General features: G+C 60.2%; 14 protein-coding genes and 1 non-coding gene across 15 annotated transcripts; 7 read left to right on the top strand and 8 right to left on the bottom strand.

Moving 5' to 3' along the window:
• Positions 1 to 857: 857 nt before the first annotated feature.
• Positions 858 to 6,336, top strand: BESB_028480 (uncharacterized protein; the record flags this gene model as incomplete). Its single annotated transcript, XM_029361522.1, has 8 exons — positions 858 to 905; positions 1,316 to 1,414; positions 1,623 to 1,734; positions 2,100 to 2,168; positions 2,775 to 2,805; positions 3,309 to 3,437; positions 4,875 to 4,938; positions 6,076 to 6,336. 8 exons carry the CDS (start codon positions 858 to 860, stop codon positions 6,334 to 6,336), a joined length of 813 nt encoding a protein of 270 aa, XP_029215422.1.
• Positions 6,337 to 6,475: 139 nt separating this feature from the next.
• Positions 6,476 to 12,052, top strand: BESB_028470 (carrier superfamily protein; the record flags this gene model as incomplete). Its single annotated transcript, XM_029361521.1, has 7 exons — positions 6,476 to 8,568; positions 9,124 to 9,329; positions 9,734 to 9,822; positions 10,155 to 10,289; positions 10,940 to 10,999; positions 11,459 to 11,510; positions 11,991 to 12,052. 7 exons carry the CDS (start codon positions 6,476 to 6,478, stop codon positions 12,050 to 12,052), a joined length of 2,697 nt encoding a protein of 898 aa, XP_029215421.1.
• A 1,703-nt stretch (positions 12,053 to 13,755) lies between these two features.
• Positions 13,756 to 19,136, bottom strand: BESB_028460 (uncharacterized protein; the record flags this gene model as incomplete). The annotated part of the gene is made up of 9 exons (XM_029361520.1): positions 13,756 to 14,714; positions 15,230 to 15,302; positions 15,618 to 15,731; positions 16,125 to 16,556; positions 16,964 to 17,231; positions 17,831 to 17,892; positions 18,220 to 18,432; positions 18,550 to 18,570; positions 19,044 to 19,136. 9 exons carry the CDS (start codon positions 19,134 to 19,136, stop codon positions 13,756 to 13,758), a joined length of 2,235 nt encoding a protein of 744 aa, XP_029215420.1.
• Positions 19,137 to 20,860: 1,724 nt separating this feature from the next.
• Positions 20,861 to 23,390, top strand: BESB_028450 (uncharacterized protein; the record flags this gene model as incomplete). Its single annotated transcript, XM_029361519.1, has 2 exons — positions 20,861 to 22,409; positions 22,933 to 23,390. 2 exons carry the CDS (start codon positions 20,861 to 20,863, stop codon positions 23,388 to 23,390), a joined length of 2,007 nt encoding a protein of 668 aa, XP_029215419.1.
• A 1,565-nt stretch (positions 23,391 to 24,955) lies between these two features.
• Positions 24,956 to 25,933, bottom strand: BESB_028440 (protein phosphatase 2C domain-containing protein; the record flags this gene model as incomplete). The annotated part of the gene is made up of 1 exon (XM_029361518.1): positions 24,956 to 25,933. The coding sequence occupies one exon, from the start codon at positions 25,931 to 25,933 to the stop codon at positions 24,956 to 24,958; it is 978 nt and encodes a 325-aa protein (XP_029215418.1).
• Positions 25,934 to 30,013: 4,080 nt separating this feature from the next.
• Positions 30,014 to 37,794, top strand: BESB_028430 (uncharacterized protein; the record flags this gene model as incomplete). The annotated part of the gene is made up of 7 exons (XM_029361517.1): positions 30,014 to 30,714; positions 31,114 to 31,303; positions 31,833 to 33,720; positions 34,138 to 34,856; positions 35,370 to 35,759; positions 36,050 to 37,155; positions 37,527 to 37,794. The coding sequence occupies 7 exons, from the start codon at positions 30,014 to 30,016 to the stop codon at positions 37,792 to 37,794; spliced, it is 5,262 nt and encodes a 1,753-aa protein (XP_029215417.1).
• Positions 37,795 to 38,941: 1,147 nt separating this feature from the next.
• Positions 38,942 to 39,463, bottom strand: BESB_028420 (GDA1/CD39 (nucleoside phosphatase) family protein; the record flags this gene model as incomplete). Its single annotated transcript, XM_029361516.1, has 1 exon — positions 38,942 to 39,463. One exon carries the CDS (start codon positions 39,461 to 39,463, stop codon positions 38,942 to 38,944), a length of 522 nt encoding a protein of 173 aa, XP_029215416.1.
• Positions 39,464 to 40,006: 543 nt separating this feature from the next.
• BESB_028410 (NTPase II) lies at positions 40,007 to 40,360 on the bottom strand (the record flags this gene model as incomplete). The annotated part of the gene is made up of 1 exon (XM_029361515.1): positions 40,007 to 40,360. The coding sequence occupies one exon, from the start codon at positions 40,358 to 40,360 to the stop codon at positions 40,007 to 40,009; it is 354 nt and encodes a 117-aa protein (XP_029215415.1).
• A 1,551-nt stretch (positions 40,361 to 41,911) lies between these two features.
• On the bottom strand, positions 41,912 to 41,984 carry BESB_029480. The gene has a single exon. It is a non-coding gene; the product is annotated as a tRNA-Ala (tRNA).
• Positions 41,985 to 42,547: 563 nt separating this feature from the next.
• On the top strand, positions 42,548 to 49,678 carry BESB_028400 (uncharacterized protein; the record flags this gene model as incomplete). Its single annotated transcript, XM_029361514.1, has 2 exons — positions 42,548 to 45,082; positions 45,719 to 49,678. The coding sequence occupies 2 exons, from the start codon at positions 42,548 to 42,550 to the stop codon at positions 49,676 to 49,678; spliced, it is 6,495 nt and encodes a 2,164-aa protein (XP_029215414.1).
• Positions 49,679 to 50,999: 1,321 nt separating this feature from the next.
• BESB_028390 (putative 26S proteasome regulatory subunit 7) lies at positions 51,000 to 55,576 on the bottom strand (the record flags this gene model as incomplete). Its single annotated transcript, XM_029361513.1, has 9 exons — positions 51,000 to 51,095; positions 51,469 to 51,627; positions 51,857 to 52,002; positions 52,284 to 52,450; positions 52,893 to 53,131; positions 53,514 to 53,595; positions 54,199 to 54,304; positions 54,416 to 54,620; positions 55,400 to 55,576. 9 exons carry the CDS (start codon positions 55,574 to 55,576, stop codon positions 51,000 to 51,002), a joined length of 1,377 nt encoding a protein of 458 aa, XP_029215413.1.
• A 3,500-nt stretch (positions 55,577 to 59,076) lies between these two features.
• Positions 59,077 to 69,149, top strand: BESB_028380 (cytoplasmic dynein intermediate chain; the record flags this gene model as incomplete). Its single annotated transcript, XM_029361512.1, has 19 exons — positions 59,077 to 59,295; positions 60,156 to 60,355; positions 60,765 to 60,825; positions 61,154 to 61,241; positions 61,837 to 61,941; positions 62,567 to 62,646; positions 63,045 to 63,124; positions 63,597 to 63,810; positions 64,391 to 64,489; positions 65,109 to 65,159; positions 65,423 to 65,530; positions 65,836 to 65,966; positions 66,257 to 66,357; positions 66,823 to 66,875; positions 67,291 to 67,355; positions 67,686 to 67,767; positions 68,143 to 68,280; positions 68,754 to 68,815; positions 69,089 to 69,149. The coding sequence occupies 19 exons, from the start codon at positions 59,077 to 59,079 to the stop codon at positions 69,147 to 69,149; spliced, it is 1,998 nt and encodes a 665-aa protein (XP_029215412.1).
• Positions 69,150 to 70,957: 1,808 nt separating this feature from the next.
• BESB_028370 (uncharacterized protein) lies at positions 70,958 to 77,460 on the bottom strand (the record flags this gene model as incomplete). Its single annotated transcript, XM_029361511.1, has 6 exons — positions 70,958 to 72,977; positions 73,539 to 73,828; positions 74,203 to 74,766; positions 74,936 to 75,277; positions 75,605 to 76,455; positions 76,713 to 77,460. 6 exons carry the CDS (start codon positions 77,458 to 77,460, stop codon positions 70,958 to 70,960), a joined length of 4,815 nt encoding a protein of 1,604 aa, XP_029215411.1.
• A 1,871-nt stretch (positions 77,461 to 79,331) lies between these two features.
• Positions 79,332 to 87,962, top strand: BESB_028360 (uncharacterized protein; the record flags this gene model as incomplete). The annotated part of the gene is made up of 3 exons (XM_029361510.1): positions 79,332 to 81,464; positions 81,750 to 87,453; positions 87,865 to 87,962. 3 exons carry the CDS (start codon positions 79,332 to 79,334, stop codon positions 87,960 to 87,962), a joined length of 7,935 nt encoding a protein of 2,644 aa, XP_029215410.1.
• A 1,236-nt stretch (positions 87,963 to 89,198) lies between these two features.
• On the bottom strand, positions 89,199 to 99,969 carry BESB_028350 (uncharacterized protein; the record flags this gene model as incomplete). Its single annotated transcript, XM_029361509.1, has 5 exons — positions 89,199 to 92,241; positions 92,782 to 94,949; positions 95,501 to 97,278; positions 97,930 to 98,817; positions 99,156 to 99,969. 5 exons carry the CDS (start codon positions 99,967 to 99,969, stop codon positions 89,199 to 89,201), a joined length of 8,691 nt encoding a protein of 2,896 aa, XP_029215409.1.
• Between the last annotated feature and the right edge of the window lie 1,180 nt (positions 99,970 to 101,149).

Below are 101,149 nucleotides of genomic sequence, written 5' to 3'. Positions count from 1 at the left end.
TCGACAAGTCTTTTTCTTTTCTCTGTCGTGGCTACCGCCATCCGCTTCTCTTTTCTGTGAAGAGTTTGCCGCTTCTACGACGGTCTAATCGGACCAGGCGTGTGTCGCACTTACCGCTCCTTGCTCTCCTCTCCCTGTTCTTCGTTTTCATTCTTCTTCACCCCTCTGCCCCTCACCAGCTTCCTCTCAGCCACTGTGGCTGCTATTGGTATACTCTTTTTCTCCCTTTTCGATTCGTTCCCTTCTTTGCCTCACTTGCAGAAACAAGCGCGTTTCCACCGCCGGATCGCCTACGCGATATCCTCAAACTTGCACGCTCCCCGCCATCTCGGCAGAAGAAAGCGGCCTCTCGCTGCGTCAAGGCGCATCCGGCGTCTCCCTCTCTCTTTCTTTTCCCAGTCTTTCCTCCGCCGGCTCGCTTCTCACCTAAGCCTTCATACAAGATGGTTGTGAGCGTCTTTCCCGACACCGGCGCGAGCTCGCCTCTGCTTGCTTAGAGCTTTCGTCTGTGCAGACAGGAGCTTATTTGTTTGTTGCGTGCGCAGGGCAGGGGTGGCGCTGCGTCACAGAGACCGGGAGGGGTCTTTTTTTGCCTGGCGTGCGCGCTTGCGGATCGTGCCTTGCGTCTTTTCTGCGGGCCTGGGTCTTCAGGTTTTCTTGCCCTGTCGACCTCTCGTACGGTCTGGGTGGGTGCGGTTCTTCCTGGTTTGCGTGTCTGAGTCCATTCTCTCTGAGTGCGCGTCACGGAGCTCTGTCGCTCGGCGGCACTGTGCGCTGTATCGCGCCCTATGTGTTTTTGTCCTTCCCTCTTCGTCTCTCTTTCATTCTGCTCTCCTTTCTTCTTCCTCTCTGTGCGCATGCAGCTCCCTCTCACTCTTCTTCGCGCGGCGCAGAATCGGCCGATGGTGAGTGTCTTCATCTCAGACGCGTCTCTCGATGACGCATCTAGGCGCTCGCCTCGAGTTCGACACCCTTCTCTCTAAGAACTCTCCACCAAGCCGCGGCTTGCTGGCAGTCGGTTCAGATGCAGCTGGTGGGATAGGTGGAAGGCATGCAGCACATGAATTCGTTGAACTTAGGTGCTCATCTGCCTCTACAGACTTCTCTCGAGCGGTGGCGCCAGCGCGGATGGTCAAGCAAGACATCGTACTTGCTCCAACTGGAGAGCGCAGCGCGATGTTGCGTGGGCTTTGCCGGCCTATTCCTTTCTTAGGACTACATCCTCAGATTCATGGTTATTTGAAGCTACATAGCGAGGCGGAGGGCACACGTGTATTCACGGGGCTGCGAGCTTTCCGGTTTGTTGTTTGTGCAGATGGTAGAGCTGAAGAGCGGCGAGACCTACAGTGGCCTCCTTGCGAACTGTGACGGCTTCATGAATCTCCATCTCAAGGACTCTGTATGCACGTCGAAGGTACGCTGTTTTCTCTTTTCGTGTCTCTGTCGAGCGGAGCGCGCCCTCTCGCACCCACGGAGATCGGCTCAGATGCCTCTCTCCACGCGTCAGGCGAGGCCCGCGCACTCGTGAGCGACCTCTTTTTCTTAAAAGCGAAAACAGACCTTCGCCGGCATCGCGATCGTGAGTGGTGCAGGGATGGAGCGGAGTTTTTTTTGCGTCGCAGGACGGCGAGCGTTTTTGGAAGCTCAGCGAGTGCTACATCCGCGGCAACATGATCAAATACATCCGCCTGCAGGAAGAGGTACTCGAGACTGCGAAAGACGACAAGAAGGAAGGTAAGCTGTCGGAGGGAGTTTTTGAATGCCGGGGCAAGATAAGGAGCACCGTAAAGGAGACGTGCCAGCGTGCATGCAGCCGACGGCGATGTTCGTGACGCGCCTCCGCAACTCAGCCGCGACGACGCATTCGCGAGGCTTTTTCAAAGAACGGATAACACTGAAGAATCTCAGCGCACCAGCTGCAGCCGGGAAGGGAGTGTCTTGCGGACGCTTTATCGTGACTCTTCAATCTTATTCGGGGGACGGATAGACGGGGGAGGAGAGGACGGGGAGGCGCGTGACTCCGAAAGACAGAGGGCCTGAGAGTGTCGCAGATCGTGTGAGAGTGAGATTCCGCGGGCTTGCATTGTTTGTGTCTTCAGCTCGCGATAAACCGAGAGTGAGAGGCCGCGGCGGGCGCGGGGGTGGCGTTCGCGGCTTTGGAGGCAGAGGTGAGTTTTCGTTCGCGTCGGGAGATTTCATCTGGGGTAGTTCTGTCGTTCTCTCAAAGCGCCTCGTAAGAACGCTCTTTTGGTGCAGGTTACTTCCACGAATTGGCCTCAAGCCTCTCTCGAGCGTCAGAACAGCGGTTTATTCCGATAAAGTGTGCTCTGTCAAATCTAAGATTGACATGCGCGAGACGTGCCTCATGCGTTTTCCTTTTGCATCCGTGTTTGTTGAGAGCCGCTGACGCTGTCTAGATTTTTTTTCCAAAGACATTTCTCACTTCTCTATTCATTCTGAACTTGATGTTTGTCTCCGCAACGCAAACTATTCTTCAAAATAGTGATTATTGTAGCCTGAAAGTAGTAGACCGCGAATCTTTTGATGCGCCTCTAAAAAGAACATCTAAAACTATCATTGATCACAAAACATTGCTCCCTAGCTCAACGCTACGACGCAGGCGACGCGAGAGGCCAGGCGCGAACCCTGTGCGGCTCAGATACATTGAATTTCGCCTCGATTGCTTTCTGGCTTTCTAGCGCCTGCAGTCTGTTTTTTTCCCGGCGTACCGGCATTCGGGTGTCGCGGTGTCTCTCTGAGTCTTCTTCGTTCAGGGCGCGGCGATCGCGGCGGCCGCGGAGGCAGGTAAATTCCAGAGTTTTTACGTCTTCTAAACATGAACGATCAGCCTGGAGCTCACTGCGCGTCACCGCTTCGCCGTATAGACGGGCAAGAAGCCCTGCAGCAGGACGGGTACGAGGCCAGCGCCCCCGATTTGCTCGTTGCCGTTGCGACCCATCACGGAGACTCTTGTATTAGCGTGTGTGTATAGATGCGCGTGTGCATGCGGGTGCGTGTATGGATTGGGCCATTCATATCTACAGATGATTACCCCTGTAGGCGCAGTTTCCGCGCGAAGTGCCTGCGGCTTGGTGTGTCACGAGGACGGGGACTAGCACGCGGCTCCGCGTGCTAGTCCCCATGACCTGTTGCCCATCAAGGCACCGCGAGCTTTTTTTCCCTGTCTTTTACGTCTTTTCTGCGTTTGTTCCCTTCTTGGCTGTTGAGGGAGACGCGAGTCGCGCTCCTTTCACCTCTCAACTGGAAACTCTGAGACTGAACCTCTCTGAAAACACGTTCGCTTTCAGCTGCGCCGCCGGCGGGGACCTCTTGACTCAGGCCGCACACATATTTGCTCAAACGCCCTCGCTTCCGCGCGAAACTGAGTACGCGAGTGCTGGGATGATCACCCGAACACCGTTGGCGAGCCATATAGAGTGAGCTTCACGTTTCTAGAGAAAGTCGACGCCAGCGCCTTGGGGTTGCTCTGGGCGATGCAGAGACGCATCAGTGAAGCTTTAGCGAGGCAGTTTGCTGGAAGTTTAACTCATTTGAGGCGGACGCACCACGCGGTCTCGCTCCAGCCATTCGGATTCTGAACGCGCATTTGTCCTGCGTCTGACACGAGTGTGAAGCCTGTCGGGGGGTCAGCGGGCGGAGCTGCGAAGCACGCCGCGGGAAACACCAAGCTAGAATTTCAGGCCCCAAGAGGGCGTGGAACGACGCATTTCTCATGTCTGATGCGTAAACAACGAGAAGCACGAGGAGGCGAGGGTCTTTACCGACCCAGTACGCCCTCGGATTACGGCAGATCCTTATCTATGAAGACCTGCTAGCTCATATCCAGTGAACACATCGTGGCATCGCTGGAAAAGCGAAGAACGATTATTATAAGCATGCGTGTGGAGGTGCCCTACAGAAGATGAGAAAGGCAGAACCCTAAGCGACTGCCGACAGGTCCGCTGGCGCCCTGATTTGGCTCCTAAAACGCCTGGTTTGCGGCCATCCTTCTTCCCGTGGGCGTCTTTGCCGTATCGCGGGACTCAAGCACGATCCCAGTTCATCGCGCACCTCTTGAGTTCGCCCTCGCCGCGGTTGAAAATCCGAGACCCCGAGAACTTCTCGAAGCTCGAGTCAAAGAGATTGAGGCCGTGCGAGGCCCCCGTGCAACACCAAGGCCGCAGCCTCCGACGCGGAGAGCCGCTACACGTGTAGACCGTTTTTTGTGCATCTTTATGACGCAGGGTCCTCCTCTCTACGATGGCAGCCTTCCCCTGCCACCAGCCACTAGCGATCGTTCACGAGTGAACAGGATGCGGATGTACGGGTCGGTTGCCTACTGAGGGATCGCCACAACTCTCAAAACAACACGAATTTCTGGCTTCGAGTCACAATACACGTGTGTGCGTTGCAAGCTTTGGCGGAGGCACTCTGAGAGGCGCCACGTCTACACAGGGACTTGCGTATGCATTCTTTCGCCAGGGCTCGCCATCCTGGCGTCGTCGAAGTGGCAGAAACCCCCCAAGCCAAGAAAGGTTTTTCAAGCAGAGCGGGCGTCGCCCTGCTACCGCCCCAGAGGGGAGGCGGGCAGGTGGAGGCTGCGGTGTTTCAAATCTAGCCAGGTCACCTGTCAGTTCTGCGGCTTCCATTCGGAAGGCTCCAACTCCGACGCGGGGAACAGCCATCAACCGTCCTTCTTATCCCAGTCAGGGCAAAGAAATGAAGAAAAAGTATCTGGCGTGGCCAGAGTCGGAGTGTCAAACCGGCAGGGGCCTGATGTTTTTTTGACAACTTGCATCCGTGGACGCTTTGCGTTCAGATTTCGCGACGCTGAGAGGGAAAATTGGCGTTTTGGCCTTGTCAGCCGTTTGCAGGGTTCAGGAGATTTTGAGTGGGCGGCAACCGCAAAACTTCCAGGGTCACTATGCAGATGAGCCGGTATGTGAGGCGTTACATGCTGTTTGCGGGGTTTCCCGTTGAGCACACACCCCCCTGTGATCAGGTGTGTCGCGGAGTCGCGATTTTTTTACATGCAGCAGCCTGTTGTGAGCGAGCCTTTTTCTGAGCTCTCGTAGCGATCTTATCTCCTTCACGCCGCGTTTTCGTTTTTCTCCCATTTCCTTTCTCCACGCGTCTTCCTCGGGTGTCAGGTGTCTCGGGAAGTCTGCGGCCATCGCCTTTCGTCTTTTTTTCCGCTCCTCTCTGGCCTCATGCGCCCCTTCAAAAATACAATCGCCGAGGTGTGAGCCCCGCAACTGCGCGTGGACTACGGTTTCTTTGTTGGGTGGCACACACGGTCTTTGCATCGAGGAGAACGCAGTCCGTAAGTATCTTTCTCATTTTTCCCTCTCCGCTCTCCACCCGGTCTATCCTTTGGCACTTGGCGCAGATCTGCAAATCTACGGGCTGCCACATGCTGTCGGCTGTCTGGCGGCTGAAAAACGCTTGGTTTGGCGCTTTTTTTCGTTTCGTTGATTTCGTCTTTGCTTTTGCCACAGCCTTTATTGTTGGTCACGTCTTTGGCGCAGAGTCCATCTACTCGTCCGCGGCCTCTTGACAAGAATCGACGCCTCTTTTTCGCCTCTCACCCCTGCGTCCGGGTTCGTCCCTTCCGTTGTGGACGTCCTCCTCGGGTGCCCTCCTCTCCGCTTGAGTTTGGCGCAAACCGCTTCCGCGCAGGTGGATCTGCAACTCTCCCGCGTGGCTGTGCCGACGGAGCGGGGCGGGGGGGGAGGCCGTTCTCAGGTTCGAGTCCCTTTTGAGCACACGCAGGCCTTTCGCGTCCTAACTGCGCCAGGAGCCAGCAGAGGCTCGTGGGCCCATGGGATGGGCGGCGTGAATCAGTGTGCGGTCCCGCGCCGACTAATCGGTGACTTTCGTATCCCTGTCACCGGTTGTACTCTTCCCCCCTCCCCCCCCTCCGGAGATCGCAGACAGAACATGTGTCTGGCGCGTGAGTCTCGGCTCTGCGGACAGTTCTGTGCTGAAAAAGAGCGCATCCAAAGACTCGTCTTCGAGGGCACCTCCAATCTGACGTCAGGGATAAAGGTCCTGCGTGTGCATGCGCATTTTTAGGTAAAAGTTTTCCGCAGCGGCTTTCGCTGGTTTCCTGAGACAGTCAGGGCAGGGGGGACTCCTGTCGAGCTTGAGCAGCACGACGACGCACCCCTGGCGTCCTGCGTGGCTTCATCTCCAGCAGAAGCGTCGGAGTCTCTCACCGCCCTGCCTCTGCAGGCGCTGCCGCGAGCGTGCGTCTCTCAGCAGGGCCCGGAGCCGCGCCCGCACCGGGTGTCCCCTCGCCCCTGGCCGCAGGCCCGTTCGGGGCAGTGGGTCTGACGGCCCCGCGAAGCCCGACGACGGCGGGGCGCGCCTTCGATCAGCGGCGGAGCGCCGACGGGAGTAGAGCTCCGCAGGCTGCTGGAGCGGCAGACGGAGAGGGGGAGGCCGTTTCGAGGCATTCCACGTGCTAGCGAGAATGGCTGCACCGACGCCAGCAGCCGAGGAGGGCCCTGTGCGCGCGGGCGGGTTCCTGGAGGCGAACCTGGAGTGGGAAGAGTGGCGGGGCGACTGGCCGTTGGCGCTGCATGCGGCGGCGGGCAGCGTCGCGGGCCTGATGGAGCACTTGACAATGTACCCGATCGACACCATCAAAACTCGGGTGCAGGCTCTGTGCATCGCGTCAACGCCTTCCGCCGCGCCCGCAAACGGCGCCGAGACAGGAGACGTGGTCAGGGCGAGGGAGGCCTGCCGCGGGGGTACGGGTGCACAGGCGCCTTTTTCGCCGCACGCAGAGACGGCGGGCGGCGGGCCGGCCGTTCGGACGGGGCGGGGCGGCGGCGCGCCCCCACAGGGACACGGCCTCGAGGCGGTCCGGGTCTCGGCGGCGCGAGGGCTGGACGCTGCAGGGAGCCTTAGGGCGGCCGCCGCGCCGGAGGGGCAGCTGCCCCAGCCGCGCGCCCGAAAAAGCCCCTTTTGCGCCACGTGTCCCCTCCACGAGCGCCCTCTGCCGCCCTGCCCGGTCGCGCCGGCGACCTACACGCGCCAGTCGCCCTTCTCCTCGCTCGTCGTCTCTCCTCGTGACAAGCCTTTCTCCTCCGTGCGCCACCGGGACGTGGCTGTTTGCCGCATGCGGCAGACTCGGGCAGCTGACGTGACCAGCCAGACACTTACCAGGGCGCCTCTGGACTGTGGGAACCTCGCCTTGAGCTCCAGGCATGTCGCGTGCCAGCTGCCCCTGCGCGCGCCCGCCACGGGCGGGGGCCAGAGCTCCACGTACTCTTCTCTCGCTTCCCCATCAGGTTCGCCCCTCGCGCATTCGTCCGCCTCATCGTCCTCGGCGCCACGACGCGCGCAGGGCGGAGGGGGGAGAGCCCGCGGCGGCAGAAGTCTCCGCGGCCTGGAGGGCGTGTCTCAACAAGCCGGAGGGCGCGCGGCTGCAGGCAGGCCGGCGGGGACATCAGCTCTCGCTCTTGTCTCACGCCCAGCTGCACATCGGCCTCTGACTCCCTTCTGTTCATCTCTAGGGCGTCTGGGGCCATCTCCAGTGTCGATCCACGCCTCCAGAAGGCCTTTTGCTCAGGTATGCAGCCCTGGCCGTTCTCTCGGTTCCAGCAGCGGCCTTCCGTCTGTGTGTCGTCTCGTAGGCTGCGCAGGGCAACCAGGTCAAAGACACCCTGTGCCCCTCTCGTCTGCTTCTCCATTCGCATCTGCCTCGTCTGTCGCTCTCTCCGCGCGAGGGCGCCTGGCCCCGTCCCTGTATGCGGCTGCCACGTGTGCAGAGTGTCAGCTGCGACTCGCAGGCGAGCCTTGGCTGCTGCCCCAAGGCCCGCGCAGCACTGAGGTGGGGACGCGTTACGTCACGACGCTCGCGGGCTCGGGCGAGTTGGGCGCGAGCTGTGGCGAGCCGGCGGGTAGCCAGAAAGCTGCTGGAGGGCGCGTATCGGCGACCTTTTTCGTGCGTGGCGAGGAAGGTGTGAAAGCCGAGAGAGGCCGGAGCTCAGTTTTTTCCGCCGCGAGGTCGCTGTACCGTGAGGGCGGCATCCCGCGATTCTACCGCGGCGCCACGGCGGTTGCCTCGGGGTGCGTGCCTGCGCATGCGCTCTACTTCCTCTGCTACGAGGGAACGAAGGAGTTTTTTCTCGACAGGAAAGAACGCAGCCTCTCGCCCTCAGCTTCCGCGTCGCAGTCGCCGTCACCTGCATCTGGGGACAGGCGAACGGAGGGCACGGAAGCAGGCGACGGAGACGCGGCTTCGCTAGGCAACGCTGCGGAGGCGCCAGGGTGCCCGCGCCGGGCCAAGGGGCAGCGATCCAACAGGTGGGGCCCTGTGCCCGTGGAGCCCCCCGGGGCCGGCTGGTCTGACGGCTGGGTCGCCGTGGGGGAGGCCCAGGTGCCAGGCCGCTCGCGCCCCGGTGGCGACGCTGCGGAGGGGGCGGTGGCGGGCGAGGAAAGGCTGCAGCTGTCTCCAGTCGAGTCGCTGATCTGCGGAGGGCTCGCCACAGTCACGCACGACATCGTGCTGACGCCCATGGACGTCATCAAGCAGAGACTGCAACTTGGCTGCTACAGGTGCGTCTAGAAAAGAGATGGGGGGGGGATGGAATGGCGCGCCGCAAGGCAGAGGCCGAGAGATCGGACAGCGAATGGAACTACGCTAAAACGAGCAGCTGAACTAAACGAGAAGATCCCGCGAAACTGTGGAGCGAACACAGGCGTTTGAAAGGGAAAGGGCGCGGAGGCTGAGAAAGGGACGTCAGGGCTGCGTACCCCTGACAGCTGGGAGCGCGTCGCCTGACAGAGCGCTTCAGCAGACCCAGCGAATGACACTCCGTGAGGTCACACGAAAGCAGGGCTAGGATTGACTCCGCGTCCACGCGGCCAGACAGAGAGGCGTCCTTTGTTCCGCTCGGTTGTGGGGACTCCAAAGCCCCACGGGCGAGGCGGCTTGAATGGGCGCGGGAACCTGTGCATGTACAAATTCACGCATGCATACAGGTATGTATCTACGCATATGTGCATTCATGCATGTGCGTGCGTGTGCGTATTGCTTGTATCGCTCTTGCGGCCTCTCTGGCCTGGAGCCTTTGGTCGCCGCTTGTTTCCTTCGTTTGCGCGTGCGTTCAGGAGTCCGCTGGATTGCCTGCGGACCGTTCTTCAGCAGGAGGGCGTGGCGGCGCTGTGCAGAAGCCTGCCGGCGACTGTGCTCTTAAACTTGCCTTATGGGGCGACGCTCGTCTGCGTCAACGAGTGGATGAAGCAGACGGTCTTTCGCCGCTTCGAGGGATACGCAAGCGGCAGCACTAACCTCTACTTGTACTTCTTATGCGCAGGTGAGAGCTGCGGAGGGGCTAGCAAACAGCGGGCCGCCGCGTCGCAGATGCAGGTAGCCACGAGGATATACACGTTTACATGCATTTTGACATTTGCTTGAATTTGTAATAAACATTGAATGTATTCGAGAACCTAGAAAAAATTCTTCTTCAAAATTAAATCTCTTCATTCAAATATTAATGCAAAAGTTAAAGATGCTGAACAGCACATTCCAGTTTGTGCCTCCACATCTAGATCGACATCTGTCAGCCACTACCTATCTGCGTATCTTTATATCTATCTCTTCCCCTCTACCCCGCTATCTCTATCCCTCTCTTCGCCTGACTCTTTCTTCCGCTTTCTCCCCACCTCTTGTCTGCGAGAGGAGAACGCATCAGCCACTGTTCTTGTCTTTTTTTTGCAGCGGTCAGCGGTGGAGTTGCAGGTTTGATTTCAAATCCACTGGACGTCATCAAGACGCGGCTGCAGACACAGGATTGCTACCTGCAAAGAGTAAGTCCGGCGCTCTCCATTTCCACGTTCACTCGGGTCGTTCGCGTTTTTTTTGGGCACTCTCCTCAACCCGAGTCGCGGGGCTTCGCGAGCTGCTTCAGCGGCACGCGCGACGGGGTTCACACCTCGCGCTTCTTGTCAGTCAGAGAAGAGGCGTTCGATGTTTCCGGGGCTGACCCGCCGCCGCGACAGCGAACCGCGGAAACCGAACAAAAGCCTCGACGTGGTGCAGAAGCGTTCGCCTCGACATGCCCGAGAGCTACCTCCTTGAGCAACTACCCCCTCATTCATTGGGCGCGACACTTTCGTGTGTATATGTTTTGTTTTTGCAGCAAGAAGCGCTGGCGCGCCAGGCGACCGCGCGGGCGGCGGGTCTCGGGAAAGGACCTGGGGGCCTCGGCCCGGGGGCCACGAACCTGGGCTCGCCCCCAGGGGCTTTCCTCCCTCGAGTCAGCCAGAAATACACGGTAAGCGCCGACAGCGCAGCACATGCACAGCGCTCCACCTACGTGTATAAGCATCACTTCACGCATGCCCTCTTGTCGTGGGGAATTCAGCGATTTGTGTTTGCCTGTGCGTGCGTTGACTCTCTGTATCTGCCTAGTCACGCAGGCGCTCTCTCCATAGTGTGCGTAGCCGCGTGTGCATTCATCCAAACGCCGTCCTTGGTACTAGGCCTCCTCGTCTATCTGTCTATCTACATGCATCTATCGATCTATATATCCATCTATATCTATCTACCCCATCTATGTATCTAATTATCTGTATCTATATTTATATCTAGCTATATCTATCTATATTCGTCTATGCCTCTCAGTATCTATCTATTTCTCTATCTACATTTACACCCCTCCCTGTATCTGTATCCATCTATGTGGAAAGTAATGGGGCACGTGTATGTAGCGGATGGCTCCCACACGCATTCTTGCTTATGGACGCCAGCGCGCGCAACGTCTCTTCAAGCGGCTGCGAAAGCGTCAACTCACGTCTGGCGACCTGCAACGTAGCTGGAATGTGCTTCTTCGCACTTTGCACTCGTCTCGGCTTCTTTCTGTTTTCCGCTTGCGAAGAATGCGGTTTTCCGGTGGGGGTGGGGCTTGCGTGTCTCTTTCGACAGTCGCTGCATAACGCGGTTCGCACGATTTTTAGGGAGGAAGGCGTTCGCGGCTTTTGGAAGGTAGGCAGACACCAAACTCTGGCGCCCGCGGCGGGACGTGAGCGAAAACTTGACATGATTGCGCTTCTGGCTCCCGCTTGCGAAGCCTCAGGGACGCCTTGCGCGGGCCGTGGGCAGCTAAGGAGACTTTTCCTCCTCCTTGCCCACTCGATTCTATGCAAGGACGCGATGCGCCGATAGCTTGACGCGCAACACTCGCCAAATTACTCTTCTGTGTTTCTTGCCCTCGGCCTCTGGCTCAGGCGGATGAATGTCTTTCAGCAGCCTATCTTCAACTGAGCACGCCAGTCTTTAGTGTTTGCGATGCTTGGCCGCGCGTACGGAGAGATATGCGCTTCCGCGGATGCGTGGCTGTGTCTGCACCTGCGCTCGCATGCAAGAATCTCACTTTTCTTGGAGAACATGTGAAGCCTCGGGAAGCGGGAAGCGTGACCTGGCGGGCCCTGTTTGCGTTTTCAGGGCACGTCGACGCGGATTGCTTTGAGCGCTCCCGCCACTGGAATCTGCTGGGGTCAGTCGCTCCTGCCTTGCCCAGGGTTTAGAGTTTAATCGCAGACGGCCACCGCCTTCGTTTGAGAGTCCGACAGCGGGTGTGCCTGCGCGGGTAGAAGCCTCACGCGCACCCCTAGCTGGCATATACATGCAACATGTAATGACCTCAGGCCTCTCTCTCTCTCTCTGCATATATATAAAAATATATATATATATGTAGTTCAATGCTGATGCGCAAACTCTGTAGCAGATGACTCTCGCGGCGGGCACGTGGGAGGCCTTTGGACGGTCAGCATCTGATTTGTATATTTCCGTATATATATTTATCATTCCCGTAAATGTACGTGAAATGGTTCAGGAGTTCAAACGAGGTTGATCCTCTTTAGTCCTGCGAGGCCTTCTGCGTGTGACTGACGATTCACTGAGGCCTCTTTTTCACGTTCTGATTCTTTACGCCACGATTCAAGGGTGTGGCCTGCGTGCATGCGTGGTGCTTCAGGTTCCTACGAGACGGTGAAGTACCTCTGGAGACGGCTGTACGTGAAGGAGACCGGGGCTTGAGCGGAGTGGAGGCCGAGGAAGCGGGGGCCTTTCTGCGGCCCGCTGTGTGAAGGGCGGACTCAGCTTCGGCGCGAGCTGCTCCCAACTCCGTTAGAATATATGTATATATATGCCTGTATTTGTGTATACATCTATTTATATCTGTTTGTATGTGGAGGCTTAGGGTGGGGTCGTCACCACATGCTCGCATGCGCACGTGGGCGTTCTGTTCAATGCGTGGCCTCTGGCGCAGCGGCGGTGGCTAGCCTTCTTGACTTTGGCGAGAAACCGCCGAGAGTGAGGTGCGCACGCTCGGGCGTTGCCCCCCGAGGGGCTGCTTTCACGTGCTTCGTGGTGTGAGGAGCGTCCGCGTCAGCGAGCTGGCAACCCCAGGCGCATTTGTTGGTGGGAGGGGGGGGGAGGTGGCCTTTTTTTTGTCTGCTCCGTTGTCGAAGAACGTGGCGGGGAGTTGCCGCAGCTTCGCACCTTCCGTGCCTGACCTCGTTTATCTCCATTTTTCGACTTTTCGCGTTCCTCGTGTGGCTGGGAGCGAAGCGCAGGGCTCGGTCCAGCTTTGTAAATTTCGCGTGCGCAGATTTGTTCAGCTCAGAGTGGGAAGCGAAGCCATTCGCGCAGTACAGCCATAGTCGGGAAGGCGTAGCCTAAACAGTCATGAGACCGTGTAAATTCACGTCTGCTCTGATACTGGAACGCGAACGCTGTCGTTTAGACTCTACCCATATATATATATATATATATAACATCACGTCCGTAGCGCGGCGTGTGAATATCTAGGTCCATGCAAGCCTATGCCCTCCAGCACGGGCACTATAAAGAGGATATTCCGCACTTAAAGTAGCCTTCTGTCCTCATATGTTAGTGACAGATGGTAAATGTCAATCTTCATTAACTGTCTCTAACATACTTTTTACCTACAGCTGTACGGAACGTAACAAGCCTAGCTACCAATGCATTTCTGCATTGGTAGCTGAGCCTGCACGTTTAGACGGATGAATATACCGACGCCGCGAGGGAAGGCGAGCGAGACGCACACTGCCCCCGCCTGCGGAACTAGAAAGGCCCGCGCAGGTTCTGGTGGAGCTAGGCAAAAGATACATAATCTAACGATGTATTTCTAAAGGAAGCGTGAAGCTGTGCAGCAGAAATCTCTGTCCACGGTGTCCCCGCCTCCATAGCCCCGCACTGAATTGTGGGTCATGGAAGCCCGGCATTGGACTGGCGTGATTTGACTCACAACGAAGTTGAACAATCCGAGCGTCAGAGATGCAAGAATCTGCGTCTTGGGGCACAAAAAGAGCTTAGAGCGCCACTCTGGAGCGGCACTCACTCACACTAGATCAGCTCGTAAAATCGGTCTTCAACACAGAGAACGATTGCATTCATCGGCGACACAGTGCGCTGTCGAGTTGACACGAGCCCGGCCCGGCGTCCCTGCACAGAGAGCGCCGCATAGGCTCCCTCTTTGGTCATTTTTTCCCTCAACGGACTCTGCGCATGCGCGCGACCCTCCGCATCGAGGAGGCACGCGACGCTTTCGCGCTGATGCCCACAACTCCGTTTTCCTGTCCCCTTCTGCGCGCAGTGATGCGGATGTCCCATGCCCGCCTCCTGGGGCGACCTGGAAGCAGCGCCCTTTCTTTCACGAAGAGCTCCGGCGGGGGCACGGAGGGGCTGAACGCGGCTCTGAGCCAACCTCTTCTCGCCTAGGGCGCCCGCGCGTCCGCGGCGTCCTGCTTGCGCTTCTTGGAGCAGTCGACCAGCGGCAGGCCTCGACGGAGACCCACGAGACCGAAAAACGCGCGCTTGCTGCGAAGCGATAGGCTCGCGGTTTCTCTGCTGGGCTTGTCAAAGGGCGAGGGAAGCGGCGTCTTGCGCGGCGTCCCGTCCTCCGCTGTCCCCACCGAACCCCCCCTGGAGCCCGGGGCCTCTGCCCTCAGCGATCGCGCAGGAGGCGTGCATGGCGCTTTTTCACGGGAACTCGCGGCCTCCCTTTTCCCTGCTGCGTCCACAGACGTCTGCCACACGCCTGTATCGCTGTCGGGCTGAGAAGGCTCGAAAACAAATGCCGAATTCGCGTCTGCACACGTCGACTGCGTGGTCGAGACGACGCACGCATCCGCCTCAAGCGCCAGCGGCGGCGCAGGCTCGCCGCCGTTGGGGCGCGCGAGCCCATCCGCATCGCGGGCGCGGGGGCAAGAGGAGACCTCCGACTCGCCGCCCGTTGAGCCTGAGCTGCCGCCGCCGAGGGGCTGACTCCCCTGCAGATTTTCCTTCTCTCGCGTGTCGGTGTTTTTGGTCCGAGTCGCATGCGGCTCACTACCGGCGTCCGCCAGCGCCGCGACTTCCGAGACCCTCGCCCCGCCCCACAGACCACTCGCGTCCTCTGTGGGATCCGAGCCATTTCCTGCGCCGCTGCGCGAAAGGTCGACAAAACCCGTGCACGGCGGCGTTCGCGCCCCAAGGAACGGCTGTGCGGGTCTCTCGGCGCCCGCGGAGAGTGGCGAAGAAGAGACGAGCCGCGTGGTCGTCTCCGCTTCGCCCGTGAGCCAAAACAGCGGGCGCGGAGGCCCTGGCTGCAGCGCCCGCGGCAGCGGCTTGAGCGTCGCTGGGTGAAGCCTGCCGAGGCACAAGCTGCAGGCGACCTCGTCGTCGTAGATTTCGCCTGAAAAACCAACAGAGCGCACAGTGGGCGCTCTCGCCTCCGCCATGGACACCCAGGACCACTGCCGCATATATACGTATAAATATATCTAATTATTCATCTATCTATTTGGAGATCTATCTATGTATCTGTATCAATCAATCATTCTATTTAATCATCTATCTATTGATCAATTTGAAGATCTATCTGTCTCTCTCTCTATATGTATATATATGTGTCTATGCGAGCCGCAGAGGTGTGCGCGTCCGCGTCACCGTGGCTGCCCTTTGCCTGCGCGACAGGAGGGGCTGGGATGCGTCTTCTGAGAAAACTCCGCACACCTTACCCAGACAGCGCAGAATATCCGGCGAGAGAGATCTGGAGGGGAGCTCTGTGAGCGGCGCCATGCGAATCTCCCACTGCGACACAGCAGCAGAGCATAGACAAACGCACAACCGGGACGAATCGACGACTCAGAGAGCTCTGCAACGCGAGCCCTAGCAGCGCGCCCCAGTCATCTATCGGCTGAATGACACCCAGACAGCGCAGAATATCCGGCGAGAGAGATCTGGAGGGAAGCTCTGTGAGCGGCGCCATGCGAATCTCCCACTGCGACACAGCAGCAGAGCATAGACAAACGCACAACCGGGACGAATCGACGACTCAGAGAGCTCTGCAACGCGAGCCCTAGCAGCGCGCCCCAGTCATCTATCGGCTGAATGACACGCAAGAACCACGCCTGGAAATGCCGACGGACGAGGTCACGTTGTAGTAGACGCTGTGCGACTCCGAAGCGAGGAGGCGCCTATTTCCAAGCGCCACACACCCACAACTTACAAGTATACGGATACACCCCTCGATGTATGGAGAGCGACATTTGGACATTGAATTTACCTTAAAAACGGAAAAGGCGCTGATTCTTACCGTGGGAGAGATGACAAAGACCGTTTGGTGCCGATACGTCAGCAGTGCGAGGCGCACCTGATGCGCGTAGTCGGCTGGGATGGACTTCCCCGAGGCACGAAGCGCCTCGAGAATCTGAGAAAACATCGGGGATCCGAGCCGAGACAACGATAAACATGCAACGGCGAACGTCTCATGCTCTCTGCCTTCTGCGACAGGCAAACCCCACGGAGACAGACGCGCAGCAGAAACCCCCATCTCCGGGCGCGTCCCCCTCCACGATCCGCTCCGCATATATGGCGAGAGGCGATCACAGCCCGAGATGTCAGCCCTCGCCGGGTCGCTATTGTTGACAGATCTGTAGCATGCAAGAACGGCTTCTGCTCACTCGTCTCCGCACGCGTGAAGCGCCGGCAGCCCGTTCGTCCTGTCCTCTCGCACCCGCGTACGCAGTGGCCTTTATGCTTTTTCACGCGCAGGACTTCTGACACAAGTGCGGAGCCTCAGCGCGCAGAGATGCGCACCTACCGCGCGAACGTCTGCGCCGTACTTCAGCACGAGGCGTGCGGCAGTCCGCACGCCGACGCCAGGCACGTTGGGTGCGTAGTCGCAGCCGGCGAGGACGCAGATCAGCTGAAAACGCGCGAGCGAGAGCGACGCCGGCGGCGCGCGCGCAGGGGCGAAGGACGCGGAGGCGGGCGACGGCGGAGACAGGCTCGAGGCCGGCTGAGGCGTCTGCGACCCTGAGGCAAGCGTCGAGCCGGCAGGCGAGAGCGCAGTCTGACAAGGCGAGCGCGGCGGAGCGGACTCTGCTTGAGGAGCGGACTCCGCTTGAGGAGAGGAGAGCGAGGAGAGAGAAGGCGCTCGCGAGGGCGACGCGCGCGGGTCCTCAAGCACGCGGAAGCACCGCGCGCAGTCCACACACTGAACGCTGCCGTCGTCAGCCAGACGGGACAGAACCTGAAGGCAGAGAGCCCGGAAGCACACACCAGCGGGGGGTGTTGAAGGGGAAAACCTGGAAAATGGAGTTGCACGCGCCAGCGCAGAGCAGGGGGCAGCGCCTCGGACACGCCGAGCCACACTGGGAATCGCCGCCAGCGGAGACACAAGGCCGGCAGGACGCGCGTCTTCTCGTGCCGCGGCTGGCAAAGCGAAGCGACCGGGTTGCCGCGCGAAGCAGAGTACATCCGCGACAGTCAAACCCCCCTCCCCGCCCGTGCGGGTCGGCTGGTGTTCCCGTGTTTCCAGCGTCCCTCGTCGGCGCCTCCCCTGCTGCGCTCTCCTCGCTTCGCTCTGGTTCCGCTGCGTGCCCGCGACCCCCCTCTTTTTCTATTTTATGGCCGCGCCCCGTCTCCCGGTCTCCGCACCTGTCTTGCCTGGTAGGCGAGGAGGTCGCCGTCTTCCGTGAGAACTGCGTCTGCCAGCCCGTCGGCGACTAGGCGCGCCATCTGCGCGTCTGCCTCGTAAGCCGCAGCCAGACAGAAGATCTCGTGAGGTGGAGCGCGCAGCTTGCGAAAAATGAAATTCCGCAACGACACTGAGACGGAGATCGCCCCAACGGCGTGCCTCCACGCGTCCCGCGCGTCGCCCGCCCTGTGTGCGGCGAGTGCCTGAACCGCGTGCTCACGGCGACTTCTGACGGCAACGCCAAAACGACATAGGCCCGCACATATATATATATACATATATAATACGCGGATACATGCGTGTAGACGCACATACAGCCACAAGCAGACATATATACATAGAGGTACAGGTATATATACATAAACATAGAAAATACGTACATGAATGGATTGCGACTTGTGCCGGGTTACTTGAGCAACGCTGTTGTCTCATATTCATATATATATATATATATATATACGTTATAAAACTCCGACCAGGCATGCGTATCTGGTCACAAATTCAAGTGAATAATGCGATTTCAGGCTGCCATTTCTCCGCTGACTTGTCAGCTGCGGATTGACTCAGGGACCGGAAAGGACCTAGCACGAACCGCATCTCGAAGGACGCCCCCGATGCAAATCCTATCGTAAATTGTAAGTGACGGTGCCTCTAAATAAGTGCTCCCACCAATACATATATGTATATATATACATAGAGCGAGGACTATAGTAGCGAGGACTAGTAGGCCCCCAGGTGCATCTCTGGGAGAGAGTCTCCGCTCCTGAAGCGCACGTGTCTCTCTTCCATTTCACACACATGGCAGGGTCCGATTTCGCTTTGCTTACGAACTGCGGCGTTCGTTGACCAGCGCCTTCGCGCCCAGCTGGCCTCCATCGAAGACGAGGAACTGCGACAGAAACCAGGAAGCAGGAAGCACGAATTTCCTATCCCCGCGTATCTGGTGGCGAATATCGCTGCGCTACAAAGGCAAGCAATCTCTTTGCAGCTCGTCTACGTCGCCTCCTACGCACGCGCGACCCTACAGAAGGAAGCCGCAGCCCTGCGCCTGGGACTGCCTGCATACGCACATAAATATATATATATATATATATATGCATCCAGATCCATATGCTTATATATATGTATATATATAATTGTGTAGATGGAAAGACTCCTCGTGAAGGGATACAAGCGGATATACTGGGGGACGATGCAGGCTCGCGCGGGCGCGTACCGGTCGGATGCCGAAGGAGGTTAACAGGCGGATTTTCCCGAGGCAGAATCGCAGGATTTGCTGGTAGGCTTCACACGCTTCTTCTTCCTCGTTTCGCTTTTTGGCCCAAGCCGGCTCCTGCAAACTGAGCTCCTCTTCGGCGGCCTCCTCGCCGACTCGCACGCCGCGTCCCTCTTCAAAGAGAAGAAGAGGCAACGCACACCCGTACGCAGCCTGCAAAGCCGCCCACACACGCACAGAGCAGAGAAAACAGAAAAGAAACTGAGGATGAGACATCGAAAATATCCCGCCCCCCCTCCCCCGAGCGCGGCGATGAGACTACGCACGTACCCTGTGCAGCCACGACGACGCCTGCAGAGGAGAGAAACGCACACGCAACAGACACAAGAAAAGCTCCACGATGGAGTCTCAAAATGCGTTTCTATGTTGCACGCATATGTGTGTGGATGTGCTTATTTCGTTTGTCTTATGCGTACTAGAGGGCTTGCCTGGCGTGAGACCTCCGCAGAAAGCGACCCTTCCTACATACGCATGCGCCTCTGCAGCGTGCAGCTCTAGACCCTAAACCCTAAAACGCCGACCTGCGGAGTCCCAAGCCTCTCGAAGTGGAGGTCTCGAATTGTTCACCTCAGGGCGCGCACGCGAGGAACCGCGTCGCATGCAAGCAGCGGGCCCCACTTAAACTAAACCGTGCACTTTGGTTTGTCCAGGAGATCTATTTGAAGAGGAAGCTTGATAGTCTTACCGTAAATGCGTAAGAGACAGTTGCAAGAGTAGTAGTCAGTAGCCGTTCGACTATAGAAGAGTAGAGTAGAGAGACTTACGTCGACGGCGAAGGTCTTTCCAGCGAATACGCGCAGGTGCGTCCGCTTCTTCACGCCCTCGCCCAGCCAGTCCCACAGGCCTTTCACCCCCATCCTTCCGTTCGCCGCCTTGCCTCGAGGGAGACGTCCTAGCAAAAGAGCAGAGACACAACGCCTCCCGCATAAGGAGAGACGAACTCTGCACAAGCAGGGGCGGTAGGGGGGGGATGAGGTACGGCTTGGCAGGCCTCGCCTTTCTGCAGAGAAAACGTCTCAGGTGCTTTCTCTCTCTTCTCTGCCTCCTCGCCTCATGATGGCGCTGTGCCGCTGGCGTTCGCTCTCTGGAGGGGCCGTTCTGCACCCGCGAGCCTGAACACCTGCCTCAGTTATGCGCCGCACAGCACGGCGATGAAGCACTGAACGCAGATGTTGAAAGAGTGGACGCAGCCCAATCGTCGTCTGAGTCGCAAAGCCTCTCCCGCTAGACCTCGAAGCTGCAGGCCTCCAGGCTCCTCTCTCGAACGCCTCCCTGCCACAGCCGCCGCCCTCCAACCCGACCCGCCTTCTCTCCGCTTCCAACGCCCCTCGACGCTCTGCTTGCCGCCGAGCTCGTGAGGCGACAGGCGTCGGCTCCGCGGCGGCCCTCGAGTCAGCGCCAAGAGAGTCCACGGCGGAGAAAAAAATCGGAATGGCTGGGGCGAGAAAACTGAACACGGGTGAACACCCGAAGTCCGATGAACCGAGAAACAACAAGAATGGCGGAAAACTCTGTGTAAAACGGGAGACGACAGCGCGCCACGGCCCTGGAGTGATAGCGAGCGCAGCAAAAGAGGGAAAACAGACGAGCACACGGAATTGACGTGCAGGTGAGGGAAAAATCGAAGGAAAAAAACAGAAAAAACTCACATAAAAAAAGCATGAGGTCTTCAAACAAAGCGCCAATCTCCACAAGACATGGTGAGTGCCACGTGCAAGTAGCGCGGGGGAGAGCGGACAGAGAAAAGATGGCACATGCACAGCTTTGCGCAGAGAGCCGAGACACTGAAACGAGCAGGCGTGAGGACTGACGCATCATCGAGTCAATGACTGGGGAAAAAGGCGAAGTGAAGACAGAGACAAATGTGTGTAATTCCATTTTTAACCGTCATTCGAGCCCGACGCACAGAGATGTCGCCGCGAAGACTGTTGCAGCGTCTGCATGCGACGGCACACGGACGACGAAACGCGCGACCCATTGCGGTTGAACTCGTTATTCTTGCATAGTCCCCTCTACCTTCTCTTCTCCGGAGTTTCTGCGTTGTCGATGTCGCTGGACTGACGTCTTGAAGCTCCTTAGTCTTCTCTTCTGCCGCAGTTTGATCTGCCGCGACAGCGGACAGAGACAGCACATCGATGCATCTACATACGGGGATGCGCACCCCTGTTCGCGGCCATTGCTCCGTTTCGCATTCGCATTCCGCGGCATGCTCAAGAATTCCCACTGGATGCAGCCCACGCTTTCGCGGTAGAGGGATCAGGAGGGGTCTTCGCTGAATTGGCGCTTCTCGCCTCAGTAGGTCGGCGTAGCTACCTCTTTGGAAATAACTTTCTTGGCAGGCGGCATCTTCGCCGAATGGCGCCTCCTCGGGCGTAGCGACCCTGTCTACCACATACGTCATTTTATGTATGTATTTTTCTGCTCTGCCCGGGATATCTGTCGGATAGTGTGTCGGAGCGCGGGTACTTACGTGCCTTGCGGACTTCGTCTCTGCTCACGCCGCAGCTCTTGAGACGAGCCGAGAGCGCGGTAACTTTTCTTTTGTTTTTTTTTTTTTGGCTCTCTCTTTTCTTGCTCCGTCATGAAGAGCGAAGCCTCGCGCCCTTGCTGCGCGTCCTACCTTCCCTCCTCTTCTCCTCCGCCGACCGCGCCCGCGCGCGGGGCGGGGCTTGGGCCTTCAGAGTTGCGTCGCCGAGACGCGCCGCGTGCGGCTCGGAAGATCCCGTTTCGGCTGCCTTCCCTGGATCGTCTCCTCTGCGGAGGATGCCCCGCCGGCGAGGGCATTCTGCAGGTGTGCGGCCCTGCCGGAGTCGGGAAGACGTCGCTGTGCCTGCAGCTCGCGGTCAGCCTCGCCGCCGGCTGCTCCCCGGCACTCCAGCGGCCGCAGCGAAGCCCCGCGAGCTGCGGCGAGGGGCCTTCAGACGCTTGCGACGGCAGCCCTGGCGACGCCGCGGAGGGCTGTCGAGGGAGGAAGCGAGGTCGAAGCGCTGAGCGAAACCCCGCGTCGTGCGCCGACGAAGCGGTTTCCAACGGGGCGCGAAGCGAGAAGCTGACGCGCATACCCAGAGGCAGGAGCAGCATCTCTTTTTCGCTGTCCTTGTCGGAGTGTTGCACTCTATCCCGATCTTCTTCGTCCGCCCTTGCTCCCTCTTCTTGCCTCTTACGGGCGCTTCCACGCGGCGGGGGAGCGCCTCCACGAGCGCAGAGCCGAGAGATTCCCCAAGCGTGCAGAAGGAACGCGAAGAGCGCCGGCGCGACGCACGGGTTGCAGGAATTGCCGCGCGAGACGAGTGTGGCGGACGGCTGCGCGAGCCCGCCTGGCGCCGCGCCGCGTCGTTGCGCAGACGGCTGCGAGAAGGAGGAGTGTGGCGGAGGACAGCAGGTCGCCCGAAGAACTCTCAGGCGCACGCGGACGCTTTTCATCGACTCGGAAGGCGGCGCGCGACTGGAGCGCCTGCGGCAAATTGCGGCTTCCTTCGCTGGTCTGCGTCTCGAGGGGGAGCCTTCGCCCTCAGCCAGGGTGTCGGGAGGCGCAGCCCGTCGCGAAGCGGAGGGCGAGGCGCGACGAGAGAGGCATGCGGAGGGCATGGTGATGAGTGCGGAGGTGGAGGCGAAACTGGAGCGACTTGAGCGCGAGGAACTCGCGCTTCAGCAGCTCGTAGGCCGCATCGACATCGCGCGCATCTTTGATCACAAAGAACTTCTGGCTGTGCTTCAACACGTGTACCTGCTTCTCACTCGCGAAGCGAGCCTCGAGGGGGGTGCCGACTTGGGAAAGGAGGCAGAGGCATTCGATGGCCCTGAAAAAGCAGAGAAGGAAGCAGAGACGCCAGGCGGGGAGACGCCTGCGCGCCTCCCCGCGGAGGCGACCACGGTCGCGCCCGCTTCAAGGGCCGTTCACCGCGGGCGCGCGTCACAAGGCCGGAGACCGAGGGAGACATACGGACTGATTGTCGTGGACTCGCTGAGTTGGATTTTCCATCCTGCGTTTTTTCATTCCGCAGCCGAGTGCGCTGCCCTCCTTCTGCAATGCGCGAACGTCATCTCGCTGCTCTCGACGCGCTTCCAGGTCGCGGCCGTCGTCACCAGCCAGCTCACGACCGCGAAGGCCTCTTTCGCACCGCTAGAAGGTGACAGAAAGAGCCCGGCGCATGCGCGAGGCACGAAACTCGCTTAGAAGCGTAGACACAGCGAAAGGGGAGCTCACGCCTGGGCGCCTGGCGGGGCGAAGAGCCAACCCTTCCAGTCTGGGTGCCTGGGAAAGACTGCACACGAGCGCACACGAGGTTTGAGAGGAAAGGAGAATCGAGAGAGGCCGCAACGGATGTGGCGGCACCGGGGATATCGATACAGCGGCGGCCGCTCGCGAAAACTCTGCGGCTGGATCGCGAGATCTGGGCTTGCGCGCATGCTGAGCTGCCTTGGAGTGAAAAGCAGCTTTTTCGCTCGCCGCGAGGAGCCGCCAGGGCGGAGATTCTGGCGGCGTCCGAGGAGGAGTTAGGAGTGAGCAAGCAAGCGATCACACTGAGACCTCCGCGAGGCCTGCGTATTGCCTCTGTTGATCTCGCGTTTTTGCGTTTTGGGAAGCCGAGACACCTCGTGAGACCAGCGTTTTAGCTGCGATATGCGCTGCCTTTTGCTGTGCTTCCTCAGAGACGAGAAGTGCCTCGCGGGCGTTCGCGGCGGCGTTTCCTCAGGCGTTCGCCCCGTCGCTCGGTCGCGCGTGGCGGCAGGTGCCCGTGTACAGTCTGGGGCTTCGCTGGCCGGAAGGCGCTTCGCTTTCATCGAGAGGCGGGCGGCGAGCACTCTATTCGGGTGCGTTTCGCGCCGAGGCCGAGGCGGGGTTTCCTGCGCGAGAGATCGTCGTCTTCAAGACTCCTACGCTGTTCAACGCCCTGGGCGAAGCGGCTGCGGGGGACGTAGGGACCGGCGGCGAAGACGACCGCAGCCGCGCTCGAGGCCCCGAGGACTCGCTGGCGAGTGACGACGCGGAACCGAGGACTGGAGCTCTGCCTGTGGCGGCTGTCAAAGTCGTCGTGGCTGGCGGGGGCGTGCGGGAATACGAAACCACTGCCAAAGGCGACGGCAAGCTGCGATTTCGGTGGCACTAAGTCCTAACTATAGATACGTTTGGATATATGTATGCAGATGTGTCTCTGTATATGCGTGTGTATATGTATACATGTGTCTATGTAGGTATGTATATACTTATATATATGCATGATAGGGACGCAAGGGATGGCTCTTGGTCTCTTGACACAGAGACGGCAAGCCGGCCATGCAGATTCAAACTTGTGAATGGGAAGCAGATTTTGCTCTAGAGAAGAGACAGGCTGTTTCGAGGGGAAGCGCGGAGCGCGGTATCCGCGCAGATGGCGACGCTGGGCTTGCTTTAGCAGCCGCGCGAACAGAGACGCGCAACCTGAGCCTGAAGTTACACTCTGACTCAATGTGGATGACGACTGAGGATGATGCTCTCTTGTGGCACGGTCTCGACTGCAGACGCGAGGCTTCAGGAACGGCTAGTAGTGGGTAGACTCGACCCGGCCTTCAAGTTCGAGGCAACTCGAAAAACTGCTACATACACAGACACCTGACGTCGGTGTCGTCATGCCTTCTGCACCACTTACTCTCCACGAGGGAGGGAGGATCCATGCTTTCCGGTTGTTCGTATTTGACTCAGCAATCGCTGCTCAAAAACATGACACCGCGAGGCCTGGAAGCGGGGGGGGGGGGTGGGGGGGAAGGGGAGTCTGGCGCGTGGGAACTGCCTCTGTTACGCGAGCGAAAGCAAAGCATCCGGACCCGAAGTCGATAGGAAACGCAGAGTTCTGGTCTCCGCCGTGCGGAAGGCCTGTCGCTCAGCAGGTTCATTACCTGGAAAGTGCGCTGCTGTCTCGGAGTGGCTGCCCTAGTTGCTGGCAAGCAACATATCTACGGCTGAGGCTCGCACATCTACTTTTACGCGTTTGTTCGACGCGCTTGCTGAGTGGCGAACTGGAGGAGTTCAGAACGTTTCGGAGTCTAGAAGTCGCGGCTTCTTCTGAAGACGGAGACGCTCACAGGGAGTCGCCCCTGCCTTTTTTGTCAGCGCTGTAGTTTGTGTCTGGCCGCCTCTACTGACTGCGGCGACTCATGGCTCTCCTGTGTTGGGGAGCAGCTAACGTCCCTCCTGTAGCACCGCCAAGTTTTATCCTCGTTACGGATTGGATTACATAATCAGGGTTTCAGGACATAAACGATTGAACACCGATACACCGAGGGGAGGGGGATCGTTGATTCAGATTTCTTCACTGATACTGTAAAACATCTTGCGAGTGCAAGGAAGTGCAAACAGGCGTTTTCGACAGCCAGACACGGAGGACACTTCGTTAATCTACAAGCTTCCGCGTCCTCCTCGAGTCTGAATCATATTCGTCGCCGTGCGACAAAACACTGCGACGGCCGGCACTTGGCATCGCCGCCTCCAAGGGAGACGAGAGCTCTCCCTCGCAGCGGGAGTGTCTGCGCGACTGCGTGACTTCTTGCTTGCGCTCCTACGACCCCATAAAATAGGCGGTACAGCACGGGAGGTTCTGAGATCTGCTCTCTGAACGTCTTGTGGCAAGCGGAGGAGGGTGAGGCGTCGACGCATCCCGTGGGATCAGGGCCTCTCCTCCTGGCAACTTCTGTGCACCTAGGAGGAGTGCTTGTTTTTCGACCTGCCATTTTTAGTGAGCGAACGAAACAGAGCGGAAAGGCGATTCCACAGAGACTTCTTTGCAGCTGGCTGCGCGACCTCCGGGGCCTTCCCAGGCTTCTCGACCGGGGCTTCTGGCATGTTGGATTCAAGAGCCGGCACCTCGGGTTGGTTGCTGGTCTCGTTTCCGGGGGCCTGGAAGGCAGCGGGTAGGTGGAGATGCTCCTCGGTATCCACGCCGTCCACGGCACCCGCCTCGTCGTTGGCATTTTCACCGGATTTGACGCTATCCCCTTCTTCCTCCGCCTTGGTGCCAGTCTTGGTAGCCAAGAATCCGCCCTCGTTGGAGCCGTTCACGGCTTCCTCATCCTCGGCGTCAGAGCCGTCCACAACTTCCCCCTCCTCGGCATCAGAGCCGCTCACGGCTTCCCCATCCTCGGCGTCAGAGCCGTTCGCAACTTCCTCATCCTCGGCGTCGGAGCCTTTCACGGCTTCCTCATCCTCGGAGTCAGAGCCGTTCACAACTTCCCCCTCCTCGCCGTCGGAGCCTTTCACGGCTTCCTCATCTTCGGAGTCAGAGCCGTTCACAACTTCCCCCTCCTCGGCGTCGGAGCCGTTCACGGCATCCGCCACGGCTGCCAACGTCTGCAACAGCTCTGGAGCTTCGGCGAGCGCGGTCTGGACTTCTTCGAGGGGGGCCATGAGCCCGTCGGACTCGAGCTTTTCCAGCTTGGCCAGGAGGGCCTCAGCGTCGAGGGCCTGCGCCAGGTCGTCGCCAAGCTCCGCGGCGAGTTGGCGGCGCTCCTGTCCGCCAGTCTGCAAGGCGTCGACGGGGGCAGCCGAGACGACCTGGACGGCTCCGCTGAGACCGTCTTGGCCGTAGAGCAGAGAGCCGACGTCGGAGAGGGAGGCCGCGAAAAGTCCGAGGACGGCGGCGCCCAGCAAACCCGCAGACGCACCTGTCAGCTTTGCCATTTTTCCAGGGGCGGTGGGGAAGCAGTCACGCAGGCGAGATCGAAAAAACGCGGCGGCGCAGCGTGCTGTAGCGTTGGCAACGCAGAACCACGTGTACGAAAAAAAGATCCGGAGCGTGTCTTGCACGAAGCGAAACGAACCAAAAGTTTCTGAATGCCCGCGCGGATGTCCAACGGCGGCGGAATCGATCTGAAGCAGTCTACGCGCACCAGGGACCGAAAGACGCCACCGCGACTCCCAATGCGGGCGCGCGCACATGCACCGCGCAGCAGCGGGTTCAAGTCCGCGGCGACCGAGGGTCGTCCCGCCGTCGCGCCGGAGGAGGCCGTTGAGGCGAACTTCGTCACGCCCAACGCGCCGGCGCGCCGCCGCGCATGTGCGGGGCGAGGCTTGGTCGGCGGCGGCGCCCGCGCGCTTCTCCCGCTGCGGGTGCGGACCTTTGCGCAGACAGCATAGCTCTGAAAAAGCTCCACTCTGAAATGCGCCTTACAGGCCCTGGGGTCGCGAGACCCGCGAAGAATCTGTGCCTGTCTGCCTGTGTCCTGCGCGCGCGGCGGGTCTCCGGCGACGGGAAAGACCCGCGAGGGAGCACGAGACAGACAGCTCCTGCGGACGTGCGCCTCGCAACCGCCGCGCCCGCAGCGAATGCCCCCTTTCCTTCTCGTGGAAGAGGAGAAACCCGTCCTGCCGTTGCTCCCAGCCATGCGCTTTTTGATTCGCGCAAGCGCCCTGCTCCGCCGCGTGAGCAGCGCAACACATCTCAGACGACCTCCCTCGCACAGACTTTCGAGGGTTCGCGACGACGCGTTACGGCGTTTTCTGTTACGTGAGAGGGTTGGAAATGTGTCCCTGTGCCGGCTGCACTAAACGAAACCCTTGAAGGCCCCTGGAATTGCGGCGCGTGGCTGGTCCGGCGAGCGCGGAGAATGCAGACGCGTTGTGTAGAGGGCGGGGGGTTGGTGAAAGCAGCAGGCCGTAGCTCGGGGAGACCGCGGCCTCCAATTGCTTTCGCGACGAGCCGAGACTCCAGCCTCTGGCTCTCTCCGGTCCCGCGCTGCCGAAAAGACGGCGCAGACGCCGAAAAGGGGCTCAGCTTCTGCGTGTGGACGCATACCGGCGTGATTCATCGGGCGTCCACGCAGATGGGGAACGGCGCGTGCCTGTCAGGCCCCCCCTTAGCCTCAAGTGTCCTCTAATACAGATACCCGACACTGGAAATATCTATAACCGACGCGAAAGCAGCTCACCAGCTAACGCGCCGAGTGTCCCGCCTGGGTAGGTTGCCAGCCAGGGAAAGCCTGTCGACTCCCTGTCAGTTCCACGCGGTCGCCCGCGCCAACGAATGATTTCTGAGTCGCAAGAAAAATCCGTTTTCATGCTGTCCTGAGACTCATAATGACCTTCAGTGAAGCATGCCCACCGGTTCTTGCTGTTTGCTGGCATCACAGACGGCCGCCTCCGTCGCTTGCGTTTCGCGAAAGCGTGGAGCGAGGAGCCAGAGTGGAGGACAGCTCACAGATAGAAGCCTCATGAGGAAGCGCTCCGGGGGCGTTTCTCTCCGAAATCGGTTCTTCTGTGCGGTTTCCCCCAGCCCAGTCACACCTCTGCCGAAGGCCGCGTCGGGGCCTGCGCCTGCGTCGCTGTGATAGTCAGCCTCTTCCCGGGGCGGCTGCCGCATCGGACAAAAACAGCTCCTGCAAACTCGTTGGGAACGCCTGACGGAGTCTGCCCACGTCTTCCAACAGAAGGTGTGCATACTCGTGTGCGTGTGTCAATCGACTGCAGGCGGGATCCGGCGAGGTGGAGCGTGCCTGTTAGAGCGTCAGCCGGTGTGGCTGTAGCCCAACCCTAGAGAGGGACCTGCAAGGTGGTTCGCAGACTTCTCGTTCCAGCGTTTCCCCCAACCACCGGGGGTCCTTCTCCCACAGTTTGCGTGTTTCAGTCGTCAACTGGTGTTTGGCGCACCAGAACGAATACGGGCACACATCGACAGCTGCGCCGCCTGCCTGAGTGTTTTTTGAGCCACGCGGTCGCCGAAGGGGGTTCTCCGATCCTGTCCACCGTCGGCGTTGCCTTCTGGCAAGAATCTGGTCAAGCTCTGCAGTGGCGGTTTCAGTCACTCTGCGCCAGCATCATGAGGCCGCAGCCGTCTGTTGCGTCCCCATTCCTGGTTCGCGGCGGCGTGTGTTGACGGGACAGCTGTTGAGTGGATCTCGCAAAAGGTGGCAGGCAGAACGTGGCTGAGCGAGCAGTTACTTTGCTGATGCGAAATGCACTGTAACGCAAATCGACACCGATTTGCCTCCGGGTTGCCGCAACGTGATTCCGAGAGACTGCGGTATAAAGCGACAGCCATGGACGGCACGTACAGACGACAGCAATGTTGCTCTCTAGCGATGCACTGAAAAGAGTGAAAAAACTACGTGTATACGACTCGGGAACGCGTAGCAACGTGGAGAGAAAAAACGTGTTCCAACAGAGGGTCGTGCTGTTCAGACTTGAGCTTCGTGGCTAACGCCTCGACTTGCTGCTTCCCCGCCTTGACGCGAGGAAAGGCGAACGAGAACTGTCTTCTTCGGAGTGGACGATCGCGGCGAGCGAATATATGCACTAGACGCTAGTCAAAGGACGGCAGGTTTCGCATTCATAACAGCAATAGGTACCACCAATAGATCTTTCGTCGAGAAGCTTGCCTCCATCACATATGGGACAACTTTACGGAGTCTCAGTTTCACGGGTGAGTGTTTGCGACAGAGTAAGTCTTCAGCTTTACTGTTTTGGCATCCTGCAGGACTTTGCTCGCGCACGGCTCGCCGCCCGGTAGAAAACCTGCAGAGGAGCGCCTGAACTTGATTCGGTGAATAGCGGAGGAGCTAAGCGGGTGCATCAGTAACATTTCTTCCCGTTAGCCACAATCAGTTGCAGTTTTTTCTTCAGAGAACGAACATCGTATCAGAGCACCCCCAGCCTCCGCCGGTTCCTTTCGATGCAGTGTATGAACGATCTCACCCTTACTGCTTCTAGTGAATTCCGCACACGATACGGAGAAAAGCACTGAGCTGCTTGACTGTCGGGTTTTCACCCTTTCTACATTTTCTTCGCTTCTCGCATACATTTTCCTCCAAGGTAGAGCCCGTAAACCAGGCGGTCCTTGCGTCGGTCGTAGCCTTGTCTCTTTTTCGGAGCCTCGGGTGGCATGCGCGCGTCTCCAGGGAAAACGCATGTGTCTTCTCTCCCTCCAGAAAGAGGAGAGAGCCAGGCGGCCTTGTCCCAGTTTCCTTGTCACGCAGGAGGCGACTCTCTTTCTTCACCCGCCAAAATGAAGCCGTCGAAACTCTTTTTCAGCTTGCCTCTTGCAAACCTGTCTTGGCGGGCCTTTCGGTCAGTGTTGCTGCGCTGCATCTACTTGTCCCGTTCTTTCCGAGGCCTTCGAGTCACGAATGCAAAGTAGACTCGTGCGAACAGTAATGTACGTTCAGTCGTGCTGCGTTGACTTCTCGTGTAAGGCTTGGAACTACTTGCCTACTTCCTTTGCAGCTAGCCTATGAAAGTGTGGATAGTGGCGGCACACGTATTCGTAGCTGCTCCTGTCGAGACGGAGAAGTCTTCAAGTAGAAAATACTTTGCAACTCGGCGAATTGGTTTGCTTTGGCCTCACGGCGAGGACCAGCCAGCCGTGACTTTTTTCAGTTTTCTTTGTCAACCTTTCTTTCTAAATGTTTTGCGCCGCCCCTCTGCCTTCGCCAGCGTTCCTCTTCGTGGCGGCTGAGCTGGGGAGTCCACCTTTCGTTTTTCTCGCGCACACTTCGCGTTTGTTTACGCTCCTCGCTCGCGATATCCCGTGTCTACGCAAGATAGTGCTTCTGGTGTAGCTTCGTTTGCTGCCTTCGTTTTTCACGTTCTTGGCTTGGACTTGTCTGAAGGGTCCTTTTGCGGCTCTTTTCTGACTCTCGCACGCATGTCTGCTCGCCGTCTTCCTCAGCGTTAGAGACCGCTCTTTGTCTGCCTCTTTTGCGGGCGTGTCTCGATCTTTCGGGCACACCTCGCGCCGTGTCCCTCCGGCGCCAGACGGGGCTGACCATGCCGGTTGCCACGCTGTCTCCCTTTTCGGCCCGCGGGCGGGCGCCCGTGGGGCGTTCGACCGCGGCGGGCTCCAGGAGGCGCCCGAGCAGCTCCGTGGAGACACCTGTCTCTGAAGGCTCCGAGCGGGGCGGGTTCGCCTCTCTGCTTTCATCGCCCGCCTGCTCGCCGGCGGAGGGGAAGGGCGAGCGCGCGGCCCCCTCCTCGGCATATCCCTCCCGGCTGCGAAAGGACATCAACGCGAGGCTGGTCTCGCCGTCCGCTTTGTCTTCCGCCCCGTTTTGCGCCGCCGTCTCTTTCCCCGCAGCCTCTCACGCGTCCAGCAGAGCGTCGGCGAGGCCTGAATGGGGGGAGAGAGCGTCGTCGCCAGAGTCGTGCCGGTCGTCGGGCTCCCTGAGGCAGGCGAACGCATCAGAGGGAGAGCGGGGAGCCTGGGGCGGGGTCTCTGCCTCTCGCGCGTTGACGGGGTCGGGAAAGGAAGATCCGCACGAAGGAAGAAGAGGCGCGTCGCAGGAAACGAGAAGGCGCCGGGCCTCCGAGGCGGCCTCGCCGTCGTCCTCTGCCATCGTGCCTCTCGGAGCGCGCAGCGAGCGCGGCAGAGGAAGAGAAGGGGTTGGCGGAAAGATACTTGTCGCTCTGCGTGGCACGGCGATACACCCCATCTGGCTTCTCGCTTTCCATGGTGTTCGCCTCAAACGCAGGTGAGTTGTCGCCCTCGGGGGGCGTGTCTCTGAGATCTCGCGGGCTGCACTCTTACCTCGTTCTCCGCAGCTGGCGCTCGCTCCTCGGCGTGTGGCGTGCGCGTCATCCGGTGCCTCGTTCTGTCTGCATGTGTCGCGATCTACTCGTGGGTGCTGCTTGTCTGCGTCTCTTTTTGCTTCAAGGTCTCTGTCGTTCTTCCTCGCTTGCGTGACGACGGGGTCGCCCGTTTCGGTTCACGTTCGTTATGCGGCGAGATGGATCCCCGCCCCCTCTCTCTCCCCACTGTTCGCCTTGTGCGCGTTCCGGCCCCACCGCCAGTTCTCTTGCACAGGCCCTCCACTTTTACTAGTGTTCGATTATAGCTGCCGTGGAAGTTCCTGTGTGTTTTCTCTCCGCAGCGCCCTCATCTCACTGAACCTCGTCGAGGCCTGCGAGGTCCTCCAGAGGCTCCACGCGCCTGACCGGGACTCGCAGCGACCGGAGCTCGGCGGAGAGGTGGAGAAGCCGTCGCCTTCTCTCCTTCTTCTCTTCTGCCTGCTCGGGGCCATCGCGGAAGTCCACCTCCGCCAGCAGCACCTCCTTGCCCGAGTGAGCCCAACGGAGGAGGGTTCACATCAAGGCTGAATGTGCAGAAAGTTATTCATCTCGAAAAGTCATTCGTGACACATGTCGAGGTGGAGGGGGAGGGGAGGGTACCGCCGGGGCTCAGCGAGAGAGCGACAGTGAAAGCAGTCTGCGTTCGTCCTCGCCGAGTGCGTTTTGATTTGCCTCTCAACTCTTTTTCCTTCGTGTTTCCGCCTTGAAGGTGTTTGCTAGGTGCGCCTTGTCTGTCTTCGCCGTGTTCCCTTTCTCGGCGTCGTTTTCCTTCTCTCGCACTGTCCCCTGCACGGCTCAGCGCGCGCCGCATCCCGTCGGCCTCGTCTCCGTCAGTGCGCGGATCTAATCCGCTTTGTTGCTTCCATTCTGCACTCCGCGATTCTGTGTAGGTGCGCCACTCTCATGCGATCTGTGTCACCCTCCTCCTCTCCTTCGCAACACACGTCTCTCTGCGCCCGCCTTCCCCGGTCGCGGGTCAACCCTCACTCCGCCGTGCCTCTTCGTTTCTGTCTCCTCGCAGGACTTGAAGGTTTTACGGCTGAAGTTGCAGAGCGCAGAGTCGGGGGAACCGACTGAGCGACGAGCGCCGCCTGCGAGCGGCTCGCCGCCCCGCTCGCCCTCGCCGCGCCCGTCGCGGGCGCCTGCCGCGGCCGCGCCGTGGACGCTGCGCCCGCGGCTGCCGGTGGGCGAGGGCCTGCTGTCTGCGGAGCTCTACTTCGAGGCGTTGGCAGGCCCGGGTGGGCGGAAGAAGGCGTCGGCGTTTCGCAAGCGGAAGCGCAGGAAGCAGGAGATAGAGGCGTTCCTGGAAGACGTGCGCCGCAAGGAGGGCGCGGCGCTCGCGCTGCTCCCCAGTGGCGCAGAGTTCGCGCCGTTTGCGTTCTTCGACTCGGCGAAGGACGCGTCACCTTCGCACGCCTTTGGCGACACGGGGCAGGCGAGCAGGAGGCGCGCCGGTGCGTTCACACAGCCGCCTGGCGAGGGGCCTCTTTCCTCGTCCTCCGCCTTCGCCCTGCCTGCCCACGGTGGCCTGAACGCCTTCGCGGCCTCCTTTGACCACAGCGGAGACCTTCTGGCGCTCTCGCGCGATAGTGCGACTTTCGGCGCCCTCGGGCGGCGGAGCTCGATATCTTCTTTCTCGTCGAGTGTGTCTGACCAGGGCAGAAACTGGCCTGACGGGAGGGAGGCCGGCGGCGGGCCTCGCGGCTCCCCCTCGCCCTTCGCGTCCCGCTCGCCGTCGAGCCTCGACGCGCTCTCGCCGCTGTTTCCGCGCTCGCCGGGGCTCGAACGCGACGCCGCCGACCCTGCAGACGCCCGCGAGGCGACGACGAGTTCGTCCTTCGCGTTCGGGTCCTCCGCACTCGATCGCCGCGACGAGGGCCTCACGGCGCTGGTCACGCCTCCCCACAGGCGGAGTGGCGCTTCGTGGGCGACGGAGGCGGGGTTCGCCGGGCTCGGCGTCGAGTTCCCCGCCGAGGAGTACCCAGTGGGCGTCGCCATCGACCCGCGGGTCGCGTCGCCGATTCGCGTTGGCGGCGAGCCCTATGCCCCCGGTCGCGACAGCGAAGGCGCGAGCAGCGAGAGTGGGCGACTCTCGTCGCGGATTTCGTCGTCGCTGTCGGGCGCGAGCTCGCTGGGGCGAGGCACGCCGGATCGCCCCAACAGCAGCCAAGACTGGCGCCGCATCTCGGCGTGGGCAGAGGCGCACGCCCTGCCCGAGGAGGGTGGCGACGGCGCGAGGGGCGACTTCCGCCTAAGCGCCGTCGGCCGCTTCCCCAGGGACGAGGGCGAACTGGGCATCTGGAGGGAAGCGGGCGAAGACGACGCACTCGGGAGGGACGTCTCTGCTTTCTTTGACGGTGGCCTCGATGCCGACCTCTTCTTCGCCCCTGGCGACGGCGAAGTGGGGACAGGCGGAATCCCCGAGAGCCAGACGGAGACGCCGACTCTGCTCGCGCTGCCGTGGGAGGACGGCGCGGGGGAGGGGGAGGACGGCAAAGCCGCGCCGCGGAAGCGCCAGAGGCAGGAGAAGCAGAGCTCGCGGCTCACGTGGGATGCACAGGAGCAGCGGCTCGCGTTCCACGCCTGGAGCGCGCGCAGTCTGACGCCCTACGACCCCAGAAACGCTCTCAGCGGGGGCACGCTGCTGCAAGCGGCTGTCGCAGAGGTCTACCGAAAGCTCGAGCTGGAGGCGGAGCGCGAGAGACGGTTGGCGTTCGCCTCGTGGTGCCCAGCGCTTCTCAGAAGACCGCCCAGCGAGGTGCGCGCCGCCTTCGTCGCGCTCGCGTTCCAAGACGCGCTGCAGAGGAGACGCGAGGAAACCGTTCAGGCGGAAAGAATCCTCCGGGTCACCGCCTCGGGCGAGACGAGCAAGAGCAAGAAGGACAGCGGAGCGCGCAAAGCCGACGCAGGTGAGCGGCCCGAAGATCAAACGAAAAATGGCCTTCGGGCGCCGCGAGGCCTGAGCGGGCATGTGCCTCTCTGCGGATACACGCGTTAAGAGGCCGCGGGGTCGAGGCCCGCGCAAATGCCTTCATACGCGTTGTTGCGCGCTGAGTAGGCCAATAGGATGGCTGTTGATTTTCTAGCTTTTATCGAGGCTCGATGCATATGCACGCGCCAGCGTTCGCACAGCTGAGGAGCGAAGCGACGCTTCGGCGAGGCTATAACGCCACGTGGACTCCGCCAGCGGCTGTGTGCGGCCGGGAGGGGGGGGACACTTGTGCGTAGAACACCAGGAGATGACGAAGGTTTCTGCAAGTCCAGCGTTCGTTGCGTCCTTCCCACGACTTCTCTGCATGCGCTGCGTCTTGTCTGTCGCCTCGCAGGCTACCTGCTCGACCCGCGCGACGGCGGCCTGCCGTCGGGAGATCTGCTGCTGCAGCGCCAACTCTGGAACGCACTTTTGGACGCCGAAGCCGCGAAGCCGCGCTTGCCGGCGTCGCTCTCCTGGGACGCGGTTCAGTGGCGAAGCCCCGCGGAGCGCGCGGCCCTCGCGGCTGCAGGCGCGTGGTCGGCGGGCGAGCGCGGGCCTGAGGGCGGCGTGCGGCGCGCCGGCGGAGACGCGGCGGCTCCGACTGGCGCGGGAGGCCAAGGGCGTGCAGGCAGCCCCGCGTTCGAGCCTCGCTGGAGCGCGCGCCTCCAGCCGCGAGGGCCGCGCGGCGCGTCTCGCGCCTCGGAAGGAGACCGAGGCTTCGGGCCCGTCCCAGGCGAAGAGGACCCGGCGCACATAACGCAGAGGGCGCGGGACGCGGCCGACCGGCGCGAGCTGGCGCTGCAGAGGAGGAGGTGGGGCGATGGCTCGGGTGGACTGACAGCCGACGGAGATCCGTATTTTGGCGACGAAGCCGCCTTCTTGGGAGACGATTTCTGTTCAAACGACCCGTTTCCTGTTGGTCAAGACACGCTCGACCGACCCACCCATGCGTGGCGCGACGGACCGGCGCCTGACGGCGACGCGGGCGCGCCTCTGGAGTTGGAGGAGGACGAGGAGACTGCGGAACAACGAAGCGAAAAGCAGAACCAACTGGGTCCTTCAGCCTGGAATGTATGTCTGTCCTCAGCGGCGACGAAAGCGCTTTTGCCACGTGCCTTGGAGAAGCACAAACGAGCGAGAGGGCAGACTTTGCGAACGGGGCTCTAAGCATCAAACATCTGCGGGATAATATCTACACTCCTCATATATATATATATATATATATATATATATATATATATATATATATATATATATATATATATATTGGCATTCACATGTGCACCACCCAAGGAAAAGACGATTGCTCCCATCTTCGGTCGCGTCTCTTCTTTGTGACTTCTCTGTGACCTTGTCGTCGTTCACCGCATAAAATACGCATTTACTTCTCTCTCTATATATTTATATATCAGAATATATATGAGTATATCAGAGAACAGGAATACCTAGAAGCCTTACGAAACTGTGGACTTGTAGTAGTCGCAGACAAGCGTCTCCTGCACGCTAGACGTCGCGACTCGCAAGGTTTCTTCGTCTGTCCCCTTCGCCTGAGTTGCACCCGAATCTGTTCATGCTTTTTTCCAGCTGCTGGCGGCCGTGAAGCACCGCGTTTCAGCTGCCTTCTCGTCTGCGGCGATCCACTCTGGCCGAGGAGAGCGAATGGACGAAGCGTTCTTTTCGCCAAAAAAGGAAAGCTATGCAGCCCCCGCGGTGTCGCTCCACAGTCTCATCTGCGGGCACAGCCGTGCGACCGCCGCGTGCGCCTTCCGCGACGCCTTGCTGCTCCACGCCAAAGGATTCTTCGATTTAGAGCAAGAAGCTCCGCGTTTCGAGGCAACGCGCGCGCGCGATGACAGAGATAACAGCTGGATCGACGCAAAGGAAAGGCGAGACGAAGGGAGACGAATCAAGCGCGAGGATGCGGCGCGGGAAGAAGGGCAGCCGGCGTTTCCCCCAGTGTACATACACCTCACGGTAAGGAACGACAGCCCAAACGGACGTAGCCGGTTGAACGAGCTACACCAAAAGCTGCAAAACACGCGAGAAAGGTTTCGATGGCGACGAATTCCGTGCTGACGATAAGCGTGGCATGTCTCTCCCAAGCCCTCTCTGGGAACGGAAAAAAAGACGGAAGCAGCTGCTAGGCGAGGCCTGCTGACGCCGCGTCAGTGTCTTGTGCGTCGGTTCTGCATTTCCTTCACGGGTTGGTCCGCTTGTGCTTTTCACGTCACGCGTTTTTTTTCGCTTCTGCGGTGTCCGGGCAGCCTCAGAAGCCCTCCAAGCCGTCGCGTAGCCGCACGCCGCCTTCCCCCGACTTGAGCGCGAGCGCGCCTCTACGGGCGACCCCAGCGAAGAAATGCGCAACCGGGATCGGCGCGAGCGACTTGGAGGAGGAGCTGCGGGGGCGCCGACTGCTTCTGAAAAAGGAGCGAGCCACAGGTTTGGAGCGGGGGGGGAGGCCGATGCCGAGTCGGCCGCACGAGGAGTTCGCGTACAGCGCGAGCGCTCCGCATGGGGACGGCAAGTTCCGGGGCGATGCTGAGGGGCTAGACTCCGCAGGCGCGCATGTGTCACGTGTCGTGAAGCCGCAGCTTCAGCCCTGGAGCCTTGAGGCGGGCGTGGGTGAAAAGGCTGGGAAGGAGGGCGCGGCAGGTCACGCCTCGGCATCTGTCTCGCGCAGGACTAGCATGGCGTCTAGCGGCTCCGCGGACACGGCTCGCTACGGCCGCGAGGCTGCGGCAAGTAGACCGGGGCCCGCAGGGAAGCTCGCGAAGTGCGAGAAGGACGAGAAGATGCTGAAGAAGCAGGAAAGCGCGAGGCGGGCCCTTTTGTCCCAGATGGGCGTGGACGGCGCCGACGTGGTCGTGGAGATTGAGGCGGAGGCCGACCTCGAGTCCTGCGTCTCTGCGAGTCTGAAGCGACGAAGCAGACCCGAGACGCCCGCAGCCTCCCGGTTGTCCTCCTCCGTCTGCTCCTTCACACCCCGAAGCCAGAGTGGCGGCGGGCGCCGTCCGCTGCCACCTCTCTCCCCCTCGTCTGTCGCGTCTTTCGCGTCTGCGCGCTCGGCGAACCTCTCTCTCGCAGCTGCGTCGGAGTCTCGCAAGAGAGACGAAGCAAGCGGCGCGGACGCGTCTCTCGAGGTGGAGGCGCGAGCAGGCGCCACGCCATCTGGCGAGGCGGCGGCAGGGCAGGCCGCGGCTCCTTCGCAGCCGACGGAAGAAGGCGAGACGCGAAGCGAAGGAGAGGAAGGCGACGAGGACTTCCTCGTCACAGATGAAGATGTAGAGGCTGCAGTCGAAACGATGGTTGCTCAGCTGCTCCATGTGCTCAATGAACAAGACAGAGTTCACTCGGGCCACCTCATCGACTGGTGAGTCGGCCTACGCAGCCTGAGTCCGCCCTTCTCCGCAGGAGTCCGCAGCCTGCGCTCAGCGGGGCGCCGGTGCCCGGCTTTCTGTGATGCGCAGCGGCCGCAAGCATGTGCCATACAGTCTCTGCAGCGGGGCGTCTTCTCATGTGCGTCCCTTTTCCCCTCGCCGCTAGGGCCCTCCCCCCCGATGCGTGCCGGAGGATGCTGGGTCGCCCCAGCGTCAGAGCTCTGATGCGATCTGCAGCGAGCGTGAAATGTGACCTGTGGTTGACTCCCGCGGCTACTCATCGCGCGTCTGCTGTCCCGGTATCCTTGCTTTTTTTTTTAATTTCGCTTCTCGGCTGCTGTCTCTGTGCCCCACTGGCCTGCAGGTACATCGCGGAGTACGTGGCAGAACGAGGCTACGGCGAAGCAGAAACAGAGCGCGGCTCTTCCTCGAGAGCTTCGGGCGGGGAGACGGGGGCCTCGCGCGCCGCGGTGTGGCGGCGGAAGCTTCACGGGGCCCTCGAGACTCTCTTTGAAGAAAACGTGTTGTGCGGAGAGGAGGTGGCGCATGACAACACCGACACTGCCTGGCGTGTTTACTGGTTAACCGGCGTCGCCGCGGTCGGCGCGCTGTCTGAAGAGGAGGACTCGTAGAGGCTCTCTTCGGATTCGGGATTTCAACTGTTTTTCATGTGCTTCGAACTTGTCAAGGCGCCGTGTATCTGCCCCATTATCAGACACGAACTATCGTTCCCACCATCGTAAAGCTGACGCGGAGTTAGAGTCAAAAATGACGCAGTTGGGCGGGGCACGCAGCACACTAGCTTGAGGGGAACAGTTTCCCAAAATCCACGCCGGAGGAGTCAAGCCAGACACGGCAGCGTTGTTTGGGCGGTGCGCCTTGCTAGCGGAGAGGCATCGGCTGGAGCAGGCCTGGTCCTATGAGGCAGCCGGGAAGCCAAGTCGCGAACGAAAACACACAGCTGCAGTCTGGTAGTTTATACAGCAAGCCCTTGTCGCATACACCTGCCAGCGGGCAAATATATTTACTCTCGCGATATCTGGGCGTGTGTTAGACCCTTATCTGTAGGAAGTTCAGCGAAGGCACCTATTGCACGCCCGACTGGCATGCTGCTAGGGCTGCCTGTCTACATGCATATGCCATGAAGACAACGTGACGAGACGCCATTCGCAGTGAACTGTGTTCCTGATTTGCTTCAGTTGGAATTACACCAAAAAAGCACTACCTATTTTCGAAAAAAGCTGCCGCGTGCCCTGAAAGTGTGAGGCTGCCAGCCGGTACGACGCAGAAGAGCTGAGAACAGCAGACGGTCGAGAGGTGGAAGTTTCGACGACGCTCCTCGCAGACATGGAAAGATCCTGAGACACAGCCTTCGTGTGCACGGTTTCTGTGCATGCACTATTTCTTCAAACAGACGATTGGAAGCTCCGGAGCATCCGTCTAGCTTTGTTATAATTGCGTCGTTTTGCATGCATTATATCATCATTACCGCGTTGGGACCACATTCGACTGCTTGGCCATTGGCAAGACACCGTTTTGGTTCATGTCATCGTAAGGCACGCACGAAGCCAAGCTGTTTCATAAAATGAGCCCTCAACTGGAGGGGGAGACGCAGGTTCCGGCAGGATCTGTGAACCATCATATTTCCATCGTTCGCCTGGAATACGATGTGTCAGCGCACGGCCTGCAGCATGGCGGCACTACGCGAAGGCCGTGTTCGCGGCAGAAGACAAGAAGCGCCGCTGCTCCGCACCTTACAAATGGTGCGCAAAGGAAGCCTCATAGGCAGCGTGAGCCCACCTCTCGGTGAACAAGACTTGTTGGAGGATGGCGCCCACATGCCAGCCAAGTTCCACGAGCGGTTTGCCGTCTGGCCTGCTGATGCTTTCTCCCACGAGATGGAAGAGGGCGGTGCTCGCCTTTTTCCATGTGCGCCAGAAGCGAAGCCGTGAGCGCAAGCGTTTTGCACAAGTCGCATTTCAGGCCGTTGAGCTTCTCGTCAGCCTCTGCAACTCTGACGACGGGCACAGACGGGCTGGAGCCGACCGTCCCCCTGCAGAACTTGCGCGCGGCCTCAGACAGCTCGTGAGCGCTGCCCCTGAAGTCGCTGAACGGCAGGCCGAGCCCCTGCAGTGGACTGATGTCCGCGTACATGGCGCCTCCTGTGATAACCATGGGCGAGGAGGACGAGGCGAACTTGAACACCTGGTCGAAGGACTCGAAGCAGATGACGCCGCCTCGACGTTGGCGGGCAGGGGAAAAGTAAGGCTCGCGAGGATGGATTCGACCTCCGCGAGGCATTTGTCGAACTCGCCCATGCCCACGATTTTCTGGATGATCAGGAATTCCAGGTGCTTCTCGAGCGGCTGATGCGGATCAATCATGTTCTCCTGACACTGCATCTGGTGAGTCGCCTTGAGGCTGATCTCCGGATTGCTGATTGAGCAGTACGTCGCGACGGGCTTCCGCGTGTTCCTCCTCACGTCGTCCGCCACGACTGTGGTTCAGGTCTGGCCTGATTTTGACGTCGCCCGCCGAACAGGCCTGCCCAAAATTCTTGAAGAAGCACGGGTTGTAAAGATGCCGTTCTTCAAATACTCGGGCTTGCTGCAGAGCTTCAGAAACAGACCTGTGGAACTGGCCGCACCCAGTTGTATGAATGAGACGGAAGCCACATCCGCGCTGGGGAAACTGTTCGGAATCAGACGCTCAGTCTGCAGGTTAACAGGCCTGACGGAGGACGGCAAGACGCTGCCATCTTGCAGAGGGAAGACAATTTGCGCAGACGCGCCTCCGACCTCCACGACACCCGCGAGGTCATTGCGGCACCTCTTCGTCCCGTACTCATCGAGGTAGCACGTCGTCGCGTCTTCTCCCAGCCGCTTCGGGAGGATTGAGCGTGAGGAATGCGTAGAACCCCTCCTTAGCACCTGTGATGGGATGCGACCAGTGCGTGTTGGTGAAGAACTTGTATCCGAGCTCATGTGTGGGTTCGTTGATGACGGCGCGCAGGACGACAAAGAGGGCTTCGCGGTACCACTTCTTGTGGAAGTCGCGGATGCCTGCTGTGCTGTAGAAGAGGACGGGGATCCCCCGGGAGCGAACTTGGATCTTCTCTTCCTCCGTCAGCCGCGCGTCCAAAATGCCGACGGCATCGGTCTCCAGTTGCTCCATGAGTTCCTTCGCGCGCTGCGCCATCTCGGGGACGCGCTCAACAGCACTCGAGAGTCAACCTCCCACGACTCTCAGCCCTTGCTGGCGTGGTCGTCCAGCCACCTCTCAAGCACGGCGCGCAGCCCAGCAAATCGCTGGGCTGCGCCAGGAGCCCAATCGTGTAGGCCTCGATGCTGCGCCCTTCGCGAGGGCACGACCTGTTGCTCGCCACAAAGCCATTCGTTCGCGTCGCAGTGCTGCCTCCATCAATGACCACAATAGCTTGCGAGCCACGGTGAAAGCGACTCTCCACGCGGGTGCTTCAGACGACCCAGACCACAATGAGTCGGAGCTGCAGCTGCGTCGTCGCCCCCCCGGAGGCGAGAGCTCGAGTTGGCGGCGGCCACGCCTGCTAAACATGCCCAACAGCCCAACGACAGAACAAGCGCAGACAACAGACCTCGCATTTTGCCGCTAGTGAACTTAACTGGTATCCTGAAGCTGCTCGAGCGGCGGAGGGCCGCGTACCACTCTTCACCAGCCGAACGTGGAACACGCAGGTAGAGATACGTGTGAACCGTAACATATGCGGCAAAATGAAAGACCTGGAGGAGTGGCGGGACAAGACAAGACGATCGGCGACTGTGGTGCGCCAGCACGAAGTCGGGGTCGCGAGAAGAGAAGAACGACTACAGACACGCACTGCGGCAGCCCGTGCTGCGTCTCGTATCGAGCAGCAGGCTCTGCTACGGGCGTCTGACTTGCGATGGCGCTGGGCAGCATAAAGCACGAGTTCCATCGGCACTGAAACAGCGTCGCAAAACTTCCTTCAGAAGCTGGATCTTTCGTCGCGACGCAGCTGCCTCAGAAGACGTCGCCTCCAGCGGCGAGCGTCACCATTTTGGCCTAGCCCATACCTATATCTAACTCCTCCACGAGACACTCGCAGTGAACGGCGCGTGTTTGCGGATGCGGCGCGCAGAGAAACCGCCCGTCTAGACTGCCGCCAACAGTCAGCCATGGAATTGAGCAAACAGGCCCGAGGCATGCCCCGTCATGCGGCACCATAAGGAACGAAAAATACGGCCGGCTCCTATTGAGAGGGAAAGGGTGGTCAGCCGAAACATGCTGCCGGAAAACTTCAACCTGACATCCCCTAACTTGGGTCTAGACGCTTGCTGAGCCGGTGTTATTGATCAGCGAGCAGCTGTTGCCCTGATGTTGTGCGAACCTCCTTAGATCACAATCACATGCGCGTGGCCTGTATCTAGGACACAGAAATACTCTGCAGCTCGGCCTGTGCAGGGAGCGGCAGAATACCGGTTAGTTCGTCTAAGAACCGATTACGGTAGTGTTGCAGGAGGTCTGGATGTGAGAGCTTCTCCATCTAGAAGAGATAGACAGAGCGAGTTTCACAGGCGGCTGCCCGAACCACTCTTTAACGCAAGATGCGACGCGCAGCAACAGAAGCGCCCAGTCCTAGTTCACGATATCTCCTGCAATTTTTTTAAAACCAGCAACACACAAACGCGCTGAGAAACCCGCTGTTCACCAAATGTCCTTAAAAGTGGAATTCGACATCCCAGGGAAAAAAGCTGGACGACATGGGTATCGATCCCATTACCTCTCGCATGCTAAGCGAGCGCTCTACCATTTGAGCTAGACGCCCTGGCGGGGGAGAGTCTCCGCTCGCCGGCGCCCCCATTGCGTGCCTCTATACGACTGTCTGCGTGCCTTCTTTCGCGGTCTTCCGGACGCGGAATCCAACGCAAGGGCCTCCTCCATCCCAATTTGCAGTAAATGTAACAATTCGCCGCTTTTCCTCATGTTGCGAGGCGACACGACAGCCACCGGTCTCTGTGAGCGTATGCTGCTGGAGCGCATGCGTAGGAGATTTAGCATCTGCATCTACGCGGACGATCGACTCAACAGCGCGGCAGCAACGGAAAGATTCTTTCCTTTGCGGCCTGCCTGCACACCCTCCTCAGCTTCTTCATGGCTGTGCGCTTCGTCCCTGCATCTTCGCGACGGAGAATGCGAGAAAAAACTCTTACGCTGCGCTGAGGACTGTCTCTATTCCTCGACCTACGGCACTCAGCCCTGCCGACGGCGACGCAGAGAGACACGCCAGCCAACCACGCCGCTGCATGCTTACATTTGTTTGCGCATTGTCTTCCGCTGTCCCCAGCTGTCTCCTCCTACATCTGTAACTGAGAAGGCGAGGACCTGCCGATGACTCACCTCCCGCCCGCCTTGGGCGGGTGCGAGGGCCTCAGGCCGCGTCGCGGTGTCCCCGTTTCGCTCCTCGGGCCTCCAGGCCGCGTTCTCGCTTCGGCTCGCGCGTCTGCCTGCGAAGCCTCTCGCGCCGCCGAAGGCTACTGTAGGACCCTGCCGCCCGTGTGCGCGGCCTCCAGTCCAGGCGGCAAGGAGGCTGCGGCACAGAGCCGCCCCCTGTCTCTCCTCCGTCCTGGATTCGCGTGTCGCCCGCGCTTAAGAGGAGGGACTGCCGCGGCCGCGGACTCACACGTACCGAGCCTCGCCCGCGCTGCCGCTCGTTCTGAAAGACCTAACTCGCGTTGTTCGCCGCCGGCGTACGCACGGAGTGTCTCCTTCCCTGTCTCTCTGTCGCCGCCACCAGCTAATCATCCCCCTGTCGGCGGCCGTCGCGCCTCCTCTTCGCACTGGAGAGGCCTTTCGAATGAGCGGCGTGTCCTGTGGCAGCCGCAGCCCAGCCACGGTGCGACAGCCCCTTTTCTTTTTCCTGCCAGTCGCGCGTTCCTCTCTGGCTCTTCGCAAAGGGCGGCCGCAGGAGGCAGTCCCGACGCGCCCACGCCGAGTGGAAATATCGCGCGTCGCACTGTACTTACAGATGGACGCGAAAGACTGCTCAAACCGTCAGAGCGGCATTCTGCTCTACGCTCACTTTGCCTGTCGCCGTCGTCGCCGCAGGCGTCGTCTCAGCCTGCGCTGATATCCTTACAAGACTCTTCTGCATCTTTCTCTCACCACGCCTTTGCCTCTCGTTCGTTTTCCTCGGCCTCTCTCTCTTCTGCGCTGCCTCCAGACGGCCTGCCTGAGGGGTGCGACTCTCCCCAGGCTGACCACCCCAGCGAGACAGTTCGCTCAGACATGGCTCCAGAGTGCATTTGCGCTCTCTGTCAGCCGCCTGGAGCCACGCCACCATCTTCATCTCCATCTCGTGGCTCACTGCCACACTGGCTTGATTTCTACGCTGGTTTGTCGTCTTCCTCTGCCTCGCCTCCACTGCCCTCTTCTCTTCGCGAGCTCCCTTCCTCCGCCCCCCCCCGCCTCCTGCCGACTTCGTCTTTCTCTTCTCCTGACGCCCCCCGGAGGCCAGATGCGGGTATCGTCAGGGCGCCGGCGCCCGCAGCTCTTCTGGCGACGTGCGAGAAGCGCGCCTGCGCAGGCTGTCGCTGTCGGCGTTTCTGGGCCGCTGCGGCGGCCTGCGTTCGCGTGCATCTGCCTCACGCCCAGCACCAACAAAACGACTTTTACCTTCAGGAGCTCTACCCGAGTCACGCGCAGAAAACCTCTCTCCCGACTCCTCCTTTGCCCCTCGCGCCGCTCCATCGCCCTACGCCCTCCGCCGCATCCGCCGCGGCTGCGTCGCCTCCCCGCTGGGCGCCTCCCGACCCCTTGCCGCCTGGCAATCCGCCGCCGCATGTGCTCTCTCCAGGTCTGCCCGACTCGGGCGCTTCGCCCTTCCGCTTTCCTGCGTGGTCTCTGCGCCAGTTCGATCTGCGCACCGCCATTCGTCTCTTCTGTCTCCTTGGATCCTCGCCACCCCCTCGCCCCTCCCTCCGTTCGCCCTCGTTCCGCACCCCTTGTGTAGAGTCGCCGCCTTCCTCAAGCGACTCCTGTCCTCCTCTCTTGTCGCCCTCGACGTCTCAGCCCTTTTCCACGAGGAAGAGTGGAGAGGGCGCTCTGCTGGGAAGCGGCGCGGCGCGACCCAGTGGAGGCGACAGCGCGCTGGCGGGCGCCGACAGCTGCGCAGACAGGGAGAATCTGCAGAGAGAAGCGAGAATCAATCACGGGGCCGTTCTGCATGTTTTGCTGACTCACATCTTGCTGAGGTATCAACGCGCGTCGACCCTTTCGTCTCGATTTGCGTCTACACAAAGAGGCAACGCGCCCGATGCCGTCCCCTCGCTGTCGGTCCACGAGCTTCGGCAGCTCGTTCAGGTGTACGTGCACCTCGCGTCCCAGGTGGTTGACTGCGTGGACGGGTCGAGCGCCTCATCGTCCGCAGCCTTCCTGGCTCTCGCGCGACAGACCGTGTATACTGTGTTTCGCTCGTCTCTCGCTTTGTTCGCTCCTTCCTCTTCGTCTCTCTCTTCTTGCGCGACGCCTCTTTCTGCGTCCCTGTCTCCTCGGCTGTCCCTACACTCCAGCCCCATCCTTCGGAACCCGTCCTCCGGGCTCTCGCTGTCTCAGCTGATTTTCCTCCTTTCCTCTTTCTCCTCCTCTTCGTCATCGTCTTCTCTTTCGCCTCACTCTTCGTCCTCTTCCTCGCAGCGAGCCCCGGGCGCGACTCGCGCCGACACACTTTCGCCTTTGCCTCGGCAGCCGCTCCTGCTGCCTTGGGCGAGCTTGCCGCCTCCTCCCGACTTTCTGTTTCTTCTTCAGGTCAAATTGACTCAGCAGGGCGGCGCGAACGTCTCTGTGGCAGAGCTCGTCCAGGCGGCTTTGCTGTTGGCGCCGCAGGTGTCCGTGCAGGGTGGCGGCAGGGACAGCCAGGGCCTCATGGTGAGCAGCGGAGACACACGGAGAGAGCAACTCAGAGGCAGTTATCCCCCGACTGTGTCCCAGAAGTAGATGCAACTGACAGCAGGGAAGGAGAGAAGGCGCTGAAGCGACCGCGAGAAGGCGGCACAAGTCGTGGGCGCAGAGCAAGGCAAGAATGGAAACGGGGGAAACGGGCATAGGGGAAAACTCGAAAACACAGCAGAAAAGTGAAGAGACAAAGCCGCGGCAAAATCGGGAAGAAAAAACAGAGAATGCACGCAGAAACACGAGACCAGAGTAGCAAATAGTGCACAAACGCTGACTGGCGGACAGCACGCGCGCAAAGCTATGCGCGAGAGACGAGAAAATAGCGGATGCAGAAGAGTGTACCATCAGTGCTGAGCCGCTTCAGACATCAGCTGGGTTTCTAAGGTGATGTCTTCCCTGCATTCGTATGAGGGGGTCGCGGAGGTCACGCAGAAGCCGCTGTCCCGAGAATCGGCGTGCTTCAATACTAGCGCCAAACCCTGCATCAAAGAACTGGAGCTTTATTCACTCGCGAGAGACTCCTGCGTGTGCACTTCACTTCTCGGCAATCCACGCAGTTCACAACTTGCGCTTCCCGGGACATTCTGGCGTGCATGTGTGTCGCTTCAGACCTTCAAAGCTATTGGCGACGAACTGGAATACCGCCTCGAGGAGCTCTGCGGCAGTCTCTCCTCTGCGGACTCGCCTCCGCTCTCTTCTTCGCCTCTTGCGCCCTCGTCGTCGCTCTCTTTTTTCGAGAGAATTAGCGAGATGGAGGCCTCGCCGGACCTGGCCGTCTTGGCTGTGCAGGCGTTCGCGGACGGCGACGTTTCTCACGAGCCCTTCTTCAACAGGCTGTGCGACTTTTTGCTCTCTCCCTGCTCCTGCACGTCGCCCTCGGGTTCTCAGCCGCAGTCCCAGCAGTCTCCGCGCCTCTCGGCGGCTCGCGGCGCGCCGGCCGTGGCTGCAGCGCAGACGAGGCGCGAGGAAGCGACAGAAGACAGTGAGGAGGAGAACGAAGTCGTCTGGCTGGACACGTGGAAGACGGGGCAAGTCGCAGATCTCCTGCTCCATTTTCGGCGCCTGCGCTTCTCCCATGACGAGCTCCTCGAGTACCTCTGGCACGCGTACGACGGTGACACGCTGACGCCCGGCGACGCCCTGGAGAAGCGCGCGGAGGACGCGCAGGAAGCGCAGAAAACAGCGCGACTTGGAAGAAGACAAAGGACGCAAACTACACCAAATCGGCGGGGGGATACGCTCAGCACAGACGCAGGCGCATCCGCCAGCAGCGAGACGCAAGAGGCGAAACCCCTCCTCGCATCCGCCTCGTCTTCGGCTCCTGCCTCGGCTTCGTCTCTGCACGCACCCCCGAACGCAGCGCAGCTTGAGGATTGTACCTCGCGGGCGAGCGACGATGTGGGAGGAAGGCCGGCAGAGAAGAAGATTCGATTCTACCATAAATGCACTCCCGAGCAGCTTCTGACGTTCCTTCACACGAGCGGGTTCGGCGAGGTGCCTCCGCCTTCTCCCCAGTGGCAAAACCGAGTCATCAAACTCCTTCTCGTCCCCCCTTCGTGCGCCACCGCCTCTCCCGCGCCGGCGCATTTGGTCTCTGCGCTGGCCTCGCGCCTCAGTCCCACACAAGTGGGTGACTTGGCGGTCTCGCTGATGCGCCTCGCGCCTCTCGCCGCGGCGGAGCTTCTCTCTCTGGCTCGCAGGGCGCCCACGGCGGTCGGGGCGTCAGCGCCGCCGCAGAGACCGCGGGAGCCTGAGGGAGAAAACGAAGCGCCGCCAGTCGAGTGTGGCGAGGCACACTGGCGGCGAAGCGAGCAGAGCAGCCTTGCGGCTCGCGCGGCACGGGCTAGGCAGTTCTTGCGCGCGATGCCGCTAGGCCAGCTGCCTTCGTTCTGTTCAGCGCTGCTTCTCCATTCTCCGCCTCTTGCTCTGCTCTCTGTCGAGAAGCCCGGACGGACGAGCGGCGTCTCGCGGGAAGCGGCATCGCGGCTGGCGCGGGTGAAGGGCCGTTCGCGTCCCCCAGCTTCGTCCGCCCCCGCTTCGGCCGCTTGGGGATGCTCGCTGACTGATTCGTCGTCTGCTTCGCCGCCTGCAGATGCGAGGGGGAGATGTCTCCAGTCGTCTTCGCGTGTAGAGGGCGCATACGCGCGACGCGGCTGGCTGACGGAAATCGAAGAGGTCCTCCTTCTCTCCTGGAGCGTCTTGCTCGCTCGGCTGCTGCGCCTCTGGCGACACACTGCGGCCCTGGGGCTTGACCCCATTTTGAAGTACGCGCTCTTGCATCACCAGTTGTCGTCACTTTCTTCTTCCGCTTCTTCCGAATCGTCTCGCTCGCCCTCCTCCGCTTCGTCGGCGCCACACCGCTCTCCGTCCTCTGCCTCGTCGTCTGCGCCGCATCTCTCGCGCCTGGCGTCTCTGCTTCTGTTTGCGCCTGAGGCGCGACTGCCTGGGCCTGCCACCGGCGGAGACGCGCCGCGGAGCGCCAAGCGTGCGGGATCAGACGAGGAAGGAGGAAGCGCAGTCAGCGGACACAAGGCAGAGGAGGAGACCGCAGCGCCGGCGTTTGCGCTCGGCTCCAGTTTAGACTCTCCACGACTCCCAGATCCCTGCGGCGACGCCTGCACTTCTTCCTCCTCGTCTCTCTCTCTTGCGCCGCCTCTGTGTCCGCTGCCGCCATCGGGCGACTCCGCTTCGTTTGGCGTCTCTTCTGCAGCAGCCTCCGCCTCCTCCTCTTTCTCTCCTCTGTCTTATCCAGGGTTCGCGCCCTTCTCGCCTCCCTCACCGTCGCTCGCGTCTTTCGCGTCGCGTGGCGCGCCCGCGGCGGAGAAAATACTATTTTCTCCCCTCTGTCGCGGCGTGCCAGGGCAGCTGCCCACGCGGCCTGAGCCGCAGTGGGCTGACGCTGATCCTGCGCTGACGCCGCAGGCGCGCGGCCTCCAGCGACTGGCTGCGCGCGACCCGAACGGCGCAGAGCCCTACGGCGCAGATGCGGCGCTTCGAGACCGAGCCGTGAGAGGCACCGGCGAAGCTGCGACTGCCCTCAGCAGAGGCGACAAGGCGCGCGACGAGCGGGGCGGAGGCCTCCTGCCTCACGAGTCTCGCGCAGGCCAACGGCCTAGCCGCCTCGAAGAGGGAGACGTTGGGACCGCTGGCTGCTGGGCAGACGCTCAAGAAGAGGCCGACGTCGCCGACGTGCGTCTCGCGACGGCTGCGCGACTGTGCCGCCAAACGCTGCTCTCTCTGCTGCTGTATGCGCACCTGCGCGGCGCGGAGGCGCCGCCTGGCGCCACCGCGCGCGTCCCGCGCGAGTCTGTCGCGCGTTTCCTGTCGCGGCTGCCGCTCGCGCAGCTTCGGGAGGTGCACATGCTGACTCTGCTATCGACGTCGGGGCTCCTCTGGGGCGACGCAGGCCGGGGGACTTACGGCACGAAGGGACTCTACTCGCCGGTTTTCCGCGCGGAGGCGGAGTCTGCAGAGACTCGAAGTCCTCTCGACGGAAACCGCGCGTGCAGCGTGCTCGCGCTGCAGGCCCTTCTGCAGCAGACGCTCCTTGTCCGCCCCGAGGAAGAGGCGAAGTTGAGAGAGGCGCTTGCGCGCGAGGCCGCAGACCGCCGCGAGCGGCCGAGGAGCCCGTCGAGGCAGGCCGCCGACGACTTCTTCGAGGCGGCACGGGGGGCGTCGCCGCGACTGCGCGAGGAATGGGCGAAGCACGCGAGAGAGCGAACCGAAGAGCGGCAGCGAAAGCAAGAGACGCGGGATGCGAAACTGAAGGAAAAACTGACACGAAAAAACCAGATGCGCCTGTGGGGGAGGCTGCAGCGGCCGCGCCACCAGCGGGGAGACGCGAGCGAGCCAGACCGCGAAGGAAATGAGACGGAAGTCCGCGACCAGGGCAGGGAGGAAGGAAGCAGCGAGGTCCGAGGGGAGGGAAACGACAAGGAAACGCATACATCCCGTGAGCAGAGAAGCCCCGCCGCCATCATATGGCACAAAAGACGCACGGAAGAGGAGGACGCATGCAACGAGGAGGCGGGGAGACGCGGAGCTAACGAGTCCGATGACGCAGAGAAGACTTCGGGCGGGGGAGAGACGCGAATCGAGGCGCCAGAGGCCTCATATGCAGCGTCGCAAGGAAGCAGGGAAGTCCCAGACGACGAAATGTGCCTGGATATCCCACTAAGACCCGAGACAGAGGACGCGGATGGGGAGCCACGCAGCTCAGATTTGTATCGGCGCTTGGCGCTCGCGGAGGAGGCCGCGAAGACGCTCTTCGCTCACCGCCAGGTCCCGACAGGCGATGCGACGCCTCACACTTCGAATTTCCATCGGCAAGTTTTCTCCTCGCTGCAGCCCGCGCTGCAGCTCGTTCAGGCGCAGCGCGAACGCAGCGCGACGTCAGACGGGCACGAAGGCGACTCCACGGAAGACGCACAGCGAAGGCAAACCCTCGAAGGACATTGCGACGAGGCAGCAGCGGGTGACGCGAGGCTCAGAGAGGGAAACTGGGACGTCGACAAAGAAGTCGCCGTTGGCCCCTACGTCCTCGACATTCTTCTCGTGCGTGAAAGCTGAGAGAAGAGAGGAGGGCGAGGAAAGAAGAAAGAAGACAGGAAGAGGTAGTGTGAGAACGAGGTCTCAGACTTGGAGCGGAAAGGGCGGAAGAGATTCGAGAGGCTGCCAAGGGAAATCGAGAGAGCGACATTCGCCGCGCCAAAGTGTTCGTGTCGAGACGTGTCTGAGGCATCGAGGGCCGTGATGACGCAGCGGGTCGCTTCTGAGAAGCCACTTGGGATCTGCGTTGGCTGTGGTGTCTCCTCGCGTCCTCGGGCGTCGTCGCTCACGAGGACACTTCCACATTCGGATACAAGGCTTACGCCTTGCGCGCCATTTCGGATCTCCGAAGCGACTACCCGTGCGTGTGGTCGCGGTTTTTTCTTTTTTAGTTTATTAGGCGCAAACATGCAGACAGACTTTTCCAGGTTTCCACACAACAAACAGTGATGTGCCGTTCCCCCCCGTAGTGGACGCGCCTGCTTTTCTTCTCGGGTTTTAGGCATGCCTTTGCTAGCTTCGCTTCGCTAGCGAAACTCGAGCCTGAGGCCAAGCTCTATAGAGCTCGCAGGTAGGACACTGGCGCACTGAAGTGACTGTCTTAAGCTTTCGGCGCAACTAGCAAGGGGCAAAGAAGAATTGTGACTCATAGAGACGCATCGTCGAGGCACGCATGCAGAAACGAAGCGTACGGGGAAGACCTAGAGAGAGGCAGGAGAGGGGAGGTTGCCGACATGCGCGCGATACAGAAGCGGCAGAACGGCACAGTCAGCCGGAGAAAAACGGGGAGTGAGAAGGAAACGATCCCCGAAAGGGGCAGCCAACGAGCGCGAGAAGCGGCAAGGATGCGCGAGAGATTCGTGCGCCCACTGAAGAAGCAGGATTACGCAAAGAGTCCTCTCCAGACGCCGCGCCACGAAGGAACGCCCCTTCGCGTTCTGCGTTTCTGGAACGCCAGACAGACTTTGATTTTCTTTCGCGTGAAAGGTTTTTCTCGCTGACGAGTTGCGACAGAATCTTAGAGTGGGAGACAGCCAGCACCGCCGAGCGCGCTCTCCTCTCACTCGGCCCCCGACCGACACGCGGCCTTCGAAGCAGGAAGTCGATAGACGCGCGAGGCAAAAACAGAACCAGAAAAAACAAATCGAGAAAAGAAGACGTCACGCTACCCGCCGCAAGCCCACGCACCGCACCTGGACACGAGACCTCTGATGAAGGGACACGGTGAGAACGTGGCTAGAGCGAAAAGGCCAAAGGACACAACCCGGGGAACAACGCACATGGAGCGCAGCGACGCGCTCCATGTGAAGACGGAAGAGGAATGAAAACTCGTCTGGGCTCCTCAGTTGTATACCATGTACTTGGCCGTGGCACTGAACTTCTTGTAGCCCTTAATGACTCGGTTGATCGCGTCGATGAAGTTCTTCTCGCTGATGCTCTGGAGATCACGCACGAAGACAAAGAGAGAAACGTCAAGCTGCTTCGGCGTTTCGAAGAGAAGCGCTGAAAAAACGCTGCGCCAGCGGCAGCCCTGCGGACTGCGTAAGGCGTACGAGCGCCGCAAGCGAGGGGAGACCCCACTCTCGTGAGACAGATCCATCAAGGGAAAAAAAGACTAAAAAAAGACACCAAAGCGTCGCAAGGGAGTAGGCCACACGCTTGGAAGGTGGTGTCGTATGCAACGGAGAGAAACGACGACTAGACTGAAGCAGTTAAAAAACACGACTGGCGCACCCGACGGCAGAGCGCGCCTTTGTCCACAGGCGGAAAAGCAAGCTAGTCCCTGTCGGCTTTTTCCATGATTTTCTCACCTTCTTTCTCGCGCGAATGGCCAAGATTCCCGCCTCGGTGCAGACTGAGCGGATATCGGCGCCTGTGCTATTGGGGCAGAGGCGCGCAAGGAGCTCGTAGCGGATGTTGCGGTCGACGCTCAGCGTCTTCGCGTGGATCTTGAAGATGTGCGTCCTGCCCTGAAGAAGTTCGAGGCACCCGACAGACACCGAGGCGCGAGTGCAGAAATCGCCCCTTCGAAGAGGCGCCTCCAGCGGAAGCGCGCGCAAAAAAAAAAAGCCAAGCGGACGAGCTGCAGCGCCCGCGACGTGTCGCCGCGCCATATCATCGCGGCAGTCTCAGACACGCGACGTGCAGAAAAAACTTCTCTCTCTAAAAATATGCGGCATCCACCTCCCCTGGACGCACCTCCAGATCTGGGAGACCGAATTCGATTTTTCGGTCGAGGCGGCCCGGGCGCAGCAGCGCGGGATCGAGAGTGTCGGGTCGATTCGTCGCCATCAGCACCTTGATGTTGCCACGCGCTTCAAAGCCGTCCAGCTGGTTGACGATTTCTGAAGAGCCGCAGGCGAGAGAAGCCACGCGCCTCGATTTACAAAACAAATGTGCGACAAACGCTTGCGACTCCGCCCCAGAGAGGGGAGACCGCGGACGCAGGGGACTCCTGCAGACTCGCGCTGCGCTGCCTGTCTCTTCTGTGACCCTCCTCGAGTTGGCCGCGACTCGCGCGCGCCCTTAGAGACAAAAAAGAGAAAACGAGCCCCGACAACAGGCGCGACACCCGATCCGCCGCCCCAGAAACCCTCGCAAAAAAAAATATGGAGGCGCTTCTTACCGAGCATCGTTCGCTGCACTTCGTGATCCCCGTGCGCGTTCCCCTCGCCCTCCCCGCCTCGGCTGCCGCCGATCGCGTCGACTTCGTCGATAAACAAGATGCACGCGCGGCGACTCCGCGCCATCTGAAAGAGCTCGCGAACCATGCGGGCGCCTTCACCGACGTATCTGAAGAGAAAAACCGAGCCGCGCGCACCAACGCCGTTCCACGCATTCGCGCGACCCCCGTCTCTCTGCACATGCCGCACCACGTATCAACCCCTCAAAAATTGATGCTGCATGCAGGCGCCTCCTTCGGCGCACGCTCATGCTTGCATGCCGGGGGGGAGGGGGACGCAGAAGAGGCGAAGAGGCACCAGTGTTGAACCCGAAGACAGTGGAAAATTGAACTTTCATCACACACTTTTGACGCACTCCAGCGACCACGAAGCAAACCGCGCTCCTCCAAGAGGCAGTGAAGAAAGAAGCCAACCCAAGCACATACATATGCACACTTACATAAATATATGTATGTAGTGTATATGAATATATATATACATACATACTATATGTATATGAATCTTTACATATGTAAATGTATAGTTTAGCGTCTGGCGAAGCGAAGCCTCACTTCTGGACGAGTTCAGAGCCGATGACGCAGATGAAGCAGGCGTCTGTTCGATTGGCGACCGCGCGCGCCGTGAGAGTCTTTCCGGTGCCGGGCGGCCCGTAGAGGAGGACACCCTTCGGAGGGTCGATACCGAGGGCGAGGAAGCGCTCTGGGTGCAGCAATGGGAGCTCCAAGACTTCGCGGAGCTTCTCGAGCTGCTCCTTCGCACCGCCGACGTCATTGTAAGTCACGTCCGGTTTCTGCGCCACACGCGGAACAACAGCGAGAAGGAAACAGTCGCAGGTGTGGTGAAAAACGGGAAAAAAAAGAAACCAGCTCAGACAGACGGGCACAGACGGCCTTGCGCAGCGAGCCAACAAAAAATCCAACCCCGAGAAGCAGAAAGATGCTCGTTCTTTTCTTGTGGAGGTAGAAGGAGCAGAGGGACAGTCAGGCAAAACGAGGGGAGACACTGCTTTGAAAACAGACACTACCCCGGCACACAAAAGAAAAAAGAAAGTCGACTGAAACACGAGGCGGAGACATGACCAACAAAGAGAGAGAGTGATCGTGGGGAAGACGAGGCTCCCCCGCGACAGACGTGGAGAAAGATGAAGTGACAAAAGAGGAGATGAACCTCACCTCTTCGACTGTCATCATGGTGACGGTGGGGTCGATCTTTGGCGGCAACGGAATTTGAATCTTGTATTTGTTTCGGTCCACGCTGCAGAGATATCGAGAGAAGCGAAGAGAAACACGACTTGCTACGCATTCCTGCGCCAGCTCCATGCGAAGAAAGAGTGAACACAAAGAACTCTGTCCTTCAAAAGAGCGGCCTGCAGGCCAAACACCTATCTTCTTCTTTCCGCGTGTGTCTGGCAGCTCCCCTTTGACTCCTTGCCGCAGTCTCCATCTCGACCTCTCGCGGCCTCGACTCCCGCACTCTTCCCTCTCCCTCAGGCGCCTTCGCATCTCCCCTTCCGTCCGCCGTAGCATCCATCCAGATGGATCTCTTGCGTTTCCTGTTCTCCGAAACTTTCAGGTTCCTCGCTTCATTCGCAGGCGACCGATCGCGCCCACTATCGAGCCTCCTCTTCTCGTCTCTCCCTTCCCACGCTCTGTTCCCTCGTGCGCCTCCTCTCTCTTCTTGCCTGTCCTGAGGCCGCACTTCCCTCGCCTTCTTCCTCCTCCATTCTTCCTCACCCCCCGGCCCGCCCTCTCCCCAACCTCGTGGCGATTTGTGCTTCTCTCCCTCTCTCTCTGTTTGGATGCGTCTCGCAGACTCCACACTCTCTCCCTCAACCGTGCCCCCGCCTGCGGCGCTTACCCGACGCGCATGCCTTCCTCGATGTCCATCGCCGCAACCTTTTCGCCGAGTCCGACGACGAATTTCGCGATTTGCTTCACGTTAATGATGTATTTGGGTTCCTCATCTTCAGCGCCGCCGCCGGCCGCGAAGGGCACGGAGGCGCGGCTGTCGCTCGCGGCGTTGCCGCCGGCGGCCTCTTCGCCCTCCGCGCGCTCGCCCGTTGGCGGTGCCTGACCTCCAGGGTAGATGATTTTCGTGCAGCGCGCGACCTGCAGCGGCTGCTCCTGCATCAGCTGCTTGTCTGCCGCCAGGTCCCACTGCGAAGGCGGACAGAGGCCCGTGTCGCTCTCGCGCACTCCGCAGAGCTTCGTGATCTTCTCTGTGAGCGTCTTGATGTCTGAGTCTACGCGCTTAATCGCAAACGTGTACGGAGACAAACCCTGCGCAAACAGAGACACACAAACGAACGAAGAGCGTGAGAGAGAAGGAGGCAGACACACAGAAAAAAAGGGGGGGAGAGAAAGAAAAATAAAAACGGAGAAAGAGGACGACAGAGGAAGAGAGAGAAAGGGAAAACAAGAATGAACATGAGAGAGAGAGAGAGTGTGAGCAAGAAGGCGCCTTTGAAACGCGAAGGCGGAGGAATATGAATAAGAAATACTCGACACAGCGCACGGAGCCGAGGGAGCTACGAATGAGAGAGGAGAGAGAGAGAATCAGAGGCGCCGAAGAAAGTCCAGAGAGCGCCGAGTCGCCAGAGAGAGAGGACGGAAGAAGCACGAGACGCACCAGAGGGTAAAGAAGCGACACCAGGGACGCGTAGCATAACGGAGTCATGCATGATGCACAGAGGCTGGCGACAGCCATAGCGACTGGAAGAATGAAACGGTAAACAAAAGGCGGAAGAGGAAGGGCCAAATGAGGACGAAAAACAGAAAGAGGCGCGATGCAGGACTGAGCGGCAGAGTGCGACCGCCCAGAGGACCAAATACAGCGCAAAGAGGCTCCATTCCGTGGCTTCGGAAGGCGTAAGACACCCAGTTCGCACTCCTCCCCCCTTCTGCTTCCCTTAAATGCTCGCTACTTTGCCCGCGCCTCTAAGGCTTCTGATAACCCCGAGCATCAACGAGTTTCGCGCACAGCTGTACATACACCTCTCCTCTCTCCTGAGTGCTTGCCAACGAAGCGCTCCCGCTTCTCCGCTTGCTCTGTGTCTTACGTAGGACTTAAGGATGTTGATGTCTGCGTCATCGAGAGGAATCGTCTTCTTCGGTTCCTCATCGTCCATGGAGTTCCGCCGCTTGTCGTCCTTCTTCTTGTCGCCCTTAGGCGCCTCAGTGGCTTCCGCCGCTGCAGGCTGCCCGGCCTCAGCCTCGTTTTTCTTCTCGTTGGACATGGTGACAGACAAAAGGACAGGAGGAGAGACCTGAGCGCGCGAAGAGGAAGAAGTCTAGCCTGCAGGTGAAACACGAAGGAGGCGGCGCGAGAAACGGGGAAAGTCGAAGGGCAGACTCCCCCGCCTTTTTTAAACCGTTGAAACGAGAAGGAGGAATGAGAAAACGCGCGGAATTGAAGAAAAGCGAGAGTAATTGGCGGCGACAAGAAGGCACAGAAACGATTGCCGGAGGTGGCGGTTCGACGGCGGGAAGACAGACGCTGGCTTGTCTGGCGGCTCCCGCTAAGAAGCATGCCACAAAGTGGGTAAGAAACCGAGCACAAATGTAGAAAGGAAGCAGAGAAAGATAGGAGAATGGACGAAGGGTATACGGACGACGAAGAGCGCTCAGCTCGAGGTGAAAAATCGGGAACGGACCAGACGTCACTACGCCGGCAAAAAGTGCCGAGGGGAGAAAGACCCGCAGAGCCCTTTTTGACTGGTTCTGGTGTCCTCCCTTCTCTTCACAAGAGGGAGAAAGAAAATCGCGAGCGAAGAAATGAGGTGTACATACGCCGCGCTCTCCGGTGAGAAAAGCGTCTGTCTGTGTCGGCCGCTTCGCGTCAAGACAGTGGCGCGAGGGACGCTGAAGCTTCTTTTTCTTCGTGGACGACTTCCGCAAAACAGGAAAAGAAAACCGAGATGAGCAGGGCAAGCGACGAAGAGCGCGGGACGGAGACCTTTCTCGCTTTCTTCGTCTTTCTTGTTCGTTGCCTTCTCATGCGCTGAGATGGTGATGTGCTTTCGACCGACAACCCCCTGCCTGCGAGTGAAAACCTGAACAGCGCTGGCTCTCTTGCCGCCTGAGTTGTCTCTTTCGAAAAGACTGCGTGCACGGGTAGAGAGGCGGAAAGGCACACCTGTCCGCTTTATTCCCGTTCCGCTTCCCAGAGTTCAGCCCCCTCTCAACTCCAAAAACTCACGAATCCGGACTAACGCAAGTTGTCAGACACATTCGTCACAATGGCACGCTACTGCCGGGAGTCGCTGAAAAGGTTGACGCAGTCTTCGTTGATAAGGCGACCAGGCGCGCCTCAGTGGAGCCAGGCGAGCGGCGACCCGAGGCGACTCCGTGTTGCTCTAGATGCTGACTCAGACGGCTTCCGCCCGTTCGCTGCTTAAGTTGATAACTTCGTGCGCACTACAGTGTGTGTATGTGTGCAAAGCTTTGCACACGGATACGCTGTCACTTCGAGAAGCAGCGCCGGCGCCGGCGCCAGCGCCCGCGTCGCCTCGATGGCTCCCTACCGACCCCTAGCGGCTCTTTGAGGATTGAGCGTTGTTCATACACCTGACTCACACATCGACTCGAAACAATGAGGAAACAGCGCTTCCCGATGCCCGGCTTCATCCGCGTCCTTCGTGGGGCAGACGGGCAACCGGCCCTCCTCGCACAGGCTGCCACACAGGGAAGCCGGAGCGCATAGGTCGCAAGTATTCACATATCTGCGTTCCGGTGTGCGACGGCTTGCCGAGCCTTGCGTACACCGCTTGCACCGCCAGAGAAGCTGACGCAGATGGAAGTGCACGGCTCGCTCCCGGCACGCTGGGTGCTGCGTGGCATGAGTGTGCACGCAGGAAAAGTGACTTCCAAGGCTAATGGCGTACGAATGCCTGAGTGTATGAGACCGGAGAGCAGACAGGGAGTCTATTACGCGGCACGGCTGTCGCACAACCGCCAGTAGCCTGCTCCGGAGGGAGGGCGGCGCCGCGAGGCCCTGCGGCGAGGCAAGAAACGCGAGCGGTACGGTATGCAGAAAAGGCGGATCTTGCCGCCGCGCTACCTCAGACGAGCAGAAGCTCCTGGTGCACAACAGACGCCATCGCAGCAGTCTGTACGCTGAACGTCCCGGATCGAGCGACCAGCTCGACGGGGGCCGGCAGTCAGATGCTTTGAGCGAGTTCGTTTATCTGTAGGACTGGAGACAGGGGCGCGGAGCCAGGAAGCAACTCAGTGCGTTAGCTCTTGTTCCCGTCGCGTCTAAGAGGAAGCATCTGCGCCTGCACTTCAATTGGCGTTCGCAACGAAGAAGCAATCATCGCGGAAAACCTGCACATGTACCCGTGGTACACCGACTTCGCCTCCAGTTCTCACGCGCGCTCCCGTGTAGCGCAGGCGTCGCTGCGGCTGGCTCCAGTCGGCGTGCACTGGATGCACAAACCGCTCGCGAATTAGGTAAGCCCGTGTAGGGTACCATCTAAAAGCCGTATTGTCTCTTTCTTTGAAGCCTCAAACAGCAGAAGGCTCTTTGCCAGCAAAGAAAGATAGAGTTTTATCGCGGTGCGACGTGCTGTCGAGTCGCTCTGCTTCGCCGTATGGGCTAGCGCAGTTGCAACCTCTTTCTTCTCCCCTTGTGTTTGCCACACAGGAACGGTGAAATAGTCGAGAACTCTTTCGTTGAATTTTATCACGTGGTTTCCTCGCGTTGTCGAGCAAAGCGCGAAAACGAGAATCGTATCCTTCGCTTTCCAGGGCGCATGCGCTCGCAGGCGGATCGCATATCTCCCGGCCCCCAATACTGCGTGTTTGAATCTTTTCTTCCACTGGGACAACGAAAATCCTCGAACTTGGGAGGAGAATTACTGAAAAGGAGACTCCGATTTGCTTTCCCAGCCTTCTCGTCAGCTAACAGCTTCCATGCCGGTCTCACCGTCTCATTTGGACGCCCGAGGAGACGCTGCTGTCGCTGGCTCGGCTGTGTGCTCCTAACGGTAGTCTAAAACTCGGGGATCAACGGAAAGAGTCAACTCTGATTCCATTTTCGAGTGTGCATCGGGGCGAAGGGGAGTCGAAACCCTTTGCGTTTCGTCCAATACTGGGGTGTATGTACACCTGAGAGAAGAGACGGCGGCCGGCTGTCGCGCCGGCTCGGGTGTATTTACACAGCAGGGAAGACAATCACAGCTTCGTTCGGTGCTGTGTGTGCGTCTCCGCCTGCTGTCGTCAAGCCCTGCTAGTTCACTTCAATCTCCTGTCGGCGTACGCTCGCCGGGAGAGCGGGGTGCGCGGTGGGCTCTCTTCGAGGTATGTGTTCACGTCGTTTCTTGCCCTTTCTCAGTATCCGCCCCGCGCTTGCCTCGTACAGAAAATCTGCATCCGCGTACATTTTCCGTTTGTAAGTCTTGACTTTTTCTCTTAATCTGCCCGTAACTCGGTAGCCGTTTCTTCCCGCATCTCCAGTTTCCTTCTTCGGGAACATTGTCTCTTCTTCTCTGCGTCACGCCAGCTTCCTTCTTTCGCGCCTGCCTCTCTAATCTCTCTTTCCTGCCACACCAGCACCTCGCTTGCCCGTTTCGTAGTCGACCCATTTCTGCTGTACTTTCTTTCCGCTTTTTTTTCGCCTCTTCTACCTTGCCTTCTCCCTGCGGTCTGTGGCTCTTCGTCCTCCGCCCCTCCCAGCCCGCCGCTGCCTGTTTTTCCTTTTCGCCGTCTTTTCCTCCGTTTCCACCTAACCTTCCTCATGTCGGCTGCAGAGGATCTCGGTGCGGCGGCCCCGGCCGTCGCGGGCGATGATGCCACGGTGCTGCAAGACCAACAGCGAGAGCTGCTTCGGCAGAGGCTCGCGGATCGCCAGCGAGAACTGGAGGCGAAAAGACAGAAACTCCTTCTCCTCCAGCAGGAACAAAATGCCGCGAGCGGCCTGGCTGGTGACTTCATGGGCTCGAGCGAGGTTGGCAAGGTACACCACACGCAGTCCCCTACTCGTATATACGTATATATATATATATATATATATATATATATATATGCTAGCCTTTATATACATGCCTTCATGCACGAGTTGGACTAATGGTTTAGATCTTGAAGGTCCTTGTTTACCGGATAACTTCTCTTGTGCTTTTCAATGACCATCTTTGGTATTTCTGGTTCGTGGCAGCCACTTTGTGAGGTCCACGACATGTTAAGACGGATATGCGTGCTCTTGCCTTCCGGCGCGGTTCATCAATCTTTATTCATGTATATCTGATGTACGTCTGCGTCTTCAATCACACGGGTCTCTCCACTTTCTTCGCCTTGCCATCGGTGTACGCTGAAGCCATGTATCTGCTGTGGCGGCCTCTTTATCCCACATATTCGTCTGTATGTATTGAATATATACATGTATATTCATAGGACGAATATACCTATCCACTGGACTTTCGTACACCGTAGAGTCCTCGTGCCAGTGAAAGCAACTCTGAATTGTCCCACTCTCACAGGCGCGTTGAGCCGTTCTCTGTGCATGGACATGATGACGAAGAAAATTAGCGCGGATTTTTCGGTGTTTTCTTTTCTCTCTCACTGTTGCTTCCTCCATTCTCGTGCTTGATTATCGTTTGTTTTTTGCCGTTGCCTCGCCTTTATTGAGCGCTGCCCCTATGCCTTCTCCGTTTCTCGTGGAGGCAATCGTGCCTCAGCCTACGCTTTTCTCGTCGATTCGTCCTCTCGCCTTTTCATTGTCTCGTGGACTCCCTTTCATGTTCGCCCCTTCCTTTTCCAGTTGTTTCGTGTCTTTTTTACTCTGCCTCCTTCACGGCATTTGTGGCTTGTTTTTCCCAGAACGTAGCGTCGCTGATGGGCGAAGTGATGAGCAGCTTGCAAAACCTGCCTAAGCCCGCAGCGACAGCCGCCTCTGCGACCGCGGTCGGAGGTGATAAAGCCGGGGCGCCAGGGACAAAGACTGCTGCGGGAGGGCGAGCCGCCGCGCTGGTGGCGAAGAAGCACCGGCCGGCTGTCGGCGCGCGCGGCGAGCGAGAAGGGTAAGTCAGTTGCCTACCGAGGAACTCTTCTGTTGGACAAAAAAATCACGTTTCTTTGTTGAGCTTGTCACGCGGGAACGCACTGCGGAGCTCTGCACTCTCTCCGCGAAGAATACGTACAGCTGCCGGCGTCGGCTCTCACTGGCGGCCGCATCCGTGGACTTCCTTCTTCCTCTCCATATGATGAAAAATGCGCTCGTTTACAAAGTGTTTTGCCTCTGCGCACGTATCGCGGTAACATTTGGTGAGTCGCCTCTACTCGACGACAGCATAAGTGCGTGTGTCGAAGGCGCGATGAACCGTTCCATACTCTTTCCAAGAGTTTCTTTGTATATTTCTGCTTGGAAGGTGTGTTTGCTAGTATTTGAGTGATTTTAAGGCCTCGCGTGTGTGCTGTGCGCTTCTGCAGGACGAGCGTCGCCTTCAAAGTTCAGCGCGCACAGAACGTCGAGACGACGATAAAGGCGAAGGTACGTGGCGGAAAGACGCTCAGAGTCTCCACTGCCGCCGGCAAAGAATCGGCACAGGCGCCTCGTTTGCTTCATGCAGAGGCACAAGACACGCGGAGGCGGGGGCGGTCGCATCTGGCGCAGACTGTCTCCCTGTCTCTCTTGTCGCCCCCGTCACATCCTTCTCAAGGGTCCCTGTAAGTGGCTGTCGTGGTGATTTCTCCTATCGTGTTGTGGTCGCATTTCCTCGTCTGCTTCCTGCTTTTTTAGCGGCTGCATCATGCTTTCCAGGTTTAGCCTTCGCCGTCGCGAGCGTGTTCGCTGTTTTTTGGTTTTTTATTTTTTTCAGACCGTGGAGACATTTGAGAAGTCCGTGCAAGCGGAGATTGTGATTGAGGACGACAAGGAGCAACCAACAGCAGAAGGGAAAGAGGTACGTAGAAAATGAAATCCAAGCTCGAAATTTTACAAAACTTCTTCATGGGTTCACAAATAAACGCTCACAGTATCACAGAATACCTGATAGCGTCACAACTAGAAGCCTCACGACTTCAGAAAAGCGTGGGCTTTCATCTTTCGCGTTCCGTTTCACTGCCGTAGAGGAGTGGCAGCAGGCCTCGAACCCGGGTCCGCTTCTCGGGCATGCCACTGGATTACGCTCAAGTGCTCCGCTCGACTCCACATATGTCGCATATACATTATATATTTATATCACTTTTGCATAGATATGTGTTCGCACGTATGTTCACCATATATATATATATATATATATATGTATATGTATGGGTTGTGCCTTCCAGGCTTCGTTGGAGAGCCTGGATGCGGACGTAAAAAAAATTTGCGTTTCTCGCTGTGTAGCTAGCTATACGTGAGAACGACACATGCCAGCAATCTGGTGTCAACGAGAGCGCGGAACACTTGCCGTCGTCGTGTGAGGCTCAGCCGCGGCAGGGAGCCTGAAGGTATTCGTGCGCGGGTGTGTCTCGCATGCGGCGCATTTTTCTGTTTTTTCTCGATCTTTTTCGCAGGCAGATGAAGTTGCACATGACGCAGGGATGCAGGCCACCAAGGAACCAGAAACCGCCGCTGCGAAGGAGAAAGAGAAGAAGGAGGAAGAGTCTCCTGCCGTCGTCGCGAGTGAGGATAACTGCAGCGGTCTAACTCTTAAAGCCTCTCTGCGCGTTGTTGGCCTATTTTCCTCTGTGCACATACGCGCTCATCCATATCTATATTTGCATCCATTTATATATATCTGTCTATGTATCTATCTATATCTATATATCTATATCTATATATCTATATCTATATATCTATATCTATATCTATCTATCTATATCTATCTATCTATCTCTATCTATCTATGTGTCAATCTGTTTATCATCTGTTTCGCGATCGTGTTTACTGCCATATATATATATATATATATATATATATATATATCACCTACATGTATTGGCAACACTGGGCATATTTTTATAGACACGAGTTAGCAATATACCCGTACGCATATGTATGCGTACGGGTATATTGCTAACTCGTGTCTGTATTGTGTCTTTTTCCGTCTCGTGGGTCGGTGCAGGTTTCCATGCCTCCGTGCGTCGACGGCTGTCAACGGCGATATGTATAGGGTCGTGCTTTGACACACTGTCTGCTCTTTCGCTGCGCATTTCTACTTGTGAGGTAGAGGGCGCCTCTGCCCTCGGGTTCTCCTGATTCAGACGTGCACCCTGTAGAGCGGGTAGTTCTGCTGTTTATGCTGCAGAGACGGTTTCTGAGGAGGAGAAGAAGAGAATTCTGCAGAGTCCGGAGTTTGAAAAGTTCTTTGAGCGGACGACGAAAGTGGTCAGCGGACAGGGGAGGGAGCTAAAACGCGTGTTTTTGCTCGCTTTCGTCTCGTTCCACTTCGCTCTGTTGGCGTCGATTTTTGCTCCTCTGTCCTTTCCCTTTGCCCCCATCCGCCTCTTGACACCTTGCGCATTTCGTCTCATGCTTGTCTCTGTGTGCTTGTGTGGTATTTTCTTCCGCCTCGTCGTATTTTTCTGTTTCTTGGTGAGCAGAGGCCTTGCGTCGCTCGGTGGCGCCCTCTGTGGCGTCAACGAGAGACTCAGTGGCAGCGAGATAGCGTTCGGTCTCCTCGTCTAAGCGTCGGGACAGCTGCGGGCCTCGCTGGCGTCTCGTAAGCGATACGGATGTCGATCGACTTCTGTAAAACGCGTTTGTTTCTCATTTTCTCCTGCCAGGTCGAGAGACTGCTAGGCCAGGAAGAACTTTCTGGCGACCCCTTCGTGGATTATTCCGGCGTGCAGAGAACGAGCGACGCGTAGGTCGTGTTTCATGGAAAACTCGGAATTCGCACGCCTGCTTGATGTTCAACCGCTACTACACAGTCGTCTAAGATATCTTTATGTATCGCAGGCCTCTCTCTGCTGTCTCCTCATGCGTTGAAGGCGCGCTCCAGCTCTTCCTGCGCTGGTGTCTGCCGCGTTTCGAACTGCTTCTTTCGGTCGGTGCCTTCTCTCCCTCTGCTTTGTTGGCCCTTCTGCATGCTGCCTCCATTCCTGCGCCTCAGGATCGGTCGCTTCTCACCTGTCTAGTCTAGTTTAGCTCTCCATTTTTTGAGGATGCCTTTCTCTGCATCACCTAAATCCTCCTTCCGTCTTCCTGGGTCACCCGCCAGCCTGAAGTGTGCACATCGTCGCGAGGGCGACGGAGAGGCAGGCGAGCGAGTCGGCAGAGGGGAAAGCTCCGAGAGCGTGACTCCTCTTCCCCCTTCCATGCGCGTTTTTCTCCAGCTCTGACGAGAAGATTCAGCGCGTGGCGGCGTACAGCGTGCCGAATCTGACCCCGGAGCGCCCAGTGTTGGATTTGCGGGCCTCGCCGCACTTTGCCGAGGTCTTCCTCGCGTCCTACGGCGCGCCAGAGTTCGGCGGCGACGACGCGGGCGGCTGCGTGCTGCTGTGGAGTTTGAACATGAACCAGAGGCCGGAATACACCTTCACCTGCCAGGTAACGCCGCAAGTTCAAATCCCGTGACGCTGTGAGAAAACAAAGGTTTCTTGCCCCTGAGTGGGCGCCGACGCGCTGTATCTGTCGAGGGACAAGCCGCACGCGGGAGGCTGTAGAGACTCATATAAAAATTCACGTTGTTTGCACATCTATATACATACACATATGCTTGTATGTATGCACATATGTACGCATGTATCTAACTATCTATATCTATCTATCTATATCTATATCTATCTATCTATCTATATCTATCTATCTATATCTATCTATCTATTTATATCTATCTATCTATAGATGCGTGCATAGCTACAAATAGGTGGAGAGAGCTTGTTGCAAGTCTTCACTTCCTCGAGTGTAGGGATCCCGCCTGCTGCGCGTGGATGTTCACGTCGCACGGGTTGTGAAGTGCGCGCATGCGCCGATCGTGTAGAGCTGGAGAGGAGCAGCCGAGAAGGACGACAGACGCGAGCCGCTGCTTCGCGGTCGCGTGATTCTGCTGCGACGTCAGCGTTGTTTCGCGGCGCTCACGCGGTTTTCCTTTTTCTCGCATGCGCGACTGCTGCGTTATGTGCTTCAGTCGCAAGCGTGCACGGCAATTTTCAATCGCTTCCAGCCGTCGGTCATACTCGGGGGAACGTACTCCGGCAGCATCATCGTCTGGGACACGCGCGCGCAAGTGAGGACGAAGCCGGCACGGCGGGAGAGAAAGAGGAGGAGGCGCTGAGGTCTCGGGGTTTCGATTATTTCTCTCGGGGGGCGCGCTCAATCCTAGGCGTTTGCGCATTTATTCGTAAACAGTCTTATTTTGGCCGTATAGATCTATATGCATGCCCGGTGGGGAGTTGCGTAGTCGCGTGGCTTGAGCCAGCTGAGAAGTTCAGCGGATTTCCAGTTTTTGACGCTCGCTCGGCATGTGCGTAGACCTGTCTGAGCGCTTAAAGCTGCGCACGCGCCGCGCCTCTTCCCCCGTTGGTGTCTGTCTTCAAGTAGATATCTACCTATGTATCTAAATGTATCTTCGTGTGTGTCTGCGAGTTAAACACTCTCTCGATTATCTACGCACATATTTTTACATCTATATTTATATGTATGCATATCTATTTATATGTATATATATATATATATATATATATATATATATATAGGACGAAAGGAAGTGACTGGCGTGAATGCTTAGGTTGACCCGAAGGGACCGTGTTCTGTTGGGGTTTGGGGTTTAGTTAATTCTTCCGTGGCGCGTTCCTTGCGGAGTCAGAACACGCATTTGACCCGCGATTTGTCTTCTTGTCTCGCAGTCAAAGCCCGTCCAGCGGACGCCACTGAGCAATCAGGGCCACGCGCATCCGGTGAGTACGAGAGTGTGTCATATCTGCAACAGGTTGGATGTGAACGTGATATCAGCTTTTTTAAACATTTTTCTTCAGTAACTATTTTTCAGCGGCACCTCTCTCGCGTCTGAAAGTGCGCCGTCGAAGTGTTTTTTACGCTCTGCGACTCTCGCTTTCTTTCATTTGAAACCTCCATTCTGTATAAGCGGCCCGAGGCCTCAAGGGGCCTCTCTGTCCATCTGGCGGCTGCGTGGTTTTGTGACGCCTTCGGGATTTCTCAGGTCTATTCGATGGAGCTCGTTGGAACGCAGAACGCCCACAACCTGATTTCCGTGGATACTGATGGCCGCCTCTGCCTCTGGTCGCTGCAGATGCTGGGCGCGCCTACGGTGAGAGCTGAAAAGCAAAAAGGCGAGAATGCCTTAATCACCCTCGAGTCAGAAAGGCGAAGCGGCCGTCGACGCCAGCCCGAGCCTCGAGTCCGCGCAAGCGTAGAAGTGTTGCGTCGCCTCGCACCTGTCTGCGGCTCGGCGGCGCCGCGGCAAATCGCGGAGAGCACAGGGAGAATGCGACGGCGGCTGCGCGTGTAGACGCAGAAAGCCAGTTTTCTCTGCTGCAGACGAGGCGTGTTTTAAAGCTTGTCTCGGCTCGCATAAGCCTGCTTAAACACTCCTGCCGTGCGTGGGTGCTTCAGGAGACTCTGGATTTGAAACGCGGCAACAAGGAGGTCTGCATCGAGTGCCTCGCCTTCCCAGATAACGAAGTGAACTCGCTGGTGCTCGGGTCCGAAGACGGATGCATTCTGCAAGCAAACATCCACGGAAAGTAAGTCCGCTTTCGCTTGACGCGAGTGGAATGCCTCCTGAACAGGCGCCTCGCAGGCAGCAAAACGCGCCTCTCTATCCGCGGCTCACTGCATCTTCATCCCGAAAGTGCGCCTGTATCTCTCTATTTATATATATATATATATATCCATAAAAACATACGTGCATGCGGACACACACGTGTGATTGCTTCTTCGCGTTTTGTTTATCAGCAGACTGCGTTTTGTTTCGATGTCCCTCTATTGTTCCTACTTCCGGGACTGAGGCTGTCTCGCGCTCACGTGTCTGCAGCAAACCGGGAGTGTCTGAAGCCTACGAAAGCCACGCCGGCGCCGTCACTTCCCTCAAATTCCATCCCGCAGCTGCGGAGGCGGGGCAACGTCACTACACAGGTTAAGATAGACATGGAAGGGAGAAATGCAACATACTTTTGCAGTTTTTCCGTCCTCTCGCTTTCCTGTCCTTACCTATGTCTATGTACAAATATGTACGTATATATATGTATATATGTATGTATGCATGTATGTGTGTATGCTTTTTGCCTCGTTTTTTGCCGCTACGGTGATCCAACTGAATTCATGGAATCCGGTTTTCGAGCAGAAGAGGATCTTTCTATATATCATCGCTGTAGTTCAGTTGCATCCTCTGTCTACCTGTGTATGAGAGTATCTTTTTCACGCATATGTGTGTATTCGACCGACGCCACTGAGACGGCGGGCTTCTCTGTGGAGAGTAGCTTGCGCTGCATGGCGTAATTTTGTGCGTTCCGCGAAGCAGAGCCATCTTAATATGAGAGTGATATGATTGTATCGTTTCGAGTTTTCGTCTTCGTTCGTGTGGCGGCCGGTGTCGCGCAGATCTGCTCCTCTCCACCTCCGTCGACTGGACTGTCAAGCTCTGGAGCTCGAAGGTAAGCCCCTGGATGTGCGCTGAATTTTGCTTTTTTACAGCTTTTCCGGTCGCCCTCGAGTTGTGTCTCATCCGTGCGGTGTCTGCCTTCCTGTAGGCATCGTTCGGCTTACCGCTGTGCTTGGAAATGCTTTGATCTCTCCGTTGCTGTACTTGTGCATCTACCTCATCCGTAGAATTTCGCGTCAACCACAAAGTGCCGCAGCTGCCGGTCACCTTTACCTAATCAACGATACGTCGCTCAATTCATCATCATATATATGTTCGTATATTTCTACATATATATATTCATATAGATCGATTGATGTAGACGCGAGCGCACGGGGCTGTGTCGGGTCTGTCTACGCACCTGAATCCTCGCGCGCGTTACTGTCAGTCGGTTTCTCAAGCTGTGTGACTTTTTCTTTCGTGCGCAGCAGACGTTCGCGAAACCGCTTCACACATTCGACGACTACGAGGTCTACGTCTACGACACAGCCTGGTGCGTCGCCGAGTTGGATGCTGATGTCCTCCTCCATGAAAAGGATTTCTCATCGGCCGTGTCCTAGGAGTTATATATTGATCCCTCTTCTCTCCTCAACAGCGAGAAAACGCCATCTTCAGATGCGCGGGTCGCTCTCCCCTTGTCCTGCGCGACTGTACAGGCCGCAGCCGTTCGCTTCTGTGGGACTTAACAACGCTCTGCTGCGCTTCCAAGGGATAGGTAGCGGAGGGAGCGGGGGCAGTAGAAAGATTCTCATTATTCCGAAACGTTCGAGACTGGAACTGAAGAAAATCGAGTCGGTTCGTGGCTTGGCGTTTGCGTCCGCAGGCACCCGACAAATCCCTCCGTCTTTTCTTGCGTCGACGGCGAAGGCCACCTGGATCTGTGGAATCTTGCGAACGACTGGGAGGTGCGTCCGCATTTTGGCCTTTCTTTCTGTTGACACGTAGAGCACCAGCACTGGAGAAAGAGGATTCCTTTTTGCTTTCTTGTCCACTGCAACCGTGGCTCCTGGGGAGGGCGTCGTGCGCCGGAGGGGAGAAGAGGTTGTTATGCATGCGAGATTGTATAAAGACGACGGCGTGTTGGTTCTTCGTTGTCTCGGCTAGACACCCTTGCTTTTTCTCCCGAAGACTGCTTCCCCGCCTCCTCGTGTTGGGTCCAAGCTGCTGGCACAGACCTCTAAACTCACGTGGGCTGTTGGTTGCCGCGCGGTTCAGTCATCCTGTCTCTGTGAGCAGTTTCGCTGTCATCTACTAGTTCTTCCAAACGTTTATATTTTCAGACGCCGGCCTACCGTGTCTGTAAGGCGGAGAGTCGCCCACCCGTGGCGAAGAACAAGGTCGTCTGGAGCGGCGACGGCAGGCGCATGATGACGGGCGATGCCAAGGGCAACGTGGAGGTCTGGTCCGTCGCGAGTGAAGTGAGTTTTCTTCTTCATGTTTGAGCGTCGGCGTGTCTAATCTCCCGCATTGTGGAGGGTCGTTCTGTTTTTTCCGATTTTTCATTGTTTTCCGAGCCCTCGCATGTGGCTCAGCCGTGATTTCCCGTGAGTGCAAGTGGGTCTCAGCTCGCCGTGCGCAACGCCGGTTTGCCTTGACAGCTAAAGCCCTTTTCTAGCGGGCTTGCCGGGGGCGGTTTCCCTCTCCTCGACTGGCGTTCCCTGTTTGTTTCGCTCTTTCTCCTTGGTTGTCCCTCTCCTCGACTGGCGTTCCCTGTTTGTTTCGCTCTTTCTCCTTGGTTTTCGTCTCGCTGCCGCCGCGCGGAGGCCCCACCGCATGTCGCGTGTCTCTGCTTGCTCGTCTGTTGCTTCGCGCCTACCGCGTTCGCGTGGTTTCCCCTTGTCTCTTGGCTTTGTGAATCCACCTTTCGGCTTTCTTCCGCTTTCCTGCGCAGTTCCTTCAGCCGCGCGGCGATGAATTGGCTCAGTTCGACCGACGCATCGAGGAGGCGAAACCGTAAGAATTTCTTTTCCTCTCCTGTCTTCATTCTGTAATCCCATCCTCCTCTTCAGTCTTCCGCTTGCCGTTCTCCCTCGCTCTTGATCCCTCCGCCGCGGCGGGCGTTTGGCCTGCTTTTCTGCGTCAGTTGTCGCACTCCTGCCTCAGTCTGTGGTTTCCTCCGCTGTCCTGCGCCTTGTCTTCGGCCGCTGTCTTCCGCTGGGACACTCTGCGTGTTTTCTGTGTGACGTCGGTTCAGCGGTTTCTTTCTCTTGTGCGCGTTCGTTTCAGAGACAATGTTCCTTTGAACTCCGAAGTCGCCAACGACATTGCAATGGAGTTCAACGAGTAACTGCATTCCATTTCGGGTTTCCTTTTTCCTGTTCATGGACACTGGACTCCGCCGCGTCGCCGTCGCCCGGTTTCTTCTCCTCTTCCGGCGATTTTTTTCTCCCCTCCTGGTTTGGCGCTCGCCTTCTCTTCCGTCCGCCTGTCCGCGTGCTCGTTGGCTTGGCGCCGTCGGCCGCATTACTTTCTTTCTTGAGACATCTGCACAAAGCCTCTCTCTCTCCACAAGAGGTTCACAATGTTCAGAGTGCAGGACCAGGGCAGCGTTCATCCACTGGACTTGGGAGAGCCTGGAGGCCGAGGATGACCGGGAGGAAAAAAGCGATCGGAGTGCCTTCTGAAGAAGAGAAGCAAGCGATCCGCGCACAACTGCGGCGAAAGGAAAGGAAAACAATCGTATGCATGCATACCGTGTGTGGAAGGCCGTGTGGTAACCGTGAGTTTGCGACAGCACTCGCCCCCCTCGCAATTGTGACAGGCACCAACGGCGCTTTCCTCTGTTTCGAAGGCGACTCGTTTCTTGCCTCTGGTTTTTCAGTCGCGTCCCGTGCCGTCCTTTCTTGTGACCACGGGCCCCGAACGCTTCCGCCGAGTCGTGCGCTTCGCTTAAACGTTCCTTTTGGCTACGCTGGCTGTCGTTGCGGATTTCTGTTTTCGTTTTCTGTGTGCGATTTTCCGTCTGTGTGCGTTCGCGCCTCCGCCCCCTGTGGATTCACTGAGAGGACGCAGCGCAGGGGGGGAGGGGGGGGAGCCAAGCGCGAGCCTGTTTCCTCTGTTTCTGCGGCGAGAGGCTTTGCATGTCGCAGAGAATGACGAGGCGGCGTCAGGGCTAGCGACAACACGTGTGCGCGGGCGTCAGCGACGATCTGTTTTTCATGCGACGCAGACGTGCGGTCGCTGCAAACGCCGGCTTTTTCACCAAGAGCAGAGATGCGCCAAATGCATGGCATACTGTATGCTTGCGCATACACATCTGGTGGCCGTGGGCAGGTAATCATCGAACTGTTCTTTCCGTTCTACGTAGTATCTCCCTCAGATACATACACACACAAAGGCTAAGGAATGCATGCGAGGGCAGGTTTTCCGGCTTTTCTGATGCGTGGCGCGGCCGGCGTCTCCGGCGGTGCGTCGGGGCTGCAGGCCAGCCTCTGATTGAAGGTGAAGCCGAGGCGCGGCAAATGCGGCAGCGTCGCAAAACGAAGAATTCATCTCGACGTTTCTCAGGCAGCGCCCGGCTGGGTCCTCTGGATCCCAGAGCAAGTCAAAAACGGAGTTAGCTGGCCTTGGCGCGCACTCAGTCGAGAGCTGGCATCTGCCCTTCGCGACATTTCTTCCTTAACAGAATCACAACGTCTTTTACCATCTGCCTCCGAGAGTCCAGCGTAGAAAGATTCACTAAAAAGGCGTCTGAGACGCTTCTTAGGTCTCAAAGAGCTCGCGGTCGCTCTCTGGAAACTGTCCAGAGGGCGGTCACCGCAACACGAGACAACAGCGCCACATACAGCAAGCAGCGCAGCGTATGGAGCTGCGCACTGATTGACATCCTTGCCGGCGCGCCCAACGCACCTTCGCATCGAGAGATCCGCCTAAAACGGCTCGAAAACGTTTCTCGCAGCCTCTACAGGCCTCTGCCGTCCTCGGCATAGACTCGGACGACAGTCTCTGCGCACAGAGGTTGATATCCTCGCAGAGACTCCTTGACAAAGCGATGCATGGAGCGCCTTGCGAACTTTACTTCATCGCACACGGCAACACTAGAGAAGTGAGACAGCGAGCAGACACTTCGCGGCGCCGTCGGAGTCGCGCCGCCTTTCATTCTTCGCGCACCGCTTCATTCGGGCCTTCCCCTTCAGAGACAGAAGCTTCTTCCGCCTCGCTTTTCTCTGGGTCGGCGCCCGCCTTGTCCAGCGGAGGCACCTGCTGGATGTACGTACACTTCGGGTACGCGCTGCAGCCGACGAAAATGCCGCGCGAGTGAACGCGCAGCTTCAACTCGCCCTCGCCGCAGCCCGGGCATGGCGGCGGCCGAAACCCAGAAGTCTGCGCAATAAAAGCGGAGGCATCCGCGGGGGAGGACGCAGAAGGTGCCGACGGCGACTTGGGCACTGAAAGACAGAGCGGAGACTGCGGCGGCGACGCAGGCGAACAAGAGGGAGAAGCAGAAGTCGTCCGGGATGGCGCGACGACGTGAGCGGCGTTTTGTGATGACGACACCTCACCCGCTGCAGGTTGCGCTCTGCTGGCGTGACTTGCATGTCTCTGGTTGCCAGTGTTTTGCGTGCGGTCTTTGCTTTCACTGTCTCCCGGCTCGTCGGCGCCTCCGGCCGTTGGGTTCGCTCCTGGCCCCCGCGCGTCGTGACTCGACGTCGTTTGATTTGCGCGCGCGGCTTCTGGTGTCGCTTCTAGTTTTTGAGAAGCTTTTTCTTCGTTTTGGGGTTCGTGCGAGGCAGGAGCGGCGTCGCCAAAGATCATAGTGGCGAGCGTCTGCTCGAGGGCGTCGCGGATTTGTTTCGGGGGAATTTTTTCTGATTTTTCGATGTTTTCCTTCAGCTGCGACCAAACGGTCTGCACAACGGCCACCCAGTCCCCGCGGCGACCGGCGACCGCGTCGAGGGCCTCCTCCAGCCGCGCCGTGAAGGCCGCGCTCACAAATGTGGGCACCGAGGCCTCTAGAAACGCCGACACCAACCGGCCGCGCGGCGACGGCACCAACGCGCCGCGGCGACGCCCGTGCCGCGCGCGCGGAGAGCCGGGAGGCGCAGCGGACGACGGCGCGGGCTGGCGAGGCGCGTGCGCGGAACCCTGAGAGGCTCGCGGGTACACGTAGGCGCGGTCGTAGAGTGAAGCAATCACCGAGGCGTACGTCGAGGGCCTCCCGATCCCGAGGCGCTCCAGGGCGTCAATCAGTGAAGCTTCGGAGAACCGTGGCGGCGGACGCGTGAAGTGCTGCAGCGCATAAAATTCCAGCGCGCCCGAAAGCACCGGCAAGCCCACTTCAGATTCCACAGGCGCCACAGGCGGCCGCGCAGCCGACGGAGATGCGAGAGAGCAGGGCGACCCCGGCGAAATGGAGCACAGCGAGTCGAGCGAGAACGACGAAGCACAGGCGGGGTAGGAGCCGGCGGAAGACCGTGAATCCCGCGGATGGAAGACGTGCGCGACTCCAGGCGCCGCCTCGAAGAAGGCGAAGATCTCAGACGACGCCGAGCGAGTTGCATCGCCTGCGCCGGCCTCGCTTGTCGGGCGCGTCTCCTGCTCTCCCTCGTGGTCGCCGTCGTCGTCCTGGGGGTCGCCCTCCTCGCTCTGTGACTCGTGCGCCGACGCCTCTTGCGGCGTTGCAGCTGCAGCGGTGCGACGGAGCGCCGCCTGCGCGGAGGCGAAGTCGTACACGCTCAAGTAGCCCTCGAACGCCACTCGGCGGACTTCCGCTTCAAGGCGCGTGTCGCTCGCCTCGGCGCCCTCCCCGCGCTGGCTTTTGCCTCGTGCGGCGCGCCGGCGCGTCTGGGGCTCTCCCGGCGCGTCTCCGTCGCCTTCGTCGCCCTCTGCGTCGCCCCCTTCGGAGGCCGCGGCGTCTGGCGCCAGGGCGGCGCTGGGCTCCTCCGCGGCGTCCGCGGATCGCGGGGCGGCTGTCAGCGCGAGGCGTAGGGACTGCCGCACCGCCGGAGACATCTGCGAGGCGACGGCGCGCCTCCAAATCAGCTCGTACAGCGCGAGGTGTGCGTCGGTTAACCCGCCAGGAGCCTCGGCGTCGACAGCCACCGCACCGCGATCTTCCTGCTTCGCATCGCTGGCGCGAGCGGTGAGAGAGCGACGCAGGTCCTCAGGCCGGAGACTGAAGCAGAAAGACAAGTGGCGAAACACGAAAGCGCGGCTGAAAACTGCGTGGAGAAAGCGCGTTCGGCACAAGCACGTCGATCGGAAGGCCTAGGAGAGGCGGATGCAGGGTTGGGAGTCGAGAGACGTGGGGAGAGAGAGACGCAGACGAGGCAAGCGGAGGAAGGCGGAAACGCGACTCAGCTCGACAGCTCGAAGCCGGAGGCCAGGCCAGGCATGCGGCGGCGATGATCACACAAGAGAGAGAAAGAGAGAAAGCGTGAAGAGGAGCCGTACGGGCCGACGAGAGAACCCGCGAAGCCAGACACAGAAGCACAGCAGAAGACGCGAGGAGAGTGAAACACGGGGCCCCCCCGGAGCGCATGCAAAACACAGACGCCAGCAGAAGTAGCACGCTGACGCTCTCTGGTGCTGGACAGGCGAAAGGCCCTCCGCAGACGAGGCGACGCAGTTGGCAATCGCGGTGTCTGCTGAACCTCACGAGACGGCCTAAAATGTGAGCAAGAACCTAAGAACGCAACACATGCCAGGCACGCGGGGCTACGCTCGTGCAACGTACCTGACGTCCGTGGGGCGGATCGCTTCGTGGGCTTCTTGCGCAAAGCGCGGCGCCTCAGTTTTCGAGTTTCTCCGTCTGTGCGGCTTCAGCGCATCGCCCTCCGCCCGGCGGCCTGCTTCCGTGCCCTCGTCCTCTCCGCCCTCTGCATCTTCAGGCCGCAGGAACTCAGGAGGAAAGGCCGAGGCGACGAAGCGGCGGACGTCGGCACGAGCCGCCGCGGAGAGCCGCGAGCTGTCTGTGCGCATGTAAGTGATGAGGCCGCCGAGACCGCCAACGCCCTCGTACAGCGCCTGAGGGAAGGCGCAGACTCACACACAAGCAAAAACATCGGATATTCGCAGCGAAATCGAAGTGTGCGAAGCAGACAGCGAGCGAGGCTCGCACCGGAGCTAGGATGCGAAAAATGGTTGCGCGCCAGACGGAGAAAAAGAGAATGAGAGCGAATAAGAGGGAAATCACGGCGAGTCCCCGACCGAGAGAGGGGACGCCGCCCGCCCCAGGCTAGGAAGGCGAAAAGGAGCGGGCATGAACTGCTGAGGAGACTAAACACGCGGCTCAGACTGAGAGTCCGCCGCCGCAAGGGGAGGGTGCGCAGATCCCCTGCGCGAGTCTCCATAGGCGAGACCAGGACGGCGCTGAAGGTGCGTACTGCTGAACTGAATACCTGGGCGAGTCTCATGGTCGCGGCTGGCGAGAAGCCGAGGAGGCGCGCGGCGGCTTGTTGGAGCGTCGCTGTTCGGAAGGGCGCAGGGGGCGAGAGGAATGAATAGGAGACTGCCACGCGGCCGCGATTGAACTGCATCTCTCTTAGGGCTTCCAGCACTTTGCGTGTCTCCTCCGCGAGGCCCTCGCGCCCGTCCTCGTCAGCAGCGGTCTCAGCGTTCGATTCGCCGCCTCGGTTCATCGCACGCGCCTCCTCGTTTCGCCCGCAACCGGTGCCTTTTCGCGTCTCTGCGGCGGCTTCTGCGTCGCGGGGCTCTCCCCTGCCGTCGCCCTCTTTTTTGAGCGGCTCAGAGGATGTGCCCCCGCCGGCGCCCTGGCTGTCGGGATCGATGCCTGCGTCGCGCCTCAGGGTCTCCTCGGGGGCCGCTAACTCGTTTGGGCGCTGAGGCGGCAGCGCAGCTGCGGAGCCCGAGCCGAGCGCCGACCCGCCATCGGGCGAAGAGGGCAAAGAAGGCGAGGCGGAAGGCCCCGATGCGGGCGCCGTGGAAGGGACGAAAGGCTTGCCCTGAGGAGACAAGGAGGGCGAGACGGTGCGAGGCGTAACTACCAACAGTCCACCGGCTTCGGAAGAAAACGTAATAAATAAATTACTGTTCTGACTCATCTGAACAGCAAGCAGTCCGTACCGGAAGACTGCTGAGCGCCCGCAGGCTTCATAGGCGCGTCGCACGTACCTTGAAGCGCGTGAGCGTCATGTTGAGAGTCACGTGCGTCGGGGCCTTGCCTCCGCGTCTCCCGTCTTCCGCCCCGCGTCCCTGGGGTCGCCTCCTGGGGCCTGCGTCGCCATCTGCGTCCGCGCCGCCTTCGCTGAGCGCGTCGGCAGGGCCTGTAGGCCTGCGGCGGGCGCCGCAGACGAGAGTGACTTGCGCATGCACCGAGGCGAATGCGCGCGGGCGGAAGGCCTCGACAGCCGCCTCGCGGTCGGCGAGGAGCTTCAGCGCCGCGGATTGAACTCGCCCGGCGCTCTTGCTCCCCGGCAGCTTCCTCCACAGCAGCGGCGAGAGGGAGAAGCCCGCCTGAGGCCACAGATGCACACACCCGGATCGCCCAAAGGGCCGTTCACAGCGCAGGGAAGAAGGCGCCCCTCCGCGCCGGTTCGACTGCGGAAAAGCCCGCCGACACGGGATACGACGCAGGTCACTCAAAACGTACGTAGATAGTGTCTGCGTAGTACACCGAAGGCAGAAAGAGTTAGAATATACACGTCTGGATGTCCGAAGGACTAGAATAAATGTTGACTAGACGCTGCCTAAGGTGCGAAGAAAGAGGCGCAGCGGAGGCAGAGCGGAGAAGCGAGCTAGAGAGCTGCGGAGCTCCGCGAGACCTCTGCGAGGCTGGCGCACCAGGAAGTCGATCGCAAGGCGCGCGAGGTACGCGCGCACGAGGTCGGCGTCGAGGCCCTGAAGCTTCACTTCGTCCTCCCCCCTCTCCTCAGGTCGGTCCTCCCGCCCTAATTTGCATCGCGCGATGTCGAGAGCCTCGTCGTCTGCAAGCTTTGGCTGCGCCTCCCCCCTCGCCTCGTTCTCGGCTTCTGAGTTCGCATGCCTTCCACGTTGGGGGTCCCCCGCCTCGCGAGCGCGCTCAGGATCGGCGTCTCTCTCAGCGCCGTCGCTGTCAGCAGCGTCGCCGGCAGCCGTCTTCCCCAGAATCGCCTGCCTCACGGCGGCCTCTGTGAGCTCCAGGAGGCGCACGCGGCAGACGCTGCCGATCCGCGAGAGAAGACTTCGCGACGAGGGCGGTGGCAACGCGGCGTCTGGCGAGGATACAGCGGAGGTCTCGGCTTCTTGTTGACGCTTGAGCGACTCGTAGATGTGCCAGGAAATGGCTTCGCCCTCGCGGTCGGGATCGGTGCACAAAAAGAGAGTGTCTATACACCCCACGTCGTCAAGCACCTCTCGAAGCGTGCGCAGGAGGAACGACGCGTCTTCGCTGCCCTTCGTAAGGCCGTCGGATTCCGCCTTCCTCCGTCGCCGCTTTGAGGCATTTGAGGTGTCGCCGCCCGCGCCCGTCTCACCGTCGCCTACCGTATCTGTGACTGCAGCCGGCGCACGAGCCGAAGGCCGCGACGTGGGGGTCGAGGCTACAGAGGGCGAAGAGGCGGGTGCTGCGGCGGACGCGCGAGCCAGAGGGACAGGAGGGCCTTCCACGGGCTCCCACGTGAACGAGACAGTCTCCTCGCCAACCTGGACGGCGCCTGCGCGGAACCGAAGCAGACAAAGCGGAGACTCGAAAGGCCATCTGAAACGGAAATGCTGGCACGTAGACTTGGAGCTGAAGAATGCCGACACTACATGCAGACTCACGACTTGCCTCCACACCTTCCCTGCTCCGCTTTATTCGCTCTCGCGCGCGCCATGCGGCTGTTCCTCCGCAGCTTCTTTTCATCCACGACTCGCTATTCCTTTCTGTCTTCTCCCCTGCTTCTTTAGTTTTGTGTCCGGTGCTTCCTACCGAGAGTGCGCTTAAGTTGCCGTACGTGACCCTTCGTCGCGCGCACGTGGAAGACGGCGCCGTCTGTCTCGGCCTCAAGGAACTTGGCGATCGTGCGCGCCTTCGCCGGCGACTCTACCAGCACCAGGTGGGCTCGCCGCTGCGGAGGATTCCTCGCGTGCGCGTCCGCTGTCGCCCTCGCCCCCATATTCTCCGCCTCAGCATGCGCCGCCGCATTCTCGGTGCGGCACGCCGCAGACGGAGTCGATGCGCGTGATACTCGATTCAGTTTGGCAAACGAAGGACGCCTGGCCTTCACCGCCTTCTGCGCCGCCTGCTCTGCGACCGCTCTGGCTGGGGCTCGCCTCCGGATCCGCGGCGTCTGTGGGTCGCCGGCGGCGCCCTTTTCGCAGCATTCTCCCTTCCCTCCCTTCCATCCTTTCATTTCCCTTGAAACGTCTTCCTTCCGCTCCTTCTCGGGTGCGCTTCGCCCTGCCTTGCCTCTCGGATTTTCCGGTTTTCCGCGCCGCGTGGGACGCTTGTGCGTCTGGCGGACGGCGGCCAAGCGAGTCGCGCTAGCTGCACGAGCGAGTTGGGCTCCAACCCGCACCCGGCCCTCGGCTCCGCGACCGCGGTCGGCGAAGAGCGACCCCAGCTGCTGAGCGCGAAGGCCGTCATGGGCGCGGTCCCGGAAGAACGGGGACGTGGCTGAGCTGAGACACGGAGACTGAGGCTCGCGAGGAGGGTGGGGGCCGAACGCGGAATCCATAAACGAAGGGATGGCGAATGCCGCCGTCCACGACGAAGAAGACGTAGTAGACCCACACTGCCCCGAAGCCGGGCAGGTGTACGGACACCAGGAGGAAAAGTGTAAAGACGATGACCAGACTCGGTCAACGCACAAAGAAGGCGAGAAACTCGAAAAAGAAAACGACGCCGTGACCGGCAGCGAGGCAGGTGCCAAAGAGTCCGATAATGGAGCAAACGAAGGAGGGAAACGCGACTGAGGGGACGGGGAGACGCCAGAGGACGGCGTTCGCAGCTGGAAGGGAGACAGGCATCCCGAGAAAAAAGCGAAGCCAGGGCATGCATCAAAGCCTGTGGAAGTTACCAGGAGCTGCCGAGGCGCGGCGAGCGTCCTCACACTTCTGCCGCGACTGTGCGCGATGGAGAGCGAAAAACAGCGGAGGAACAGGAGTGCGACAACAGTGAGAAGGGCACAGAGAAGAGGCCGCAGCGGGGGGCGACGAGCGCGACAGTGAACGAGAGCGGAGCGTCTCCTTCGATCTACCTCAGCCGAACAACAGACGCCGACGGTAGGATAAAGGATCCCGTCCGCCCGTCCGCCGCCCTCGTCGTTTTCTCCGCTTGCCTTCATCGTCTTCCTCTCCGCGTCATCTTCTCCTCCACAGATTCGCTCCGATGTTGTTCTTGATACTAGTCATACACACATATATGCATGAACATTTATGTTGATATGGACGAAAATGGACCTGCGACCCAACTGGGTGCATTCGCCGCCCGAAAGCTCTCCGTCTGCGGCCGCGCAGACTGCAAGCAGCTCTTCAGACGCCACTCAACAAAGGTCACGGTGTAAAACGAAGTCAGTTAAAGAGTCAAGTAGCAGACACACATACATTTCCGTCTTCGGGGCGCATTGCTCACGGGTGACCTCGCGGTGTACGGACGCGTCGCCTCAGTCTCAAGTCGCCGCGGGAGGCTCCAGATCAACAGAAACACAGCGCGGCGTAGATAGACATTTCCGAACAAAAAGGGCTAGCAGTCCCTTCTGTGCTAGCAGACGAAGCCTGGCTCTTGCGGCGAACCGTCACAAAGGTCTGTGGGCCAGTTGGCATGCGACGACAGCCGCCAGCAGCACTTCGTGGCGATGTCTTCATCGACGTCACCACGAGAGGAATGGAGACATCAGCTGACGCAGCGAGACTCTCATTCGAAGTCCCTTGTAAAGCCCAAAACTGGGGTCTTTATAAACCGGTGAAACAACGGTGTTTGTGAATTTTCAGAGTGCGTAGATAGAACGCGTGAAGACAGCTCACGTTGCAGTGTAGATACGCTGGCGCGAAGTTGTCGGGCTACATGCACTGGAAGGTGTGCCTGCTTAGTCTGGATATGGCAAAAAAAGAACAAAACAGGAAGCTAACAAGAAATTACGTAGACAAAAACCGTGCCGGTCTTGTTTCTGGCCTCGGGACGCGTACGGAAGGTTTTCTGCGTGGAAGCTGTGCTCCTCTTTGTGAACTGTGTCACCGCCACATTGTCTTGTATTATTCCTCTCGATCTTGCGGCAAGCTGCCCTCCAGCCGCTGATCACCAAGGGAAAACCTGCTGATTTCGCCATAACTTTGGTATTCTCTTTGAGCTAACGTTTTTTCAGATGGTTCGACGCCCTCCTGCGGCGTCCCTGTTCAGTCCAAGTCGCGCGACTCCTCTATATTCTGTTTCTGCGTCGTCTCACGACTCCAGCTTCAAGTTCCAGGACCAGAGGAGTCGAGGGACGTGCTTCCTCTGCTCCACCAGCGTAAATGGCGCTCCAGAGAAGAATACGAGTGCATTTCGCTTCGCCGATGGAGCTCTGAATGTACTAGACGACTCTGCGCAGCTCTTTGCCGTAGGGCACCCATGGAGCCCAGCGTTGATGTGGGGTCTTCGCGTGAGTCCTCTTCAGCACAGCTCTCGTCGAGTTCTCCCTCGTTGGTCTCCCTCACTCCGTCTGGTCGCCTCTCATCGTCGTCTGCCCCCCGGTCTCTGGCGCCGTCTGCTTCTCGTCTCGCTGCGGACTGTTCCTGTCTCCCTGGCAGCGGGAGCTCAGGCGCCTCCCGGGCCCAAACTCTGCCGGCGCGCAGGTCGCGAAAGAGAGCCCACGTGGAAGCCTGCATCCCCGTTATTGTTCTCAATGATGAAGAGGAAGAAGACCGGCGCGGCGATCGAACCGCAGAGCAGGACTGCTTTGTCCTAACCGTCTCGGATAGCGGCGTCTCCTCGGCGCTTCCCGCCAGCGGCAGGGCCCGTCGAGCCCGCGGGGCGAAGGAGGGCAGGGAGGGTCACCCCAGCCGCTCAGCACTCGACGCTTCCTGCGTGAAGCCGCCCTCCCCTCGTTCTCCATCGGGCTCTGCGCCGACTCCCCCCAGTTCCAGTTCGACGGCGCTTACTCAAGCGGCCACGCTCCCCGCGCCTCCAGCAGGCGATCGCCTCGCGGCCCCTGGGGCACCTGGGCCCCGCCCCGGACCCCGAGGCCCGAGCGAGTCAGGAACCAAGTCGTCCGAAGGCGACAGGAGCTTCTGCGGGGCCCAGGACGGAGGCGGCCGAAGCTCCGAAGCGCGCCGGGAAGGCCCCGCGACGGCGCGGCGACCGGCGGGCGCGGAGGCAGAACGCTGCCCCCCTCGCCACAGAGGGAACGGCCTGGACGTCCACGCCCGCCGCGCGCAGTCCCGTAGTGCAGGCGAAGACGCGCGAGGCTGTCAAGCCTCTGCGGCGGCCACGGAGGGCGGCGAATCAGAAGGCCGCGCCGAGGCTGAGACCCCCTCGAGCGCGCTTCCAGGCACGGAGGCGCAGGCCCTGCGGAGTGGGCACGCAGGTCAGTTGCATGGCAGTGCAGGCCCAACACCGACCGCGCCGTCATTCGACCCGAGGCGCCCTGAGGACGAGGCGAGCTCCGCGGTGGCGCAACGTGAGAGAGACGCATCTGCGCCACGTGCGCCTGCCTCTCAACAGACGCTGAGGGCGCCGGTCTCTACGACGCGCGCGAGACAGCGCGCAGAAGAGGATGTAGAACGCACGCGGAGTCCAGCGGTGCGTGTGGATCCTGGCGAGCGAGAGTGCGAACGGGAGGCTGAAGCAGGACGCGAAGTCGATCTCGGTTTCCACGCAACGGCAGACTCAGGAAGCGTTCAACTGCAGCTCACGGCGTTTGCATTTCGCGCGGAGACCGCCGAGGCTTCCCGGGGTTCCTCGCGCGAGAAGGAGAGCCAAGGTGCCTCCGGGGGCCCGCCGAGAGACCTCGGGCGCGACGCTGCGCAGGCGCGACCAGCGCGAGGAGAAGAGGCGAGGCGATGCGTCGAGAGGAGCGAAGATAGCGAATGCGGGCCTGAGGGTGAGACGGGCGATACTCCGCGGAGGCGGGAGGAAGCTGACCGCGACGCGCGCGGCGACGAGAGAGCTGAGACGCAAGGAGAGGCGGGGAGTCTGCGGGCGACTGGCGGGCCCCGGCGACGGCGCAGAGACACGGAAGGAGACAAGAGCAACGACAAAGAGAAGGCGAAGCGCGGCCGCAGAGGGGGGGCGCACCTAACCGCGGGGAGAGGAGAAGCTTTCCAGGAGCGAGCAGGGAGCGCAGCCAAACAGGGGGAGGAGGGGGCTGCCTCAGAAGGCCAGCCAGAGCGCCGCGGAACTTCGGCACAAGAGCCGGTCGGCGTCGCCGCCGAGGCGCGCGAAGAGTCGGTGTCGCCAAGCGCGAACGACTCCGCCTCCACAGAAGGCGGCGAAGCAGACCGCAAGGCCTTCCTCCTCCCCGCAGCGGGCACCCGACGCGCAGGCCGCGGCCGCCCCAGGAAGCCTCGGGCGTCCCCAAGCGCGTCGTTCGCAAGCTCATCGCCGTCCACTGCAGCTGCTGCCGCCTCGCCACCGGCCGCGCTCTCGTCTCCTTCCTCGGCACACGCCCGCGCGTCAAAAAAACAGAAGACAGAAAACACTCGGAAGGCCGCAACGGCGCTAACGACTTCGCGGCTCCTCCTCGCGATTTCACAGTCTCCGCAGGTTCGCGTTGTTTTGTTCTGCTGAAAGGCTCGGAAGTCGTGTCGCCACTCGATCGTATGTATGCGTTCCCAGTGCTCCTCTCGGAGAGAGAGGCATCGTCTTGCAGCACAGAATTGTGTTTTGAGGCATCTACACGTTTGCCTGATTCGTCGTGGCCAAGTCTGCCGTCGCAGCGCATATGCGTCCTCGGCATGTATCTCCGAACGCAGCCGTTTCGTTTCGATTCGCGCTCCCTCGGTCGGGGTCTAGGCTGCTTTCTCCGTGTGTCTGTGTGTCGGTGTGCAGGAGCCCAATGAGGCCGCGGCTCTCGCCCAGCAGGCCCGCGAGAGGCTGCTGGCAATCGCGCGGACGCAGGAGAAGCTGCGGCACGAGCAGCGGCATCTGCTTTCTTTCCTCTGGCGCCTGCAGCAGCGAGAGGATGGGTGCGAGCGCGATGAATGCGCAGCCGAAAGCCTCGAGCTCGGCAAATCCCAAGAAGGTGCGCACCCGTCAGTCAAGGGCCCAGCGCCGAGAAGCGGCGCAGATCTCCCTGCGACCGGGGCGAACAGCGATGCGGAGGGAGGCGCTTTCGCGCAGCCAGAAGGTGCGGTAGAACCGCTCGCGATGCAGAGAAAAGAGAGAGCGGGCGCGGCAAAAGTCGAGAAGCTCGAGCCTGGCGCCCAGCCGGCCCCAGAAGACGCCACGCGGGTCAGAGCCACCGAACGAGAAGACGCTGAGGGTCAACGAGGCCTTCCGGAGACATTAGTGTCGGGAGGCAGCCGAGATGCCTTTTCTGCGTTTCTCTCGTTCATGACGAATGCCATTCTGTACCCCGATGAACAAGAGCTTCTCCTGCTGCAGCTGTCTGAACTGTCGCGCCTTCCGTTCCCGAAGCCTCAGCGGTTTCCTCTTCGCGCGTCGCAGTCCCTTCGGTCTTCTCCTTCTCCCCCTTCCTCCTCCTCTTCTTCCAGGCCTCCCTCTGCGTCATCATCTGCTTTGTCTTCTGCTTCGGGTGCGGCCTCGCCGTCTCTGCCTGCAGCCTCGCCGGCGTCAGTCGCGCCGGCGGCGTCTCCGCGGAGTCCCTCCAGGGACGGGGGGGAGGTCGCACAGGGCGGGGCTCCGCAGCCGCCTCCTGCAGCGGCGTCGCCGCCGTCGCTGTGGAGCTTGGCGAGCGGCCGAGCCGCTTCGAGGCGCGGCCTCTTTCTGCCGCACACGTGTTCGTTCTCTTTTGCTCCTTGCGCCGCTGGGGAGTCGCCGCGCACTTCTTCTTCTGCTTCAGCGGCTGAGAGCCCGCTGGTTGAACCCTGGAGCCTCGGGGGGGTGGTGCCCGGGGTCGGCACGAACGCGGCGGCGGGGGACGAGCCGGATGAGAGCGACTACGACGCGGGCACCACCACAGAGGAAGATGAAGACGCTGTCACCGTGGAGGAACCCGACGAGGGCAAGGAGGACGGGGAGGAGTCTCCTGCGTCTGGCAGGGAGCGCACGCCTTGTGCGTCGCCCTTGGCGGCTCGCGACGACGCGGAGAAGGTCCAGCGGCGGCAGGGTCGAGACATGAACCGAATGGAGTTTCTTCTGCGGATGCATTTGAGTGGGGCGCCGCCAGCAGTTGAAGCGGAGGATTTTGTTGTTGTTGGCGGACCGCTGCAGCCCGCGCTCGGCGCAGAGCCTGCCAGAAAGGGAGATAAAGAAGGAACTTCTTTCGCGGCGACACAGGGTCAAGGTGAGGACGGAGAAGGGCACGCGAGTGCGAAGCTGCACAACGACGGGCCTGCAGCGGCCGAGAGCGTGGAGGGACGCGAGGGACTTTCAGCCCTGCCGGTTGCGGCGGCTAGCCAGCCCGAGGAGTCGTCCGCCGCGTGCACGTCTGCTGCGCCTCGCTCTCGCGTCCCTCCGTGCCATTTGGCTTCTTCTTCTGTCGGGTGTCTGCCGGCGTCTCTTCCGCCTTGTCTCTGGCCCCCCTCGAAGGCGTCTCTCGACTCGCTTGCCTGCCCTTTTTCTTCGCTCTCGCGGCGCGCCCCGGAGCTCGCGAAGGGCGCCCGCAGGGGGGACTGCATCGCGTCGTGGCTGGCTTGCCTGCCGGCCGCCGTGAAGGCCTTCTTTCCCTCGCCGCGTGTGCAGCTGCAGTTCGCGCGGCACCAGGCGCCCGCGGCGATGGCGCGCGCCTTCGGGGAGCTGCGGGCGACGGCGCAGGAGGCCTGGCGACGGCGCGACGAAGAGGAAAGTCTGAGTTGCTTCTTCTTGCACCTGGTCCTCGAGGCCCGGCTCCGCTGCGCCCGCGCCGACCGCACGTGCGCATGCGCCGCCTACTTCGAAGTCCCCACTGACTCCCAGCGTCCCGCAGTCAGCGCAGACCAGACGGCTGCGCCAGACGAGGCGGAGGTCGCGCGACCGCGAGGCGAGGCGCGTTCGCCGCAAGAGAGTTCGCGGGGGGAGAGAGAGCCGCGGGGGGAGAGAGGTGACGAGCCTCAGCGCACAGGCCGAGCCGCAGAGCAGGAAGGAGAAGAGGAGGACGAAGAAGGTCGGACTCAGGAGGGTGTTGAGGAGGAGGAGGAAGCAGCGTGCGCCGTCGGGAAGGGCGACTACTCGCTGCGCGCGGCTCGCGGCCAGGACGGTGGCGCAGAAAATGGAGACCCAGGGGCGGAGCGAGACGCCAGCACAGCGAGGATGGGTTCACCGGAAACCACGCCTCCGCCTGAGCGCCAACCGACGCCAGGAGCTCCGGCAGAAGGCTCCCCAAGCCATGCGCTTCCTCCTCGTTCGTGTGTGCCCCTTCTGTCGGCCGTGTCTCTCAAAGCGCCTCCTTTGGTCGGGTCTCGTCCCCTCCCTGAGGTCGGCTCCGCCTCCGCTGGCCGCGGCGCCTCTCCGGGGTCGCTCTCGCCTTGGTCGCGTTCTCGCGTGTCAACGTGGATCGCCTCTTTTCCTTCCTCGCAGCCGCGGAAGGCGTCCGACCGCGTCACGCTCGCGCGCCTCGTCCGGCAGCATACAGCCGAGGCGCAGCGTCCTCTCGAGGGTGAAGCCAGGGCGTCTCCGTCCGCGCCCCTCGCGCCGTTGTCTCCGCCGTCTTCTTCGGCGCCTGCTATCTCCTCCCTCCTGCCGCGGGCGTCCGGCGCGTGCCCCGGCCGCGCTTCCGCGTCCTCGGCTCCATCCGCTGGGCTCTCTGCTGGGGGGTCGCCGAGCCTCGCGGAGGTTGAGCTTGAGTGCGACGCCGATCGCGCGGCTCGCTCGCCTTCACGGAGCGTCTCGCCGTCTTCTCTCTCTTCTGCGTCGTTCATGTCTGCGAAGGAAGAAGAAGGCAAGCAAGTTCCCGACGGAGCGGGGGAGGCACGCGAGCCAGTGGCGGGAATCGGCGAAGGAAGCATGCGGCAGCAGCGCGAAGGCGAGGAAGAAGACCCGCTTGGCGACGAGGGAGAAGAAGACCCGCTTGGCGGCGAGGGAGAAGAAGACCCGCTTGGCGGCGAGGGAGAAGAAGACCCGCTTGGCGACGAGGGAGAAGAAGACCCGCTTGGTGACGAGGGAGAAGAAGACCCGCTTGGCGACGAGGGAGAAGAAAACCCGCTTGGCGACGAGGGAGAAGAAGACCCGCTTGGTGACGAGGGAGAAGAAGACCCGCTTGGTGACGAGGGAGAAGAAGACCCGCTTGGCGACGAGGGAGAAGAAGACCCGCTTGGCGACGAGGGAGAGGCCTCTTGCAGAGGCAACGGCGAAGCGAGGGGCTCGCAGCGAGGCGAGCGTGAAACCAGGGTATTTGGCCGCGAGGATGGAGCCGTCCCTCAGGGTAGATGCGACAGATATGTGGCTGAAGAAGAGGACAGAAACGACTCCATCGATGACGAGGAGGTTTCCTTTCAAGCGGAAGAAGACGACGACGAAGTCGAGGAACTCGCGTGCGTCATTGTCGGTGAGAAGGTCGCCCGACAGCACTCCGTCACAGAACCGCGCGAGGCTTCGGGGCGAGACGCAGGAAAGCCAAAGGCGAACTCGAGCGAGGACGACGCGCGAGCGTCTGCAGGAGCTCAGCGAGACGCCGGGCGCTGGGCGCCTCGGATCGCCGACGCCGTGCGAGGCGCCGCGGCCGCGGCCTTCACGATCCTGTCGCCCAGAGCTGAAGCGGCACGCGAGATCGCGGTGCGCCTCGCGATCCCTGAAAGCCAGACGACGCCGCACACGCGGGGCGCGGACGCGCCCCGCGTGTGCGTGGAGGTCAGCGACGCCTCGCAGTCGCCCTCGCAGCATGAGACGCACAGGACGCTCACCGAGCGCGAGACGCGACCTGCTGATGAGGCGGCGTCTCGGAGGGCAGGAGAGAGAGAGAGCGAAAGGCCTGAGAACGTCGAGGAATGCAGCGCGCTGACTGGGCGAGATGAGAGTGCGCGCGGTGTGGATGACCTAGACGGAACAGGCGGAATCCCTACAGAGAGAAGGGGTTCACCGCTGGTGGCGTCCTCCTTCGGGGCTCGCATCTCCACGTCGCCCTGGCTCGCCACGCCTCCGCTGTCGCCCTCGTCTTCGTTGTCTCCTCGAGCCTCTCCTCCCGCTTCGCCTCGCCCCGCTCTCGCCATCCCCGCATCCACTCCCGCCACGTCTGCGTTGTCGCCGGGGCATCGTGCTTCCTCGTTCAGCGTCGGCTCGGTCTCTGCTTCCAGTCAGCCCCTCGCGTCGCTGCCTCTGCTCGAACGACTCAAAGTGCGTCTGGGTCTGAAGATGCCTCAAGCCTGTTTTCCCGAAACCCCTGCGGAAGCCGCGCGTGCCCGCGAGAGTCGTGGCAAAGACTCTCCGTCCGTCACAGGCGAAGCGCAGGCAGCTGAGGGCAGGGTGTCACTGGCTTCTTCGGGCGCCACGCCCTCGCGGACGTCTTCGCCTCCCTCGTCTTCCTCGCCGGCGGGTGGCGCCGTTTTTCCTCCTTCCCGACCGCCTTCCGTCTCTGCGTCTCTGGAGTCCTCAACGCCGGCGGCGACCTTCTCGCGTGCGTCTACGTCGGTTCCTTCGGGTGCGGCGGCCTCTGCGGGTTCGCATTTCTCCTCGGTGTTGAGCGAAATCGACTGGCGCAACGCTGACGCGGAGCTGGTGGCGCAGTTTGCGCGGCACTTTGGGCTGAAGTGCCGCTTACCCGACGGCCTCCTGCGCCGCCGCCTGCATCAGATCTCGATTTACCTCGTCGCCGAAGTCCTTTATCCGCTCTCCGCGCTCCCGCCGCACGACTTCCTCGGCGCGGAAATGCGACGACGCGAGGCGGAGGCCGCCCAGCGGCCGCAGCGCCGCGCCTCAGACGTCGGCGCCGCCGCCCCGGCGTGTGACGAGCTGCCCTCGTCGCTGGCATCGCAGGCGCCTCCGTCGCCCCGCAGAGGCGACTCGGACGAAAGCGCGCGCCGCGTGACTGAGAGCGGAGATATCGGCGCAGCGGAGGCTTCTCTAGAGACGGCAGGCAGGGCTGCGCATGCGGCAGAAAGCGAGCACGTGGGGCTTGCGTGCGAGGCGTCGGGAGGCTCGGGGAGAATGGAGGCGAAGGGCTGTGCGCCGCGGCAGCAGCATGCGACAGCAGAGACTGCGCGTGTTGAAGGCCGCGCGAGCTCACACGCAGTAGGGAGCTATAGGAGACGCACGCCAGCTTGCGAAGAGGAGGCAGAGAACTCAGACGCGTCTTCGGAGTCGCCGAGCGAAGGCACGAGAGCTGGAGCAGGAGGTGTGCAGACAGAGGGACTGCAAAAGAAGATGAGTCAGCAGCAAGGTTGCGGGCGAGGGGCGGCACCGCCGCGAAGCCAGGCCAACGCAGAAGATGAGACTGCGAGAAGAGAGAAGAGGCGGAAGGAGCGGAAAAAGGCGCGGGCAGCAGCTGAATCGACTGAGGGCGACGGGAGAAGAAAGGGCGAAGGCAAAAGGAGGAACGAGGAACAAGTCGATGTCTCCGCCGAGGCCATCCAAGCGGCCATCATGGAGCACGACGGGCTCTACGAAAAGCTCCTCACGCACCAACACGTGGAACTGAAAGAAGTTTATCTCCATCTCAGATGTCAGCGTTGCTCTGTCACACAGCCTAACCCCTCCATATGTATATGTATATGTCCCGGCTTCCACTATGTATAAATAGTCATGAAGAGACGGAGATATAGATGAGCATATGTATATCTATTCAGATACGTCATGACGGGTTGCGGATAGAGAATAGACTTGCACGACATTCGTCTGTATTTACTGCCACATATATACACACAATTAGATATATATATATATATATAATGAATATTTCCCCGCACTTAGTCATTGTGCGCTGTGACCATCTACGCTGGAGACACTCAGCAGGCGAAAGCCAAGGCCGACAGAGGGAGCCCAGAGTAGCGGAGTGGAGGATTCATGTCTCGTGCGAGTGGTAGGGCTGACGAGGGAGGACTTTGTGAATTTTTCTCTTCTCTTCCTTTCTCAGCGCGCGGACTCAAGGTCAGCATGGCGGCGACAAAGGCGTACCTGCAGGCCGCGGGGGTCTACTTCGCGACGCCGTGGAGAAACCAGCAGGGAGAGTGATTTTGTTTCAAAAGAAACGTTTTTTTCTTCTCTGCGCAGCCCCTGCTTTTTCACTGTGTTGAATGGAGGCGTGTATTTCCTGCCGGGGTGTTTTTTCGTGTTGTTCGCCATTCCCTCTGTTTGTGGCGTCTTGGGTCTCGCCTCTCAGTCTGTTCCTTGATTCAATCGGTCTAGATTCGGCGCCTTGGTCGCAGCACTTTCGTCTTTAACTGTTTTTTCTGCTTCCTCTCTTCTGCCGCCTTGATTGGGTCGCGGCGGAGGTATTTCAAGCACGGGGACTTTTGCATGTTTTCCTGTCAAGCCGGCGTCAGGGAGTCGGGAATGCTCAGAGGGCCGCGCTGGCCGTGGGCATACCCGATGTATCCGTTGATATATATATATATATATATATGCTTATAAATATACAGCTACGAATATATACGAAACAGCCGTAATTTTGTAATTTCACCGCGCTCGTGGACGGTCGCGGGCCTCCGCTCTGCCGATGAACTTTCGTGCTCCTGGGCAACCCGCCAAGCCCGCCGCAACACACAACGCTTCATTCAGAGGGTGCTACCCAAACTTATATATATATATGTATAATTAGTTTACATTAGCTTAGGGTTTAGGAATATGCAAGCTGCGAGAGATACAGACCTGTACAGGGGCCTACGGCGTCCATACGTGAGCATACTGGAGTCGACTTCTGGGAGGGTCAGATTGGTATTCGCATGTTTGCCGGCGCGGCGAAAGCTCGCGCAGCTTTGTCGGAACTTCGTAGTTCTCCCCGCGGGCATTTCAAACCAAATCTCGGCGCGCACGCCTCCAGCTTTGCGCTCAATACTCCCTGATCTCACGCAGCGATTCGAGTCGACCCGATGCACGTAGGGACCGTTCCTAGACTTGTGCCTAAGCCCGTGGTTTGGAGTGTGTAAGCATCGCGTGAAACTTTAGTTTGGTCTTTTGAATCTAGTGAATTGTGAACGTTTCCTCTACAGATGACTAGAGCCCATGGGGCTGTTACGCGTGAGTAGCGACCGCAGAATCTTAAAGAGGACAGCGTCTCTTCGACTCTCGTAGACACTCCCGTCTCCGTATCAGGGGCAGAGAACGGCAAAGGCATTCAACCCTAAGAGCCAAAAGTTATGGTAGACGCAAACTTCGTTTCTCTACACAAACTCTGCACTGCATCCCGCAGCGATATCGGTCGCTCTCAGCGCGCTCGCAGAAGCCTGTCCCAAATTTTCGACTTTTCGCTCACTTTTTCTTCAACAAGAAACGCCGCCAGGGCCGCCCGCCAGGCGCCGACCCGCCGACGCGACTGGGCAGGGCCTCAGACAGGGATGGCGCCGCAGCGCCCGCCAGACAAGAGGCCTGCTCAAGCGCCGACGAGGCCTCAGCAGGAGCGGGAGACTCTGACGAGGAAGGCGAAGACAGAGGAGGCGCGAGAGGCGCTGCCGGGTCGGAGTCGCTGGAGCTCGGAAGCTTGGTCCGCTGGGTCGCTGCAAGCCTGCCAGGAGACGCCAACGCTCGCGTCGAGTGGCGCGCGAGTTCGCTGGCGTCGGCGAAGCGAACTTTGCTCTTCGAGTCCCTCTTCAGACTCACGTCTTCATGGGAATCGTCAAAACTCTCGCTCTCTCCTTGCGCTCTGTCGTCTCTGTCGTCCTCGAAGCCTTCCTCTCTCATCCTGGCGCCAGACTCGGATCGCGAGCTGCTTTCGCGGTCGCGCCTTCTTCCTTTTTCGAAGTCGTCACCGGGCGCGGCGCTGGAGTGATCGCGCGCATTGGGCTCTTGACTCGTAAGACCCGCACGCCTTTCTCTCTGAACCGATTCGCTTGGCGCAGCCATTGTTGTCCGTTCTTCGGTAGTCTCTGTGGCTTGCGCTTCATCGTCTTCATCGATCGAAATCACTTCGGGTTCAGCTTCTTTCTGGACATCTGTGAAGACGTCCTTCGCATGTGCGCCACGCGCTTCGTTTCGAGTTTTCTCTGCTCTTCGTTCGCGTCTCCGCTGGGCCTGTATTTCGCTCCGAGCGCCCATCTCGGCGCCCTGTCTCCAGTCTGCGTCATTCAAGGTTTTCTTCTCTTTCTTTTCTTGGTACTCTCTCCCGCGCTCTGCGCTCGCGAGGCCTGACTCTGCTTGCGCAAAGCCGGCGACTTCTCCGGCTGTCGCGTGACGCCCTGCGGTCTCATCTTTTCGCGTTTCTTCTGCGTCGACTTCGTCGTCGTCTTTCTCCGCCTCGCATGCATTGGCCTCGACAACGACGATTTCGGCAGCTTGTGAAGTCGCGAGACTCTCCCGCGCCTCTTGCCATCCTTCCTTCGTCTCCCCCCCTCCGCTTCCACAACAGGCCTCTGCGACTTCTTCTCCCTCGACTTCGTCGTCATCGAGCTCGACTACAGTTATATCCACTTCGTTCTCTGAGTCGCAGCGTGTGAGCGCGCCAGCCTTCGTCTCGGCTTCTCCTGCGTCCTCAAGAGGGCAGTCTTCGTGTTCGTAATTCCATGCCGCACACGTTCCTTCTGGATGCTCCTCACCGCTCGACTCGAATTTCTCCGCATCAATTTCTGCGTCTGTTGCCGAGCTGTCGTCTTCGCTTTCTTCTGCGCTCGGATTCCCCGCCTCCGCGAGGGCAGCGAGAAGGGGCTCCACGTCGCCCCGTTCGACGCTGTTCTTGAGTCTCCCGCAGATGGCGTTCTCGAGGAGTTTTTCTGAATTTTTCGGCACCCCGACCTCGCAGCCTCCTTCGCTTCCGCCGTCGCCACTCGCAGACCTCCAGGCGAACCGGCGCGACGGAGAAAAAAGAGGCCTCTCACCAGACGAAGTCTCATCGGGAGCGGACGCGCGGAGAAGGGGCGACGCATCCACGCAAGCAGGCAAGCTGCTGCGATGTGAAGGCGAGGAGGGCGACGAAGAGGGCGAATCTCCAGCGACCGGCTCCGAAGAGGCATCAGGACGCAGAGTCGGAGCCGATAACTGACCGAGGCCAACGGGAGGCACTGCTGCTGAGGCGAATGGAGGCGCAGATGAGACCGGCAATGCGGCGTCGCAAGGCGGTGTGGGGGAAAACGAAGACGAACTCGCGGCGCCCAAAAAGGAGGCAGCTGAAGGCGCAGAAGATGACTGAGCGCGAGGGCTCAGCTCCTCCAGCGAGGCCGATGCAGGAAGCTCCGGGCAAGGCGGGAGGGACGCGGAAGGCAAGCGACAGGGAGCCTCAAACGGAAGAAGAGGCGGCGCGGGGGGCGACGCAGAAGGCGATGAAGCCGGCGAACGGCGACAGGACGCGGCCGCAGCCAAACAGCCTGCGGAAGACGGGAAAGACGCACGGGCGCCGGATGAGGCCGTGGACACCTTGCCAGAGAGTGCAGCGGGCCTCAGAGCCTGCAGGTCATTTGCGTGCTCAGGAGAGCCCTCCCGCATGCAGCAACTTTCCGCCAAACTCTCTGCGTCTACAGCATGAGGGGGGTCGCTTGCCGCGTGATGCTTTTCTCTCTTGTCTGACATCCCGTTCGCCCCTCTGTTTTGCTCCTCCTTCAACCGAATCTGGCCTTCGTCGCCGCCGTGGAATTCTAAAGATGCCCCGCGGGGAAGCGGCTCCAGAGTCCCGCGAGCGCGTCCCCCGTCCGCCGCGCCCCTCCCTGGGCTCTTTCCCTCCTTCTCCCTCGCGCCGTCCGCATCTCGGTGCGTCTTCCTTGCGCTCTCTCCCTCAAGTCGAGTTCCGCTTGTTGCACCCGCGCCCTTCGTCAAAGGCGCCAAGTCGATCTCTCGCCGCGCCTTCGTTTCCTTCCGCAGCGCCCTCGCCCCAGACTCGGCGGCCAAGAGGCCCTTCTCGAAGGGGGGCTGCCAGGAGAGGGGGTGGAAGTGGCAGGCCTTTGCCTCGACAACGAAGCGCGAGAGGCGGAGACTCTGTCCGCTCTTGTCCGTCCGCGAGGCCGTGACCAGGATTTGACTCTTTGCTCGCGTCAGAGCCACGTAGCAGAGTCTGCGCTCTTCCTCGAGCTCCTTCTCCTCCATCCGCTCCTTCTCCGCCGAGGCCGCGCGCATGCGCGCCTCCTGCAGACGTCGCTGCGCCGCCTCAGCGGCAGCGGCCGCAGAGGCAGAGAACGCAGGGCACGACGAGACCGAAGGCGCAGAAGGCGGTCGCCTCCCAGGCTCGCGCTGCAGCGACTCCCAAGTCGTGGAGGCCGCGTCAATAGACGCAGAGACAGAGGCGCAAGAGGAGGAGGAGGCGGAGGCGAGCGCGGGGCGGTGCGCAGGGACGAAAGAAGAGGATCCCTCGTCACTCGACAGGGGCAGGTGTCTGCGAAAAAAAGGGACCGCACCAAGTCGAGAAGAAAACTCGTGCCCAAAGAAACTCTGTACACATACGTGGGTTTTGTATGCTCAGTCATTGCTCTCCCCCATCGACTGTAGCATTCCTAAACCTAGACTCTGATGGCTCATCGCACTGCTTTCTCTCCCCATGACTCTCCGTCTCTCGCTTCTTCCTCGCTGTCGCGTCTTCAAGCCTCCCCAGGCCTTCCGTTCTCAGTCGCATGGTCTTTCCAGAAAGACTTCTCTCCCTCAAACAGCCAACGCGCTGCGATGGGCGCCCGCAGATGAACGTAGCTCTACACAACTCGAACCCCTAAACCCTCAACGCGAGCCGGGTGCAGCTCGAGGACGAAAGGCGAGGAAGCGGCAGACGGCAGGTTAGCGCATCTGGGCTCTCAGTTTCAGCCTGCGTGTCGCGCCCGTCGTCTCTTCCTTCGCCTAAAATGCAACAAGCCCCTCCCCCCCCTGATCCCGTCCCCTTCCCTCCACTTTCCTTCTCGCCTGAGTTCTGTCTGCGGTTTCTCACCCTTCCTGAGCCTTCGCGAGGACGACGACTGGCCATTCGAGGCCCTTCGCTTGGTGAATCGTGGAGAGGAAGATCGTGTCTCGTCGCTGGGCGCTGAAGGCATCCTCTCCTCGGCAGCGCTCGTTCGCGGTGTCTTTCAGAAGCCTCGTCACGCAGTCCAGCCCCGTCGGCTGGTAGGCGTTGGGCGTGTAGGTCTCCGCAATCCGCAGGAGCGCCCAGACGGGATCCAGTTTGCCGTGGGAAATCAGCGACAACGCGCCGAGCGAGACTGCGGCGTGCCCTGCCCTCGCCTCCTCGCGAGCCGTCTTCGTCTGCCGGTCCTCTGGCGCGTCACCGACGTCCTGCGCGACCTTCCGCTTCCTGGGCTTCTTCTTCGGCCTTCCACTCGCCGAAGGAGGCCCTGAGTCTGCCTCCGCGGCTCTGCTTGCCCCGCTCTCGCACTCCACCCCGTCCTGCGCCGGGGCGTCTGCGTCGGGCGACGAGGCTGTCTTCTTTTCGCCTCCCTTTCGTTTCGCATTCGCCGCCTGCGTCTCCGCGTCGCTCGCTACGCCGTCGTCGCGCGCGCCGACCAGGAACGCCTCCAGGCCCATGTCCTTCAACACGAAAAGCAGCACGTCCGCCGCCGTCGCTGACGGTCTGAGCGCAGCTTTCCGCAGCTCGACGAGCTGGCTGAGGAATTCGCGCAGCTTCCTGTGGGCTGCCGCGGGGCATTTCGCGCGCCTCCTCAGAGACGCTCCGCGTGACGGCGAAGCGGAAGCGGATCCCCCCGGCTTGTCGCACTCGGGTTCGAATCCCGTGAGGGCGCACGCCGCCTCGAAGAGCGAAAACATCCTGGGCTCCAGACTCGAGTCTGTGTGCCCGAAGACGCCGAGGCCTTTCCCCTGGGCTCGCCGGACGTGCTCAATGCCCTCGAGCGGCCCTTCTCGCCATTTGGCGTCCCAACTGACTAGCGTCTCCTTTCCTGCGCCCGCGGCTTCGGCACCTTCTTCTTCTGCGTCGCGCTTCCGCTTGGGGCGGCCACCAGCATCTCGCCGCGCGTCCGGAGTCTCGGCGTCGGCGCCCGGCTTGCGGTCTTCGAGGCTCTCGAGCGCCGCGCAGAGGGCGCGGACGACGGCGAGACCAAGACCGCGCTTCGGCTGGTTCAGGGCGCGCAGGAAGGAGGCGTCGTGGTGCACGTCGACGGCGAGGCGCAAGTAGGCGAAGACGAGAAGCATCTGCGGCTTCCGCAGGAGCTGCGTGCCGCGGCCCTTGAGAGCCGTGCTGTGCAGCGGCAGCGCGGACGGGAAAGCCTGAGAGCTCCAGCGCGGACAGAGCAACGCGGGATCTGGCGGCCGCTCCGGGCGATACCACAGCGCCGGCGCCAGCGGAGACACTCGCGGCACAGACTCGTCGCGTCGCGCCTCGGCGCCGCCCGGGGGGTGCGAGGCGAGGACGACCGGCAGCGGGCCGCCGTCGACGAGGGAGGCGCCGAACGCCGTTTTCAGAACTTGTGGATCCTGCAGCAGGTCCTCGAGCTCCTTCAGGCCGCGGTTTGTCCGGCAGAGAATCACAAAGTCACCCCAGCAGAGCTTCCGCGCCTGCTTCAGCGCCACGATGAAGCGGAGGATGTACGCGGCCTCCGCCTTGGGTGAGGCGAGCACCGCACAGAGCACAGGGGGCAAGAGCGCAAGCGCCGCCGGCGACGGCGCAGACGCCACGACAGACGCTGCGCCAGCCGGCGCGGACGACGGGCGCGGAAAAGCCGAGATATCAGGGAGGCCGCGCGCCGCGCCAGCAGACGAAGACGGCGGCGAGAGATGCGAGGCGGCGGACGACGCGGAAACAGAAGGAGGGGGCGGGGCGGCCGCGGCGGGAGCCTCAGCGAGCCCGACGCCCGCAGAGGCGCGCTTGAAGGAGCTGCCAGAGGCTGCCGCGGCGCCGGAAAAGTCTTCGGGCTTTGCGGAAGTCGCGCCAGACAAAGCTGCAGGCGGGCACTCGCGGAAAAGGTACGCCGCGAAGAACGCCAGGGCCGACGCGCAGGCTGCGGGGTGGAGGCGCTTGAGGCGGCGCTGCCGGTTTTGACTGATCAGCGCCAAGCTCGTGGATACGATCGGCGCGACCGACCGGTAGTTGCAGGAAAGATGCAGCTCAAGCCGGTTCGGGAACGCGCGGCCAAACATGCAAAAATTCTGAAAAAACCGAAAAAAAAGAAGAGCAACAACCTCTCCATAGGCACGGGGCAGCCTCACCCTCGGAGTCGGAACCGGTGTTTCAGTGTGCGAGGTTGCCACGGGTCTCCACACATATAAATATATATATATACATATATCTGCGAGCGTTTTCATACTTGCATCTCCAGTATGCATAGGCCGGCGTCTGCGTAGGCAGACAGATGTACATACACGATTTGAAAGCGTCCCGCCCCAACTGGTCGCGCGTCAAATACGCAGCTCTACACGCGCGGACGCTCGCGTGTAGATGAGAGTTGTAGCTTTGAGGGCAGACAAGGAAGCATAAATGTGTGTGTCCAGCTCTTCCACGGTTCCTTTTGTCTCCTCCTATCTTCCGGGCTGAAAATCGCGCGAGTTCTGAACTTAGCCAGCAAATTTAGCGGCATCGAGCTCCGTGGAGGGTTGAGGCGGTACGTCTCCGCGTGACGGAGCCGGCGTCTCTTGCCCTTGCTGCCTTGGCGTCGGCATCCGAGCCTCGACATTCGCCGGCGCTCCCTCCTCCTCCTCACCTTTGCGTCGATCCCTCTAAACCCGTAAATGGACTGATCGTCGTCGCCGACAACCGTCACGCCGCCTGTCCTCTTGGGTCTCGGCGTTGGGGTCCCTTCCCCTCGCTCCCGTTTGACTGACGAGGCAGGAACCGCGACGTCTCCAGGATCGCTCGGGGCCCTGTGCGGCTGCGCTGCCTCTGCGCGTCCCTCGTCTGTTGCCTCGGCCTCGCGGCGCCCACGCGCGAGCGCCTTGACGATTTTGAACTGCGAGAGGCTGGTGTCTTGGAACTCGTCAACGAAGACGATGGGGAAGTTCGTGCCGACTTCTCTGCGCGTTTCTCCGTGACCCTCGAGCAGCCTCAGCGTCTGCAGGATGAGGTCTGCGTAGTCGAGGAGAGGCGGCTGCTGGCGACGCAGCAGCTCTCCGTACTGCCTTGTGAGCTCGAAGAGACTCGCATTCTCCGTCTTCAGCGTGTCGCGAAACGTCTCTGAAAACTTTGCTTTCCTCACCAGCCGCAGAAACATATCCACCTCCTTCCATGTCGTCTTCGCTCGCCGCGACCCGCAGTCCCCCGCAGGACCCCCAGGACAGTCAAAAAAAGATGACGCTGAGAACGCCGAGGAGGCAGCGTGCCCGCGACCTGCGTCGGTTTTCGAAGCGCCGAAGCGCCGCTTCTTCTCCCGGCTGCTCACGTCTCCGCAGTCGGTTTCGCGTCTCGCCCCGCCGACGAGGCCTCCAACAGCTGCGTCGTCCTCCTCCTCTTCGTCGTCCGCGAGAAAGTCGAGGAACTCGTCTTCTTCCTCGAAAGCGTCGAGGGCCTCCGCCTCATCTTCTCTTCGCGGCTGCGCCCCGATCGCTAGGTCTTCTGGGCGCTGCGCGGCGAGGAGCTGCGCGCGTTTGCGTTCGCGTTGCTTCTCCTCGGCCGCTCGCTGCATCTTCACCAGGTGACTGCGGCGGAGCTGCTGAAACGTCGCCTCGAGGCTTCGGCTCGCCGTGCCGCCGCCTCCCCGTCCGCCTGCCTCTTTTTTTCTCCATAATTTTTCGGGATCTTTCCCGAATTTCTCCTCCGCCTCCTCGCGCTCCTTGAACGCCTCCAACACGGTCCGAGCGAGCTGCGTCTGGCGGCTAGTCGTCGCGATCAGAAACGACGAAGCCACGCCGACTGCGCGCCCGTAGCGCCGCAGCAGGAGAGTCCCGAATTTGTGAAAAGTTCCAACGAAAACTCGCCCAGCCAGATCCGAGAAAAGAGGCAGCCCGCTCGAGCCGCGCGACGGGCGCGCTGAAGGTAGCTCCGGCGCAGATGCCGCCGGCGCGGGAAGCGGCCGCGAGAGAGTACCCGAAGAAACAGGAAACGGCGCGGCAGAAGACGACGTGGAGGGAAACAAAGCGCAGGCCGCCGACGAATAGGCAAGCGCCGGCGCCGCGGAGGGCTTGGTAGAGTGAGGCTTGCGGAAGACGGAGGCGAAGGGGAGGACGGAGGGCGGGTATCTGCTACTCTCGAGAGACGCCTCGCTCCCGGCGACGTCGACGGCAGGGCACGAGAAGATGCTCCGGTCTGCCTCTCGCCCTCGCGTCCTTCCCGCTTCGTTTTTCGTCTCCCACTGCAGCGGCGAGGTTTTTGCGTCTTCTCGTGCCTCGTGCGCAAGGCGGAGCTCCTCCAGGGTCGCGGAGAGGCCGGCTAAGACGCGCTCGCGGAGCTCGTCGGCGCCGCGCTTGGTGAAGGTCAGCGCCAATACCGGGCCTCGGTTCAGAAGAAGCAGGCGAATGATGCGCGCCGCAATTGCGCTTGTTTTCCCTAAAAGCGACAGACGACACACACGCGGGAAGGCAGCCACACGTGGACGCGCGAGAGGCGGAGCCTCCGTGGCGCCGACTGGGTTGCGAGGCTTACAAGACGCCCGCGCCTTGAATCGCGGCACAGCGTATCGGGGCGAGTGGAGAGAAGCTCGAGTCGAGGAAAAGACACTAGAGTTCCTCGTTGAATTTCGAAGAGGACTCCGGTCATGAGGTGCAGACGACCGTTTCGCCGGCAGGTCTCAGCGACGTCGTCGGCAGTCAGGCGGATCAAAAAAGAAAGATCGCGCGTGCGGGAGGAGTTGACAAACCAGACCGAGGCGCGCAGGACGTTCGCCCACAGCCAGACGCATGCGTGCGACAAACGAACGCAGGCCGGCGACCGAAAGTCAAAGGCGACGGGCGAGTTGGCGAGAGTGTGGCAACAGCGACAGGAGCCGCATATATATACATATATATATATATATATATATATATATATATATATATATATATATATATATATATATAAAGCGGCAGAGATGCACAGGCAGCGCGGAGGGAGAGCAAAGCAGTGGATGGCGCGCATGAAGGGGGGCACCAAGGAGCGCAGGCATCAAGAACTGGGCGAAGAAGGCGCAGAAAGACAGATGCGAGAACCCGACCGACTTACCTGAACCTGGGCCGGCGATGACGCACAGATTGGCATCTGGCGGGGCGAGGACGACCTTTCTCTGTTCGCCAGACAACCTGCCGAAAATTTTGCTGTGGAGCGGGAATACATCTTCTGCCCCTTCGCAGGTGTCTCCGCGCGGTTCCTTTTTGTCGCTTTCTGTGTCGCCTCGCGTGTCTTCCTCGCCCGTCTTCACGTCACGCCCCGTGCTGCTGCCGCCCTCCACGACATCCACGTGAAGCCACTTCGCCTCGTCGCGCTCTGCGCTTATCTCTCGGGTTTTCCTCTCTGTCACATCTCTGCTCGCGTCTCCTTCTTCGCGCATGCGCTTGTCGCAGTGCGTTTCAAACGCTTCTTCTCTCGCTCGATTTCCTCGCGCTTCTTCTCGCGTGATTTCTGTCTGTTTTCGGTCGGCGTCGGCCTCTGTGCGGACTCGCGCCGAAGTCGTTTCGAGGCTCCGCGCGCGCGCCTCCTCGAAGGCTGCGCTGGCGGAGAGCGGCGCAGCCGACGCAAGAGGGAGGAGAGGACGGAACGGAGGCGCCGATGCGCCCAGCGTCGCGGGCGAGCTGAGCGACGAGGGCGCGATGCTGCGGCAGGCCGAAGTAAACGCCGAAAGCGGATGAGAGCGAGGCGGGGGAGACGCGGCGGAGAAAGAGGAGAGAGACGCTGAAGAAGAAGACAGTGAAGTCAGTCCGACGTCGAGCGGCGCCGAAGGCGGATGAGACGCGCGAGATGGAGCCGCGCCGCAGGCGCCGGCGCCCGACTGCAGAGAGTCGTACTGCAGCGTCACAGCCCCTCCAGACCGCGGGGCCTCAGGAAGACGGGCGCCAGACGCAGTGGAGGAGTTAGAAGACGGGAGGCAAGACGGCGAAGAAGAGGACGAAAAAGCTACAGCGCAAGAGCTTGAAGGCGCGGCGGCAGGGTGCGCGGAGAGCGGAAAGGCCGCCGCCCCCCTGCGGAGTTTGAAGCTGGCAAAAAAGAAGACGAAGAGGATGAAGACGGTGGAGGCAAAAAGGAGGGCAGCGAGGAAGAAGAGGACGATGAGGGAGGAGAAGGGCGCGCAGACGAAGAGGCGGTTGAAGACAAAGAGGAGGAACTCGAAGAAGGCAGACGCCGCCAGTCGGCGCCATGGGCGGCCGCGGCGCGTAGGGGAAACACCACGCCGTTCAATACCTGCTGCTTCACGTGCGCCAGCCTGGCGGCCTGCGAACCATGTCCTACCTTACCATTCTCGCAGATACGCCTCGTAGCCCGCGCCGAAGACGCCCACGCGCGCTGGGCGCCGCCGAGCGAGTCCGCCCCGCCGCCTGCAGAGGCGGAACCTGGCGCCTGCGCAAAGCCAGACGATGCGGAAGAAGACGGACTGGAGCCCGCGTCCGACGCGCACGAAGACGAAATCGAGGAAGGCCTCTGAAGAAGCGCGCGCGCCGAGGCAGGCAGAGGTTGCGCGGCAGACTCAAGAGGACGTGCGAGACTGTCGCAGCGGTCGGCCGCTGTGTCAGTCTCGCGGAGACTTGTCCTCGTTTCCTCCGCTAGCCGGCAGCCCTTCTCCTGCTGAGTCCGCTGGAAACTCGCCCAGGGCTTTGCGGGCTCCAGGCGCAGCTGCGGGGTCGCAGCACCCCGGGCCCCCCCTGTACCCGTTTGCGAGGCGCCGGCAGCTCCGCGGGACGCGGCCGAGGACGGAGTGCGCAGCGCCGCGGACGAATACGTCAGCGAGGCAGGTATCTTTACAGGAGAGGTCGCGTGCGCATGGGCGCTCGTCGCGGAGGCAGCGAAGGCCCCTGTGCGCTCAAGAGGCCCGCGACACGCGGCGCCGGCAAACCCCGCTCTCCTCTCTTCTGTGGAGAGAGTCACCACGCCAGACGGAGGTACACGGGACACCACGCCAGATGGCGGACGGGCGGAGAAGGAAGAAAGGGAGAGAGGCAGCGAGGGAGGCGGCCGCTGAGGAGCTGCAGCAGAGAGGCCTGTCGCTGAGAGCGCGCCTCCAGGGCGTCGCTCCTGCGAAGGAGGACGCCGCGAGAGGCGAAATTCGTCCATTCTGCGGGGTTCAGACGCTGTTTCCGCCTCCCCAATGCGCAGAGAGAGGGAAGAAGCACGCTCCTGCGCCCTGTAGGCGTTTGGGCGCAGCCATCATTTCGTTGGCAAGCTGAAAGACGAGTCGAGGCGTCGGTGGTGAACTCGCTTCCTTCCTCGCCTCGCGCCCTTTACGAGGAAAAAGGACTCCCTGTCGCGGCTTTTCGGGGCGAGACCTTGCCAGTATCGTCTTCCTTCATAAGAAACCGCACAGATCGAAAAAGAAAGCTGCGTGCGCTTCTGCCGAGGGCGCTGTTGTGTGCCCGCGAAGGGCGGTTCATCCCCTGAGGCCCGGGAAGGCGAGGCGCGGAGAAAACGGGCGCCAGAGGAGAGAGAAGAAGCCAGTCACGATACAAAAGAGAAGCAGCACGAGAGAGGGAACGCGAGAACGAAAAACAGCCGCTGCTGAGCTCGCGGCGACAGGGCGCTTCGCGTCCGCAGAGACGGCGAAGACGTGCGGCTGTGAAGGAATCGAATCGCGGCAGCCGGAAGTGACGCTGGGGAGAGGATCGAGCGCCTCGTATCACTGAGGAAAAGGGAAAGACAAGCCTCGAAAGCGGCGGTGAGAAGGACGTGAGTTCCGTGGATGTCTGCACAAAAGCACAAGACACACGCGGCATCGAGGCAGGCAAGGAGGGCGTCCGCTGGCAGCGAAAAGCGGGCGCCCGGGCTCAGGAGGAATTCGGTTCAACTTCCAATTTGTTTAACAAGGTGAATCACGGATTCAAACCGCAGACTCATCAGCGTTCATTTCTCCTGTGAACGCTCCAATGTGTCAGCTTTCGGGCGGCAGCTGAGAGCGAAAAGGTCGCTGTTTTAGGTTTCACAAGTGACAAGGACTTGCATGCCGCGCAGGCCTTTTGCATGCTCTCGCACCCTCCAAGACAAGGCGCGGCTACGTTCCTTTTTCCGCGCCTCCATCCGAGGAGACTTTGAAGAAGGCGTCAGAAACTGAAAACGCCTTCCGCCACGGCGCAGTGTTTCTAGGAGAGTGGAGGAAGCTCGCTATCCAGAACCCGCCTTCGACGGTGAATTTGCAGGCTGCTGATTCGACAGATACTCAGCTCAGCCTTGCGAAAACGTAAATAGAGCGAGGCGTCTCCAGACTCTGAGACGTTGAGCACAGAGACACATGGCAGACGCT

This window comes from Besnoitia besnoiti, assembly GCF_002563875.1.
Source record: "Besnoitia besnoiti strain Bb-Ger1 chromosome Unknown contig00015, whole genome shotgun sequence".
In the NCBI taxonomy this organism is placed as follows: Eukaryota; Apicomplexa; class Conoidasida; order Eucoccidiorida; family Sarcocystidae; genus Besnoitia; species Besnoitia besnoiti.
Note: the sequence above shows the minus strand (reverse complement) of the source record. Positions and strands in the feature narration are given on the sequence as shown.